At 40.4% G+C, this 144,179-nt stretch overlaps 2 protein-coding genes and 1 long non-coding RNA gene across 7 annotated transcripts; all 3 read left to right on the top strand.

Annotated features, from left to right (window-relative positions):
• Positions 1–30,823: 30,823 nt before the first annotated feature.
• ATMIN7 (HOPM interactor 7) lies at positions 30,824–93,844 on the top strand. Of its 3 annotated transcripts, none has more exons than XM_077358361.1 (35): positions 30,824–30,952; positions 31,069–31,097; positions 31,245–31,376; positions 33,032–33,107; positions 33,960–34,191; positions 34,460–34,581; positions 34,669–34,727; positions 38,176–38,233; positions 38,345–38,429; positions 38,533–38,769; positions 38,911–38,969; positions 39,272–39,341; positions 39,425–39,493; positions 39,775–39,897; positions 40,060–40,113; positions 40,214–40,302; positions 40,481–40,577; positions 40,691–40,789; positions 41,037–41,246; positions 41,427–41,537; positions 41,609–41,793; positions 41,963–42,574; positions 42,922–43,339; positions 43,789–44,028; positions 44,158–44,281; positions 44,411–44,559; positions 55,083–55,439; positions 55,628–55,794; positions 55,879–56,180; positions 56,332–56,516; positions 64,750–64,866; positions 65,148–65,284; positions 65,361–65,691; positions 83,112–83,207; positions 93,471–93,844. In XM_077358361.1, the coding sequence occupies exons 3-35, from the start codon at positions 31,268–31,270 to the stop codon at positions 93,531–93,533; spliced, it is 5,442 nt and encodes a 1,813-aa protein (XP_077214476.1). In that variant the 5' UTR covers positions 30,824–30,952; positions 31,069–31,097; positions 31,245–31,267; the 3' UTR covers positions 93,534–93,844. The 3 variants fall into 3 exon arrangements, with proteins under 3 accessions (XP_077214476.1, XP_077214474.1, XP_077214475.1); XM_077358359.1 differs by having other exon boundaries at positions 33,954–34,191; XM_077358360.1 differs by having other exon boundaries at positions 30,843–30,952; positions 31,069–31,093; positions 33,954–34,191.
• LOC143851820 (uncharacterized) lies at positions 74,192–77,680 on the top strand. The gene is made up of 6 exons (XR_013236518.1): positions 74,192–76,603; positions 76,714–76,801; positions 76,879–76,970; positions 77,059–77,280; positions 77,371–77,464; positions 77,542–77,680. It is a non-coding gene; the product is annotated as an uncharacterized LOC143851820 (long non-coding RNA).
• Positions 93,845–99,315: 5,471 nt separating the features above from the next.
• Positions 99,316–142,524, top strand: LOC143849324 (uncharacterized). 3 transcript variants are annotated; one of them, XM_077358312.1, is made up of 17 exons: positions 99,320–99,937; positions 100,105–100,513; positions 100,603–100,674; positions 100,772–100,834; positions 101,456–101,668; positions 103,056–103,598; positions 107,315–108,073; positions 108,882–109,163; positions 114,472–114,627; positions 115,463–115,908; positions 116,017–116,521; positions 116,788–117,126; positions 117,738–118,521; positions 118,652–118,710; positions 140,216–140,651; positions 140,993–141,031; positions 142,063–142,160. In XM_077358312.1, the coding sequence occupies exons 1-16, from the start codon at positions 99,561–99,563 to the stop codon at positions 140,995–140,997; spliced, it is 5,448 nt and encodes a 1,815-aa protein (XP_077214427.1). In that variant the 5' UTR covers positions 99,320–99,560; the 3' UTR covers positions 140,998–141,031; positions 142,063–142,160. The 3 variants fall into 3 exon arrangements, with proteins under 3 accessions (XP_077214428.1, XP_077214427.1, XP_077214426.1); XM_077358311.1 differs by having other exon boundaries at positions 99,322–99,937; positions 140,216–140,662; positions 142,063–142,524; XM_077358313.1 differs by lacking the exons at positions 140,216–140,651; positions 140,993–141,031 and having other exon boundaries at positions 99,316–99,937; positions 142,063–142,524.
• Positions 142,525–144,179: the final 1,655 nt, after the last annotated feature.

Here is a 144,179-nt window from a genome sequence, read left to right as displayed (position 1 = left end):
ATTCAGAACTTCTCCATCCAAACTGGATATAACGCATGGGTAAAACTTAACCCGCAGGAGGCTAAGTTGAAGCTCATCAGTTTTTTGGCCGACTTGAGGCGGACGACCTGAATAGGCCGACCTGAAACATTTTCCAGTTCATCCGTTTTCCAGCCGAACTGGATATAACGCATGGGTAAAACTTAGCCCGCTGGAGGCTAGGTCGCAACTCATCAGTTTTCCAGCTGACTTGAATCGGACGACCTGACCTAGACAACCTGAATCGGCCGACCTGAGCCAGTCGGCCGAGGTGAACCAGGGACCTAAGCCTGCCGACCTTAGCCAACCGACCTGAATCAGTCAACCTGAGCCTGGCGACCTTAGCCAGCCGACCTGAGCCAACTGACCTACCATGGCCGACCTAGAAGATAAGCATATTAAGAGAAACTGCAGAAGCTATGGTGCACAACTACTTCCTCACCCCTCACCGGTCTAAGGAAGTGGGGGGGCATCTGATGGGGTGTAAAAAGATCCCCCATTCACGGATCAACACGTGGCACCAAGGCAAGCCCAAATGTTCATCACCCAACAATGGGGTAATAGGGTCATTACAGCCTAAAAAAGGAAAGATCAAGTGCAAACCTTGCCCAACCACAATCTTGCACCTGTCAAAGGGCATGAAAGAAAGGGTAAAGTTTGATTCACTAATAGGTTGACACCTGTTCCCAAGGGAAAAACGGTAATCCAATACCTAAAACTCTACTATAAAAAGCCTCCTAAGGCTCAAAGGTAAAGGATCGGATTCCTAAGAGTGAGAATCCCTAGCCTTGGTTTTTTCCTTTTCTGTGCCCATTACTGACTTGACTATCGAAGGGCCCATCTGGAGCTACGACTCCGGGTTGGTCTTTTGACCGGGTGCTTCCTTGCGCAGAACACAGTTCCAAGAACTCGTTAGATCAGCTTTTTTGTCACTGCCGCATCTGTTACCGATTTTGGGCGTAACACAACCAATAAAATCCATAGAAACAAAATCAGGAACAAAGAGGCAGATAAAAAAACATCAACAATAGAAATTAGAAACTCTTCTCTTAGGAACCCCAGAGGAAGAAAATAAAAACTGAGAAAGAGGAAACACGCACATGCGGAAATCACACTCCATATCTGAAACCTTCTCTTCTCTTCTACATGTGTATCCTTCATAGACCCCCTTTTTCTGCCTCTCTAGTTCCTTCTACAATAGAGAAGTAGAACAGCTATAAAAAAAAACCAACAATAGTGTGGACCCAGATCCGAGAGAGGCGGGGGGACGAGCCCCCAGAAAATCTCTAGATCATCCACGTGAAGGAGAGCTCCACCAAGGAACTCTCGAAAGAGTGCCCCTCACAACATGAGTGGCGATGGTTGGATTTGCAGAGAATGTAAAAGGAAAAAGATGAGAGTGAAATGAAATGGGTTTACAATGTATGATTGGTGGATTTGATGATAATTGTGAAAATAAGATGGGGTTTTGATGAGGATTTCAAGATCCCATGTATGATTTAGAGAAGATGGATGGTAGAGATTAGGATGGAAGAAATAGAGATGGTGTTCGACTATGCGGGAAAAGAGAAGAAAATGGTCGGAATCCGGTGGTCTTCGACGGAGAAGATGGGTAGCTTGTCGGATGTGGGTTTTGGTGGAGATGGTGATGGTGGCCGGGGCTCTTCTCTTCTCTCTCTGCAACTCTTGGGTCCCAAAGCTCTAAAAAATAATGTGGTAGCTTTAATGGAGGCTGGGTGAAATGGGTTTATTATCTTGAAAAAAACGGGGTAATGATTAGGGTTCTGGGGTCAAAGCAAAAGGGGTTTGGGTCAGATTCAAGGTGGGAGTGGAGGTGGCTGGCCGGAGATGGGTTTTGGTGGAGAAAACCGAAGTGGGTTTTGGCGAAAATAGCAGAGGTGGTGGATGGGGATCGGAGATGGAGGTGGCTGGTGAGATGGGTTCTGGTTTAGGTGGGTTTGATGTGGGTTATGAAATGGGTTTTGGGTGGAGATGGGTAGAGATGGTGGGAAGGTATGGATGTAATGGAGGTTAGGATGGTAGATGGAGGTGGGATAGGCTTGCCGAAGAAGATGGAGATGGGGGGCGAATCTCTCTCTTCTCTGCTTCTCTCTCTCTCTCTCTCTCTCTCTCTCTCTCTCTCTCTCTGTTTTCTCCTCTCTTCTTAAAAAAAAAAAAGATAAAAATGGTCGAGCTCCCTTTCACGCAAGAATTCTCTTGGTTTTATACTTAGGGTTGAATCCCTAACTCTGATCCTAACCATCTATTTGGCATCTTTCTTTCCTTGGTTGTTCTCAACCATTGATCCCCTCTTTTACTAATTCTATCTTCTTCTTCTTTTAGAATGCTCTGGATTATCTCAGTCCTACATCTCACCCTTCTTATCCAATGGCCCATGATCATTGCTTGTAGGGAAAGTAATGCCAACCTTATTAAATACCCCCAGGATAAGGCGATTTTACCCTATTGCCATTATGCCCTACTTGCTTTTCTTTCCATCAATGAGCACCCTCACTTGATTGTTTCAACCCCCTCTTTTGCAATAAAGAGAGATAACATCAACACTACCCTGCTTTGATAGCTGCACTAACCTGTTTCGATTTCTTTACACTGATTGACCAGGGGGTCGACATGGGCACCCTCTAGCCTCTATAATGCACCCTCTTTTCGTATCAAACGAGGAAAATGATATGAGCACAGCCAGTTTTGATAATGGCACACACTCGGCTCGCCTTATTCTACATTTTTCTCCCGATCATGAAATTTTACCAAGGTATCCCCGAGAACACTAACAATCTTCTGGGGAATTTGTACCCACAAATGCGTACAAAAAGATGCCCAAAACCTGAGCCCTCTTCTCATTTTGGGCCCAGTCCTTCAGGAATTTTTGAGATTAATTTCGGAATATTTTGGGACTCGGAATTTGGGAATTTTATTTGATTTTTGAAGTTCTTATTCAATTTTGCGGACTTTAGGGTCCGGTCAAAATGGGGTGTCTACAAATAGAAGTTAGAAAAACAGAGAGAATTATTAAATAAGGGAGGGAAAAAAAACAAACCATGTGCGCAACTGCAGCAACTGGACATTTAATAAGAGAGAAAAAAACCAAAAAAAGAAAAGCAATGAGAATTTTTTAACATGTCTATTTTTTTTTTACTGTAGTTAGATTTTTTCAGTAAGAGAGGGAAAGCAGCCATATAAACCTACTTTAATGTAGAAACGACTAATTACAACAATTTTCCATATTTACTATGGGGAGCATGAAAACGGAAATTTCTTCAAGATTTACGTAAATATTTATCGTAGGGAGACTTGGGAATTGGAAAGAAAGAACCCACCGATATGAATTCTGAAATTTGAGGTGAGATTCCGAATTTTTAGTTTTCATGCGGTTTTTTAGATAGATAGAAAATAGGAAACAGTCCCTTGAGAGATAATAGGAAACAATCCCAAAATTTTAGGTTTTCTTTTCTTTTTTTGTGTTTTTTAAGGAAGCTGCCACGTAGATCTCAAGCGGGATGGGGAGATGTCCACGTTGGCGTGAACAGTGAAACTCCCATCTAGCTATATTATAATAGATTTGCCTTTCACTTAGAATGAGGGATTCAAGCTTTTTTCTCTATATGAAGTTTGTATGTTTCATGGGTATGCTTTGGGCTAGTGTAGCCAGCCAAGTAGTAGATGGTGCATCTCTTACTTGGTGAAGATGCAGTGAGCATCCTCTATCTTCATCAACCAATTACTCCCAACAGCAATGAGCCATTGATTGGATCATCCGTTCACAATCATCCCATGATTGTTACTTCTATATGTTGCTGCCAATAGGAATTGAACAATCAGTCCCTTCAAGTGATGTTTTGTGAAGCTTACAAGTATCTCCTTGGCTGCTATTTTCTGAGATGAATTTCAATTAAATCTCTGTGATGGTCTATCAAATTCCAGTGAATGCATGATTGTTGTACATGAAACTATTGGGCATGGAACCTGCTGTTCAAGTTTGTGTTTTATCTTATATTGTGTGGATGCAATATTGAATTGAAATAAAACTTGGAAGTTTATAGACATAAGTAAGAGAAGTTTGGTCCATTACAAGTGGTATCAAAGCTGCATCCTTCCCGCCTTTGTATCTCGAGAAGCCACGAAGGAGTTGTGATTAATAGGAACAGTGTGTTGTCAACATTGAGATTGCTTCAGCCACACTCCCACCAACTATTAGATGAAAGACCCAAGAGCAGGACACGTTCTGGCAAACATTGGGCTGCAAAAATGAGTTGCCAATGAGCCCCACTAGCTGTTTGATGGAATGTCCAATAGAGATTGGCAAAGATCCTGTTGCAAGAGCATTCTGCCATGATGCCCCCTCCCCGGGTGTTTGAAGAAATGTTTATGTGAAGAAAGGTTGCAAAGGGGCATATGTCAAACCTACACACTTCAATCAACACACCCTATTTGCTCAAAGTTGAATGCCAACTGTTCGTTGGGTGTCATATGAGAAGTTAGAAAGTCTTTCCCACCAAGTGCTTGTTCATTCTTGTGTGGCACATCTGGAGCTATTTTAAGTGATGTTGTGAGGTGCTTCTTGTTGTGCGAACGCTTGCAGATGATGTTGCACACCATGTGTTTATTGGGTGGCCTATGAAGTATGCCAAGTTGAAGCATGAAGCTGCGCACCTATTGCTTTTGAGAGGGGTTGTGTAACACCACGAGCAGCTGACACTTTTGTACACTAACCGTTCGTTGTGTGGTCTGTAAGCGGATGACAAAAGTCCCCATGGAGTCCACTTGGAGGAGGCCTACGAACAATGATGCAGAGGAGAGGTTGGTAGCACGCTTTACTACGGCTATTGACACCCGCTTTGCCCACCTTGAGCGCACCCTAGTCGAGGCTATGGAGCGGTTGACAACTCACTCAACTAAGCCCCCTGATTTGGAGAGCGCCTCTACATCCCTTACCATAGACATACCAACCCTTCATCCATACCGACCAATAGTTTATGACAAGATGTCATCTTCCATCCACGGGTGGAAGAATAAGTTCATGTTCGTGAGGCTTCAAGCCAAAGGGGTCGGATTGGTCTTCAACTATTGATGGAAGATGTTGTCCAAGGAGGATCTGAGGAGGCTGAATATCGTGTTGGTCCTTGACGCTGAGGACTCAAGACCCTTTAGCTAATCAAGGAGCACATTGAGAAGAATGGATAGGTCATCCCCGACAACTTCCAAGGCGAAGCGTCTCTCGCCAAGGTCGGCTGAGTGAGGCGAAGCTTAAGCCATTAGATCCGATTGATTATCTGCCCAATGCGTTCATGTATCCAATGCATCCCGGGCACTACCAAGTCGGTCAGTGCGGTACGAGCACCGCCATGCTGAGCGAGGAGTAGCCAAGTAATGTCCTCATCCCTTAGTTTATTTTTCTTGACGTCACTTTCCCCTTACTGTGCATTAACCAACTACGATTTTCTAGGTATGTTAAAATTTGCCATGGCCTATGCTATGAGAATGGCCAGAGAGGAGGCTGAGAAGCCATTGGCTGCAAAGGCGGTCAAGAAGACACCGCTTACAACGGCCGAGGAGTTCGTAGCCACGAAGGTGGTTACTATTAGAAGGGCTTTCACCCTCATGCGAAATCGCTAAGCGCAACGGGATTAGAAATCGCGTAGAATAAAAAATTTCTCTCTGATTTCACCCGTTAACTCAGGAACCTAGGGTCTAGATGATCTTATAGTGATTCAAATAAAAATATACGACATAAAAAATACCTTTGTGACCGGCCGTAATATCTGCCTCTTCTTGATCTACTCCTCGAACATCCACGAACGATCTGATCGCCACGGACCCGCAAGCTGAACCGATGGATTCCTTCAAATTGCGTGAAGGGAAGTTGAAGAAATCTTAAAACATATGTACTGATCTATATCAGTACTTTTGGATGGGAATTTGAATTTTCTTGATGGAGCTTTATGTTTTCTCAAAACAATTTGAACTATAATTGAGAAACTATGAGATAAAAGGAGAAAAGTTGAGAGTAGAAGAGACAGATAGTCTTGGATGTTTTTCCCAAGAGGGAGCACAAACTTTCTTGCCTTTTTAGCCTCGAAAATCATGCTATGATGGTTTATATAGAGTTGGTTTCCTACTTTTAAAAATTCCTAAAGTTTCTCTCATAATTCGACTCAAATTGAAAAAACTAGTTAGCTAGACTATGAATATTGGAAACCAACACAAAGTGAGAACCTATGGAGGTTTCCTATAAGGATTTGGCATGTTCCCAACCTTGGAAAATGTGGTTTTCTTGGGCTGGGTGTATTTGCATGTGGGGCCTACCCTGATGCAGGTGTATTTTCGGTACAGAGCTGCTGGCCAATTTTTTATTTCATTTTCGGACTATTATATGGCTAAATCTGAAAAAGTCATAAACTACAAAGTTGTAGCCTTTCAAATTTGTTCAAAATGAGTACGTGCACACTCATTTTTGCCAAAAGGTGAGAGAGTTATAGCTGTTTTAGTAAAACGGATCTATAAGCTAAATACACACTTGTTATTTTATTTTTCTCGTTAAATAAACTTATTTCCTCCCATCCAATGTGATAAAAGCTCCATCCATAACATTCTATAATTACCCAAAATATCCCTAAGTTAACAATTAACTCTCTGGGTATTCCAATTGCATCCTACGGTGAGTATAAACCAAATGAACTACATAAATCTTTTTCCTCGCATCAAATGCGACGAATTTAGTATGTCCATGTTATCTAGTAAATGCGGGACCCTTATCCAAAGGATATAAATGGATCATTAGAGTTGTGAGTGTGATCATTGCAGAGATTCGACGGTCGATTAAGAGGCCCCACTGCGATCTTGCTCCGTAGTTAACAACTACAATTACATTTGATCAGTGGCCTCCATCGAGACGTAACCCTAAAGATGACCGTCAAATCGTCATACCCGTAATCATATATAATATGTGCAAGTCCTTTCTTTAATCCTCATTTACTAAGTTGGGTCCTACAAGGGCTGGACAACTACTACCCCCTGGAACCAATCATGGTATACCTTCTAGTCAAGCAGTTAGGGTCACAAATGCATTTGCAAAATCATTTAAAAAATAATCAAGTATTTTAGTAAAACCTTTGATAAACCATTTATCAAATCCGCTTGACCAATCTATTTTATAGGCCTATTGCTCTGACCGAAACTGTAGATGATATCCTCGTAGTTGGGGCAGAGAATTCCATGTCGGGTATCACTATTAGAGTCGTGGATTTGTCCAAGACTCTAGTACTACCCACTGGTCATCTCTAGAATGACCACGGTTAGATAGTTTAAGAATTAAGGCCGGGCCCACAGACCAATATGACAGCTCAAGTCTAAGGGCATGTAACTGGTCCTATCTGGTAGAATAGCCTTACTAACTCCTGTCCACAGGCCATTCTAGTGTGATCTTGTTCACTGTGCAATCCCTATTGCGGCACCCACTATTCTTGTTTAATGTCTACTACTCAAGTGGTTGAGATAAGCTACTTCACGACACATGCATGTAGACAAGACAGGTGTTGGTTGTGTACAGGAGATGTCAAATCTCGACCCCAACCAGGAACTTTTAAAGTCTACAAAGAACCGGAATACCATATCTTCCTGCTCCTTAAGATCTGTGAATCCTTGAGCATGGTATTCCTACTTTGCTACCTAAGGACGAATACGTGACGAATAACAAGCACATCACACATATTCAATCATTTATTACCCATTAGATGTCATGAAATTAAACCTTTATTAATATTAATGTAACAAGATATACGAAATGTACTGTACATAAGAGTCTAAGAATCCCTCTAGCACTAACTCTAGCACTATGTACATAGGAGTCTAAGAATCCCTCACAAGTTTAACTCTAATGTCTTATCAAGATAAGGCTAAAGAGAAATCTCGTATCTTATCACAACTAATTGGAATTTATCCATTTAGCTTGTTGGGCCCACCAAGCTATGTGGGCGGTTCATTGGGTTCGGGAAACCCAAAGCATATCCCAACACGATGTAATACGGCAACACCATATATAGATCTCTATGGATCGAAGAGTTAGTACCATGTTAGGGAGATTATTTTTTGGGCCGAGGCCTATTTATGTTTGGTTGCAAGTTGCAACAAATGAACATTGTTGATCTTCGTTCAAAAATGAGCCTGAGTGATTTTTTTTTAAATAAACTTTTAATGGTGTCTACCTTCTTCTTCAAAGATCTAAAGCCTTCATTGTTGGCCCCACTAAGGGTTTGTGCTCAGAAATAAAAAAGAGAGAGCACTCTTGTGACTTGCGAGAATAAGTATGGGTGGGGCTGTAGACACCCAATTTTGACCATACCCTAAACCTCCCATGTTTGAGCAAAACCTAACCAAACCAATGTTTTAAAACTCTAAATTTCACCTCAAGGTAGGTTAGGGTCCCAACAAGCTACCTGCAAAATTTCGTAGAATTCCGAGCGCATTTGCCTAGCGAACGAGATGGGAGAGTGTCTGTAGTGTAAACCACAAAAGGGGGGTGGATTATCCTAGATGGGGCTGTCCAAGGTAATAGAGGGGGTGCGAATTTGGTATCTTCTTATATAAAGCCCATTTTTCGTTACACAGGGGGGGACTTCATTTTTTTCTAAAAATCTCAGAGAGAGAGAGGGAAAAGGGGATCTCAGCCCAAATCCTCTTCTCCGACGATTTCTCTCGCCGGATTCCGGCCGGAATTCGACCGGCCATCGGCCAGCATCATCCTCAGAGATCTCATTTTCCAGAAATTAGAGAGAGAGAGAGAGAGAGAGAGCTAGAGAGAGATAAAGGGGATCTCACCTTCTCCGATCATTCTCTGGTCTAGCTCCGGCCAAGTCCGATCAAGAAATTTCTTCTTTTTTCTTGATTCTCCTTTGAATCTACTGATTCTTCTTTCAGAACCATAGCTCATTGTCTCTTCTTCTCCGACCCGGATCCGGTCGGATTCCGGCCTATTTCCGAAAAATCACAGAGAGAGAGGGAAGTAGATCTCCGGTCATCTTCACTTCTGTTGTATTCCGGCCGTTCTCCGGCCAGCCTTCGGTTTTGAGATCCAATTTTGAGTTATCTTGAAGATTTGATCTTTTGTCTTCAACAACTGAGATTCGTTGCTCTTCTTTTGGAGTTTGGATCGTGTACTCTCTTGTTTCGGCTGGTAGAGGATCTATTGCAAGGGAAGAGGTGTGGGCAAAGAGAAGGAATTTCGAGAGAAGAAAAGCTTGTTGAAAAAGGAAGATCAAGAGTTCAATTCTTCTCAATAACAGTCCTCGGCAATATCAGATCATTTTTGTTTGATTATCTTTTACATCAGCAGTTCAGGTAAGTTTGCTATTTAAAAAATATTTTTGTGTTTGATTCTATTGTTAGAATAAGGAATGAGATTTTTGAGTATGAAGATCTGCTGTGTTGAAATTTTAGTTTTTTTTAACTTTGGAAGCATATGATGAGATTTTTATTGATTTCATTCATTAACCTATTGACTTGTGTGTCATGAAATTCTGTAGTTTAAGAAAATCACATAATGCTTTGTAGTCTCAGTCATACACTATCCATGAAGTAAATTGAATTTTTCTGCATAATGAGGTTAGACATAAAATTTTCCTTGAAAATTATATTGTTGTGTTTATATGAAGAAAACTAAGTTATATACTCTGTTCGTTTGATTTTGCTTTGTCTCTAAGGATGCTAATGTTGATATAGTGTTTTACACCATAAAAAAAAAAATGCGTCTGTATTGTGCAGATGCAATCATATAAAAATCCTATATTTTCTATGCTCATTCGTGATTACTTAGGGAAGTATCGTTTGTAGTTCCAAAGAGTTCAACCTGATATAGATAAATTCACTTCTGTTACAGGTTGAGGTTAAGTAGTCATCAGCTCTTATATTTTTGAAGTGTTGCATACATATGTTTGGGTGAATTGCTATATGTCACATACATACTACTCATTGGATTTGTGTTGAATTCTGTCGGTGGTATATTAGTACTTAAGACCATAACTCAATTATATTTTGAAAAGGAGGGCAAAGGTGTAGCCATGTTCTTCACTCAGATTTCATTTTAGTGTTTAGCATTTGAGGTGTGCAGGGATAAGGCAATTGGTTCTTGACATAGGTACTGACACAATTGAATTGAATCAGCCCTTGGATTCATGGAATTACAAAGAACTGAGGGATATTTTGATGGTTAGATTAATATGAGATGTAACATAGCAGTCATAATACAGAGGAGTTGATATCATTTCTATGATTGATTCGTTGAGCAATGATTTGTTGTGTGTGGCATATAATTCAACTGAAACTATGAGAATATGATAAGATGATTGATGGTGTCATTGGATAATTTTTCTTATACTTTTCTTTGATTGGTGTTACTAGTTTAAAGTGGTATTGATGAGCTAATTGCAGTTCCATTGCTTCATGTCTATGTTTATCAGGACTGTTGATTGATATGCTTGAGGTTTTAGTGCGATATCTGAACTACTCCATTGTGATGATAATGTTGTCTCATCATTTCATGTTTATATTCATCAAGCATATGGGGTGATATAATTATTGTCTCAGAATGGCCTTGATGAAATCTTTGGGTCTGTTGGTCTCTTAATGGACTAACAAGAATATAATGTCAACTATGGGATTAGGATTGTTTGCTGTTGGTATTTTCATCATGCAATTGTGATAGTGTTTGGTTCAAATTCTCAAGTCTTAATGGTAGAAAGAGTTTCTACATGGTTCATTTTTTAGGCTATCTTTGAGATTTATCAGAATTAAAAGGGCGATGAAGGCGCTAGCCCAAGCCCATCCTTTAGGAGACGTGCACAGTCTTTATAGCATTCCCCTTTTTATTAGGTAGACTTTCTTAGTCTTTTAGACATCCTTAGACATTGGTCCTCTAACATTGCAAGGGCAATGAAAGAGTTATCTAAAGCCCTCTTAGTAGACAAGCTATGTCTCTTGCAAAGATGTTTTACCCTTTTAGGAGACAAGTTATGTCTCGTGTAGAAATGGCACACCCTTTGGAGGAGACAGGCTATGTCTCATGTAGGAAAATTCAAACCTTTTGGAGACAGGCTTCGTCTCATTGGCCCTACTTATCCTTTTATTTTAGGAGACATGTCATGTCTCATTAGAGCCCTTCTCAGAGTCATTAGTATAGGAGTCAGTCCTTAGCATATGAATCTCTCCTTAGCTAGAGAGTCAGTCCTTCATGTTTCAGGAGTCAGTCCTATCATTATAGGGGTTAGGATTCTTTCCAACCTCTCATCAAATCTTGTGATTTTTATCCGCTCCTGCAAGGTATATGATGCTGTCCAACCCTTGCAGAGTTGTGATTCTGTTCTTTTTTCTCCGCAAAGCATAGGATGCTGTTCAACCTTTGCGGGATATCAGGAGTCTGTCCTACCCTTATGATGATAGGATTCTGTCCTCTTGTGTTAAAAGTTCAAAAAACACTTGAAAAATATCTGAAAAATCCAAAATTCTAAAAAATCTGAGTCATTAGGAGTAGTTAGGAAAATCATTTCCGAACTACGTTGGCTTGATCCCTTTCAACAGGGTACGTAGTGCAGCTTGGGATCCACATCCCAGATCCAGCCAAACCTTTCAAAATAAACATTTTAAACTTTCAAAAAATATAAAATTTTGCAAAAAAATTTCAAAAGAGATCTTCCCCTAGAGTTAGGAGTCAGTCCTAGATATTTGGGGTGTTTTAGAGTTAGGAGGCTGTCCTGATTTGTATTGATATGGTGTGTCCTGTCGTGTGAGTGTCCCTAGAGTTAGGAGGCCTCGAGTCGATCGATTAGACATTTAGTCGAACCGATGGCTAGACTAAGAAGCATATAGTCAGCCCATGGTTTTCATTAGGTTGCACAGCCTAGTTACACATAGGATGTAGGACCCACCTGCATTAGCTTAAGGCTAATCAACTTGCATTAGTTAGGGCATATAGAGAGTCCTAAAAATTACAATTCACTTGAACTTAATTAAATCGTGCAAAAACTTTAAAAATCAGTCGAGTCTAGTGGATTGAGTCTAGGATAGCGGTTCTAGATGGCTAGGCATCGTAGTTTAGAATAGGTCATCGAACTACGTTGACTCCGATTCTTCCCGAGGCCAGGATACGTAGAGCAGCTGGGATGGACAGCCATCTTGGTCCGAGTCAAGTATTGCATTAGAGTTTTAGGATTTGTCTTGTCCAGGTAATGTATAGAATTGAATTGTGTTGCGTGTTTTACTGTGTTTTCTTACTTTCATGTACAGATCATATACCTTTAGCTGTAGCATGCATGTGTTTGCACACTAGAATTTAGACATCAATTAGGTATGACACTCATAACCTAACTAGTCTCAGGTGACACTTATTTCATTTCTTTTATGTGTGCTTATTATTCCCCCGAGACATGCATGATTAGATAGACGTCTTCTCGGAGATATATGTTCCCATTTCACATGACTTTCGCTCAAAACTCTTCAAAATCAATAAGTAAATGGCATAAGAGACCAGGTGTTTGCACTTGGGCGGATGAGGTGCTCTTCAGACCTTCCAAATTCGTAACCAGGCACGAACCTTCTTTTATATCTCTGGTTATCCGTTGCAACAGAGCATAGTATGGGATCCTGGGCCCACTTCCTTGGATAGCGACTCTTCTTTGTTTAAGGTACGCCTCGAATCTGGGCTAGTCCCCGAATCGAGAGGTATCTCACCTTTTATCGCCACTCATGCTGTGAGAGGCACTTCTTTCGAGAGTTCCTTGGTAGAGCTCTCCATTCACGTGAATGATCCTGAGACTTCGTGTGGGGCTCGTTCCCCCGCCTCTCTCGGATCGGGGTCCACAGGGGCCTACCTTATTTAAGGATCCAAATAATTCAGTTGTTATCCCAACCAAAGGTTGATGGAGTGCGTTACCGGCTGTGGCATCACAAACAACTAGTAAACGGGGAGAGAGTTACCGCAAACAGCCAGTAAATGGGGCGAAGTTATCAGCCAAAATAAAAACACAGAAACCCTTTCCAACGCTTGTCTTCTCTTCAAAAATCTAGATCTCTCGTCTTTGTAATAAGCCCACCATACCCGCAAAAGTCTCTTCTCCTCTCCGCAATTTTAGCAGTACGAGGTATGTCTCTTTTTTTCTAAATACCCTGCTTTCTCTTCATTTATATCCTCGATTATTTCTGTGTGAGGGATAGTTTAGTCATTTTCTATGAGATAGGTGTACTTGATCACTATCTATTAGACCGAGTTAACTTGGCTATTTTCAATGAGATATTGGTGTTTTGATCGATTTTTAAGAGATATAGGTTTTTTTTTTCTATGATAAAAAAAGTTATTTCGGTTAGATTCTATTAAATAAGTTTACTTAGGTCATTTTCCATGCAATGTGGATATTCTGTTATTTCCAACACAACATGGGTACCTTTGTTATTTTTTACTTGATAACAATAGCTTAGATCAATGAAATTTTCTAAACACCCTATTTACCTCATTTTCATTTGTACTTGTGAAATTAGTAAATCAAATCACCTTATTTGGGAAAAATGCCAGTGGAGAGGGATAAACATGAGAGAATATCCATACTATAAGCGGTAATTTTAATTTCAGGCCAAACATTTAGTTTCAGCCAAAATATTTTGATATCGATTGAATCTACCTTGATTAAAAAAATACCAGTTTTCGCCCAAAATTTCAAGATTTCATTAATGTTTCGGTTGAAATATGTGAAATATGCAACTTTTCAAATGAAAATCAATTTTTTTTGTCAAAATGGTCTACATTTCGACAAAAATCCTCCGCTTACAGAAAATGGAAGAATGACAAGATTCTAAACAAGAAAAAGAAAAAGAAAACAGTGGTAAAGAATCTTATCGGGATTTCAATTGTGATCTCATACCGAAATATTTTCTTAATTTTACATGATTTTGAATTAAATTTGGTACCGTATTTTAATTTAGTTGATGTGCAAAACTGAATTTTAAAACCTTTAACTAATTTTTTCTTCCCTATTTATCCTATTGAGAAAGGTCCCTTCCATAGATTGGCTACTAGTTGGGGCATCAATATGGACTTACTTTGTCAAACGTTCGAAAAAGCAAATGGAAGGGGTGCCACATGTAATAGAGGTGTGGAAATTCCAAACATCCACTGATAAATGTTTTATTTGTACTCACCAAAAAAATGCTTTATTTATTTATGAATAAGTAAGGGGGATGATAAATTTACCCCTTGTACTGGTCATGAAGCCACAACTGGTACAACTCTCTCTCTCTCTCTCTCTCTCTCTCTCTCTCTCTCTCTCTCTCTCTCTCTCTCTCTCTACAACCGGTGCCCCACACACACTCTCTTTCTCTCTCTCCTTGAATCTTTGGCCTAACAAGCGATTTGTTTAGATCTTTGAACAAGGTAGGCCCCATCTGTACTTATTCTCGTAAGTTGTGCTCTCTCTCTCTTCACTCTTTCACTCTTTCAGCACGAACCCTTGGCAGGTCCCATTAATGTATGGTTACTAACTCTTCGATCAGTAGAGATTTATATATGGTGTCGTCATATTATATCGAATGGTTAGGATCATCCGATGGAGATGATTTTTGGGGCACAACCTATTTACGTTCAGGTTCACGAAATGAATACTTTGTATCTCCGAACAAAGGGGCCCCAATGATTTTTTTTTAAATACGCATTATGCACGGAACTGTCTTATAATAGGCGGGCCTAGTGTATATTGCGTCTGTTCGTAGGTGAGTATATATTTTGGAAAATACAATGAAGCCCACCTTGTTCAAAGATCGAAACCATTAAGTTGTTGGGCTCCAATGTTAATAAATTGTTCCCAAAAAATCATCTCCATTGGATGATCCCAACCCTCTAATATGTAGATAGACGACACCAAATAGAAATCTATATGGATTGAAGATTTAGGATCATCCAATGGCGATGATTTCGTGGTACAACATATTTGTGTTGGTGCCTAGTAACTGAGTGGTTTAGATCTTTGAACAAGGTGGGCCACACTCTATTTTTTTTATAGACACCATATAATGCATATTTATTAGAAAATTCAATGTGCCTTAAGTTATTCCAATATCTAAACTGTTCATTTGATGGGGACCTAATGTAAATAAGAATAGTGTTCCTACGCAGCTGCTTAGATAGCTTATCTGAGAAGCTGCTTCAAAAACTCAAGTGGCCCACATTTTTTGGGTGATCTAAAGCATTCATTTGAAAGGCCCTTCAATGGATAGGGTGTGTACCAAAAATTAGCCCTATAGGATCATCCTAACCCAATCAAAGGTGGAGGAGAAAATTGACAGACACTGTTTCTGACCATTTTTTCCCTCCACAAATGGCAGGGTTAGGATGATCCTAAAGGGCTCATTTTTTGTACACACCTTATTCATGGAAGGGCCTTCCAAATGAATGCTTTGGATCACCCTAAAAATGTGGGGCCATATGAGTTTTTGAAGCAGCTATCTAAGCAAATGCCCAGGAACACTTTACTCAATGTAAATAGGCCTTTTTCCCAAAAATCATCTTTGTATGATGACATTTGTTGGGTCCCATCATAAATAGGCTTTGCCCATAAAATCATCTCCATAGGATGATCCAAACCCTATCATGAAATGAACAGTTTGAGCCTCTGACCCATTTTGGCCCAAGTGATTTTTTTTTAAATACACTTTTTATGGTGTTCACCTTCTTTAGAGATCTGAACCATTCATTGTTGCCCCCACCAAGTGTTTGTACTCAAAGGGAGAAGAGAGAACATGGTTGTGTGAATAAGTACAAGTGGGGCCTACCTTGTTCAAAGATCTAAACAATTTACTTGTTAGGCCCCGGGTTTGTTCTGTTGCCTTCCCAGGGATAAAAAAAGGAAAACCCCTAATTTCCTATGGAATATGATAAAAATGATTGTTCTATTGCATTAGGATGAGAATTGTTGGTGCTTACGTGGAATCCATGGTCTCTTGCGTGTTAGGTCAAAATCAACGGCAACTTACAATCTCCCATCAGTAGAAAAGCCTCAAAAACCTGCCAGGAATATGCTTTACCAGGACCATCATTGTTTCTCCTCTCAATGCAACTCTTTTGTAAAAAAAAAAAGGCGCTAATTAATTCACCCCATTCAGGGATAGATTCGCCTCTTTTACCAATTGTGAAGCTCACAACAGGTACATCATATATGTCTCACTATCTCTCTCTCTCTCTCTCTCTCTCTCTCTCTCTCTCTCTCTCTCTCTCTCTCTCTCTCTCTCTCAACCTTTGGCGGGACCTAACAAGTAATTGTTTAGATCTTTGAACACAGTAGGCCCCACGTGTACTTATTCTCACCACCAGTGCTCTTTCTTCTCTCTTTGAGCATAAACCCTTGGTGGGGCCCAACAATGAATGGTGTAGATATTTGAAGAAGGTGGACACCATAAAATGTGTATTTTTTAAATTACTTGGGCCAACCTGGGTCGAAGATCTAAACCGTTCATTTGTTGGGCCCCAACATAAGTAGGCCTAAGATGATCCAAACCCTATGATCAATCTCTACATATTGAAATGTTAGGATCATCATATGGAGATGATTTTTGGGGATTATTTGTTGGGCCCCAACATAAGTAGGCCTAAGATGATCCAAACCCTATGATCAATCTCTACATATCGAAATGTCAGGATCACGATATGGAGATGATTTTTGGGGAAATGCTGCAAGCTTGCTGCATTTCCCTCTCCGTCAGCCATGTTTCATAATGTGAATGCATCTTTTTTTTTAATGAAAACGCAAAGGTCGCTGATAAATTCGCCCCTTTTATACCGATTTTAAACCACCACATCTCTCTCTCTGCATGAACCTTTGGTGGCACCTTTCAAGTAATTGTTTTGATCTTTGAAGAAGGTAGGCCCCACCTATACTTATTCTCACCACTAGTACTCGCCCTTCTCTCTTTGAACGCAAACCAACAATGAATGGTGTTGATCTTTCAATAATGTGGACACAATAGAGATTTCAATATGGCGTAGTTCATCTATAGATTAGAGGGTAGGGATCATCCAATGAAGACGAAGATGATTTTTGGGGCACAATCTAGTAATAGTAAGACCCAACAACTGTAATAGTGGGACCCAACAACTGAATGGTTTGGATGGATCTCTGGACAAGGTGTTCTTCATTGTATTTGTTGGGAGTGTTGCCTTGTTTCTCACGGTAACAGTGGAAGGCGAGAATGGAAAGTTGCCTTTATTTCCATGTGCCGTGGGAAGGCAAAAAGGTAATATAGAAAGAACGCTTTTTTAGGGGAAAATCAAAGTATAAGAAACAGAGTCAATTCTTTTATCTTGTGTGAGGCATAGAGGGTGAGAAAAAGAGAGGTGAAAGAAGAGGGGTTTCTTCTTGGGTTTTCTCTTGGCGTTTTCTCGGGTATTCTCTTGTGGGTTTTTTCTCGGGTTTCTCTTGGTGTACGGTCTTGGGTTTGAGAAGCAAGGAAAGGGTTGTGGGTTTGTGGGTTTGGGTTAAATCCATTGTAATCCTTGTATATTGTTTTTCTCATAGTGGAAGATCGTGTTTCTCGCCCATGGAGTAGGCTTGGCCGAACCACGTAAAATCTTGGTGTTCATCTTGTGGATTGATTTGTTTATTTTACTTTTTCCGTTTAATTTGTGCACGATCGGATTGATTTGCCTTGTGGATTTTCTCAACAAGTGGTATCAGAGCTCAGGTGGAGCAATCGTCGAGGCCGGGTGGAGGGATCGTGTGTGTTGTGGTTGGATCGCGGTTTGAGTGATCTTTGGGAGTAGAAAGATTGTCCAGGAATGATTCTCGTTCGAGGTGGAGCGTTACACCGTGAAGTGTGGAGTAATCTGAGATGGCGGTAAAATCAAGTTCTACTCAGTTCAACATCGACAAATTTGACGGAAATGGGAGTTTCACCCTATGGCAGATGAGGGTGAAGGACATCCTAGTTCAACAGGGCTTGGCTAAGGCGATGAAGGGAAAGGATGGGAAGCCGAAGAAGATGACGGGTGCCGAGTGGGAAGACATCGAGCCGAAGGCGGTCAGCACGATTCGACTATGTCTGGCAGATAACGTTATGTTTAACGTTATGGAAGAGGAAGACGCGCCTAAATTATGGGAGAAGTTGGAAAACCTTTATATGTCAAAAAGCTTGGCCAACCGGTTATATCTGAAGCGGCAATTGTACGGGCTGAAGATGCAGGAAGGCGGAGATCTTCTGGAACACATCACGGTGTTCAATGGACCTGTGGATCAATTCGACAAGGTTGACGAAAAGTTGAAGGAAGAAGACAAGCCCCTTTTGCTTCTTACTTCTCTTCCTGATTCGTATGACAACCTGGGAATATGGCCACATCAAGCGGGAATGTCCAAAGTGAGCTGACTAGGTGAACAATGGTGCGATGAATACGGCGGTGGCAGTAACGGATGAGCAGGGCGAAGTGTTTGGAGATATTTTCACAATCTCTTCAGGTAATCACACTTCTTATGATGAGTGGATTCTAAATTCAGGCTGCTCTGTTCATGTATGCTCTAGGAGGGAATATTTTAATACGTTCCATGAGAGAGGGGCGGGTGTAGTGTCCTTGGGTGACAGGTCTACTTGTGACGTCATGGGAGTTGGGACGGTGAATATCAAGATGTTTGATGGAGTGGTTTGTAATTTGGGTGGTGTAGTGTATGTCCCAAAGCTACGGAAGAATCAAGTATATCTTGGCCGGTTGGACTCTAGAGGTTGCAGGATTTCAGTTGTAGGTGGAGCCATGAAAATCACACGCGGCTGTATGGTTCTGATGAAAGGAGAGAGTGTGGTGGATTACATCGTCTGGTCGGGGACACGGTGATTAGTGTTCCTAAGATCTCGATGGCTATATGGAAACAGGGTAATTGTGTGTGCACACGTAGGGTCTCTTTCGCAGTTGGTGCAGAGACAGGTTTCCAAGTTGCAGATGATGGTGAGAGGATGACAGTATCTGCATTGGAGAGGATGGATTGAGATCCCTCTCCAAGGTTGACTGGGTGAGTCAACGGGTTAGCAGCTACACATGTGCATTGGCCGTGTTGATCGAATCGGGAGGAGTCAGAACCAAGGTGATTCAAGAGTGTGTAGCTGGTACTTCAGAAGGCCAATGGTGGTTTGCGGTAATAGCAGACCGGTGGCAGCATCAACGAAAAATCTTCAGGTGGCTGAGAAACAAGCCAAGGTGGAGATTCTTGGGAATGTTGCCTTGTTTCTCACGGTAACAGTGGGAAGGCGAGAATGGAAAGTTGCCTTTATCTCCCATGTGATCAGTGGCCTCCATCGAGACGTAAGCCTAAAGATGACCGTCAAATCGTCATCCCCGTAATCATATCTAATATGTATAAGTCCTTTCTCTATTCCTCATTTACTAAGTTGGGTCCTAGGGGGCTGGACAACTACTACCCCCTGGAACCAATCATGGTATACCTTCTAGTCAAGCAGTTAGGGTCACAAATGCATTTGCAAAATCATTTAAAAAATAATCAAGTATTTTAGTAAAACCTTTGATAAACCATTTATCAAATCCGCTTGACCAATCTATTTTATAGGCCTATTGCTCTGACCGAAACTGTAGATGATATCCCCGTAGTTGGGACAAAGAATTCCATGTCGGGTATCACTTTTAGAGTTGTGGATTTGTCCAAGACTCTAGTACTACCCACTGGTCATCTCTAGAATGACCACGGTTAGATAGTTTAAGAATTAAGGCCGAGCCCACAGACAAATATGACCGCTCAAGTCTAAGGGCATGTAACTGGTCCTATCTGGTAGAACAGCCTTACTAACTCCTGTCCACAGGCCATTCTAGTGTGATCTTGTTCAGTGTGCAATCCCTATTGTGGCACCCACTCTTCTTACTTAATGTCTACTACCCAAGTGGCTGAGATAAGCTACTTCACGACACATGCATGTAGACAAGACAGGTGTTGGTTGTGTACAGGAGATGTCAAATCTTGACCCCAACCAGGAACTTTTAAGGTCTACAAAGAACCGGAATACCATATCTCCCTGCTCCTTAAGATCTGTGAATCCTTGAGCATGGTATTCCTACTTTGCTACCTAAGGACGAATACGTGACGAATAACAAGCACATCACACATATTCAATCATTTATTACCCATTAGATGTCATGAAATTAAACCTTTATTAATATTAATGTAACAAGATATACGAAATGTACTGTACATAAGAGTCTAAGAATCCCTCTAGCACTAACTCTAGCACTATGTACATAGGAGTCTAAGAATCCCTCACAAGTTTAACTCTAATGTCTTATCAAGATAAGGCTAAAGAGAAATCTCGTATCTTATCACAACTGATTGGAATTTATCCATTTAGCTTGTTGGGCCCACCAAGTTATGTGGGCGGTTCATTGGAAACCCAAAGCATATCCCAACACGATGTAGCACTAACTCTAGCACTATGTACATAGGAGTCTAAGAATCCCTCACAAGTTTAACTCTAATGTCTTATCAAGATAAGGCTAAAGAGAAATCTCGTATCTTATCACAACTGATTGGAATTTATCCATTTAGCTTGTTGGGCCGAACAAGTTATGTGGGCTGTTCATTGGAAACCCAAAGCATATCCCAACACGATGTAATACGGCAACACCATATATAAATCTCTATGGATCGAAGAGTTAGTACCATGTTAGGGAGATTATTTTTTGGACCAAGGCCTATTTATATTTGGTTGCAACTTGCAACAAATGAACATTGTTGATCTTCGTTCAAAAATGAGCCTGAGTGATTTTTTTTTAAATAAACTTTTAATGGTGTCTACCTTCTTCTTCTTCTTCAAAGATCTAAAGCCTTCATTGTTGGCCCCACTAAGGGTTTGTGCTTAGAAATAAAAAGGAGAGAGCACTCTTGTGACTTGTGAGAATAAGTATGGGTGGGGCCTACCTTATTTAAGGATCCAAATAATTCAGTTGCTATCCCAACCAAAGGTTGATGGAGTGTGTTACCGGCTGTGGCATCACAAACAACTAGTAAAAGGGGAGAGAGTTACCGCAAACAGCCGGTAAAGGGGGCGAATTTATCAGCCAAAATAAAACACAAAAACCCTTTCGAACGCTTGTCTTCTCTTCAAAACTCTAGATCTCTCGTCTTTGTAATAAGCCCACCATACCCGCAAAAGTCTCTTGTCCTCTCTGCAATTTTGGCAGAACTAGGTATGTCTCTTTTTTTCTAAATACCATGCTTTCTCTTCATTTATATCCTCGATTTTTTCTGTGTGAGGGATAGTTTGGTCATTTTCTATGAGATAGGTGTACTTGATCACTATCTATTAGACCGAGTTAACTTGGCTATTTTCAATGAGATAATGGTATTTTGATCGATTTTTAAGAGATATAGGTTTTTTTTTTAATTCTCTATGATAAAAAAAGTTATTTTGGTTAGATTCTATTAAATAAGTTTACTTAGGTCATTTTCCATGCAATGTGGATATTTTGTTATTTCCAATGCAACATGGGTACCTTTGTTATTTTTTACTAGATAACAATAGCTTAGATCAATGAAATTTTCTAAACACCCTATTTACCTCATTTTCATTTGTACTTGTGAAATTAGTAAATCAAATCACCTTATTTGGGAAAAATGCCAGTGGAGAGGGATAAACATGAGAGAATATCCATACTATAAGCGATGATTTAAATTCCAGACCAAACATTTAGTTTCAGCCAAAATATTTTGATATCGACTGAATCTACCTTGATTAAAAAAATACCAGTTTTCGCCCAAAATTTCAAGATTTCATTAATGTTTCGGTTGAAATATGTGAAATATGCAACTTTTCAAATGAAAATCAATTTTTTTTTTTCAAAATGGTCTATATTTCGACAAAATTCCTCCACTTAAAGAAAATGGAAGAATGACAAGATTCTAAACAAGAAAAAGAAAAAAAAACAGTGGTAAAGAATCTTATCGGGATTTCAATTGCGATCTCATACCGAAATATTTTCATAATTTTACATGATTTTGACTTAAATTTGGTACCATATTTTAATTTAGCTGATGTGCAAAACTGAATTTTAAAGCCTTTAACTAATTTTTTCTTCCCTATTTATCCTATTGAGAAAGGTCCCTTCCATAGATTGGCTAATAGTTGGGGCATCAATATGGACTTACTTTGTCAAACGTTCGAAAAAGCAAATGGAAGGGGTGCAACATGTAATAAAGGTGTGGAAATTCCAAACATCCACTAAATGCTTTATTTGTACTCACGAAAAAAATGCTTTATTTATTTATAAATAAGTAAGGGGGATGATATATTCACCCCTTGTACTGGTCATGAAGCCACAACTGGTACAACTCTCTCTCTCTCTCTCTCTCTCTCTCTCTCTCTCTCTCTAACCGGTGCCCCACACACACTCTCTTTCTCTCCCTCCTTGAATCTTTGGCCTAACAAGCGATTTGTTTCGATCTTTGAACAAGGTAGGCCCCATCTGTACTTATTCTCGTAAGTTGTGCTCTCTCTCTCTCTTCACTCTTTCAGCACAAACCCTTGGCAGGTCCCATTAATGTATGGTTACTAACTCTTCGATCAGTAGAGATTTATATATGGTGTCGTCATATTATATCGAATGGTTAGGATCATTCGATGGAGATGATTTTTGGGGCACAACCTATTTACGTTCAGGTTCACGAAATGAATACTTTGTATCTCCGAACAAAGGGGCCCCAATGATTTTTTTTAAATACGCATTATGCACGGAACTGTCTTATAATAGGCGGGCCTAGTGTATATTGCGTTTGTTCGTAGGTGAGTATATATTTTGGAAAATACAATGAAGCCCACCTTGTTCAAAGATTGAAACCATTCAGTTGTTGCGCTCCAATGTTAATAAATTGTTCCCAAAAAATCATCTCCATTGGATGATCCCAACCCTCTAATATGTAGATAGACGACACCAAATAGAAATCTATATGGATTGAAGATTTAGGATCATCCAATGGCGATGATTTCGTGGTATAACATATTTGTGTTGGTACCTAGTAACTGAGTGGTTTAGATCTTTGAACAAGGTGGGCCACACTCTTTTTTTTTTATAGACACCATATAATGCATATTTATTAGAAAATTCAATGGGTCTTAAGTTATTCCAATATCCAAACTGTTCATTTGATGGGGACCTAATGTAAATAAGAATAGTGTTCCTACGCAGCTGCTTAGATAGCTTATCTGAGAAGCTGCTTCAAAAACTCATGTGGCCCACATTTTTTGGGTGATCTAAAGCATTCATTTGAAAGGCAGTTCAATGGATAGGGTGTGTACCAAAAATTAGCCCTATAGGATCATCCTAACCCAATCAAAGGTGGAGGAGAAAATGGACAGACACTGTTTCTGACCATTTTTTCCCTCCACAAATGGCAGGGTTAGGATGATCCTAAAGGGCTCATTTTTTGTACACACCTTATTCATGGAAGGGCCTTCCAAATGAATGCTTTGGATCACCCTAAAAATATGGGGCCATATGAGTTTTTGAAGCAGCTATCTGAGCAGCTGCCCAGGAACACTTTACTCAATGTAAATAGGCCTTTTTCCCAAAAATCATCTTTGTATGATGACATTTGTTGGGCCCCATCATAAATAGGCTTTGCCCATAAAATCATCTCTATAGGATGATCCAAACCCTATCATCAAATGAACAGTTTGAGCCTTTGACCCATTTTGGCCCAAGTGATTTTTTTTTTAAATACACTTTTTATGGTGTTCACCTTCTTTAGAGATCTGAACCATTCATTGTTGCCCCCACCAAGTGTTTGTACTCAAAGGGAGAAGAGAGAACATGGTTGTGTGAATAAGTACAAGTGGGGCCTACCTTGTTCAAGATCTAAACAATTTACTTGTTAGGCCCCAGGCTTGTTCTGTTGCCTTCCCAGGGATAGAAAAAGGAAAACCCCTAATTTCCTATGGAATATGATAAAAATGATTGTTCTATTGCATTGGGATGAGAATTGTTGGTGCTTATGTGGAATCCATGGTCTCTTGCGTGTTAGGTCAAAATCAACGGCAACTTACAATCTCCCATCAGTAGAAAAGCCTCAAAAACCTGCCAGGAATATGCTTTACCAGGACCATCATCGTTTCTCCTCTCAATGCAACTCTTTTGTAAAAAAAAAGGCGCTAATAAATTCACCCCATTCAGGGATAGATTCGCCTCTTTTACCAATTGTGAAGCTCACAACAGGTACATCATATCTCTCTCTCTCTCTCTCTCTCTCTCTCTCTCTCAACCTTTGGTGGGACCTAACAAGTAATTGTTTAAATCTTTGAACACTGTAGGCCCCACGTGTACTTATTCTCACCACGAGTGCTCTTTCTTCTCTCTTTGAGCATAAACCCTTGGTGGGGCCCAACAATGAATGGTGTAGATATTTGAAGAAGGTGGACACCATAAAATGTGTTGGGCCCCAACATAAGTAGGCCTAAGATGATCCAAACCCTATGATCAATCTCTACATATCGAAATGTCAGGATCACCATATGGAGATGATTTTTGGGGAAATGTTGCAAGCTTGCTGCATTTCCCTCTCCGTCAGCCATGTTTCATAATGTGAATGCATCTCTTTTTTTAATGAAAACGCAAAGGTGGCTGATAAATCGCCCCCTTTTATACCGATTTTAAACCACCACATCTCTCTCTCTCTCTGCATGAACCTATGGTGGCACCTATCAAGTAATTGTTTTGATCTTTGAACAAGGTAGGCCCACCTATACTTATTCTCACCACTAGTACTCTCCCTTCTCTCTTTGAGCGCAAACCAACAATGAATGGTGTTGATCTTTGAATAATGTGGACACAATAGAGATTTCAATATGGCGTAGTTCATTTATAGATTAGAGGGTAGGGATCATCCAATGAAGACAAAGATGATTTTTGGGGCACAATCTAGTAATAGTAAGACCCAACAACTGTAATAGTGGGACCCAACAACTGAATGGTTTGGATGGATCTCTGGACAAGGTGTTCTTCATTGTATTTGTTGGGAATGTTGCCTTGTTTCTCACGGTAACAGTGGGAAGGCGAGAATGGAAAGTTGCCTTTATTTCCCATGTGCCGTGGGAAGGCAAAAAGGCAATATAGAAAGAACGCTTTTTTAGGGGAAAACCAAAGTATAAGAGATAGAGTCAATTCTTTTATCTTGTGTGAGGCATAGAGAGTGAGAAAAAGAGAGGTGAAAGAAGAGGGGTTTCTTCTTGGGTTTTCTCTTGGCGTTTTCTCGGGTATTCTCTTGTGGGTTTTTTCTCGGGTTTCTCTTGGTGTACGGTCTTGGGTTTGAGAAGCAAGGAAAGGGTTGTGGGTTTGTGGGTTTGGGTTAAATCCATTGTAATCCTTGTATATTGTTTTTCTCATAGTGGAAGATCGTGTTTCTCGCCCATGGAGTAGGCTTGGCCGAACCACGTAAAATTTTGGAGTTCATCTTGTGGATTGATTTGTTTATTTTACTTTTTCCGTTTAATTTTTGCATGATCGGATTGATTTGCCCTATGGATTTTCTCAACAGGTGGTATCAGAGCTCAGGTGGAGCAATCGTCGAGGCCGGGTGGAGAGATCGTGTGTGTTGTGGTTGGATCGCGGTTTGAGTGATCTTTGGGAGTAGAAAGATTGTCCAGGAATGATTCTCATTCGAGGTGGAGCGTTACACCGTGAAGTGTGGAGTAATCTGATATGGCGGTAAAATCAAGTTCTACTAAGTTCAACATCGACAAATTTGACGGAAATGGGAGTTTCACCCTATGGCAGATGAGGGTGAAGGACATCCTAGTTTAACAGGGCTTGGCTAAGGCAATGAAGGGAAAGGATGGGAAGCCGAAGAAGATGACGGGTGCCGAGTGGAAAGACATCGAGCCGAAGGCGGTCAACACGATTCGACTATGTCTGGCAGATAACGTTATGTTTAACGTTATGGAAGAGGAAGACGCGCCTAAATTATGGGAGAAGTTGGAAAACCTTTATATGTGAAAAAGCTTGGCCAACCGGTTGTATCTGAAGCGACAATTGTACGGGCTGAAGATGCAGGAAGGCGGAGATCTTCTGGAACACATCACGGTGTTCAACGGGCCTTCCAAATGAATGCTTTGGATCACCCTAAAAATGTGGGGCCATATGAGTTTTTGAAGCAGCTATCTGAGCAGCTGCCTAGGAACACTTTACTCAATGTAAATAGGCCTTTTTCCCAAAAATCATCTTTGTATGATGACATTTGTTGGGCCCCATCATAAATAGGCTTTGCCCATAAAATCATCTATATAGGATGATCCAAACCCTATCATCAAATGAACAGTTTGAGCCTTTGACCCATTTTGGCCCAAGTGATTTTTTTTTAAATACACTTTTTATGGTGTTCACCTTCTTTAGAGATCTGAACCATTCATTGTTGCCCCCACCAAGTGTTTGTACTCAAAGGGAGAAGAGAGAACATGGTTGTGTGAATAAGTACAAGTGGGGCCTACCTTGTTCAAGATCTAAACAATTTACTTGTTAGGCCCCAGGCTTGTTCTGTTGCCTTCCCAGGGATAGAAAAAGGAAAACCCCTAATTTCCTATGGAATATGATAAAAATGATTGTTCTATTGCATTGGGATGAGAATTGTTGGTGCTTATGTGGAATCCATGGTCTCTTGCGTGTTAGGTCAAAATCAACGGCAACTTACAATCTCCCATCAGTAGAAAAGCCTCAAAAACCTGCCAGGAATATGCTTTACCAGGACCATCATCGTTTCTCCTCTCAATGCAACTCTTTTGTAAAAAAAAAGGCGCTAATAAATTCACCCCATTCAGGGATAGATTCGCCTCTTTTAGCAATTGTGAAGCTCACAACAGGTACATCATATCTCTCTCTCTCTCTCTCTCTCAACCTTTGGTGGGACCTAACAAGTAATCGTTTAGATCTTTGAACACAGTAGGCCCCACGTGTACTTATTCTCACCACCAGTGCTCTTTCTTCTCTCTCTGAGCATAAACCCTTGGTGGGGCCCAACAATGAATGGTGTATATATTTGAAGAAGGTGGACACCATAAAATGTATATTTTTTAAATTACTTGGGCCAACCTGGGTCGAAGATCTAAACCGTTCATTTGTTGGGCCCCAACATAAGTAGGCCTAAGATGATCCAAACCCTATGATCAATCTCTACATATTGAAATGTTAGGATCATCATATGGAGATGATTTTTGGGGATTATTTGTTGGGCCCCAACATAAGTAGGCCTAAGATGATCCAAACCCTAGCTATGATCAATCTCTACATATCGAAATGTCAGGATCACCATATGGAGATGATTTTTGGGGAAATGCTGCAAGCTTGCTGCATTTCCCTCTCCGTCAACCATGTTTCATAATGTGAATGCATCTTTTTTTTTAACGAAAACGCAAAGGTGGCTGATAAATTCGCCCCCTTTTATACCGATTTTAAACCACCACATCTCTCTCTCTCTCTCTCTCTGCATGAACCTTTGGTGGCACCTATCAAGTAATTGTTTTGATCTTTGAACAAGGTAGGCCCCACCTATACTTATTCTCACCACTAGTACTCTCCCTTCTCTCTTTGAACGCAAACCAACAATGAATGGTGTTGATCTTTGAATAATGTGGACACAATAGAGATTTCAATATGGCGTAGTTCATCTATAGATTAGAGGGTGGGGATCATCCAATGAAGACGAAGATGATTTTTGGGGCACAATCTAGTAATAGTAAGACCCAACAACTGAATGGTTTGGATGGATCTCTGGACAAGGTGTTCTTCATTGTATTTGTTGGGAATGTTGCCTTGTTTCTCACGGTAACAGTGGGAAGGCGAGAATGGAAAGTTGCCTTTATTTCCCATGTGCCGTGGGAAGGCAAAAAGGCAATATAGAAAGAACGCTTTTTTAGGGGAAAACCAAAGTATAAGAGATAGAGTCAATTCTTTATCTTGTGTGAGGCATAGAGAGTGAGAAAAAGAGAGGAGAAAGAAGAGGGGTTTCTTCTTGGGTTTTCTCTTGGCGTTTTCTCAGGTATTCTCTTGTGGGTTTTTTTTCGGGTTTGTCTTGGTGTATGGTCTTGAGTTTGAGAAGCAAGGAAAGGGTTGTGGGTTTGTGGGTTTGGGTTAAATCCATTGCAATCCTTGTATATTGTTTTTCTCATAGTGGAAGATCGTGTTTCTCGCCCATGGAGTAGGCTTGGCCGAACCACGTAAAATCTTGGTGTTCATCTTGTGGATTGATTTGTTTATTTTACTTTTTCCGTTTAATTTGTGCATGATCGGATTGATTTGCCCTGTGGATTTTCTCAACAGGTGGTATCAGAGCTCAGGTGGAGCAATCGTCGAGGCCGGGTGGAGGGATCGTGTGTGTTGTGGTTGGATCACGGTTTGAGTGATCTTTGGGAGTAGAAAGATTGTCCAGGAATGATTCTCTTTCGAGGTGGAGCGTTACACCGTGAAGTGTGGAGTAATCTGAGATGGCAGTAAAATCAAATTCTACTCAGTTCAACATTGACAAATTTGACGGAAATGGGAGTTTCACCCTATGACAGATGAGGGTGAAGGACATCCTAGTTCAACAGGGCTTGGCTAAGGCGATGAAGGGAAAGGATGGGAAGCCGAAGAAGATGACAGGTGCCGAGTGGGAAGACATCGAGCCGAAGGCGGTCAGCACGATTTGACTATGTCTGGCAGATAACGTTATGTTTAACGTTATGGAAGAGGAAGACGCGCCTAAATTATGGGAGAAGTTGGAAAACCTTTATATGTCAAAAAGCTTGGCCAACCGGTTGTATCTGAAGCGGCAATTGTACGGGCTGAAGATGCAGGAAGGCGGAGATCTTCTGGAACACATCACGGTGTTCAACGGGCCTGTGGATCAACTCCACAAGGTTGACGAAAAGTTGAAGGAAGAAGACAAGCCCCTTTTGCTTCTACTTCTCTTCCTGATTCGTATGACAACCTGGGAATTTGGCCACATCAAGCGGGATTGTCCAAAACGAGCTGACTAGGTGAACAATGGTGCTATGAATACAGCAGTGGCAATAACGGATGAGCAGGGCGAAGTGTTTGGAGATATTTTCACAATCTCTTCAGGTAATCACACTTCTCATGATGAGTGGATTCTAAATTCAGGCTGCTCTGTTCATGTATGCTCTAGGAGGGAATATTTTAATACGTTCCATGAGATAGGGGCGGGTGTAGTGTCCTTGGGTGACAGGTCTACTTGTGACGTCATGGGAGTTGGGACGGTGAATATCAAGATGTTTGATGGAGTGGTTTGTAATTTGAGTGGTGTGGTGTATGTCCTAAAGCTACGGAAGAATCAAGTATCTCTTGGCCGGTTGGACTCTAGAGGTTGCAGGATTTTAGCTGTAGGTGGAGCCATGAAAATCACACGCGGCTGTATGGTTCTGATGAAAGGAGAGAGTGTGGTGGATTATATCGTCTGGTCGGGGACACGGTGATTAGTGTTCCTAAGATCTCGATGGCTAGATGAAAACAGGGTAATTGTGTGTGCACACGTAGGGTCTCTTTCGCAGTTGTTGCAGAGACAGGTTACCAAGTTGCAGATGATGGTGAGAGGATGACAATATCTGCATTGGGGAGGATGGATTGAGATCCCTCTCCAAGGTTGACTGGGTGAGTCAACGGGTTAGCAGCTACACATGTGCATTGGCCGTGTTGATCGAATCGAGAGGAGTCAGAACCAAGGTGATTCGAGAGTGTGTAGCTGGTACTTCAGAAGGCCAATGGTGGTTTGCGGTAATAGCGGACCGGTGGTGGCATCAACGGAAAATCTTCAGGTGGCTGAGAAACAAGCCAAGGTGGAGATTATTGGGAATGTTGCCTTGTTTTTCACGGTAACAGTGGGAAGGCGAGAACGGAAAGTTGTCTTTATCTCCCATGTGCCGTGGGAAGGGAAAAAGGCAATATAGAAAGAATGTTTTTTTAGGTTTTATGGGGAAACCTAAGTATAAAAGATAGCGTCAATTCTTTTCTCTTGTGTGAGGCATAGAGAGTGAGAAAAAGAGAGGTGAAAGAAGAGGGTTTTCTCTTAGCGTTTTCTCGGGTATTCTCTTGTGGGTTTTCTCTCGGGTTTCTCTCGGTGTACAGTCTTGGATTTGAGAAGCAAGGAAAGGATTGCAGGTTTGTGGATTTGGGTTAAATCCATTGTAATCCTTGCATATTGTTTTTCTCATAGTGGAAGATCGTGTTTCTCGCCCGTGGAGTAGGCTTGGCAGAACCACGTAAAATCTTGGTGTTCATCTTATGGCTTGATTTGTTTATTTTACTTTTTCATTTAATTTGTGCACGATCGGATTGATTTGCCCGGCAGATTTTCTCAACAGTATTCTTAAAAATATACGCTCACCTACTAATGGATGCAATATACACTGGGCCCACATATTGTATGACACCCACGTGCATACATCTTATAACACACATTTCTTAGGAAATTCGTTGGGGCCACTTTGCTCGAAGATCAAAAGCATTTATTAGTTGAGCCTCAGCAAAAACAGGCTGTGCTCAGTATCAGCCTAGGAAGATGATTTTTTGGGCCAACGGAACAAATGAACATTTTTTATCTTCGTTCAAAATGAGGGCAAGTGATTTTTTTATTTTTCAAAATACACCAAGGGTTGGTGTTCAAAAAAATAGAAAAGAGAGAGCACTAGTTGTGAAAATATGATGAAGTGCGTTACCTGCTGTGGCTTCACAAACAACCGGTAGAGAGAAAGAGTTACCGCAAACAGCCGGTAAAGGGGGCGAATTTATGAGCCAAAACAAAAACACAGAAACCCTTTCCAACGCTAGTCTTCTCTCCAAAACTCTAGATCTCTCGTCTCCCTCTCTGTAATAAGCCCACGAGAAAGTCTCATCTCCTCTCCGCAATTCTAGCAGTACCAGGTATGTCTCTTTCCATCTAAATACCTTGCTTTCTCTTGATTTACATCTGCTCAAATTCTTGAAGGAGGTCGAAAAACCCTAACACAATCAGAATCACGTTTTTCTCTATTGTACAGATCGGATCTCCTTTTCTCTTTCCTTGTAGGTAATATAATGAATTTCTTCCCTTGATTTCTTTTCCCTAGTCTCGAATTTTTCTTTTAATCGATAATCGATTTTGAGGACCATTTGACGTCTATAAGCTCGGTTGATCCAGTCACTTGATTTGCTTATTCGATATGTGGTTTTAAAGGAGTGTGGTTTGAGGATCTCATAATGGCGGGTGCTGCTGGAGGTTTTGTCACGCGATCTTTCGAAACAATGCTCAAGGAGAGCTCTGGAAAGAAGTACACTGCGCTTCAGAATGCTATTCAGACCTATTTAGGTTAGTCTTTTGCCCACACTATTTTTAATTTTTTTCTTCTTTTGTTACATGTGCTCATTCATAAACTCCCATATCATTGGAGCATTGTCATCTATATCCATTTGTAGTGTACCTTGCTGACATGATGAATTTCAGAAATGAATAATTCGATTGCATTTGATCTGAATTTACAGTTGACATGATTATTTTTCATCCTGTTAACTCGTGTCATCGGATAAATGGACACTGAAAAAGGGAAGGATCACTGATCCATGGATAATTAGCAGAGTTACCCACCTTAAATTCATTGTTAGTGACACACGATGAGTGATCCAAACACCCACCTGTCAAAAATCTATCAAAGACCTTGGAAAATTTAACCTGCTATATTTTAATCTATTGATGGCTGTTCTATAGCATCCTCTCCTTATCAGTTGAACATATTTCAAACATTCAGTGGGAGCCAATTCCTGGGTGGGTAAGGTGGTGGGATTTGTTGTTGATGCTACTCCGAATAAGTCCAGTCTGAAATCTGAATCTCTGCTATATGTTTCATTCTTATTTAGTAAAATTCTTTTTTCCTCTCGATTCTTTTTCTCCTCATTTTACACATAAAAGTTGACAGGATTACTTGATTAGTACTATAGAATGCCTGGTTATGTTATGATGTTTTATTAACTGATTCCATTGCATATTTTGGGACTATGGGAAGCCAAATCACCTGATTCATGGACGTATCGCTGATATGAATGATACATATCGTTTCGGAGGGCACTCTGGCTGATACGTTGATAGATGCCTATACTTTGAAACTTGTTAATACCCAAGAAACAGTTTTTTTGAGCATTTTTTTTCTGGAGACCTCTATTTGGAGCTATGGACATCTATGATTCTTAAAAAAATATATAAACAACAAACTCTAACAAACTGATCATTGTTTCTAGAGTATATACAGCTTTGAAAATCAATCAATGAAACTATTCAAAACAATAACATTGCATGCCTTAAACAAAGTGCACCAGTGATCACCAGAACTGATTGCATCTCCACCCAAAAATCAAGAAAACAGAAAAGGTAAAACCCGAAAGTGGGAACCCATAGATCTATTTTTTTTTGTCTTCTTTGTCCTATGCCCCATCTTTTTCTCCTCTTCTACCGTAGTCAATGAATGAAATTTCTCTCCATTTGCCCTTCTCATTGATTAATGGTGGTCCTTAGGTCGATGGCAGGAGCTGAAGCAATCCATACATGTATGCATGCATTTATAATGTGATATGTGTGCATGCATACACACATGTGTACTGCTGCTGCTACTATCTTATGTAGATTTATGACGTGGATTGTGCATATAGCAAGCCATGACTTGCTGCTGCTACTATCTTATGTGGATATGCATCGTGGACTGTGCATATAGCAAGCCATGTTTTTCTGTTAAATGTGGTATAGAAATGCTATGCCTGCAGACATGTATTCAAGGCCTTGCAAAAGTTGCTTCGTTTTTATCATCAGATTCTTGTATAATTAAGATTTTTTTACTACAGTTTCACAAGGCTTTGAATTCATTTTTTTGGTGAATATTTTTTTCTCAACATTAGTTGTAGCTGTTGACTGAGGTGAGTTTGTTGTTGTTGCTGTCATTGTTATTGTTACTATTGTTTTGCCTATTTTGGTTGCAGATGGTACAAAGGCGATCAATCATCAATTGTCTCCGAAAGAGAAAAATGACAGTGCGTCTTTGGCCGGAGATGACAGGTAAACCTAGATGATTTAACTTAATAATGTGCTTGTTACTAAATGCTTAAAAGTTAGTGGTTCTGAAGGATTTCTTAATTCATGCTTTAGATATTGTGCTTTATAAGTTGCTGTTGTAATGGATCACAAGTTCACAACTCAGAAGAGCTTTCTCATGACGTCTTGCTTCCAGTTGTCAAGTTTGGATTTTGGGATAATTTGATTAGGCAAATGTTTAACACTTCTATAGAAATTTGCGGATGATTCAGAAAAACTGGGTTCTTTTCTCTGTAATGGACACATATTTTATAAAATCATATATTTTTCAACAAAATAACAGACTATATATATTAGTGGTTAGGTGCCTATGATCGGGTTGTATGAATTATTTCTTTATTTTGCACCATGTTTGCTTCTTGAATATTTGAATTGATCACTATTTCTTCAAAAAATCAAATTGTGCTTGTTAAACTCACCTGTTTTTTCAAAAAAAAAAAGAAAAGAAAAGAAAAAGAACTCACCGGTTTTTTGAAAATACATTAACTTTCCTATAATTTTCAAATTTTCATGCAAAATCTCTAATAGGTTACAAATTTCCGAATAAATGTCATATTTGATAACTATCCTCCCAGCTACAGTCTATGGAATTTGCTTTCATTCTCATGTATGAGGTTGCAAGACTGCCACTATTCAGACATGCAATTTATTTGTTTGTGGGTTATATCATTGCTCATTATTTCATTGTTCATAATCTATTGTTTATATATATATAATGGTTGAATCTTGTTATTGAAATTCCTTTGCTACTCATTTGGATTTATAATGATTTTCCTGAATTTGTTTTGTTTCCTGTTCTAATTAAAAAAGCATCAGTACTGATGTGGCCGAAACAGTACAAGATGGAATCAGTACAGATGGTACACACTCAGCTTCAGCAGACCATATCAACGGATCAGTCCGCTTGAGTGGGACTATTACAACAACCTTAGCAAGTGCCGGGCGTATCTTAGAAGGGGCTGAATCGGAGGTTGTTTTACAGCCACTCCGACTTGCATTTGAGACAAAGAATTTAAAACTTGTAGAGCCAGCTCTTGACTGTCTCCATGTATGTGTTCTTTTCCATTTGATATGGTTTTGGTTATTACTTCCTTTTTTCTCCACATCCTTATTTATTGTGTTATTGGATTTTTTTTTATATGACCCCTTTAAGTGATTCATACATAATGCACAAGATGCTTACTGTATTTTGTTTATTACGCTTGCAAGTCTCTGGGTTATTTCCTCTTTAAACAATCATAAGATCCTTGAACTTCTAATGCATATATTAATCAGTCCGGGGAGAGCTTATTCTGATATGGATGCTGTAAACACAGAAACTCATTGCCTATGATCATTTAGAAGGCGATCCTGGTCTAGATGGTGGTAAAAGTTCACCACTATTTACTGACATTCTCAACATGGTCTGTGGTTGCATTGATAATTCTTCATCTGACAGGTAAGTCTATTTTTTGTTGCTTGTCGTTTCTACATATCTAGCTTGTAAATGTCCCTAACTTCAAGTAAATGCATCTGGAATTTGCAGTACTGTTCTGCAAGTTTTGAAGGTGCTTCTTACTGCTGTAGCATCAACAAAGTTCAGAGGTACGTTGGAACCGATGTGTATACATAATAGCTCTAGTCAAATTAAAGTATGAAGTAGAGAAGAAAAAAGATAGAGTAAAAGGTTGAAGGAGGCAAAACTGGAGTCAGATCTCGGTTCTAGCACATAATTCGGGCAATCCAAAAGCACCTAAGGGCATCGAGAAGATCTGTGTCCAAACTGTAAATTTCTATAAGGAGAGCATGTTCCTTCTTCATGTTGGAGTCCTGAATCTCAATGGGGCTAGAAAAAGCCATATTGATTCCCCCCTCAAAATCCATTGGCAGCTGGACCTGGATTTCTTAAACTGGACCTGTCAAAGTTCAGCTTAAGGAATCCATGACCATGAGAGGGTTGGGACCACCTAGGGACCGACTTATCTACCATAATTATGCTAAGCTGAATCTCATCACAAAATCTCTGAATTGTGGGCATAGAGTAATCATGAAACTCAGGAAGAACCTTCCCCACTAGGCAATAGTGTGAAGAACCTGTTGGTGGATCGCATTCACCTTTTACGGAACACCCTAAAAACTCTATTATTCCTTTGCTTCCAAAGGACCCAAAAACTGCAGCAATCACCAGTCCCCAAAGAATACACCCCCTCGTCAGCCAGGTGCAAAAGACCACTGAACAAAAAGTTCCTCAAGATGACATGGAAAACTCCAAGAAATCCCATAAAGGTTCAGCAGAAAATAGCACAATTGAAACGACAATGAATGATGATATGATCCACCGACTCCTCTTATGCCACCCATAAAAGCGCAATGATTAACAATTATGCAGTGCCAACTACAAAGATGGTCCAACATCAGGACCTTGTCTAGGCCTTTGGTCAACTTTGACATCAACCGGGCCATGGGCAACAACATCCCTCCACCACACCTAGCTTCTTTTTCATCTATGAACTCTTCCTTCTAGGCAAGCTACAAATAGAAGGGGATCTGACCCCATGACTCCAATCTCAAGTCCAACAAAATGGGGAACTGATCTAAGATAGGTTTTGGCAGGGCAAAATGAAAAAGAATTAAGGATAACGGAGATCCATTGACGGCAAAAGAGAATGCGGTCCAAGCTACTTTTGCTCTGATTTATTGCCCACATGTAACGAGCCCCAGACAAAGGCAAATCCACCAAATCGTTCCTGCTGATGAAATCTGAGAAGGCATGCGTACTCAGAAATATTCTTTCATATCCAGCCCCATCTACGATGATTCTAGTGAGTTTTAAATCCCCTCCAAAACACCACGAGTGTCTCCAACGACCTCAAACTCGATCAAGATCGCCCAACAATCATTGCGACCAGCCCTAGAATTTGGTCGATACTCTCCCGAGGACAACCACGAAGAACCATGAACGATTTTTTTAAGCACTGCCGGCACCGATATGACTCCAATGTGCTCTTCAACCAGTGAGGGCTGCGAACCATCCCAAGCAACCGAGATTCTTCGCGCTGCCCCGATTGAGTCTAAAGAAGAAAAACCAAAGCAATCTTGGATATTCCTTTCAATTTAGTTTCTTGAAGACTAAAAGTTTGGGCCTTATTAGCACTAAGCACGTCCTTCAAATGGGTAATATTATGTTGGGAGCCCAAACCCCGAACATTCAAGCGTGGGATCTTCATGGGGCAACTGTAGTTGGAGATTGCTACTCGCGGTCTTATTCCCTCCACATTTGGCTGCACTTCCCTCTGACCCTCTACTAGATGCTGCATCATAATTGACAGACGATTGTAGCCCCACTAACTCCCGAATCTTCCTCCTCAAATTGTCATTTCTCGTTTGTTCAGTAGGGCCTCTCTTTTTGCATGGTAGAATATTTCATTAAAACAAGCAAAGACCGAGATGGTCGATGCAAGCATAAGATGTTCTATAGAGAATACAAGAAAAGAACCCACACAAGGGGTAGGAGAAAAAGCAAGGAGGGAGGAAATCAAATAATTCAAAGCCCTCCTTAGAGATGCCGACTCTAGCAAGCCTATCTGGATCACTATTAGCCGACCTTCTGACATGATGGAAAGATATGATCGCTCCGCCCATCCTATCTTGTATGTCGTAAAAAAAAGAAGCAAATCTCCGAGGATACATATGGGAACCACTAAGCCATTTTATCACATTTATAGAATCCCCTTCCACCACCGCATTATCCATGTCTTCAATCTCAAGAAACATTATTACTTGGTAAGCAACTCTCACTTCTGCTTCACTAGAATCGGCTACCCCTATTGGTCCCGCAAATGCCCACCTCACTAATCCATTCTCATCTCTGAGGACTCCTCCTATGCCAGACGGTCCTGGGTTTCCCAGGTAAGAACCATCAATATGAAGCTTCAGCATGCCTAGGGCAGGAGGATCCCACTCCTTGAACAATCTTGGGACCTAGAGCTGAGCTATAGCAGACCTCCCTCCAGCCATTCCATAAATCAAAGTTGGACACGAACCTAAAGCACGAAAATATCTTAAGCCAGGAGATTGTTAGAGTTAACACTTTGTTGAGGAGGAAAGAAGGCCTTTTGGCATGTCCTTTGCATATGCGCGCATTTCTCTCTTTCCACAATGCCCATAATGTTGCTAAAAGAGATACAGTCCACAGAATCTTTCCTTTTTTCCTCCATGGGACCATTGCCCAACAATCCAAAAGATCGATGAGTTTGGCGGGTGTTGAAGTATAAAAGATTAAGGCTTAAGCTTTTGGAGTAATTGGTCGTTTCACATGATATTAGAGCAAATTGCTTGGGTTCAAAACTCATGGATATTAAAAATCCACATGCGATGGCCAACCCAAAAAGTGAGGCCACATGTGCCACATGTAGGCCAACCCTAAAAAGAGGGGCCACACGCGAGGGGGAGTGTTAAAGTGTAAAAGATTAAATAATGCCACACTTGCGTGTCTTTCTGAAAATGTTATTGCTTCTCGTTGTAATCTGCCTGGCAGTGATAGCCATAGCTGTGAATTTTGTGTTCTTAGTGGTTCTGGTTCACTTAAATGGATATGACAAAGTGGGACTTTTGCAACTAAACTGAAGTATCATGTGGACATAATATGGAAACGGTAATGACATCGAGGCATTGTAGTATCACATAAATCCACCTAACTCTTATCCAGTTGCCATTGCCATGGCCATGGCCATCATTCTCGTTGTCATGGCCATCATTGTTGTAGTTGTTGCTTTGTACTGGTCAGTTTTCTCGCTGGTGTTGATCTTTTTCCTCACCACCAGCTTGCAATATGTGAAAACAATAATAGATACACAACCTGTGTCTGTAAATGCTCATTCTTTTCCATAATGCAATTAGATCAAGTTTTTTCTGCTTGTTTACTTCTCGGTATGCATAGAAAGACAGTTTTGATTTATAAGTAGGTGAGGGTTAACATTTTATTGTTATACTTTGTATTGTTTTTGTTATTTTTTGAGCTACAGAACTTTAGTGACACTAGTTTCAAATGCAGTACATGGTGAACCTTTATTGGGAGTGATCAGAATATGTTACAATATTGCTCTTAACAGGTATCTGATTCTTCTCTTTCAAAGTTTGTTAGATTCAGGCCATTCAAAAAAAAAGTTTGTTAGATTCAAACTTGGAAGTGATGCTTCTTATATTGAATTTTCATGTTATAGCAAGAGCCCAGTCAATCAGGCAACATCAAAGGCCATGTTGACCCAAATGATCAGCATCATATTTAGGCGAATGGAATCAGATCAGGTACGGCATCCCAAATGTTCTGTTTTTGGGTTTCTGTTCTTTTTATTGAATGGATATGGCAGATTATAAAAACATATTAAGGCAATTCCATGGTCTTCCCCAGAACCACAGCAATGACTCACAGGGTATTGAGAGTTCCCTTCCATCATCTGGTAGTCCTGTACATATGGATGCCACTTCTGGAGAATGCTCAAACAAAGGAGATGGTGAAATTTCTTTGGATGACAATGAGGAGAAGGAAACTACTCTAGGAGATGCATTGTCCATGAGCCATGTGAAAGATACATCACTTGCATCTGTTGAGGAACTCCAAAATTTGGCTGGCGGTGCTGACATCAAGGTGCTTTTTTTTTTGAGATATATTTACAGATGGGCTATTGCCCCTTTTTGCTGTGGTTGTCCACAATCTGGTAAGTTTCCTGGTATGGGATCTTATAGTCATTAAGCTACTTCTACAACAATATTATGGTGTTTTATTCAGGGTTTAGAAGCTGTTCTTGACAAGGCCGTGCATCTTGAGGATGGAAAAAAGATATCACGGTATGTAAAAGGTGCTAAGGTTGAGGGATTTTATACTACATTACTTCCATAACTCTGTAAGAGGGCGAGCCTTGGTGCAACGGTGAGGTTGCTCCATTGTGACCTGGTGGTCACGGTTTCGAGTCACGGAAACAGCCTCTCTGCAAAGCAGGGGTAAGGCTGCGTACATCTAGCCCTCCCCAGACCCCGCAATGGCGGGAGCCTTGTGCACTGGGCCGCCTTTTTACTTCTATAACTCTGCAGTGCCTGAATGATCAGTCTTTGTGTCTGGATATTTGGTTGTAACACTCAATATTTTTCAGAGGGATCGATCTTGAGAGCATGAGTATAGGGCAACGTGATGCTTTGTTGCTATTCCGCACTCTTTGCAAGGTCGGTTTTCTACATCACATATTTTACTCCTCACTGTACATCTTTCGATCTCCAGTAATCCGTCCCATGCTTCATATGTTCAGATGGGCATGAAGGAAGAGAATGATGAGGTCACTACCAAGACAAGACTTTTGTCTCTCGAGCTTCTGCAGGTTAATTCCAGCACTTATTCTGCAGTTTTTGTGCCTATGTGCAAATTTGCTTGGATATGTCAAATATTCTAAAAATGCCTACAAAAGTGGAAGATAGTGGGAGGGTAATGACTGATGTGCCAAAGGGGCCCAAATTAACAATAATTTGCAAGCTTATTTGCCACACATATGGTCTACACAGTATTCAAGGGCTGGTTGCTTTTTTTTATTATTATCATATTCCTGTATTCATTTGTAACATGCCATACTTGGTAAGTATTTTCTGACATTTTCATTTGCAGGGTTTGTTAGAAGGTGTGAGTCACTCCTTCACCAAAAACTTCCATTTTATTGATTCAGTTAAGGCATATCTTTCTTATGCTTTGTTGCGGGCATCGGTTTCCTCATCCCCAGCAGTTTTTAAGGTTAATGGTTTGTTTCTATTATCCTTTTTGTTCTAGATCCCCCATGACAATGCTTATTATTCTGGAAATGGAGGTGTTAATCATGCTCGCTTAGTTTGATTGGTTTGCTAGCATGTTCAGTCCTCATAAATGCCATCAATAATTTTTTTGTTACTTTGACAGTATGCGACTGGAATCTTCACTGTGCTTTTATTGCGATTTAGGGAGAGTCTTAAGGTTGTTATATTATGTTCCTTTAATTTTGCTTCAAAATAATTTAGAATTATGAATCTTCCTCTATGTTGCCTTTTAACACTACTTTAGAAACCATTTGCAGGGTGAAATTGGTGTCTTCTTTCCTATAATCATTTTACGATCTTTGGATAGCTCTGACAGTCCCCTTAGCCAAAGAACAAGTGTTTTACGGTAAATTATTTTATTCTTATCTCACTAGATTTTTGTCTATATGTGAATTCTGTACTTAATTGGAGTCCTCATTCTCACATTTCATAAGACTTATATCATATGGCAAATTGGCAAGTAGCCTATAAACATCTACTATTCATCTACCCTTGTTTTTTTTTCTGATTATTATGGTTTGTAGGATGCTTGAGCAAGTGTGCAAGGACTCTCAAATGCTTGTGGACATGTTTGTTAATTATGATTGTGATCTGGAGGCACCAAACCTGTTTGAACGCATGGTGAGGCTGAACATATTACTGCAATGCAACTCATGAATTGTACATTGGCATTTCTATTTTGAGTCTCCTTTATAACTCCAACACTTGTACTTTGGTCTACCGGTAAAACAAAGGTTCATGCTCTGTCAAGGATAGCACAAGGGACTCTAAATGCAGATCCCAACTCTATAACTCTATCTCAGACAACATCAATTAAGGGTTCATCCCTTCAGGTAATTCATTTAGGCATTCTAGACATAAATTAGCTATTAATCACCTTCCACTTTATTTAGTATTCATCAATTTCCTATTTTCTGCTCTCAGTATATTTTCTAATTCCATTACTTCTTTCTGTAATTTCCAGCCCTAGACATAAATTAGCCATTAATCACCTTCCACTTTATTTAGTATTTATTATGTTCCTATTTTCTATGCTTTAGTATATTTTCTAATACCATTACTACTTCATGTAATTTCCAGTGCCTTGTGAGTGTGCTTAAATCACTGGTTGATTGGGAAAAGTCACGGAGGGAATCTGAAAAGACAAGTAGCAGCATTCAATCTCTGGAAGAGGATGTCTTGGCAAGGGAATCCGTTGCTTTTGACGAGTTAAAAAATAGGGAGGAGGTACCGAGTCAGTTTGAGAAAGCTAAGGCTCATAAATCAACAATGGAAGCTGCAATCTTAGAGGTAAATGAGAAGGTTTCATAATTCTTCTATGTCAAAAACTGTTAAAGCAGCCATGCAACTGAGTCAGAAGATTTTCATTTGTTATCATGTTATCAGTGTAATGTTATTACTCATCTTTTCTTTTCTTATTATATTTCTCGGAAGGGTTGACCGACTTATGAGTTCCCTTCCTTTGTACAGTTCAACAGGAAACCCGGAAAAGGAATAGACCTGTTAGTATCAAATATGTTGGTTGAAAAAACACCGGCATCAGTGGCCCAGTTCCTGAGGAATACTCCTAGTTTGGATAAGGTGGAGTTTCCTATTGTGAGTGTTAGTTTCTACTTCGAGAATACATTTTGTTACCTTTTACTATTTTGCAGGCCATGATTGGTGATTACTTGGGTCAACATGAGGAGTTTCCCCTTGCTGTCATGCATGCCTACGTCGATTCCATGAAGTTTTCAGGATTGAAGTTTGATGCTGCGATTCGTGAATTTCTTAGAGGATTTCGGCTTCCAGGAGAAGCACAAAAGATCGATCGAATTATGGAAAAGTTTGCCGAGCGGTACAGTGTAGTTTAGATATGATAAGGGTATTATTATTCAATTATTAACACTTAAAGTGTTATGGTTTTGATCACTGTACCTGTAATTTTATTATTTGTCTACAATTCAGAGTTTGTATTTTCTGTTACCATGTGGTAATTGAGTCTCGAATTCGGTGAATTCTCGCAGTTATTGTGCCGAAAATCCAGACCTTTTCAAGAATGCAGATACTGCATATGTCCTTGCATATTCAGTTATCATGTTGAATACTGATGCACATAATCCGATGGTTTGGCCTAAGATGTCTAAATCAGATTTTGTACGCATGAACTCCACGAGCGATGCAGAAGAATGTGCCCCAAAGGAACTCCTGGAGGATATTTATGATTCTATTGTGAAGGAGGAGATAAAGATGAAGAGTGATATTGGTGATGCAGGTAAAAACAAAACAGAAGAAACAGGCCGTCTTGTCAGTATTCTCAATTTGGCCCTCCCAAGAAGGAAGTCTGTGACTGACACTAAGACAGAGAGTGAAGCTATAGTCAAGCAGACACAAGCTTTTTTCAAGAGCCAAGGGGGCAAAAGGGGTGTTTTTTATACGGCGCAGCAGATTGAACTCGTAAGGCCTATGCTTGAAGCTGTAGGATGGCCATTGCTTGCTGCATTTTCTGTTACCATGGAGGAAGGCGAGAATAAGCCCAGAGTTCTCCTTTGTATGGAGGGTTTTAGATCTTGTATACATATTACCCGTGTTCTGGGAATGGATACCATGCGTTATGCCTTTTTGACATCTCTAGTGCGGTAAATCTTTCATTACTTTACCACATTATTTTATGGGATTTGCTCGGGACCATTGCAGAAAGCATTTTGTGGACTGGCTGTTGTATGAGAGCAGCCACATAGGGTCACTTTTCAACAGATCTTGTCTTATTCATTTAATTCATCTAAGGTGTCTGCTCTCTCATCCAACAGCCGGTCCACAAAATGTTTTCTGCAATGGTCCCTAGCCAATCCCTTATTTTATATTGCAGACAGTTCTACCTTCTTTGATTTGGTGGCCAATTGTAACTAGTATTTAATGCTTCGCAAGAAGTTGGATGAAACATATGATTCTCCATAGCCATCATGTTCTTCAAACATACATGCAGATTTACTTTTTTGCATGCTCCAAAGGAAATGCGTAGCAAAAATGTGGAGGCATTACGAACTCTGCTAGCTCTATGTGATCTGGAGAAAGACTGCCTGCAGGACACTTGGAATGCTGTCTTGGAATGTGTTTCCAGGCTAGAGTACATCACATCAACCCCAGCTATAGCCGCAACCGTGATGCATGGATCTAATCAAATTTCTAGGGATTCTGTTCTGCAATCTCTCAGGGAGTTGGCTGGGAAACCTGCTGAGCAAGTATTTGTAAACAGCGTGAAATTGCGTAGTGATTCAGTTGTGGAGTTCTTCACTGCTCTCTGTGGTGTATCGGCTGAAGAACTGAAGCAGACACCTGCTCGTGTCTTCAGCTTGCAGAAACTTGTTGAGATCAGCTACTACAATATGGCTCGAATACGCATGGTAACTCCTTTCCCAGGCTAAGCCCTACAATTTTTTTTTTTTTTTTAAATGTTGATTTGTTATGTTTTTTTTTTGTTAAGTGTGCACATATTTCATAATAGGAATTACTACACAAACATTTATAATCTATATGTCTTAATATAAGATCGGACCCCTGGTCTCTACTGTAACTCTTACACATACATATATAAATTATTATTTTCACATTTCAAAAAAAAATTATAATCTATATGTATAGTTTTATAAGCATGTTATAGCAAGGTATCGATCGACATAAAAAGGTATTACTTTCTAATCTCCAGTAGAAGAATTTTATTGTTTTTGCTGGATAGTAAATTAGTAACTCCTTGCTATATTCAGAAGCAAGATGACTTTCTTACAAATTGATGTCTCATCCTTATCGTATTGTTTTATTTGATCTTCTACATTTGTATGGTTACACTTTCCAGGTCTGGGCCAGAATATGGTCTGTGTTGGCCAACCATTTTATTTCTGCTGGGAGCCACCATGATGAAAAAATTGCAATGTATGCCATTGATTCACTAAGGCAGCTTGGTATAAAGTATCTGGAGCGCGCTGAGCTCACCAACTTCACTTTCCAGAATGATATTTTGAAACCATTTGTTGTTCTTATGCGGAATAGTCGAAGTGAGTCCATACGTGGCCTAATTGTTGACTGCATTGTCCAGGTATGTCTTGGTCAACTGACTTTCATCAGCCCGGCTTTATTTAAGCAGTCCCATTAACACTGCTTGGCCTGTTAAACTCTCTAGTTAACCAAGGAAATAAGAGCTTAGTTGATGCTGGTATATTTTCAGATGATAAAATCAAAGGTCGCAAGCATAAAATCAGGCTGGAGAAGTGTGTTCATGATCTTCACAGCGGCTGCTGACGATGAATTGGAATCAATTGTTGAAAGCGCATTTGAAAATGTAGAACAGGGTAGGAATTTACTTTTTCTTTCTCCTATTTATTCGTGTTAATGATGTATAAACTCATTTTCCAACCCATCTTCTCTACTATCTGTTGTGTTTACAAAAGTTGCTGGAGCTAACAGAAGATGTATTGCAGTTATCTTGGAACACTTTGACCAGGTTGTTGGGGACTGCTTTATGGACTGTGTCAACTGTCTTATTGGCTTCTCCAATAATAAAAGCTCTCCTCGTATAAGTTTGAAGGCTATCGCTCTCTTGCGCATTTGTGAAGACCGCCTTGCAGAGGTTTGTCATACTACCTTTTCTTATGATCCAGTCCCAGTTCTCCGCATCATTCATGCGAGGAGATCATGGAAGCCAATTTCAGTTTAGTGTTTGTTCATCTCTATGCGGTCCTATGTGAATTTATTCTCTGTGATCAGGGTTGAATCACGGATTCATACGTTGACATGGATACAAGGTGTCTGACACGACAACCCTTAAATATCTAGAAACGGGGAGACACCTGTATGTGTACTTATAAAATTACTGATTACTAATAATAATTTGTAACAACGTATATATGATATTCATTTAATAAACTAATAAATCTTATAATTAAGCACTATAAGTCTTAAAGAAACAACAGATAATCAAATGAGAGTGCATTCATCAATCTAGCGCAGTTATTTTCGGTCTCCAATATGCATCGAGAAAGAGACACCAGTATGATACAATCAATTTAATATTGGTAGAATGTTTGTTTAGTGTTTTAGGTTTATAGGGGGGGGATGGTAGCAAAGAGTTAACAATAAAATAAGAGTTAATAGTAAAAGAGGAGGTAATCATAATGTTTGATAATAAATAGTATTACACTTGACATTGTGCAATAACATCTTGATGTACCCACATTAAGTCAAAGACATTTACATTTGTTGACACGCATACCTATCGAAATTTCGAAGTGCCGGCGACTAAAGCATAGGATATAAACCTTTTAATGAAATAAGTTGCCCCTATCTTGAAAAACCCCATGCTCTTTTTATGTTAAGTTTTTGTATACACAGTTTTTGTGTAGACATAGAAGAGCATATCTAAAAAAACTAACCTATCTCCCCGGTTCAAATTATTGGTATCATCTGGAATTGCAGCTAGTGGCCAAAACGGTATGTGTCCGTGTATCAGCTAATGGCATTGCAATTTTAATGTAATTTAAAATATTTCTAGTGTGCCTACGAGATTGTGAGGACTGTATTATCTACTTTGCCTAGTTTTCTATCAAAGTGCTGGAGTTAGAAGCGTAGAATTAGTGAATAACTAAAGGCAGTGACAATATAGATGAGGAAGAAATGTATTTTTTATTGAGAAAATTGCAAATGCATGGAAGCAAGACAGAGCAAAAGGAAGAAAAGAAAAGAAATACAAATTAGCACAACCATGTATATTGAGATTTTGGTCAAAAAATGTAACAAGACCAACAATTCAAACGTAAAAGAAGGCACTTCCTGGGTTAAAAGAGAAACTCTAATCACCCTGTAAATTTCAAGCCTACGAAATCTAACCAAAGAAAAGCTAGGATGATTCCTAAAACTAAGATTGTGATGGGGGCTGATTCCAAAAACACAGACTCGTCTGAAGACAAAACCCCACCCAAATATTCAAATTACAACATAAATCATTTAACTAGAAAACAGAGAGAGAGAGAGAGAGAGAGAGAGAGAGAGAGAGAGAGGCCTAAAAGAAGAGGAGGAGGAGGAGAAGAAGAAGACAAGAGACAAACACATACCAAAATAGCAGAGAAAGGAGATCGACCAAACCCCTCCTTCCTTCCTTTGTTCCAACCCCTAGAGATTTCCCCTAAAATGAAGAGAGAGAGAGAGAGAGAGAGAGAGAGAGAGTCTTTTTTGTAAAATTGAGAAATCCTCCTCGTTTTTTCTCCTCTATAAACCCTAGCCGAAATTGCTCCTCCTGTTTCTTCCCCAAAACGAGAGAGATGTCGAATGTACCCCAAAACAAGAGAGAGAGAGAGAGAGAGAGAGAGAGAAATATCGAGAGAAAAGTCTCTAGTTTTCCCCGTTGTTCGAAACCCTTGCAAATCTCTAGTTTTCCCCTTCGTTTGAAACCCTAAAACAAAAAGAAGAGAGATATAGTTGATTTTACAAAATCGAAGAGAGAGAGAGAGAGAGAGAGAGAGAGAGAGAGAGAGAGAGAGAGAGAGAGTCAACTTAGCGCTCTATATTTGAAATGGTTCATATCATTAAGGGATATCTTAGAACAGATCACATTAGCACTTAAGTGAAGCGGGACAGAGCTGATAGGCTATTTGGTTGACCGACTAGAAACATTTTCCCCTATATATATATATATATATGTAGAGAGATGTATATTTAAAAAAAAAGAAGAGAAAACACAAAAATGTTACAAAGAATGGACATTTACACCCATAGATATGTCGATTAAGTTCAAAGATATTTTGATCTAGCTCAATGGAAGTTGCATACTAAATGTTAGTGCAAAATAGGGATGAAATATAAAAAATAAAACATTCTATATAAAACAAGAAAAAAATCAAGTAGGTGCATAAATTCATGAATCTAGTCTCAAAAACATGTAGAACCATCAAACAATGAAGAAAAACACAAAAGGTACATTAAAATATTAAAAATAGCAAAAATAAATAGTAATAAAAATAGGAATAGAAGAAATATTCATAACTTGTCAACAAGTCATAGAATTGCACCATATCACACCAAATGCATACATATTCAATGAATCATGCTTGTTTTTGATCATTTAAAACTAATCCCGAATGAAAAAGAGAAAATTAAGCCTTTATGTCAAAAGGAGGAATGCCCCTCATCGTTCCTGTTGAATGTAATATACCCTTAGAGGGGTATACTTGTCCAAAGATATAATATATATATATATATATATATATATATATATATATATATATATATATATATATATTGGTTCGTATGGGAGAGATTGCTTAACGCAACTCTCAACCATACGACTTGTTATCCCCTCCATCGTCTCTATATATATAGTGGTTCGTATGGGAGAGATTGCTTCAAGGTTGAAGATCAGACCAACCATCCTTGAAGAAACCCAAAACCTAGACCTTCTAAAACTCTAACCCTAAAGACGAGACGAGACGAGACAAACTCTCTTTCTTTATTTTTTTAGGTTTTTGATTTCAGCCCTAACCGTTTAGGGTTTCCAACCCAAACTTTGCACAAATCTCCCATACCCTATCCTCTTGATTTTCGCCCAACTCTTCCTCCCAATTTTTTTTCATTTTTCGTCTTATTCACACTAGTTTTTTATCCTATTAAAAAATCAGCACCTTCGGTCCCCTTTCTCCATACCCTAAACCCATCTTTTCTTGTCTTTCTTCCTCGATTGTGACTCCAATTCTTCGGTACCTTTTACCCATGATCTAAATCATTCTTTTTCCCTTATTGCGAAACTTGTGCTTCGTATCGTGGTGGTTTACTTGAGGATGGTTGGCTACATGTGTTATCGCCTCTCCTTGGTCATTTCATCTTGGGGATGCTGTGATGGTTATTGTGGGTGGTGATCTTCTTACGTTTGTTGGCTGAGGAGGTGTTACTTCGTGGTGGTTGTTGTTAGTGCTACCATGGTTTTGCAGTAGGTTGTTGAGTGCCTTGTGGAATTTTCTGTTTTTATTTTTCAGTAGTGATTGTGGTATTCTTGGTAGTTGTTCATAGAGTTTGTGGAGCCATCTGCCCGGCAACTTTCTACCCTCAAGGTCGATGAGGGCCGTTCTTCGTCGTATCCTGCTCAGTCTAGCTATTCCTATGTTGAGCCTCCTCTTCGAATGACTTCAATAAAACTGGATGGCGCAAATTATCCCCCGTGGAAGATGACAGTTTATACTTATCTACTTGGCCGTAGGAAAATAAGTTTTCTTGAGCGCTCTCCTCCGCGTAACACTGATCCGACATATGATCAGTGGCGTAAGGATGATGTTGTGGTTCGCTCCTTTTTATGGGGCTGTATGGATTCCCATATCCCTACATCCATGATGTATCTACAATCCTCGGAGGAAATCTAGGAGCATGTGGCTACGATGTATTCAGGGGTGGATAATTTGACTCGTATCTGTGATCTATTTTCAGATTGGTTTAGTCTTGAGCGAGGAGACAAATCTGGAGGATCCCACTATAGTGATTATCTTGCCCTCTGTTAGGGGCTTGACTTGTTGTTGCCATTTACTGTTGATCCTGAGGTTCTAAAAAAGCATCAGGAAGAGATGAGGGTGGTTCGGTTTCTTGATTCTTTGGGCCCTGACTATCTCCAGATCCATCAGCAGATTGATAGTTCTGGTTCGCTTCCCACACTCGCAGAGGCCTTCTCCCGTGTCCAGCGTATGCGAGTACCTCAGTCTGGTGAACCTCTTGTTGATAGATCTGCTCATGTCTCATATGGTGGGGGTGATCCTGGCTGGGGTGGTTGTCTCAATGGACGCGGCCGTGATGATGGTTGGCGTGGTCGTGGTGATGGTCGTGAGTCATGGAGAGGCAGAGATGGTGGTGGACGAGGCCGTGGGGGCTGTCATTGCACACACTGTCGTTTGGATGGTCATACTGTTGACTATTGCTACGACTTACATCCTGAGCTTCGTCCACACAGGCGTGCGAATGCCTCTGTTACTGCTTCTGATGATATTTGTTCTTCTGTGGCTCCTTCTACATTGGAGTCCCTGACTATTCCTCATGCAGAATATGAGGAGCTTCTCCGTATTAGGGACACGGGAAAAGAGCCAGCTGCCACGTTTGCACATAAAGGTAGTCCCTCCTGTTTTCTCTCTAGTACTTCTTATGGGACATGGCTCATTGATTCAGGAGCATCCCACCATATGATCGGTAACCCTACAATTCTTTTCTCTTTCCAGTCTATTCCTTCTATGGGACCTCGTATTGTTACATTGGCAGATGGGACTACATCCCCCTGTTTCTGGCATAGGTGTAGTCTCCATCTCGACGGAACTTCAATTGTCTTCTGTTCTTTATGTTTCGTCCTTTCCTGTTAACTTATTATCTGTTCACCAATTAACGAAATTACTGAACTGTACTGTTTCCTTTTTTTCTTCCTATTGTTTTTTTCAGGACATGCAGACTGGGACGAGGATTGGAGTGGGCCGTGAGATTGATGGTCTTTATTACCTTGACCAGACCGGTGCTAGTGTACCTCTTCGTTCCTCTGTGGATGCCTATCAATGGCATTGTCGTTTGGGACATCCACCTGCAGATATGCTTAAGAAGTCTTCTTTTATTTCGGATCCTATTCCGTCTTTTCATTGCGAGTCATGTGAGTTAGGGAAACACCATCGTGTGTCCTTCCCTTCTCGAGTTAGTAGTAGAGTGCCTCGTCCATTTGAACTTATTCATTCTGATGTTTGGGGTCCAGCAAGAACTACTTGATTAAATGGATATTGATATTTTATTATTTTTGTTGATGATTATTCGAGGGCCACATGGTTGTTTTTACTTAAAGATAGATCTCAAGTGTTTAATACATTTCGTCATTTTTATTTTGAGGTAACCAACTAGTTTCAATGTTCTATTAATTGCTTACGTACTGATAATGCTAAGGAATATTTCTCTGTATCTAATGGTTTTCATGATTTTCTATCCTCTAGGTGATCCATTTCCATTAGTACCACGTGTCTTTCGCTGTACTTGCTTTGTCCATCACTTGTCTCCAGGGCTTGACAAGTTGGACCTTAGGGCAGAAAAGTCCTTTTCTTGGTTTACTAACATACCCAAAAATGTTATAAATGTTATAGTCCTCGTCTTAGGAAGACATATGTCTCTGCAGATATCACGTTCTTTGAGGACCAGCCTTACTTCTTTATCTCAGGTTCACAGCTTCATGTTGATATCCCTAGGATGCCCCTACCATGATGGATCAACCTGTGCTAGCGCCTATCATGATGGATTCTGCTACGCCAGCCCCTGTGGCTGCTACTGAACCTCAAAATGATACCACTGTGACTTCTAAGGATTCTGAACTGAAGACTTATACTCGGGGACCTCGCCAGGTTGTTCATTCTATGATTAAAGATGCATCATCTCCTCCTACTAATCCTCTTTCACAGTCGGATTGTCCGCCTTCAGGTATTTGTCCTACACCTCATGATTCACCTATTGCCTCTCGTACTAGATCTCGTACTGTTGCTCATCCTATATCGAATTTTGTCTCTTATGACCATCTCTTACCTTCCTTTCGGTCCTTTGTGTCTAGCATGTCTTCGATTACTTTCCCTAAGTCTGTTGCAGATGCCCTACGTCATCCGGGATGGCGAGCTGCTATGGATGCTGAGATGGGTGCTCTTCACTCGAATAAAACGTGGCGGTTGGTTCTTCTCCCTTCTAGTGCCCAACCGGTTAGTTGTTGTTGGGTGTTTGTCATTAAGTATCTTCCAGGTGGGTTTGTTGAGCGTCTCAAAGCCCGGCTTGTTGCTAAGGGGTACACTCAATCATTTGGTGTTGATTATCAGGAGACATTCTTGCCGGTTGCTAAGATTCCATTGGTTCATGTGTTGATCTCGTTGGCTGTTAATCGTGGTTGGCCTCTCTATCAATTGGATGTCAAGAATGCCTTTCTTCACGGCGATCTGACTGAGGAAGTGTATATGGAGCAACCTCCTGGGTATGTTGCTCGGGGGGAGATTTGGTCATCAATATTCCGTCTTTAGAAGGCAATTTATGGACTCAAACAATCACCCAAGGCTTGGTTTGGACGATTTAGTGCTGCGGTTCTGCGTTTTGGGTTGAAGCAATGTGCTGTTGATCATTCTGTGTTTAGTCACAAATCTAGTTCTGAATATATTCTCCTCATTATATATGTTGATGATATTGTAATTTCAGGAGATGACAAGTTTGGCATACATAATATGAAGTCTTTTCTCCGAGGAGAATTTTCTACGAAAGATCTGGGTCAACTCAGATATTTCCTTGGTATTGAGGTTGCTCGCTCTCGTTATGGTCTCTCCTTGTCCCAAAGGAAATATGTGTTGGACATCTTAGAGGAGACAGACTCAATGGGGGTAAAACCTGCTGCTAATCCTATGGATCCAAATGTTAAACTTCTTCCTGATCAAGGAGAGTTGCTGGATGATCCTGGTCGATATAGAAGATTGGTTGGGAAACTAATCTATTTGACTGTCACCCGTCCAGACATATAATTTTGTAGTTGGTATGGTTAGTCGCTTTATGAGTGCTCCAGGTACTTCCCACTGGGTGGCTGTCATCCAGATCATCAAATTTTTGAAAGGTACACCATGTAAAGGTCTATGCTTCAGAAAACATGGACATGAAAAGGTAGAAGGATTCAGTGATGCAGATTGGGCAGGATCTCCTGCTGACAGGAGATCAACGACGGGGTATTGCTCATTTGTCAAAGGTAATTTGGTGTCGTGGAGAACTAAAAAGCAAGATGTCGTGTCTATGTCAAGTGCAGAGGCCGAGTATAGAGCTATGTCATATACCAGTGGGGAGCTCATATGGCTTCGCTCATTCTTATAAGAGATTGGGTTCACATCGACATCTCTAGCACAATTGTATTGTGACAATAGAGCAACAATCCATATTGCAATGAATCCAGCATTCCATGAGCGAACCAAGCATATTGAAGTTGATTGTCACTTCATTCATCATCAGATTCAGAGTGGTGAGATTTGCACAGTGTTTACTCGATCTACAGATCAACTTCCATATATGTTTACCAAACCATTAGGATGTGCAAAATTGAAAGATTCTTGTAACAAGCTTGGAATGTATGATATATACATTCTAGCTTGAGGGGGAGTGTTGAATGTAATATACCCTTAGAGGGGTATACTTGTCCAAAGATATATATATATATATATATATATATATATATATATATATATATATATATATATGTGAAGCTACACCGCCGGTGTAGCTAACTTAGCTACACCGCCGGCTTAAAATACAATAGGCCCACATTGTTTTGGTGATCCAAAGAATTCATTTGATTGGCCCTCACATAGATAGGGTGTCCACCAAAAATCAGCTCCATAGGATCATCCCAACCCTACGATTTGTGGAGGCAAAAATGAACGTGTAAAAACCTTTAAAAATTTGTCCATTTTTGCCTCCACAGTTTGAAGGGTTGGGATGATCCTATGGAGCTGATTTTTGGTGGACACCCTATCTATGTGAGGGCCAATCAAATGAATGGTTTGGATCACCAAAACAATGTGGCCCATTGTATTTTAAGCCGGCGGTGTAGGTTCACTTTCCTCATATATATATATATATATAGTGGTTCGTATGGGAGAGATTGCTTAACGTAACTCTCAACCATACGACTTGTTCTCCCCTCCATTGTATCTCATTGACTCTCTCTCTCTCTCTCTCTCTCTGCACCATGTAGTTATCTAACAGTTTCACCTTTAGATCTATTGATTCTTGGTTATATTCTTGTTGTTGATGTTGGATTTAAGAAATGGTTATATGATGCCATTCAAAAAGAAAAGAAATGGCTATATGGCCTTTAATCCTAGTGAAAAAAGAAATGGTTATATGGCCTTAATCCTCGTGAAAATAAGCTAAAAGAGCTGAAAATAGTCGAGACCAGGTAAAGCCCATGGCAACTAATCAAGCTTTAAGGTCAACAGAACCATTCAGATGATACTTCACTGTGTATAGCCACCTGCAGAAGGTTCTTCAATGTGCTACTGCTGCACCGATTCTCGGTTAGTGACTATTTCTGGCCTTTTTCCAATGTAAAGGAGGAATGCCACTCATCAATCCACCTTAGATCTATTGATTCCCAGTTCTATTCTTGTTGTTGATGCTGGATTTGAGCAAAACAGAAGAACAAAAGAAATAGTTATATCACCCTTAATCCTGGTGAAAATAAGTGAAATAGTCGATAAAGTGAAAAAGGGTTTCTGGTGGTGTTTTTAAATGCAACCCAAAATTCAGAAGTTTTCAGAAGCAACAAGTTCTCCTGCTAATGCCATATGGATGCGGTCAATGAGGCACCCTATTGGTCCAATTGTTGATGCACAGCCGATATAGTTGAAATTTTTGGTAGATACTGTCATACTGATACAATGGTCCATATCATATTGGACCCCCCTAAACCAATGTGTTGGTGCATATGTATCATATCAGCTGATATTCCCAAACTTGTATATCTGAGATTAACTAGGCACATCTCTCTTGCTTGGATATGGTGGAGACCAGATTAGAATGGGAGACGCCATCTTTCCACATAGGGAAAAGACTAGGTCAATAGCTACTGAGATCCTTGTTTTGGTAGATTGTTGTGTTCTTTTAATTTAATTATAGAAACTAAAATATTAGAATTCACTGCTGGTATAGTTTTCAATTGCTGTTCTATACAGTTTTTCAGCAACTATGAATGCTTCAAGATTTTGAATGCTATTTAACGTAGTATACTTAACTGTGTGCTTGTGGATCTTAGATGTTCAAGTTGATATTGTTAAAGAATATTAGTTATATAATTGGGTGTGTGCATCCTTATATTTTTTATTTAATTACACTCGAGATATACTGACAATACTGTGTATTCAGTATGCCATATTTTCTACTCAACTGTGGTTGGAGTTATTTTTTAGTTTGTGCAATTGACATTTTAGGATGAAATTTATGCAGTCTGTTAGGTTTTTGAAGGCGGGAATTAATTGGCAATATGAGTAATTTTATGTTAGCTGGAGTATTTTTTTAAGTGGTTGGGAGTATCTGATAAACTTGGAAGTGATGTTCTACTAAGATTTTTCTAAGATGAAATATTGGCAGGGATTAGTTTGACGCAATAGGTTTTTGAAGGTGTCAACTGCTGGCCTCTTCACCCACTATGTATTGCAAGTTACACGTTTGACTCGGAATGAATCCTTTTATTTTACACAATAATATGTTTCTTACTTCTAAATCTTACTGGAATTGACTCATGATGGATCAACTTCTGAGAGTTATGTATAGTGTGTATTATTAAGGGGAAGTTGATTTCTTAATTTTTTTTTCTGCTGTCAAAGGTGGACACTTTAATAATTTCTTCATCAATGTCTCTATTAATGACTTAATACATCATTTTATTGGTAGACTTTGATTTTACAAACATAAATGACCGGTTATTTGGTGTGTCAGATTTGACATTCTCGAAGTTTGAAACTCTTCCATGTCTACTATCTATTATTTCAGTTGCGTGGTAGTTTGTCTACTCAGCGCAGGTTCCCAACCATGACCACCAAAAGTCCACTAACTTATCCTTTGGAGATTTTTATTGAACTTTATTTTGGTACACTTCAGCATGGGTTTCAATGGGGTTCTTCCCAGTCATGATCAGTCCCATCTCTTAGTCACAAATATCTATCTCAGGAATTTCTCTAAAAGAGTATCTTAGGATATTTTATTTTATTTTTGTTGTTTTTGGGTTTATATCAGGCAAAGAACTGGAAAAATGAAATATTTTAAAAAATATAAAAATATAAAATGTAAGAAAAAATTGAGAAAACAAAAATGTAATGAATTCATTGAGATGATTTTGTGCTAAATGGTAGAATATCAAGAAATCACGGTATTTTCAAAATCTCAGCTGAATTTCAAGATTTTATCATTTTATCAAAATATCTCAAAAATCGCATTTTTTTCAAAGCCAGAGATATTTGTGAGATTGAGCATTACGAGCCCATACTGCAATAAGCAGAACTAGATAACCCTATGAGATTCTTAGACTTCTGTGTGTCTTTGATACTATTCAACTTGAGATTCATTTCTCTTTTTTTCCTTTGATTTTTTCAGGGCCTCATACCTGGTGGTGCTCTAAAACCAGTTGATACTGGTGCAGACACAAATTTTGACGTAACTGAGCACTATTGGTTTCCAATGTTAGCGGGCTTGTCTGATCTGACTTCAGACCACAGAGTGGAAGTCAGAAATTGTGCACTTGAAGTGCTATTTGATTTGCTTAATGAGAGGGGTCACAAGTTCTCATCAGCATTTTGGGAGAGCATTTTCCATCGCGTTCTTTTTCCCATTTTTGACCATGTCAGACATGCTGGTAAGGATGGTTTTGTTTCTTCCAATGATGAGTGGCTTCGAGAAAGCAGTATTCATTCACTTCAGTTGCTGTGCAACCTTTTCAACACGTTCTATAAGGTATTGAATCTTGGCACTGGTTATTTCTTTTCTTTTGTCTAGCTATGACCAATTTAGGCTAGATACACTATTTTTGTACAGTCCTGCACCTAACTTTATTTCAAGCATCAACACTAACATTTTGTATGGAACTGACTTTCAAATTTATCATGTTTCTGATTTAATTTTATTTTTCTTACTATGCTCAGGAGGTATCTTTTATGCTGCCACCGCTGCTGGGGTTGTTGTTGGATTGTGCCAAGAGGACGGACCAATCCGTGGTTTCGATATCTCTGGGTGCTCTGGTACATCTCATAGAAGTTGGAGGCCACCAATTCAGTGATAGTGACTGGGATACTTTACTGAAAAGCATACGGTATTAATTTCTTATTAGTTACATCCTGTTTCTATATTCATATTTCAATTTATCTTCATATTTTTTTTTATTGATGATTGTCAGGGATGCTTCATATACAACTCAACCCCTTGAGCTGCTCAATTCCTTTGGTTTTGATAACTCAAAGAGCCATTCAGGGTTAACCAAAGATTCACCGGTAAAAAGTGGTGACAGCCCTTCCCGGGATTCTGGTGACAGGGGGCATGTGGATAGTCATCAATTTGACAGCAATGAGAATGGAAAAGCCTCTGATCGAGCATCCCTAAGTACTGGCAGCGAAAGCTCTAGAAGGAATCTCAGTGCATCGATCTTGCAGGATGATAATCGAGAAACAGTGTTCGGAGCACGCTTGGAGGAATCTGAAGGTTTGCAATTATGGCATGAATTTGAAAGTTAATTTCTTATGGGCGATCCTAACTTTTATGTGTTGTAGAATTATGTTTAACAAAAGATACGAACTAGATTGTATTTTGTAAAGGGCTTTTTTTTATAGAAATTGACATTCTATCTTTGTAGGTCTTCCATCACCAATGGGAAGAGCACAGAAACCCACTGAAGTGGAGAGCTTTCAACGGAATCAGACATTTGGTCAAAGGATTATGGGAAATATGATGGACAACCTTTTGCTCAGAAATCTCACTTCTAAATCTAGAAGCCGTCCTGCAGATGCTCAACTTTCTTTACCATCTTCACCAGTAAAGGTATTGTGGAAATGGATATCAACAATCTTTACGGCTTCCAACATCTTTTTTAAGTACAAAGTCTTCACTTTTATAGGGGCCAAAGGTCTCGGGTATTTAAGCCCGATTTATCTCTATTTTGCATTTCCTTGGTGTGACAATTAATATAGTTATCTATGAACTTAATGGGATTGGAAGGAGGGAATTTTTTTTTTCTCAAAAAGCAGGAGGGGATTTTGAACATAATGAAATGTTGAGCCATTTGCATGTTTTTGGAGGAATTTTCTCAAGCATTGTGAGTGTTTTCAAAATCCATGGTCCTTTTTTAGAAACATATAAGTCAGAACGATATCATCCCAGTTCAACATAAAGGAATACGACTTCTACAGATCTGCCATAAACCGATAATAAGGTATTGTTATTACATCTGCCATGAGCCAATATAGAGAGGGAGTATACTTGTCTTCTGAAGTACAGGACACCCGCTGGTGAGGCCTTTAGTAAATATGAGAGTAAAAGGGGGCTATCCCACTACTCAACTGTTGCTCTGACGGAATGAAAATCAATCTCTTTGTATTTCGCTCTGGCTCAAATGGATTGGTCTAATACATCATTAGATTTTAGAAAAATTCTATGGATTGTCAGGAAATTTTTATGGATACAATGGCAATACAATCTTAGGTAGAAATTCAAGGTAACCATGTGCACACGGAAAAGAGAACAACGATGGTTCTCTGATCTTGACTTGTGACTGATCAAAATGGAAGAGCTTAAGTGACTCAAATCTGAACTCGTGGACGGGTTTTATTCTGAACTTGAAGACGATGATGTAACATGTCAAGCCCTGGAGTATTTCGACAAGATGGACGGGGCCAGACCACTATGGAGAAAACCACGATTCAAAAGGCCCATTGAGTACATGTGGGCTTCATCTTAGCTCATCCTAGTCTAATATTTGAGTCATTTGGCCCGGACTTGTGACCCTTGGGTTTTGACTCTTTGAATTCTACAGTCGCCTAGAATTCTGCACACGCATAGAAGAAATCAGTCATCTTAAAATAGGCATATCTCTCAAGACTCCAATTTACCAACTGTTTATTGTGTCGAGAAGCTTAGTCAAGACCTTCGAAAGCTATGTTTAACATTTTTTAGATTCCCATGTATTGAGGACCAAAAATGTGTTGGAAGTTGACTGATTATTTTGTAGCAGGAACCGTAGTGTCCGTGAAAGTGTAAAAGTCTGTTGATTTCTTATGATGTATAAGCCTATATAAGGCTACATAGACTAATTTTTAAGGAGATTTTTTTATTATTGTTATGATTGTAATTCAGTAGAATTTCAGAGCATCTTGGAGCTCTTGATTTTACTGTTGCTTTGCCATTTGAGTTTTGCTAGTTTGTAGCTAGCTTCTTACTTCAAACAATGTGTTTTTCCGAGATTGCACCAGATGTGGGGTTGGAGTAACAACATCCGTGATTTGTATTCGCCTCGTCTTTTCTTCTCTTCTCTTTCCTTTCATTCTTCTCCTTTCTCCTTACGAACTGCTGTGTGGGTGATCCATTGTGAATATTGACATGGCATCAAAGCAATTCTAGATCTTGCCCAAGATTTGGAAGAGGCATGTAATTAAGAAGAGGCCTTTTCTTCATCCCCATACTGTAATCCTCATCTTCAATCTAGTATTCATCTTCAAAACCCTAGTTCAACATCTTCAATTCGAAACCCTAGCCACAACATAACTACTACATCTTTCTACCATTTGAATCTTGGAAACCTAATCCTAATTTTTTCTCTACCTTAGTTCAAAACCCTAGTCATAAAACTGTTCAAAATCCTTGCCATAGTCCTTGAAGCCCGACTTTCAACCTTTCTTCTACCAAAGCCTATTCGTAGTTCAAATCCTAAACTCCATCTAAACCGTAATTCCCTTCTTTCCACCAATTCTAAGACTAATTTTATCTCCATCTAATCATATTTGTGCTTGAAATCCTAATATCCGATCTATGTTCGAATTTCTCATATGATCCCTTCTAGAACCAAAGCCTAGAATTTGAAACCCTAGTCCTACTACTATTTCAAACCCAAATTCCTGTATTTGCTATAATCTCTGGAGTTGACATTTATTTATCTATTGATGTCCTTTTCCTCTTTGCTGACTTGCCATATTGTGCTTATCATCTCTATTAGTTTGATCATGTTTATGGCAAAGAACTTTCGATCTGTCCTAAGAACTTAATATTCTTGGGTTTAGTTATTGAGTTTCAACATATCACTTTTGTTCAAAAGCCTAGCCTTTATCCTACCACTCCATCTATTTCCTTCATCTTGAAACCCTATCAATATATTCTTTTGTGGACTGTTTCGCTTTCGTGAAGTGTGAACTGTTGTGTATTTCTGAAATTGCTGTCATTGCTTTCATGGCTGCTGTCCCGTAGTTTAAGGACTTCTGCACCTCTTATGTTTTGACCGGTGTTTAAAAATTCGTTGACTCGACTCGGAACTCGCCCGAGTCGACTCCCTTTTACCTTGGATGCGTTCCGCATTGCACCGCATCTGCATTCCGCGTTTTGCCCTACAGAGTTAATAAACACTCCTTTGACTCTCCTGAGTTATGACCGTGTCAACTGCGTCAACCACGTTCTTGGTCGCATCCGCGCCGAGTCAACAAGGATTTTTCTTGGCCTCGTTCCTCGTCACATTCGTCTTTTTAAACACTGATTTTGACTGCGGAGTTCTCTTAGGTGGAGTATACTACCTTGCTGTTCAAAACCGTGATTGTGTTATGTTTGTGAAAACTGGACGGTGATGCTGTTTCACTTGAAGTAGCAAGGTCTTCTAGTCTGCATACCAACTATTTGTCATGTGGCCTACGAGGGACTGCACACCAACTATTTGTTGTGTGGTCTGTGAGAAAACTAAAGCTATTAGATTGACTACCTCCACCTAAGTGGACTCATTCGGAAAGACCTCATGGAGTCAACACAGAGGTGGTCTAGGGACAATGATTTAGAGGAGCGGTTGGTAGCATGCTTCGCTGCTGCTATCGACACTCGCTTTGCCCGCCTTGAGTGCACCATACTCGAGGCTTTGGAGCGGTTGTCAACTCACTCTAGTAGGGGTGACAATTTCGGGGCAGTGACCGAGTCCCTTAATTTGGAGAGGGCCATTTCTACTCCTCTCAATATAGATATACCAACCCTCCATCCACACATGCCAATGGCTCAAAAGGATACTACGACATCGGTCGAGAGCGAAGCGAGTGTGATGTGACTTGCACTCCTAGACCAACACCACCACTACTAACTTGCATGCCTACGCCAACACCACCGCTAACACATCATACGCCAGTGCATATTGATATGATTGGGGCTGATTCAGAGGCCAAGTGTGAAGTGATTGTTGATGATCACAGTGATAGTAGGGGTGATGCTACAGACGAGGGACCAAGTGTTCAAGTGCATATCATTGATGTTCCTCCGTATAAAGAGGAGGCAATCAAGGTACATGATTTATTACAAGGGGTACATGATTTATTACAGGAGTCTGTGGCCCATGATGGGTATGTTTCTTGGCACATCGCTCACTCATTGACCCTCACATTGGCATGGGCACATGTGGTCATGCCGTATAGAGGAGCTCAATTCGTAATTGTCCCTTATCTCGTGGAACCGACATGGCACCCTAACATCAATCGAAAGGGCTGTCGTCGCTATTTTCTCCATTCTCATGGACAACTTCAAGCACATGACCCCAACATACCACCTAGGTTCCCATTCGATCGCGGGCGACACAATGACATAGTAGTATCATTTCTTTTCCAATTGCTTGGGGGTAAGCAATTCGGGAAGGGGAGATTTGTAATGTTCCTTTTTAGGAACATTGATCAAGTATTATGGATCGGATGGAAATGCAAGGATTGGTCCGTATGGGGCCTCTTTTGTGTGATTGGACATATCATTCGTAGAGTCGAATCATGTGGAAGTGGTCCACTTGTGAGGCCAATGGGCATAGGGTCAAGGCTCATCTAGCATTCAAAGAGGATATAAGATGGACACACTTTGGACAATTTCTACCGTGGTATTGAAATGATAGGGGAACCCCTTATGTCCATCCTTGACAAAAGTCACTCTCTTGAACATTTTGCTTAGGCATTGATTTGATATGGGCACCCCCCTTTTGTGTTGGTTATAAGTAGCTTGTCTAGGTAAGGAAAAGGAATTATGCTTGCTTGTTATCTCCATGTATTGAAGTGAACTTGGCTAGTGAAGCCGACCATGGTAGTGAGATAGTGCATCTCCTACATTGGGCACCCTTCCATCCATCCAACTCTTGGAAGAAGATGCAATGAGCATCCTCTACCTTTATCCACCATCCATTCTAAGAGTAGTGTACCCTTGGACCCAACAACTACCATCTTGCCACATTTTCTCCACAACATCCCTCTATGTAATGTCCCCCTCTTTTGTATGTGAATGAATTGCTATTGAAGAGATTAGAGTGAGATTGCCCATCTGCCATCTACTTCTATCAATGTGGTATTGTATATATGGTGTGTTAAATGACAGTGTCTTCATTTGTGGTATGTGTATGCAATGTAGCCATGCTTGGTGAGGGTTAAAGGCCTGTCATTTAGATTGAAGAAAAGGGTCATCACAATGTTTTTTTTTTTTTTTTTGAAAAGTAACTTTATTAAATGCATCAACGAACATTACAAAGAGATGACCCATTTGCAGGGTCATCACAATGTTCCACCTTCATATGCAGACTTTGTGTATCTACTTGTAGCTTCTGTACTATCCCTGGCCCCCATGTGAAGGCGGTTGTACCTTCGTGTTGTTGTGCCTTTTGTGGACTGCTGATTTGCTATGCACATTATGTTGCCTCCACATGAAGTTGATGTTATGTGTTGTTCTGTCTGGACTGTGTAGCTGTTCTGTGTGGGCTACTCCAAACTATAATGTAGTCTTTAATCTTTATGTGCCTATTGTGGGCTACTTTGGAGCTTTTTTGTGGGATGTTGTGGCGTCTGTGTGGGCTGTAGTGCATGGACTGCTATGCAGTCTTTTTGTAGATTTTTGTGCAATCTTTGAGCGACTGTTGGAGTCTAAGACCCTATCGCTGTGTAGATGCTTCATATGGACTAATTATGCTGCCTTGGTATGATTACTACCTTAGACTGATGCTTTGTGTGTGCCGTTGCTGCTGTTGCGAGTGTGCTGTATTGAATTGTGGTGCACTCTTAATTTGGATTGTTGTTTCTTTGTGGGGAGCTTCTACACGTTCATGTGAATTGTTATGCCATCTTGTGGGCTGTTGTTCTGCCTTCTTGAGGACAGTGTTGTTTTGTCTTATTACTTCACAAAGGGGTTTCATTTTTGGAGAGTAGTCTTTCTTAGGCATATTCAGTAGGCAGAGGAAGTGGTTGTGAGTCATGGGGAGATCATGCTGGCAGTGGTAAATGTGAAAATATAGTGTGATGACTCAAAACCGTGAGTGTAGTTTGCTGACAATATCTCTTGGTGGTAGTCAGTTTGGTATTTATGTGTTCCAAGCTTGGCATAAATGATATTTATGTTTCATCTTGAGGGGGAGTGTTAGTTATTTAAGAAGTCTATTTATATTGTAGGTTGAGGCCCATCTTCGGATGGCCCTAGGGCATTTTATGCAATTATGAACCTACACTTGTATATAAGCATATGGGATATATAGTTAGACTGACAACCTCAACAATTTCTATTTACTTCATATTTTCTTCTTTTTTCTGCTCTTTCTTGTTCTTTCTCCTTTTTATCCATATGAATTGGCTGTGTGGGTTATCTATCACGAAGTTTAACAAAGAATATTAACAATGAAGAAGTTCTGCTATCTATCTTATTGGTCCTATTGTTTCATGAATCGTTATTTTTATATTTCATGTTACACAATATGAGGAAACTTTGCCTAAATCTATAAATTTGGCTTCTCTTAGTTTTGTGACTAAGCCCATGGTTTTAAAGTTTCCGTGTTTATGATCATAGAGTCATATCATGTCTCAGTTTTTGAGTTGCCAAGATCTATCATTTTGGTGGAAGCACGAGCGCGAGCGCGCACGCACATGTGTGTTTGCGCGTGTGCGTGTGGAGGTTAAAATGGGCGGGTATAAACCTCTATAAATCTGCCCATTTTTAACCTCCACAAATGCTTAGGATGATCCTATGAAGCTGATTTTTTGGGCACACCCTATCTATATGAGGACCTATCAAATGAATGCTTTGGATAGACTTTGGAAAATCTAGCCTAACCAATGTTCTGAAAATCGGAATCGTATCATAAATCGTAAGATTTTTTCAGATTTATATATAAAAATCAGAAAAATTAATAAAAAATAGGAAAAATTACAAGTACGAATAAAAAGAGCAATTATCAATTTTCCATTCAAAACGATTAAAATAAATAACATGAATTGCTTGATAACCACTTAACCGATTGTCATAACTCATAAGTAAAATTAATTAACCATTCATAACTCAGTTCAAACAAACATAATAGGGCACACGACACACCCTTGTTTGTTTTAGATTAAAATCGAGACTTCTATTATTGATTAAAGGCTCTGTTTGTTTTGGATTGTGAGAACAGATTGTGAGTACATAACATTAACAGATTATTTGACCCACAATTAAACGTAAATTTGGGTCTAATAATCAGTTTTGCACTCGAAATCAGTTCTCAAAATCCAAAAAAAAACAGAGCCTTTTAATCAATTTTGAACTCTAAATCAGTTCTCAAAATCCAGAACAAACAGAGCCTAAAAGGGGTCAGTACTATTTGTTTTGGATTTTAAGAACTGATTGGAGTCCAATCGGTTCTCAAAAACAGAGCCTAATCAGTTTCAGACTCAATCGGTTCTCAAAAGCCAACACAAACAGAGCCTAATCAGTTTCAGACTCAATCGGTTCTCAAAAGCCAACACAAACAGAGCCTAGTCAGTTTTGTACTCTAAATCAGTTCTCAAAATCTAAAACAAACAGAGAAAAGGGTAGGCCCTATCTGTTTTCGATTTTAAGAACTGATTTGAGTCGAATCAGTTTTCAGAATCCAAAACAAACAGAGCTAATCAGTTTTGGACTCCAAATCAGTTCTCAAAATTGAAAACAAACAGAGCAAAGGGTCACCCCTATCTGTTTTGGATTTTAAGAACTGATTGGAGTTGAATCAGTTCTCAAAATCCAAAACAAACAGAGCCTAATAATCAGTTTCAGACTAAATCACTTCTCAAAATCGAAAACAAACAGAGCCGGAGTGATGGAGAAGGTAGGAGGAGAAAAAAAACAGCAAACAAAAACCTACCTAAAACCGAAGTGGGTTTGGGAGCTTTCTTCTTTTCCTTTTCTTCCTCGTCTCGTATTCTACTCTTTCTTCTTCTTCTTGCCTTGAGCGAATGGAGGAGGAGATTGGAACCCTAAGATCGAAGTGGGTTTGGGTTTTTTGGGTGCTTTTGTAACCCTAAAGGCGTCGTAAACATGAGAAGTCGAGAGAATGGGAAGATAAAGTCGTAAAAACCCTTTTACATAAGTTGTGGGGCCCACTTTATTTAAAAAAACAGATTCTGGATTGAATCGGACGATTCACTTGCATCGTACGATTCACGATCGAATCGTACGATTCAAACTTGAATCGTACGATTCAATCCAAAAAACGATTCAAGCTAACGATTTAAATCGTGAGGTGTACGATTCGATTTGAATCGTACGATTCGAATCGAGAATCGTACGATTTTGACAACGTTGACCCTAACCAATCAATTCTCTCATAGCCGATTCATCCAGATTAGACATAGGGATATATGCATCATATTTGAATTGGAAAGTTATAGTACAGTTTTGGACGAAACTTGGGCTAGACTTAGGAAAATCTTGTCTAACCAATCGATTCTCAGATAACAAATTTATTCAGATTAGATGGGCAATGAATCATTTTTATCTTAGTTCTAGTGGTGCCATTTTTTTGACATATGTTCAATAACCTGGAAACATGTTGTCCAATTGGGACATCAAGTTATTACTATGCAATTTGGTCCCAACTTGAAAAGGATTTTGAAATTTCAAAATTTTGATTTCTACTACGGCCAGAAATTCCGTCATAATTTTTGTTCTAAACAAATTGAGTTGTGCTTATTATGAAAATAATAATGTTACTCAGTGCAGCTGTTTCTTCTGACAACAATATCCGCAGCTATGTGGCCGTCTTTCACTTTTTTGAATATCTTTGTAGATTCCTGATGCCGTTGAACCTACTCCTAAGGATGAGGAAGAGAACCAACTATTGGGAACAATTAGGGGCAAATGCATCACTCAGCTACTGCTTCTAGGTGCCATTGATAGTATTCAGGTAGAATCTGTTTCTTGTATATTATAGATTTGCTAGACATCCAACTTGATGACTTATATATAGACTTCTGAGGCAGAATGCTCATACATGTAGGTTACCATACCATGTGCCATTTACCTGATATTTCTAAGTACTCTTGCCAGGATAGCTGGCACTAAGTTCCTTTATGTTTTTCTTCTTTTTTGCTTGACTAGTTCTACTAGAGTCAGGATATTAAAATTAAGGGTGGGTTCCAACTGAAAAATGAAGGGTGCTCATTAATGTATTGTCTGAACTTCCAGAGGAAATACTGGAGCAAGTTGAAGGTCCCACAGAAGATTTCTATTATGGACATTTTGCTATCTGTTCTAGAATTTGCTGCTTCATATAATTCATATTCCAACCTTAGAATGCGTATGCATCATATACCTTCCGAACGGTGAGCATCCGATTTCCAATTTACTTTTTTCTCAATAGCTGGAGCCTTTCGTTTAACCTAACTCATTGGTGTTTAGGCCGCCTTTGAATCTTCTTCGCCAAGAAATAGCTGGAACCTCCATTTATTTAGATGTCCTACAAAAGACAACTTCAACGTTTACTGCCAGTTCTGAGGAATCAGTGGATGCTAATTCTTCACATGCTGTCGATGAATCTTCAATAAGCATTCCAAGCAATACTGTAATTGCCAACATGGAAGAGAAGATCAAGGGCATAGCAGAAGAGAAACTGGTATCTTTTTGTGGACAGATATTGAAGGAGGCATCTGACCTCCATCCGAGCACAGGCGAGGCTGCAAGTGTTGACATTCATCAAGTTTTTGAACTACGTTCTCCTATTATAGTTAAGGTATGGACAATTTTTTAGGGCTTCTGTTCTTATTCATGGTATGCTGCATAGGTTTACTTGCTGAAATATAACCTTCCTATAGGAGACAAGAATTTCTTATACTAGGCAATATGCTTCTTGTAATACTGGTTGCCAGTTCTACCATTGTACTTAATTCAATGAACTTTTTTGTGAATTTTTTTGAAAGATGAAATGAACTTATTAAAAGAAAACAAAAGAAACAAAACAAGGGGCTGAGCAGCCTTATATAACTGAGGCTGTTAACATCATACTTTTTTCCCAGGCTTCGTAAAGCAACAGACCTCATGTGGATGAGGGCATTCATGCTAAAGAACGTGACAGAGTTTGCATATGTCTATGTGTGTGTGTCTATATATATATATATATATATATATATATATATATATATATATATATATATAGAGAGAGAGAGAGAGAGAGAGAGAGAGAGAGAGAGAGAGAGAGAAATTATATGGTGACTGACCGTGTGGATGTAAAGGTCGGATAGAGACAAAACCTGCTGCCTTGATTTCTGAACCAAGGAAAAGTAAAAAAAGGGGGCTTTCTCTTGGATTAAAAATCAAGGGAGAGATGGTTTTCTCTCTCCGACCTTTACATCCACACGGTCGGCCACCATATAAAATCTCATATATATATATATATATATATGGAGAGAGAGAGAGAGAGAGAGAGAGAGAGAGAGAGAGAGAGAGAGAGAGAGAATGGTTTCTACACACAAGTGTAGATAAGTTATCTATACACTAGCTTAAAATACAGTGGAGGGCATATTGTTTGGGTGATTCAAACCATTCATTTGATTGGCCCTCGCATAGATAGGGTGTCCACAAAAAATCAGCTCCATAGGATCATCCTAACCCTCGAACCGTGGAGGTAAAAAATGGACAGATTTGTGAATGTTTATACACGTCCATTTTACCTCCATAAATCATAGGGTTGGGATGATCCTATGGAGCTGATTTTTGTGGACACCCTTTCTATGCAAGGGCCAATCAAATGAATGGTTTGGATCACGCAAACAATATGGCCCTCCACTGTATTTTTTAAGCTAGTGTGTAGATAACTTATATATATTTGTGTGTGTGCACGCATACACGTTACATACGCATGTTTTTTGAACAAAAAATTCATCTAGGAACCGGGCCAATACCGTAAATTTTATTGATATTATTCGAAAGATACAAGAGGACATACTGCCTTGCCTCAACACCCAAAAACCAAGAAAGAAATCACTTAGACCGAATATTCGGAATTCCAAATACATCACACCTTAACTAGCAAGACTAGGGAGATCTTTTCATTCCCAAAAGACTTGATTACATTTCATATCACAGGCGAAATTAGCAAGGGAATCGGCTACTTGGTTGCCTTTCTCTATACTGATTGATAAACCTCAACTTGATCTCAACAGTGAGATCTTTTAAATCCCAACTGTAATAATTAGTAGACCATGATGCTCCTTATTGGCGTTGATCATCTCTATCGAAACCTGACTTTCACCGTCAATCCAAACCTCAATGAAACCCTAGTTCTTAGAATATCTAAGGCCATCTAAAATGCCTCTCTATTCAGCCTACAGGTTAGTATCATTGTCATAAAAAAAGCGAAAAATCAAATATAATCTTACCCATACGATCTCTAAAGATAACTCCACCACCTGATACACCTAGATTGCCTTTTAATGCCCCATCTGTGTTTAAATTTTTGTTTTCCAATCTCTTCGGTTTCATCCATGAAACATTTAAAATTGTAGGAGTCATAACCTTCTTTGGGGTAATACCCAAGTCGGAAGAGCCAACAATTCCCAGTAGCTGCACTCCGAAGATGAAAAAAAGACCTTGCAAGCATGCTTCCCCCAATCTGTAATTGCTCTAACAATAATTTTAGAAGTTTTAGAACCACCTTCCATACGTAGCATATGTCTCTCCTTCCAAATTTAATCGCTGATAGTGCATGGAATAACCTTCAGTAAGAAGCCAAACATGAATTTTTTCTTCATTTTGACCGCTCAAACTATTGAAGGAGCCTTCCGGTGATTGGTTGATTTTGAATGAGAGGGACTTTTAATTTATTCGCAAAGTGACTCCATAGATCTCTTGCTACATCACTCTCAACAAACAAATGATCAAAGCTTCCTTCACCTCCTCACAACAATTACATCTGGACATAACAGGAATAAACATATCCTTAATCCTACAATCCACATGAATTGCTCTTGCAAAGGTTCTCCAGAGAAAGCAACTTACCTTCGTTGGTAGGCCTTCCATATAAACTGTAGCCAGGTTTTATGCAACAATTTACTACGAACTGCATTCCAACTAAGCATATCTATTTGAGAAATGGTCAGAGGTATTAGAAATCCAAACCAACTTGTCACTGAAATATTCAACATTGTGGATTTCATATTTTCAATAATGTCAAGATGCCTTTTACCTTGCGTTACAGATCTAAGCCAAAGACGTTATAGACAAGGTCTGAAAGAGGGCAATTGCCGAACTGCCAAACCACTTAACAGCTCAGAAGTAGTTGTTTCCTTTTCCTAACAATCCATCTGCTGTTCTTTAATCATTTCTCTTTCAACGGAAGCATGTCCCTCCATTGTTTTGAGTCGCACACTTCGCCACCGTCAAATAAAAGATCTCACCTTTCAAGTAACTTGACTTTAAAAATGCACTCTAGTGTGATTTGATTGCCACAATATACTGGTGCATGTCCTCCAAGCCACATCTCTATATCCCTCCTGAACGTTGGACCTTTTCCTTCTTAATCAGGGGCTGCTGCATGTAGAAGCAAATTGGTTAAATAAACCTTTGCCTTAATTCAGAAACTCTTAAATATATAGATTCCCTTTATGTCAGTTTTGAAGCTACATTTGGAGTTGGACGATTTGAGCCTAAAACTGTTTCAAATCTAGAGGTGGTGATATTTAGAACTTGAGCGAGGACCTCTGAGAGTGAGGGTTAGAATTGAGCCAAGCTCTGATGAGTTGAACTTTGTTTAGTCATGACCATAGTTAACAAAACTTCATACGACAAAAAAATGAGACTGTTAAAATTCAGGTTTAATACGGTATTGATTAAAAAACGTAGTAAAAAATGGTAAAAAAACAGAAACGAAAAAAAAAAAAAAAAAACGTTCAATGAATAAAATCAGTTGAATAAGCTTTGGTTTTAAAAAGGGTGATGATATTTTCACCCCCCCCCCTCGAGTACGCGTTTGCCCCCCTTTTGACGTCAAAAAGCGTTAAAGTTGCCCGTTCACGTTTAAGGGGGACAAATGCGTATTGCAGAGGGGGTGAAAATATCATCTCCCTTAAAAAAAACAGATTAAAATAGGGGATGTTCACATGTATGTGTCATCATATCTCAGTACATGTAAATGTAACACCATATTTCTAAGAATATCATTATCTTTAATCAAAAATTGTAACTTTGTATATTTAAAGTAACTTCACCGAGGTGGCTCATCCGTATTCGGCTATGATTTGGCCGACACTTCGAATTTATTGCCAACTCACTTGTCCTGCCGTGTCTGACACGACACGCGTGTCGACACTCCTTTGGACACTTTTACTTGTATTGCTGGAACTGTTAGACTTAATGTGGGTGTGTGGACATGTTTTGTACCTTGTCATGTCTGACATTCTTTTTTTTAATTGAATATTGTGTTTACCTCATTTAGAAAACTCTTATCCATGTCGAAACTGGACACACGAATCCATATCCACAAATCATGATTACATATACTTTCTATTTTAGCCGTGTCCCCGTTTCTAAAGTTTGGGGGTTTGCTGTGTCCTACACTCCGTGTCCATGTCGACACGCGACACTCGTGTCCGTGTCCACAAATCATAGGTCTTCGGGATGGTAGCCATCGGACCCTGGAAAAATAAAGCGGTTCACTTGTATGTGTCATCATATCTCAGTACATGTAAATGTAACACCATAAATCTAAGAATATCATTATCTTTAATCCAAAATCGTAACTTTGCATATTTAAAGTAACCTCACCCAGGTGGCTCTTCTGTCTTCGGGATGGGAGCCACCGGACCCTCGAAAAATGAATCTGAATTTCGATGGATCCAGCCTAGGTAGTCCCGGGCGAGCAGGAGTTGGTGGAGTCTTGAGAAATGAGCAGGGAACCATGAGGTGGGCTCCTCATCCCCTATTTATAGGGAGAGTGAATGCATGAGAATGTGACACCTGTCCATGGGTCCTTGTGGTCCCCAAATGTCACATGTCAAATCCTCAACTACCTCATGTGGTCCCCTCCATGTGGCCCCAACTATCTTGCCACCCCATCAACCCCCACTTCCTCCTCATTACAAATTTACCCTTCACTACATTTATCCTCTCAACACACACTTATTACAACAATACCCTTACTATAAGGCCTCTCAAATACACTCTAATTACAACCATACCCTTACTACAAAGTAAGAAAAACCACTAAATGACTATTAGTATGTAAAACCCAGGGGCTTCAATCGGAGACCCAGTCCACATCAGTCTTCAAGAAGGGTTTCTATAAAATAGAAACTGCTCCAGTTGTCAGTACTTAAATACACAATGATTTTTAAAGCTGAAATTAGAAACCAAAATAATTAAAACTGTAATGTTCATCCAGCTACTTTTAAGTCCTGAAATCATAGAAACTTGAAAAAAAAACTCTAGCAATTGATGAGGGTCTCTCAATGAGCTATAAAACAATATATAAATCACTTAAATGTTCACTCACAAAGTTACTCCTTCTGAAAAATCAAGATATCTAGAAATGTCTCAGATTGGATTTGTCTCTTCGTAAGCTTGCAATTGGTGCCAAGTTATTATCCAAAAAGTATCAAGTGTATTAAGGAGTTGAGGGTTCGAGACAAAATGTGCATGTGTAAAAGGGGGAAACATCCATAAAATGGCAGAGATAAAATACTCCCAAAGAGAAGTAGCCAATTTGGCATCCAAAGAGACCCAAAGTTGTTTTCTCCCTTTTCATTCCGAACTTTTTTGAGAAAAATGATACAAGGCAATCACCATTCAGCCGCATCTTCATATTATTAGCATAAATGACCTATCAGAAGTCACTGGAATAGTTTCAATGACCACCTTGCGACATAAAGTTATTCTTATTCTGACTTACCAATAAGGTTGAACAACACCAACGGAGATAAAAAAAAACACCAACAAAGATCACTTCACTGTTGTTCTCAGATGCTCGGGCATTCCGTCTCCGATTTAGAAATTGGAGTGTGTGACTTGCGAAGCAAAGCACCCTGAATTTGAACTCGATGCAATGATGTTTTGAGTATTCCTCTCGGGTTCCATAACACCCTAAACCTTATATCTAAATAGAGAACTCAAAAGAAACCCTAATTTACATGCGTTTGGATCGATAACAAAAATCCAAATAGAGGGAAAGGAAACAATGTATCAAAGTAGCAGAGAATACGCACCTTGAGAGGACTTGAAAATAGAGGAACCATGTAGAAAATTCCTCGGAGAATAAGATCGAGGATCTTTGTAGATTGCTTTGGATTTCGTCGAGGGTCAGAGGTCGCCCGAGGGAGCATATTATCCCCTTGATAGCAAATATGTTATTAAGAAAGAAGAGAGGAATAAAATTGGAAAAAACTTGTAAAAATGTGTTTTAGACGTTTTAAATGGAATTGTTTTTTCAAAAAAGAAAAGAAAAAAATGAGTGATCTGCTTGTTGTAACCGACATTTACGTGATCAAATATGTCTTGGGCACAAGCAATAGGAGTGATCTGGTTGCTCTAGAGAAGTTATCATGGGATAATTTAATTATAACTAGTAGAGAAAGTTATGGGAAAGAAGATAGAGAAGAGGTACACAAGGTGATCAAATATGTCTTGGGCACAAGCAATAGGAGTGATCTGGTTGTTGTAGAGAAGTTATCATGGGATAATTTAATTATAACTAGTTGAGAAAGTTATGGGAAAAAAGATAGAGAAGAGGTACTAAAGGTAGAGTAAAAAAAGTGAGAAAGATTGGGATTTGAAAATAGCCAAATGATTGGATGGGGGATATATGCTGTTCAAATGTGGGGAAAGGGAGGTAGGGTTTTATTTTTGAGAAAAGTACGGAATGCGGGCTGATGTTTGGAGAAATTATGGATTGCGGGCACCTTTTAAAACAAGAACGAAACACGGGCTAATCTTCAAAATCGGGTGGGAAAATGACCCCAATACCCTTCTGACACCATCAGTAGTCCTGGGATGTTGGTCCTCATCATTCACTTTTACATTATTTTATTAGTTTCTTCGGAGGGAAAACCCCCTGTATTTAATGCATCTCACCCCCATTTATGTTTGGCGCACTGCACGAGGTTTCGTTCGGTTCGTCTGAATGTATATTTGAACCGACAGAAGCTTGGGTTCGTTTGGATCCTGGCCGTCGGAAATAACTGCAGACAGAAGGATGCTTGACACGTCGTAAATAAACTTTTTCGAACGGTGGCGCCTTTATTTACAGCTGGTTTGGTTTGGATTCAAAATTTCCATTTGAACCCAGAGTCCCTTGGGTTCGTTTAAATCTCCGTCGTCGCCAATATGCATAGACAATCAGATCCACAACTCGTGGACATCTACATGGAACGGTGGCGTCTTTTACTATTACCGCCGGTGTTACTAAAAATTTAAACCAATACCGTCCCACCCTTGCATTTGTTCATCAAACTCCCTCCGTTCATCAAATCCTCTCCCCCCATTCGTTTCTACAGTTATTTCATGTTCCATGTTAGTAAGTAACGTGATATCTGGAAACAAACGGTGGGGACCCCACCGAAGTAACGTCATTTTCTAGATTAAATGGTCATGTGAAGAAAACACTAAAATAACAGTGGCGTTATAACCTACTCGTGGCGTTTTCGAATCACCTTTCTTATCTTACCTTTGTGATCATAATACCGGTGGCGCTATCGTGTTCTGGTGGTGTTATCGATTCGACTTTCTATAAAAAGCTAGTAAATTCGATAGTGATGGTGTTTCCGGTGGCGATACGGTAGCAGTAGCGCTATCGATTCGACCTTGCCTCATTAACAGGGTAAATTCGATAGCGCCAGGTGGCGTTTCCGGTGGTGCTATCGATTCCACCCTGCATTATTAACTAGGTAAATTCGATAGCGCTGACATTTCTGGTGGTGTTTGCTGTGGCATTATCAGTTCCACCTTGCCTCATTAACTGGGTAAATTCGATAGCGCTGGCGTTTCCGGTGGCGTACTGATATGACGCTGGCGTTGTGTAATTCTCTTGTGGCGCTAATATATAGCGCCGGCGTTATATTAATTTCCGATAGCGATTCCGTTGGCATACCCTTTTGAAAGGTGTATTGTATGCCACCGAATAGGTAAAGAACGCCACCGGGAATTAGTAGTTTGTGTTACATTCTGTAACCTTCCCAGATAAATTTTAACTCCTCACTGCCCCACTAGTGAGGAAGAGTAAAACTACCATTCCTTGAGATGGGTTGGGTAGTTATGTTAGGTGTGATTTTGATTGTAGTTGAAGAACTTAATTGTTTGCAGGTTCCGTATGATTCGAGGTGCAGTGCCACCAATATGAAATGGATTGTGATATTAATTACGTCGTCTTAATTTCCAGATGGGTTGTGATGTAATCAGAACTTAATATCAAATGGATTTTGGCCTTGACGACACGACTAATGAGTAGTTTCTTTGTATGCTTCTAAGAATTAGTACCTTAGTGAACTCGATTTGTTTGTACTGGCACAGAGCTTTTATGAACTCGATGACGAACATCCCACAATCGAACCTAGCAATACAAATTTTAGTGGTTGATATTATGTAACCTGCACCTGAAAATAGATGAAGAGGATATTGTCTTAACGGTGCACGAGGAGTACTCACGAGTTTTCTTGCTTTGGTCTTCTTGTTTCGACGATATCTTCTTACGTATCCGCCTCAGGTTGAAATCTTTTTAGAACCCTCCTAAAGAAAGTAATCTGCACGCAGAGATTATTGAGAAAATCCATCCACCGAACTATGGAATATCACTAGGCAAGAAACCTACCATTCCCCTTGCAAGCTTCCTACAATGAGCTCTGGCCAGTCAATCATACATTATATTTTTTCCTTTGTTCATACTGACCATTAATAATATCCAGTGTTTCCCGGGATTCTGTCCACCCCATTCATATCGCATAGGAAGGAATTGATGATGGTCGCATCTTCCTTACCATGCTTCACAAGCTCCTAAAAAGCATGGCAATTAAAGGGCAACGCATAAGCATGGGATAAAAACAGAGGCTATGGTAATGCTAAAGCGTTCAGGTCCAGAACTTACTGAGACATAGGTAGGGAGGCATACACATCGTTTGTCCGCTGTCTTGGATATAGAAAGATCGGAGTACACATTTATCACCTTCAAGGGAATGAGATTTATAGCTAAATGAGATAAATTATTCGAAATATGCCTCGGCGATATATATGTAAGCTCTTACTAAGGTGGGTACTTGCCGAGCTGTGCACTAGACCCTCAGGATGATACAATGTCCTCAGCTCCTCCTTTGAGCAGTGACTTCTATTGGTAATTTGTAGAGTCTTACTGAAGAAAGAATCAAAGTGTTTATTGTATGCACTATGGAACAGAGTAAATAAATTGTGTTATGGTTCTAAATTACATACTCGAATTCGCTGCTGAAGTAATCAGAGATAACTTTATCCTGAGAGTGGGGATCAAGTAGGTCATATGTCAGTTTCTTCTCTGCCCACGACGTTCTGTGTTGGATCGTAAATCTTGTACTGACATCCCCCTCTTCTGATGATTCAATTTGTGAGTCAACGACCTCTTCGCCGTCTTCTGACATTTCGATTTCCGGCTCAACCACATGCTGGACGGCTTCAGGCAATTCCATCTCCATCTCAACCGACTGTTGCCCATCTTCCCTTTCCTCGGGAAGGCAGTCCGCATCTGCCTGCACCATCAAGCAAGTGTTTGCTTATTTTTCATTGCTTAAATACCAAACGGCATAATGAACAACATATATTATCTTTCATTATATGCTTACCTGCTTTTCGGGAGTTGTAAGTAGATGGAGCTCACAATCATCTGGAACTATCTCCAGTCGCACCTAATAGAGAGACAATTACTCAGAATTCGAAATTAGGTAGCTGGTAGAACGAAATAAGATAATAAATAACAGAGTTTTATTATTATACCTCGTCATCCTACAGCCCTCTCACCATCTCCAGTAGATTGGCTGGTTTGCGTTTAGATTTTGTTTCTTCCCATATGAGGAATCTGGGATATTTGTTGTTAGCACTGGTATAGGTCGTCAGGTGCTCGTATAGCCAGACCTTTTAATAAGAAATAAACATGTGAGGGAGAGTGTATAAAAGTAGATATGCATTTTACCCCTATGGTTTTCACTCTTACCTGCACACAGTAGGGGCAGCCAGGGAGGTAAACCTCCTTTTTGGATCCTCCACTGCACGAGATCCTATCAATGCTACTAGGTTTGTGGGACTGTGAGAGTAATTCGATTAAATTAGGTGGTCAGTTAGTTTTGTTTCATGTATCAGACGTTGCATTAGTATTAGGCCTAAATATCAGTGGCGAAAGAATACCGATGAGACGTAGTCGCAGTGCAAATGTGCCTGCATGGATATTTAGCAAACCATCTGTAAAAGCAGACGAAATATGTGACAAAATCAAAAGTTTAGTAGGCAGCGATAAGGAGGACAATATTGATTTGGTTGTTAAACTTCTGTTGTTGCTCTTGTTCAGTACATTTCTCTTTAATTAGACAGACCACAAGGTGGACGCGTCGTTTTTCCCTTTTGTAGACAATCTACAAAACATATCAAATTTTGCATGGGCATATGCTGTCTACGATTACCTTCTTCAATCTATAAATAGAAGTGCAACTGGCAAAGGTCATCTCACCGGGTGCTTAATTGTCCTTCAGATAACGCATTACATTCTGGCAAATCCAACAGTACAATTGTAAGGTCTTACTTGAAAACTGTAAAACGTATATCCACATTACCTCAGGTATGGTTGTTTGAGCACACTAATCTATTGCGTTGCAATCACGCTGAAGCGATCCCACGAATATTTAAATGGAAAGGTACTGTACACAGCAGGAGGATTGAGCATAAACGAATGTTTACATTGGTGAAGGAGATGCAGTTGGGTGACTCCCAGATGAGACATCACAATAATTAGTTAATTTAATGTGCATGTCATCTGCATCTTTTATTTCGTCTCAGCAGTTGCTTGCAAAATGCCTAGGTCATCAGGGTTCTAGCACCGACTCCGGATGAGGTTAGGTTTATGCCTTCCATGGACCCGGTAATGTATTATCGTCACCGATATTATATACATTTCATCCTTCTATACATCGAGATTTTCAACACACATCTGTTATTGTGACAGACCAATGTTGTTCGAGTTCCTGAAGATAACCAAGGCAAAGCAGATTAATCGAACCCTATAACGGTCCTTGACAATCTTATGACCCTTGCTTCCGTTGCGCATAAAGGTGGCGATACTACGGATGAAGCTGATGATAGTCTCGTCCAACAGGAACCAGCGGACGACATTGTGTATGTCCTTCATCAAGAGCTGTTACATGAGAGGTTGCTAAGGAAAGCTGTCGAAGCAGAGACTTTGGCGATGAAGGGAGAGCTACAGACAGTCAAGTCACAATATCAAGAATATGATCGGAAGCTAAGGGAGCTAGCTAGGGAAGTAAATGTGCTTAATAAAGAAGGGCAAGCCCAACTTAACCGTGTCAGTATTATACAAATGGATGCAAATGTTATTGATCGGTCCGATAGAACAATAGTGTTTGAGGGCTGCAGATCCATGAGTCCAGTCGAGACGATAAGTTGGACGCCTTTTTGGCACTAGGTGAAGGGTAAGGAAGAACTAAAAATCCCATGTCTTTCTATTTCAATGCAGTTAATCTTTGAATGAGATATTGCTAATTCATGTACGTCGATTGAGCTGCTCTCTTGTCTGTTATAGGGAAACAATAGTAGATGGAGAAAAGGATTTTCTAACGCAGAGCCATCTTATGACCCTTTATAAATTAAACGGGCTTGTTATAGATTCGGTGAGCCTACTGAACACCTTCCTAGCAATAAATGTAGTGGTTGATCCTTGACTTATGCCGGCCAATTTTCTGTGTAGGTCATTGATGTTTATGGTGAGCAGCTTAATCGAATGGATGAAAGCGGAGCACATGGTAAGGGTCGGTGCATTACCTTCGGTGCCGCCTTGCGGTAGGTGAAAGCCACCATTGATTGCCTTCTAATGAGTTTTATAATTATCCATTCCATGGTTTTTATAATTACTACCTTGTAAATGCAGGCAAAGCTAAATCAAGCCAACCCCCTGACCATGCCATCTCTAGCACCATACCTCAGGGGCTTAGACGGGTTAGACCGCATTCCCATTAATGACATCAAACGAATACTTCTTCCGATATGCACCGGAGTCTATTGGGTTCTTCTTATGGTAGATATGGAATGCAATGCATTCATAAAGTTCAACTCATTGGGCTTAGAAGGCACCCAACCTATAGAGAGTGCTGTAAGTGCTCTCTATGATTAATCATATATTGCTTCCCAATTTAGTTGGAAAAAACCATACTAACATTATATATAATCAATGTCGGCACAGGTGAAAGTTTTTGAGATATAATTAATAACCCGCGGAAAAAATCCCGAAGAGTGGCCAATTATGATTGCAATAAAGCAACCTTGCAGCGCAACGAGTGAGTCTATTTAAACGATTCTCTCTATGATCTCCCCTACTGAAAATTAATCATGCGTACCACATCTGTGCGTGCAGATTTGATTGTGGGGTATTTGTGATGAAGTACATGGAGTGCCTACTGAGGGACTGTGACTTTTCCTTCACGGCCGACGAGATACCTCATATAAGACGCAACCTATGCAATCAATTTTTGGCCGGGGTTTGTGGAAAATGTAGGTATAGGATGAATCAAGGGTATCTGCATGTATTCTGTTAGGGCAACGATTTTCCCGCCCCCTACTGTAATTTAGAGAAACGGATCATCAAACATTGTTAATGTACATGCCTATTTCTACCAAATTATCGTTCATCATACATTGTCATTCCTAAACAATATTTTGCTATTACATGAACGGGAGTTCATTAACCGGTAGCAAATCACTAGCGAACACTCCTATATACCATAAAAGTAACCCTAACCCATCTTCTTAACCCAGCATGTGAAGAGTTAATCTAATAAAGATAAGAAAAAGCACAACAATATTTGATCCGTGCTAGACAACAACAAATATGCCACTGATGTGCACAAACCTAGGAGACTGAAATCCTTATTTTAACACCAGCGTAATTAATTCAAAACTGATAGTTCTATTTTGCTAGCGAACTTTATCAGCCAATACGCCGGGGTTTTTAATTTGTAACGTTGGCGTCCCATTAGAAACGCCGCCGTTATTTAAAAATGCCGGCGTTTGCCACCCGATAATTTTTTTATAATTCTGGAAACACTCATTTTTGATGTAATTTACCCACATTCTCTATAATACTAACACTCACTCATGGAATTTACCTAGACAATACTAACACTCATGGAATAATTTACCGAGACAGACATTTTCTATCATCATACTAACACTCATTTCTCATGTAACAAAAAGTTCATATATTATATTAAAAGTTAAAACAAACGAAAAAGTTATATATACAATCTAAAGTTCATCCGCCTTGGGACAAGCCTCGGAGCCATCCTCGAGGGTGGCGACCCTGGTTATCGGAGGAGTGGGAGGAGGGGGATTGGAACTCTCAGCCAGGCGTGTCCTCTTGGCCACCGGCTCTCCAAAGAACATCCGGAGGTAGTTACTGTCCGGCAAAGCTTCCACATCCACGAAAGGGAATCCTGGCGGGAAGGAGAGGTCATATTTAGTTTCGCGCCGTCCCTCAGCCATTGTTGAGAGAAGAGAGTTGCAGATTTACCCAGTAGTTGGGGACGATTCGAATGGGATGAGAGAGAAGAACCCAAGGCACAAATAAATAGACGTAATTTGGTGACGGTTCGGGTTTGCCGCCAACTGGAACGACGCCTCTTAATGATGATGCCCTTTCCAATCAGGTCATTAATTCTCAATAGGTACGCCATCAGTGCAAGGGATATACGCCATCGGTACGCTACGTGGGTGCCATAAATACCACACCACATCCGTTGGCGCACTGCACGAGGCTTCTTTAGGTTCGTCTGAATGTGTATTTGAACCGACAGAAGCATGGGTTCTTTTGGATCCTGGCTGTCGGAAATAACTCCAGACGGAAGGATGCTTGACACATCGTAAAAAAACTTTTCCGAACGGTGGCGCCTTTCTTGACAGCTGGTTTGGTTTGGATTTGAAATTTCCCTTTCAACCCAGAGTAACTTCGGTTCGTTAAAATCTTGGCCGTCGCCAATACGCATAGAAGGTTGGATACACGACACGTGGACATTGAACTGGAACGGTGGCGTCTTTTACTGATACTGCCATCTCTCAGTATTCACCATTTTCTTCATTCGAACTCTTTCATTTCATCTCTACTGTCTATTCAACCCTGCTTTCAATTTCTGGGGCCGTTATGTCCCTAAATACAGAGACATTGTCCCAACTCTTGATGAACAAATCATTTTAGTGAGGTTCTAAGTTCGTACCATATATTCCGGTGGCATCCCTTATATTCCGATGGCGTACCGTATATTCCGGTGGCGTACCATTTATTAAATTTACCCAGTATCTAGGTATTGAATCTGGTTTGGTTTTTTAACCAAAAATTATTTGGTGGAAAATCGCGGACATTTTGCATCAGATACTTCATTTATGATGTAACCACAAGTTCATATCAAATGGACTGGGCCTTGACGACATTAACAGAACAAAGAAGAATGGTATTGATTAATCAATCACCTATACACGGGTTTGAACAAACAGTCATCTACTACTACACATCTTCTAACAGTCAGCTTTCTAAACATTTGTATTGAATAGAAAATAAAAGTAAACAGAAAACAAAAGGTTGATAGTAGCAACTGAAACTCCTATACAACTGGCAAAAAGGTGTTTTCGGATCCTTAGGGAAGATTTCCAGAGAAGGAGTTCTCGCCTCCTCGATAACGAGATCTGGGTCCGACAAATCCGAGTGAAGAAAATCACTCTGCAAGGTCTGCCTCGGGAGGAACCTCCGCCTGTGAAGGACCAGCACCCACCTATCTGGAGGTCACACACCTTATCCCCCAGTTGAAGGAACTCGGTGGCGAACTCCAGACCCCAAGTCTTGGCGCGTCTCACCAATCGTTGGAAGTTTCCAGCAAAGGTTCGGAGGCGCTTCTTGGAGTACATCTCGCACGTGTCCGGGGATGGAGTGCGAGATTTCGAGGAACCTTTCTCTGGCTTGTTTCCGGACACCGGAGGAGGAAGGGCTGAGAGTTCAAGGGTTTCTTCTTTAATCTCTTCTTCCGTAACTGCAGGATCAGCCTCCGGCGAGGAGTCCACGTCCACTACTAGAGCCTCAAAGAGCCCTGGTGTAGAAAGATCGAGGTCTTGCGCCATTGTTGAGAGAAGAGAGTTGCAGACTTGCAGTAGTTGGGGACGGTTCGAATGGGATGGGGGAGAAGAACCCAAGGCACAAATAAATAGACGTAATTTGGTGACGGTTCGAGTTTACCCGCCTCCTGGAACGACGCCTCATTATGATGGTGCCCTTTCCAACCAGGTCGTTATTTCTTGATAGGTACGCCACCGGTACCCGAGATATACGCTACCGGTACGCTACGTGGGTGGTACAATACAGCTAGTTACAACATACGTACTCCAACGGTACAAAAACTGTGTGCCACCAAAAAGGAAAATGGATACGCCACCGGTATAATGCAGATACGCCACCGGCACAATACTGATACAAGAAGAAGGAATCTACAAACGGAATGATGCAAGTACCATGGACCAACATACGAGGATGATTGATATCATGTCAGAAGGACCGACATACGAGGACTCCACCTTGGTCCTGATGGTGTCAGAAGGGTATTGGGGTCATTTTCCCACCCGAATTTGAAGATTAGCCCGTGTTTCGTTCTTGTTTTACATGGTGCCCACAATTCGTAATTTCTCCAAACATCAGCCCACATTCCGTACTTTTCTCTTTATTTTTTTTATTGACGGAATGGGAAATAGGGTTTAGAAGATGGTTTTGGGTTTCAAAATGTGTGAAGGTGGGGAAAAAGGTTTTAGGTTGTTTGAAGGTGCGAAAAAGGGTATTGGGTTGTTTGAAGCAGTGTTTAAAAACTCCTTGACTCGGCAAGGAACTCGCCCGAGTCGACTCCTTTTTACCTCTGCCGCGTTCCGCATTGCACCACATCCATGTTCCTCGTTTTGCCCTACAGAGTCAATAAAATCCTATGACTCTCCCAAGTTATGACCTTGTCAACCGCATTCTTGGCTGCATCCGCGCCGAGTCGACAAGGATTTTTCTTGGCCGCGTTCCGCATCAAATCCGCATTTTTAAAATTGCAAATAGGGCATTTTTTGAAGCTGGACTTGGGTCTGAGAGTATTGGAAGATGAAGAATAAGATTTTGTGTGCGGAGATTGGTAAGTTAGGGTTTTGGAGGATGATAAATTGTGGTTTCAGTAGATGAGAAATTTAGGTATTCGAAGGTTAGGGTTTTGAATAAAAAGACGATATGATTTAGAGAAGACTTAATAGGATTCGAAGAAGATAAAGAATCAAATTTGGACTCTACAAAAAGAAGATAAATATTCAAAGACAGTGTCTAGGGATTTGAAGAGTACAAGCAAATAACCAGGGATCTAGGGTTTCAAAGAGGAGAAAAGAGTGTGTACTTCTCTTGGATTGAAAATAACTGCCCATGAATCATGATCAACCGAAACTCTGATTCTCAAAAGAGAGGAGACGAGATGAAATTTGTGTGGTGGTTGGGGGCAGGGGGGGTGTCTATCATTTTTGTTATAAAACGTCCATACAATAGTTTTAATATGAAGTTATTAAACTACCCTTAATGAGATGTGTCATGATTCTGTGTTATTTCTAACATATTACATTGCCACAAGGACACTAATATTTGGACATTTAATGTAAGTACTGTAGAAGAATGGAGGAAGAAGGGAAGAGACAGAAGAGAAATTTCTAAATATGATATTATGACTAATTGTGCGGCACTTCTCTCTTATTGGCATAAAATATAATTACAAAAATGGCTAAATTCTTCTTGCAACACATTGATAAAGAAAGAATATATACCAAGGTTGCTAGAGCAGGAATCCAGCGGGAACCGAAGGCTCTCGGAATGGTCGGAAGCGGGAATCGTGAAATCGCCGGAGAGTCATCGGAGATTTGCCGGGGAGTCGTCGGGAATCGTTTGGGAGTTGGGAATCGCCAAGGAATCTTCGGGGAATCGTATTTCACATAACACTAAACTGCAATTCCCAAAAGTGGGAATCATGTTTCTAGGGAATCAAAAACCGCGATTCTCGAAAGTGGGAATCGGGTTTCCGGCGAATCCGAACCAGGATTCCCAGTTTTTGGGGATTCGGGAAGATTGTCGTTTCGGATTCGTGAACTGGGGAATCGCAGTTCCCCACTCTCAGGGAAGAATCCTGCTTCCCTGATATATACATCTCAAATGTCCTTTAAGCTAGTGCATCTATATGTATGTGTGTATATGTGTGTTATGTCAATTATGGCAGGCTTGTGAAGCATATCTCTAAGTTGGTTTCGATGCGTCGGTGACAATATCAACAAGTTGATATTCAGATATAACAAAAGGTGTAGTGATTGACTTGTCAACTACCTTTTCTTGGCCAAAATGACAATATACTTCTATTTTTTAGTGTTTTCATGGATAGGGTTGGAGGTGACATGAACTTATCACTTGGTTGTGACAATATAATTCCATGGGAGTGTCCTGTTATTATCTTGGTCCACTATGTGGCTACCAGTTCATTCTCTGTATTTGTTTCGACATGTGTTTATGTCACCATGCAACCCTGTATGTACTCTGAATGTGCACAGTCCTCTGATTCCGATGTAATAGGACAATTTTTTAGTGGGTATGGCCCCTGCAGCTTACGTGTCCTTAAATTATGTCAAAGCTTTGCAATTGTTGCCTTGGCCACTCTTTAGAGTATTTGCTCTCCCAGTGCTAGGGGTCATGGAGGAAGAAGTGATCAAGGAGAGAGACAACAACAGTAGAAATTAACTATTCCCTTTTCTTATATGAATATATAGGGTCTATTAATATTGTAGCTGTTAGCCATTGATGGTCCGCTCTATATTCTCTGCGCTTCTAGGATTTTAATAGATTTGCTTGGTTTTGGTTTGCAAAGAACAATAACTATTTTGCTCATTCAGGTTCTTAAAGGTATGTGCCTCATGAATAGTCAGATATTCCGAAGACATCTTAGAGAATTCTATCCGTTGATTACTAAACTAGTGTGCTGTGATCAGGTAATTCTTTTGTTCCTCAAAATTTTATCTATTACCTTGCTGCCAGTAATTCTTCAATTTTTATATCCTAGACTAGATTTCATGTAAAGGAGAACCATACAATCATGACTTATTTTTATTCTGAGCATCCATGATTGGCTATTCTAAGCATGCATGATTGGCTCAACTAAATCAACACGTATAAGGTTGGCAGCAATGAAGAACAATTATTATTTTACTAGCATGGCAGTGTTTTAAATTCTTACAGGAACATGAAGCTCATATACTGAGAATTATTGCTGTGGAGATGCCTACATAGTCAACTCAGAGCATGAGCAATATCTATAAGAAACAGTTGATTTTTTTTCTCTTAAGAAAGTGTGAAAACTCGAATATGCCATGGAACACCACGGTTGGTACTGAATTAGTTTTTAAAGTACTTGATTGAGTTATTTCCGGATTTCAAAAACAGAGTTGCACCTAAAACTCGACCCTTGTCCTAAGTAAGATGAATCAGCTTTGCCTATTACTCGATCAAGTTTTAAAACACTGAGTCACTTAATACACCTTTTGCATCTAATTTCCAATTAATTGATAAGAAAAAAGAAAAAAAACTCCAATTACTAGCCAGTTACTAAAACACCACTAAGTAGTATGCATTGCTAGTATTAGCTCATGCTCTTAGATTCCCAACATAAATGAGCGGCTATATTATTTTCTTTGTCAGAGCCATTTCATTATGTACTTTCTCTTCAAAAGAAGATCTTTAGTAGATCCATCCTTGGTTGTGATGAGAACATAATTTTAAAACTCTCCGGTGTCATCTTGGACTCCCCTGAGTCAACTCTCTTTTACCTCGGCCGTGTTCTTGTCCAAGTCCATGTTTTGCCCAACGAAGTCAATCAAAACTCCTTTGACTCTCTCCCTAGTTATGACTGCGTCAACGGAGTACTCAGCCGCATCAACTGAGTACACGACTGTGTTGTGCCGAGTCGACTAGGATTTGCTTTGGCCGCATTTTGAAACACTGGTTGAAAATGATATGGGCTTGGCCACTATCTTTAGGATTTTTATGTAATCAACCTGAAGTTTTGGGATGTTTGGTTTACATCCTCATTTAGCATAGGTAACCTTTGACATAAAACTTTTACATCTAGTGATTGTAGCTGTGTTGACATGTGCTTAGAACTTGAGCAATACTAATAATAAATGAGTGGTTCACCCTTGAGGTGAACACACCTTTTGTTTGTTGCCACATGTTCTAAACCAACTAGTATGGCTAACTGCCGCCAATGTTTTTAGAGTGGAAGGTGTGAGGCTTAATCCTAAAAGAAACTAGTATGGTCAGAGTTGCAGCCAAGGTTTTAAATTTTGGTGTCGGTTTCGGTCATCAACGAAACAGAAACATTTCGGTTTTGGTACCAAATTGTGACCGAAATCTTATAAAATCACGGAAACATTTCAATATGAAATCATGACCGAAATCCAGGTAAGATTTCTCACCACTGGCTTCTCTTTTTAATTTTTTTGTCGTTTTTTTTTTAAATATCTTGAAGGAATCCTGTTGTTCTGCTCTTTTTTGCGAGTGGAGTTGATTTTTGTCTGGGCCTCTGTTGAAATCTCGACATTTCGATAGAAATTTTTTTTTTTTTTTTAATATATGAAAAGTTGCATGGTTCTCATATTTAGACTGAAATATGAACGAAATACTGAAATTTCAGGCAAAATCTTGTAATTTTCCGAATCCAACTAAATTAGTTTCGGTGGCAGCTGAAATCATGGATTTAAATTTGGGTTTAGGTTTCGGAAATTTCAGCCAAAATCCCAAAATTTCGGCCAACTCTGGTAATAAAAAAAGTATTATTTTATTAATTCCCAAAATTTGGCCGAAATTTCAGAATTATACTCAACTCAACTCAACTAAGCCTTTGTCCCAAACTAGTTGGGGTCGGCTAATGAATCCTTTAGAAAATCTTCACGAAGAAAGTGAACGGATCTACCCAGTTCAAATTGACTTAGTCTAATCCTGACACTAGTTAGGTTCATCTACATGGATCATTTTCTTTCATTCTATCCTATCCAAGTTCATGTTCTCTGTTATGTTCCTAGCTCTCAAGTCTTTCCTCACTGTTTCTACCCAAGTTTTCGGTCTACTACCCCTACGTCTTTTTACTCCATCAACTTAGCACGAGTCACTTCTTCTCATTGGAGCATCCAAAGGCCTACGTTGGATATGCCCAAGCCATCTTAAGCGGTGCTCTCTCATCTTCTTCTCAATTGGTGCCACCCCCACCTTTTTACAAATGTCTTCATTTTTAATTCGACCTAACCTTATGTGGCCACACATCCATCTAAGCATTCGCATCTCCGCTACACTCACCGTATGCACATGCCGCTTCTTGGTGGCCCAACATTCTTAGCCGTACAGCATGGCTGGCCTCACAGCTGTCTTATAAAACTTTCCCTCCAACTTGGTAGGAATTTTACGTTCGCACAGAACTCCTGAAGCATGCTTCCACTTCAACCAACCTACTCTTATTCTGTGGTTAACATCCTCTTCAATCTCAACTTCCTAATGTAGGATTGAACCAAGATAGCGAAAGATATCCCACTTAGGTACCTCCTGTCCAGTCATATTTATTACATCCTCGCCTTGCCTCCTTACATTCCTAAAGTTGCACTCCATATACTCTGTCTTAGTCTTGCTCAGTCTAAACCATTGGATTCCAAAGTAGTTCTCCATAACTCTAACTTAGCATTAACTCCTGCTTTGGTTTCATCAATTAATACTATGTCATCTGCAAATATCATACACCACGGCACCTCGTCTTGGATACCCGCCGTAAGTTGATCCATAACTAGAGTAAAAAGATAAGGGCTTAGAGCTAATCCTTAGTGCAATCCTATTGTAATTGGAAACTCACTGGATGTGCCATCCGTAGTTCTGACACTAGTTACTGCTCCATCGTACATATCCTTAATCATATCAACATATTTAGTAGGTACTTTTTTCCTTTCAAGGACCTACCACATAACACTCCTGGGAACCCCTATCATACTTTCTCCAAATCAATGAAAACCATATGAAGGTCCTTTTTATTTTCTCTAAATGTCTCCATTAACCTCCTAATCAAGAAGATAGCTTCCATAGTCGATCGTCCGGGCATGAAGCCAAATTGATGTGACTCATTAGCTTAATTCCTCAGTAATTGGTGCAACTCTGGATATCCCCTCTATTCTTGTAAATAGGTACTAATGTACTCTTCCTCCACTAGGGCTGGCAACGGGGCAGGGCCGGATGTTGCATTCCCCGTCCCCACTTCGGGGATTGCGGAGAATCCTCGTCCCCGCCCCGCGGGGGAAATCTAATCCCCATCCCCGCCAGGGAAAAAATCCCCATACAATTCCCCCCAATGAAATAAGAAATGTGAGAACTACTTACTTATAGAATATAAGACAAACTTAAATCGTAAGCATATTTTTATGGAAAATGATATTTGCACAACCTCAGTCGTCTTTTCTTCATTAATTTGCTCGTGAAAGCCTTTGGGAAATTAAATGATCATTTGATAGATCTTCAAATTTTAAATAAATTATTTTTTATGATGCAAGGTACTAGTAATGAATCGGGGCGGGGCCAAGTTCCTCCTCGTCCCGTCTCCGCACCGGGGAATTTTTTAAATCCCCGTCCCCGCCCCATCCCAGCGCTAGATTGGGGAATCCCCACTCCGAACGGGGCGGATCCCCGATTTTCTGGGTTAAATTGCTAGCCCTATGCTCCACTCATCAGGCATCTTCGTAGTCTTCAAAATATTATTAAATAGTATAGTTAACCAAACCAAACTCACATCACCCAAGCATCTCCAAGTCTCAATAGGAATACCGTCAGGCCCCATAGCCTCAACTAATTTCATCTTTTTCATAGCTACTCTTACCTCTGATGCTCGGATTCTACAGACAAACCTCCGGTTTGTATCATCAGAAGAGTTATCAAGTTCTCCCAAATTCGCTACGGGGTCTCTGTTAAACAACTTATCGAAGTAGCTTCTCCACCTTTCTTTAACCTCATTTTCTTTTACTAACAATCTTTGATTCTCGTCTTTGATACATTTTATATGATTTAAGTCCCTGCTCTTCCTTTCTCTCATCTTAGCAAGCTTGTAAACATCTTTTTCACCCTCTTTCGTCCCTAACATGTGGTACAAATCCTCATAGGCCTTGCCTCTAGCTCCCCTTATTGCCTTCTTAGCTTCTTTTGTAGCCAAATTGTACTTCTCAATGTTCTCCTCATTTCTACAGGTCTGCAAACATTTAAAACACCCCCTTTTAGACCTAATCGCCTTTTGGACCTCCTCACTTCACCACCACGTATCTTTAGACGACGACATACTCCCTCTAGATTCTCCAAGTACCTCTTTAGCCACTTTCCTGATATAACTAGACATCTTATTCCACATAATATTAGTCCCTTTGTCACGACTCCAAGGTCCTTCTTTAAGTAGTCTATCCTTAAACATATTTATTTTTTCCCCTTTGAGATTCCACCACCTAATCCTCGGATGTCTAACATCTCTATCTTTTTTCTTCCAATGTTTAATGCATATATCCAACACCACCAGCCTATGTTGTGTGACTAAACTAAATTTAAAAAAATAAAATAAAAATCAATTTTTCGATTGCAAAATTTTGGATTTCGCAAAATTTCGGTTTCGGTTGGGGAAATCTGAAATTTCAGACCGAAATTTAAATTTATGGCTGAAATTGAAATCTTTCGGCCATTTCAGTGCATTTGGCCGAAATTAAAACCATGGTGGCTGTGAAGCATAATACTCAACTCAATTCAACAAAGCCTTTGCCCCAAACTAGTTGGAGTCGGCTAAATGTATCCTTTAGAAAAAATTCATGAAGAAGGTAAAATGAATCTACCCGGCTCTAATCCTAGTTCTAGTTGGGTTCTTCTACGTGGATCATTTTCTTCCATTCTATCCTATCCAAGGTCAAGTTCTCTATTATGTTCCTAGCTATCAAGTCTTTCTTCAATGTTTCTACCCAAGTTGTTTTTGGACTGCCCCTACCTCTTTTTACTCCATCAACTTGGCACGAGTCGCCTCTTCTCACCGGAGCATCCAAAGGCCTACGTTGGATATGTCCAAACCATCTTAAGCGGTGCTCTCTCATCTTCTCCTCAATTGGAGCCACCCCCACCTTTTTACGAATGTCTTCATTTTTAATTCTATCTAGCCTTGTGTGGCCGCACATCCATCTAACCATTTGCATCTCCGCTACACTCATCTTATGCACATGTTGCTTCTTGGTGGCCCAACATTCTGAGCCGTACAACATGGCTGGCCTCATAGATGTCTTATAAAACTTTCCCTTTAACTTGGTAGAGATACGATCACGCAACTCTTGAGGCAAGCTTCCACTTCAACCAATCTGCTCTTATTCTATGGTTAACATCCTCTTCAATCTCTCCTTCCTTATGTAGAATTGAACCAAGATAGCGAAAAATTCTAAAATTGATACATCTAGTGATTGCAACTATGTTGACATGTCCTTGGAGTTTGAAGGATACTAGGAATAAATGAGTGGTTCACCGTTAAGGCAGACAAACCTTTGGTTTGTCCCCGCGTGTCTCAAATCAACTATTGTGGCCAGCTGGTGTCAATGTTTTTAGGCTTGAAGAGTAATCCTCGTGAATCTTCTGATTTTTGAAAATTATAATATAAATAAATTAAAAATTGTATGAAAATACCAAAAAAAATTTTACTAAACATTCTCTAAAACATATGTTCTTCATTTCTTACTAACGTTACCAAGTTACAAACCAAATAATATAAATTATACAGTTAGCGATTAGAGTCACAGTGCATTCCCCAATTCCTCACATCAAAAACACAAATACACAAAATCATAACCAATCCATCACCATTAGATATTTTTACTCACTAGGTGAAGAAGTGCATAATCTCAAACTAATCCACCATCATTAGCTTCATTTTGATGAAAGAAAACAACCAGAAGTGTCTGTTTTTTGTATTCTGTTGAACAGATGGGGAAAAAATCTCAAAAATAAGATGTAGGGAAAAAATCTTTAAAATCTCCAAACCCTCTAAACACTGTAAAAACAAATTTTAGATTTTCAAATGGATCTTATTTGACCACGCTTAACCTAACGAAAACATTAATAGGTGTTAGAGGAAGAAAGACAAGAAAGTGTGGTAAAAACGACGCCTTTTTATTGCATGCTTGAAAGGCATGCGCCTTTTTTTCATAGGCATATGCCTATATGTGAAGTCTTAAGTTGATAGGAGTCGTAGTAGTAGGACTTGGGGTTTGCTACTTGATTTGGGTGAGATTTAAGAGTCCTAATCCTTCCTTAATCACAAATTCTGTAGGGTTTGAGGGATCTATATATTTTACAGGCCTATTATGTTAGCTACGATAATATGATTGAAGAAAATTGAGTTTATTCTTCCAAGCTTGGTTGCCAACCATTTATATCTCTCCGTTTCTTTCTCTTCTGTCTCTTTTCTTTCTCCACTAGCTCTATCGACTATTTGAATCTAACACCTGTTGCCATTGCTCCCTCCTTTCTCCTCTTTTCCTTTACTTCTAGGGCAGGACTGTGGTCCCTTTCCCCACTTTTCTCTCGGTTTTTCTTTCTACATTCTTTCCCCTCTTTCTTCTCTTCTTTGGTTTGATTCACATCAATTTGGTATTAGCGCCTAGGTTTGAATGCCTTATCGGAATAGCAAATTATGAAGGGAGGATCCGAGCCTATGGACCGTAATCAAAATACTCTGAGGATTGCGGACATACCATGGTTTTATGGAGTTTATGAATGGGAATGTCTTGATCCAGTAGAATCGTTGTAGACATGTTTATGTTAATATGATCTGAGCAATTACCAAATGATTTGCATTACAAGGATAACTTTGACCAGGTATGCCTTAGAGTTGTGGCCAAAACTGAAGCAGAAAAAAAGAAGAAGGGAAAATCACCTGCCATTTGCTGGATTGATACAAGGGATCAATTTTTGAAAAAGTTTGCTTTGGAGACTTTTCAGGAATGTATAATTATACGAATTAGAACGATTTGAGAGGCGAGATGGAATTATTTGATTGCCTAAAGATCTAGAAAAACTAAATGAATGCACTTGGCAAAGCAAGTATACAAGAGGCATTTATCTTCAGTCATCCAGATCGAAGCTTTTATGAGGATTGACACCGCAACAGTCACTTATCTTACAGAATTGAATGAGAGCCGTACTGGTGTTCAACAACAACTCTGATAATGTGGCTAGCTCATGTTAATTTAGGATTCAGAAAATGATCATCATCCTTTAGAGTTATTTGTAGACGAAGTTAGCCCATGTATACTGTTTGGGGATCATAAGTACAACAGGCATTATTCAACATTCTGGGAAGAGGTGAATCATTCGGCATACTCATGGGGAAGAACATGCATGGCAACTATAAGAAAAAGACAAATCCAAGAAGATACTTCTGTCGATATACACCCAACGGAGTCACCAATCATAGTAATTGGACCTCTCACAATTTTTTACTACTAAATTGCGAATGCAGGAGCAAATGTCTACAGATTTAATGAAGCAGAGGATTTAAGTTTCTTTCTATCAAAGCTGACACGTTGTGAGGAATTCATCTAAAGTGCACCTGGTGATTACACTACTTCAAACCAACAACATGACTGCCGAAAGCTACTTGCATGTTGGAATTACTTAATCCGTTAAAAAGAACAACAATATTCGGCACGGGCGAAGATTTTAGTTGAAAACTCCCATTGTCATGCCAATCATTATATTCGACGGGGTCAAATCTTTTCAAGCAATGGGCGGGCTCATATTCTAATTTTAAGTTTCATTTAGATGTCTTTCAAGTCCCTTAAGTTATAAAAGGAGTACCACCGTCTTTTCTCACCAATATCACTTGATATCTTTACATTTTTTTGAAGTGATCACTTGTTATCTTTACATTGTCGGTATTTAAAATGGGACCCGTATCTTTATTTCAAAAACCTTAAGTAATTTGGGCATCTAAGTCATTTGACACTTTTCTTGTTACTATTGGTAGGATCCTTATTGTTAAAGAATTTTGTTTTTAGAGGGAAATTCCATGAAAACGTCTTAAGTTGATAGGAGCCCTAGTAGGGCAGGAATTGGGATTTGCAACTTGATTTGGATGTGCTTTAGGAGTCCTAATCCTCTCTTAATCATGAATTTCATGGGGTTTGAAGTATCTATAAATTGTACAGGCATATGGCCTTAGCTGCAATGACAGGATTGAAGTGGGCCTTTAGCAATGAACGCTTCATTCTTGGGCAAGAACTGGGCCTTCAGGTCCTCCCTTGTGTTTATCACACACTGGTCTTCTTGGATGTCCTCATAGAGTTCACCACCACAATTTGGCATCCTTGGTGAGGTACATAGTGGCTGGTGCAACTTTGGCCTCCTTTAAGTAATGTTCCATGTCGAACCGCAACTTCTGTAGTTTCTATGCGTCACGGGCACACTCGAAGCATCGGGGTTCCGACACCCAAACTTTATTAGCATGACCCTTACTATTTCCACCCATGCCATTTCCGAGGGTCCTCATGAGTAAATTCACCTAATCGCCGTTAGTCTCAATTGACTTAAGTAAATTGTACTGCTCACGCTCTGCTACTTCTACCCTCGCTTTTAGACTAGTAAGTCATTCCTTCATGGTTGGTCACTGTGTTGTGGCTTCAATTTGCTCAGGTTCTCTTAGAACTGAACTGGACTTTGGGGGAAGTGTAAGTTGTGCTCCACATCCGCCTTTCGCCCTCCTCTGACGTAAGTGGTCGTTGCTTCTTCGGTATGAGAACTTTGGCTCTGATATGAACTCTCACGGGCCTTTAGTCTCACGACTAGGTCTGCGCGACACGTCCCTCGATAAGGCAAGTTAGCCAAGTAACTTCGTAGGGCTTTATTTTAACTTGCAAAGCAAGCACAGAGGGAAGCAAGTTCACAAGCACACAAGGCAAAGGAGCATAGGAAATGGAGAGGAAAGCAGATAATCTTTATTGCATAACATAGTCAATGTACAGATTTATAGGGCAACAAGCTAATTCCCAAGGGGACCCAGTCTACCCGTTGACTAGAATAGAACCTCTGGTAGAATGTGTACTAACAAGCACCACTCGATGTCCAGGGAAGCTGCCAGGTTGCTTGGGGGAGGTTTTACCTTAGCTTAGACAGAAGTCACTTCCAAAGTTGCAGAGGAATTATATTACTTTTTGGTAATTGCACATCCAGGTTCCAATTTGATATTTACACCATGGTTTTAAATTTTCACTGAAATCGGCACAAAACGACCAAAATATTTTTATTTCGATCTCATCGAAATGCATTTCGAGACCGAAACACATCTTGAAAACAAACACCACAAGCGTATTAGTGGTATACTGGTATAATATACCGTGTTACACAATTATATTTATATGAATTTCATGTGACATGTAATGTATCTATTATGTATAATTATTTATATGAATTACGTGTGAAAGATGGTACATATTGACTTATCATACATGTACGGCATCCCATGTCACTATGTGCTTGATCTTGTTGAACCATTGCGTAGTTCTGTTTGCTTATATGATGATTTTATAGCATGTACGGCATCCATCACTTGCATATGTTTCCATACATTTCCATAATTTTATGAGATTTTCATCGAAATTTTCATTCAAAACTGATATATTTCTATTTCCATCATAACTGAAACACCTACCAAAACCAACACCTAAAACTTTCATTTACACATGATACAAGCCACGGGCTATAGTTCATGACTTCATGCAAACATGGCTGGACAAAATGGCTGTGACGCAAAGAGCCGTATTACATGTGAAGAGTTCTTAAAGTTTTATGATGATATTGAAAAATATCTATTGCCATTGAAATTTTCGTATGAGTATAAAATACAGAACACTGCAGCTGGACTACTAGTCTACTACAAGCAAATTGGAGCTGTATATATAATTAATATTTAAGAACCATCAAGAGTTGAAAATAAATAAATTATGGTTTTGACCTAAAAGCCCTGTTGATCCGTGCGCCGCTACATGCCTGTTGGAAATGTGACGGACCTTTTTGTTTTTAAATTTGTGTGATCTTGTTACCTGACAATGAAACTGCTTGTAAAGAATAGAAAAGCGTGGGCATTACATTCACACACGCACCTGTTTGATAGTAATCTGTGCTGTTGTGAAGCTCTTTTTTCTTTTTTTTTATTTCAGATGGATGTCCGCGGAGCTCTGGGTGATGTATTTAGCACACAGCTGACGACCCTCTTGCCGTAATCACTCTGATTAGACTATATTACTACCATGCATTATATCCATTTCTTTTCAAACGAGGGAATTTTCAGCAGCACTGGCATGGGCATTGCCCCTTTCAGGGAGTTGAATGTGAGCATGGCTTCCACTTTTTGCAACTTCTTATGGGCTCCAGGTTCAGCTTTTAGTTTTTCCCCTTGTAACCAACTTTCATTTCTAAATATTTTTTTACTACTATGGAAGCGATGGAGTCAGACCAGTGATGGATTAGAGAGATTCGTATACTATTTGTTGAAGGTGTGATTAATAATTACAGAGTTTGGGAAATTGATAGATGTTCTTTCCAAATTTGGTTGCTTCCTTCAAATATCTATTAATTTGAAGATGAGAAAGTTGGGGCCTAGTTTTACTCGGGTAAGGGTATACCCCCGAGTATAGCTCCGGTCTAAATTTTTAAATGTGGGCTAGAGAGGCTCTACTAAACCCAACCCACATTACAGCAGATACCGGCCCGGCCCAACCCAAGCTGGATATATCCGTCTTAAACCCATTACATGTAAACATTTATCCAGTCCATCTATGTACCGTTCAAATACGCGGGGCCCACTTTTTTCCCGTTATATTTAAAACTGGTGAGGAATTAAGCAGTTATGCAGAAAAAAAAGGGAAATGTTATCAGCACTACTATATTTTGATGAGGGCACTCCTCACTTTATTCAAAGTACGGTATGGCCAGCACTATAGGATGATCCAAACCGTCCATTAGATGGGCCACTGTCTAAATAGGTCGTGCCCCAAAAATTATTTCCATAGTTTGATCTTAACACTCCGATCTATAGAGGGTTAGGATCAACCTTCTAACATTCAGATCAGAGGGTTAGGATCAACCTATGGAAATGATTTTTGGGGCACGACCTATTTAGTCTGTGGCCCATATAATGGACAGTTTGGATCATCCTATGGTGCGGGACATACCGTACTTTGAATAAAGTGAGGAGTGCCCTCATTAAAATATAGTAGGGCTGATAACATTTCCCAAAAAAAAAAAACAGTTTAGTATCAACCTATAGGACATTTTACAATCGATCCATACACCATTCCCCCCTCCCAAAAAAAAAATCTATGGTTCGCCCGCCTGAAGTGCACTATTTTTCAAAAAAGTTCCGTGAGGCCCACTTCATATTAGCCACGAGGAAGTTATACAGATGTAGGATGTTAGTTCATGCAAAAAGTATTAGGGCCATTTTGCATAGTCTAAAAACTCTTTGTATATAATATTAGGGAAATGACATTTCCACCCACTTTCCCAGCATTTCCACTCCCTTTTGTTTGTCTTTTTACTGAAAAAAAAAATTCATTTTTAGGAAAAGACACACGACGGTGATGGAATTGCATTTATTTTTTTTAAAATGCAAACAAAGGCGTGTAAAAGGAGGTCAAAATATCATTTCTCATAATCTTAATCTTATATGGTTTTGAATTTAAATATGTTGATTTGCAAATAATGGTTGTAATAGTTTTAGAAATGATATAGTAAATGGATTCCAATCCTCCTCTTTGTAAATAAGATCAAATTAAAATAATATTGTTTTTAAACTGAGAAGGCATCTAAGAGAGGCCGGTTCGTCCTATTCAGATATTCCCGACCAAGAGGTACTGGATTCTCTTTCGGATAGGCCCTGAAAGGAAGTGGTGTTGTATTTCTTTGTTTTTGGAATTAAATTTGTGGTTACCCCTAAAAAAGGGGGGGCTTTGTGTATTTTTCATGTTTATCAATATGTGCATTTCATTTGGCTCCTTGTTTGTTTTCCATGGTGGACTGGAAAATATCAGGTTGTATAGTTGCCTGATCTTTTCTTACTGTATTACCATGTATTGAGTTCGAGAGGAGTGATTTTGAAGTTGCTTGTCTTATGGTTAACCTCTGTTGGACTCCTGTTAAAGATGGCTGAGAGGGAATTCTTGAAAATAGCTATATAAATCATGGGTTCTTATATAAGATTAATAGATGGGCATTCGTGGCGACTTGCCCAATGATCCAGACTACTTGTCTCCATCTCTTTTCTGATACTTTTTTTAACCCAAGCTCTTACTATTCCCCTCCTTTTCATAAAATTATTTCTAAGCACACCTTTACTTCAATATAGATGGAAAAATCACGAAGGGGCGTTTGGGGTGACCTCGACACAAGTATGTCTTGACATTCATCTTAAAATATGAATCATTGTGTGAGTGTTCCATCGATTCCCCACCTTCTTCTTGGATACTTTAATAACTAACCCCTGGGATTTGGCTATCTCACTCGAATAGTATATCCTGTCTATTGGGGGTGTTCTAGTTTCTTTTGTCTGTTGCATGAGAGAGCAGCCATACAGGCCAAATTTTGTCTTATTCATTTTATTCATCTGAGGTGGCTGCTCTCTCATGCAACAGTCAGCCTCGAAATGCCTTTTCTGCAAAAGTCCCTAGCAAATTCCTTTTCTTTTATACGAATTACCCGTCCCCAACTTATGCGGCATTCATATATGTTGATCGAGGATCTGATCGATGTCCTACAGATGGACGGCCAAGGAAATGTTGAGCTAAAAAGCGAACAAATGATCACGCAGAGCAGCATACAAAAATTATAGGTAAGATCAAAGAGTCAGGTTACGGAGGGGTTGGAGTTGGACGAGTGATCAACACATCGGTAAACGTCGTAGTATCATAAGATAATAAAGAGATTAGCAAAAACTGGAATTTTATTAAAAATAGAAAAAATATGAGATTCCAACCAAAATGCCATTTATTTAAAGGAAAATAAATGCTCCACACTCCATTAATACCACAGTAATTAAGTAAAACATTGAAATGAGTCACCTTTGGTTCAGGCATTGTCTTCAATCTTCATTCTCCTTGCCCAAAAGATGAGATTATCATTCAGAAGCTGGATGATCACAATGGTTTCCTCGTAACATTCTTCACTCATTTTCGCAACATCAAGGTTGGAGATTGCTTCATGTAAAGCTTGCTTAGCAATGTTGCTAGCCTTTTCATGCATTTTCATAATTTCATAGTAGAAGACTGAAAAATTCAATGCTAAGGCCAATCTAATTGAATTTCAGAGTAAATACATTTTCTAGACAGGTAGGAAGACATACCTATTTTTAAGAAGTTCCCTATCATTTCTGTATGCATCCCCCCCTGTACAACACCACTAATAATCATTTTCCATGACAAAATTACCCCTTTTTCTTTTCTTTTTTTAATAAAATTTAAAACGGCACTGATAACCATATAAGCAATGACGTGGGTCCAATAGTGCCGCCCTTGTAGTCCTTTTCTACAAGGGCTCCTGTGAGTTTAGAATACCTCTTAAAGTTAATTAGAAGAACAATGATAGGAAAACACACTTATTTTTTAATTGTCTTAAAAACCACCTTAAGGGTATTTTTGGTTGCACAATTTCTAGGGTTTCCTAGGTATTTTGACTGGTTTGAGGTGCCATGAGAAGTAGTGTTTGGTTGCATATTTTCATTCAAACTACTAGGAGACTATTGGTTTGATATACATGTGTACTAAAGTAGGGGTATATTTGTCATTTTATTAAAAGAGAAATTTTATGGTGCCTGATCAGGCAGCATCACTGGTGGGGCATCTGCCCTTGATATTTGATCCAACAGCAGCCTCTTAAACATTGATCAAATATCAAGGGTGGATCCCCCACTTAGTGTACAGGCACCCCATAAAATCTCTTATTAAATACACACTAGATATTCAATTTTCTTTCAGTAAATGCGTGTAACTTTTATAAATGAGTTATGCTAAAAATATAGAAGAAAATCTTCTTCCATTAGTAGGGATTCCAATTGGCAGAGAGTTACGCGGGAGTACCAATTTACAAGTGAATTGATTGATGATGAGTGACAAATGGACGGCGGTGATTGATTGTCCTAATTGTATGAAGATAGAATGGGGTCCATTTTAAATCTGGCTACCAAACGAAAAACGAGTTTAAAATAGAAAACCACTCTCTGTTTGGTTGCCAGGATTTTTTTGGTTCCTGGGATTTATGTGGGAGAAAAAAAATCCAAGGAGATTGGTGGGGAAAAAAAAAGTCCTAGAAGTATCCTGGTAAAATAAAAATCCCATGCTTGGTTGACCGGACTATGGTGGGAAAAAAAAAACTTTGTTTGGTTGCTTGAACTGTTGGGAAGAAAAAAAATTCCTGAGACAAGAATTTTACTGCACTAGGAAAATTTGTGCTAGTAAAACTTCAGTAGAAAACTATATTAGTGAAAATTTGTGTGGCCCACCAGATCAAGGTTGGATCACCAAAGAGTGTTCCATATGTAGATCGAGGGCCATCTCGGTCATGATCACAACTGGTTTGTCCCCCACAGTCGAGCTTTTGGTTCCATTGAAATGGTGGGCCACCGAGAGTTACAATCAAAAGCTATTGATGGAATAGTTACCATGCGTCAAGTTCTCAACTATTCTCATTCTTCTCGAATTTTGGAGCTGACAAAAAGGGTGGATTTTGGTCAATTCCGAAGGGTAGGAAGGAGAGACATGGCTACACCCCGGCAAAGAGTGACCCGGACCTGCAAGTCGACCTGGCCCGCCAGTAATTTCCGGGCCCGGGTGGCAATATAGTGACCCGTTTTAGTTTGACCCACGGGTCCACCCGGCCAGTCAAAACTGGTCCGGGCTGGGTGGACCTGCGGGTGCCCGTTAAAATGCATGACTTTTTGGGGGAGAGGGTATTTTCGTCACATCCACTTGAATCTCAGTTTTCAAATGTTTTTTCTTCCTGTGTGGTCATTTCATGGATATAAGGACTGCCTTGTCCCGAGGCAAAAGATAAATAAATTTCATTTTCCATTTTTTTTATTTTAATGTAGGACAAACCAGCCTGAAACTGAAAAATCCGGCACAGGTATCGAGAAAAAAGAAAGAAAGAATAGAGTGACAGCTAGTAAAGAGAGAGAATGAAAGGAATGAAAAGACTTTTCAGAGGATGTGACACGTGCTAAGGTTTTTTTTTTAAGAAAACAATCAAAATTCTTAAAAAAATACAGGTGACCCATGGGTCGATCCGGCCCGTATGGCTCAGGCATGGATCCAAAATCCGTGACCCGTAAATTTTTCCGGATCATTATGATCCGGCCTGTTTGACCCGGACTTGTACTGGTCGGGTCAAACCCGGCTCGGCCCACCCGTTTGCCAGGTCTAGACCATGGTTTAAAATTTCGACCGAAATCCGAAATTTCGGATACCGGTGGGGACCGAAACCAAAAATTTCTGAAATTCAATTTTTCGCCATTTATTTCGGATTTCGGTAATTTCAGTCCGAAATTTCGGTAATTTTGGTCTGAATTTTCGGTTTAATGACATTATTTATTTTTAAAAAAAAATGTTACAAAATTTCGGCCGAAATTTCGAAATTTAAGTCCGGAATTTGGAACCAAATTACCAAATTTCGGACCGAAATTTCGGTTTTTCGTGGGGTCCGAAACGGTTACCGAAGCCGAAATTTTAAACCTTGGTCTAGACCATGGTTTTAAATTTCGACGGACACCGAAACCGACCAAAACCGAAATGGTCATTTATTTCAGCCGAAATTTCTGTTTTTCCGAAATTTAACCGAAAAAATATGATTTTTTAATATCAATTTAATATTTCACCAAAATTTCGACCGAAATTTTTGGACCGAAATTACCGAAATTTCGGATAAAATATTAGTTTCGGGTCAAGCACCAGATTTCGAAATTTCACGGTCCGAAACCGGTACCGAAACCGAAATTTTAAACCTCGGTCTAGACATGGCACAACTCTGACGACGTTAGCAGAGAGGACTACAATTTTTGGGTCTCTGATCTTAAAAATTGTGAGGCCTGCGCGAAAATTGTCCACTTTTGTTTGCTCTTTCCAGGGATCGAAGAGGTAGCGTCGAAACCCTAGCTTTCGAAAGAGGCCGATGTTTGAAGTCGAAAAAGAAACCCTAATTCCCTCCAAACTCCAATCACTTAAGAAAACCCTAATTATCTGCTACTCATCAGATTCAGAACTATGGATTCGATAGTCTGTGCTGCCTTGGAAGAAATCTGCGCTCAAGGGAGCAATGGTATTTCCCTTCCAAATTTATGGACTAGATTACAAAACCCTCTTTCTTCAGCTGGTTTGCATCCCTGTAATGGCGTCAAACAAGCTATCTGGACCCGTATTCTCAACATTCCTGGACTGCAATTCGGCTCCGAGACCTCTTCTTTTTTAGGTTCTCGCGATCCTTCAATACAATCCGCTGAGGAATCGGAGAAATTAGGGTTAAAGATCTTCGCGGCAGAGCATCTTAGGGATAGTTTTGTAGGACTGTACGATCTGAAAGCTGCTGATGCGGGAATTTCTCCGCTGCAACGCCGCACACTTGAGAGGCTCGCAATTGCCAGGTTTTGTTCAATTTTCATTCAACGCCGCACACTTGAAGTTTTTCACTGAGTGTGGTAGTATATTGTATTGTCTTCTTGCTCTTAATGTGTTTTTGGCACTTGAATTGTTTATGTTCCCATATTAATCTTGACATTTTCTCTGATTAGCGCATTTGGTATGTCTGCAGAACAACTGGAATAACTCAGAGCGAACTTGCTAAGGAATTTGGCGTGAAAGGAAATAACATTTTCTACATAGTGAGGAACCTTGAATGCCGCAACTTGATTGTGAGGCAATCCACTATTGTAAGAACAAAAGAATCTGGCGTTGATGGCGAAAATGGGATGAAAAGTGCTGCTGCCATGAAGACCAATTTGATCCGGTTATATCGTTATGCCAAACATTTGAATTTGGGTTCTCAACAGAGACTTGAGATAACAAAACCTGATGTGTTAGAAAATGTGGGCATTGAAGATGGAAGCACTTTACCTAGAGGTGGTGTTGCTGGAGAGTCTGTCAAAGATGATGTGTTCGTAAGGGATTACCTCCCGGCATTGAAAGCTGTTTGCGATAAACTTGAGGAAGCTAATGGCAAGGTTAATCATCTGTGCACTATTGATACCTGATCAATAGACTTTACATATTTGAAATGCTGATCTGTTTTTATAGCATTCTTTTCTTGAAGGTTCTTGTTGTGTCAGATATTAAACAGTCTCTTGGTTATAGGAAGGCTCCAGGTCATAGAGCATGGAGAAATGTAAGTTCTATTTAGGACCTGATCGGATTGACTTATTTCCTTCTAGCTCTTTTAATTTTGTTATGGGCATATCTCTTACCATTTAATGTGCCAACAGATCTGTAACCGGTTGAAAGATGCTCGCCTTGTGGAAGAATTCCGTGCAGAAGTCAATAACAAGGTGCTTGTGATGGTTGCCATTATCTTTTGTTTTGGGAAAAATACATATACCATGGGCAGTATGTATACATTATTTATCAAAAAATTTCCATATGCATAGTGCTGTTTGTATACACAATGTTTGCAATCCGTGTAGATGAATGTCAGTAAAATCATTTTATCAATCATTAGCTGCTGGAGCTTTGGCCTCTGATCTCTATTTTATGCCCGAGGGCTTCTTCAAAACCAGCCACTAAAAAGCTGAAGTCTTAGCTTTGAAACTTAAAATAGAAACCTGGCCTCATTTTTTTCTCTTTTTGCTAGGTTAAATGATAATTAGACCTGAGCTCCTAAACTAATTCTATACCTAGTGGGAAAAGAAAAGCTGAGGAAAAAAGGGATAGTCACCAGATCGATCAATGGCCCTTTTCTCTTTGCTGTTTAGTTGCTTTTGATCATTTCAAGTAGCCATGTTCTGTATTATTGCAATTCTTTTAGAACATGCGAAGTTTCGATTGACATGATTACACTTGATTTTTTTTTTAAAAATAAATAAATTAGAAGCTCTTCACAGGAAAAGTAATTGAATAACAGGAGTCACTGCTGTGAGTTTATCTTATTGGTTTCTTTGTGCATTCTGCAGGTTGTCAGCTGCTTACGTTTACTCAAGAAATTTGATGCAAAAGAGTTCCAGCCAAAGACTGTAGTAAATGCATATGATGATTTTGATACAGAGCAGCCAATTAAATGTGGAAAAAGGGGTCAAATCACCGAACAACTTGTAGAGCTACCCATTGAACATCAAATATATGATATGATTGATGCTGAAGGATCAAAAGGAATAACTGTTGCGGAGGTGTGTATACATTTCTAGTATGTGGTCATTTCATCTTAGTTCATTTATGTTCTCTGTGCTGGATTTTCCTGTGAGCATGGTCATTAATGTTTGAAAGATTCTAAGATCCCCTAGGGTGGTTGCTATAGCTGATTTAAGTTCCACTTTCTTAGAAATTGTGAAACAACCAGTTACTCCAAAAGCTTCAGCTGTTGGAGAAAGGCGTTATTTAATCTTTTATACTTTAACACTTCCCCTCATGTGTGGCCCCTCTTTTGGGTTTGGCCTACATGTGGCACATGTGGCCTCTCTTTTGGGTGTGGCCATTGCATGTGGATTTTTGCTATCCAGGAGGTTTTAACTCGGGACCTTTGCTCTGATATCATGTGAAACAACCAGTTACTCCAAAAGCTTAAGCTGTTGGAGAAAGGCGTTATTTAATCTTTTATACTTTAACAGAAATAATGGCAATAGCATGGTCTTGGTGTGGCTTGTTGCCTACCTGTTCATCTCTCACCTCTTTCATCCTTTCACTTCTGGAAACCATCACTGGAATCATTTCAACCATTTAAAGTATTCCATGGCTAATGTAAAGGTTTTTCTTTTCTTACATTGGCTACAAACTGAAAATATTTGGCCGGTTGAACTGTTTATTTGGTGCATTAAGATGTAAACAGTTTTGCCATTTTTGGGAATGATATCAAGTCCATGCTGTTGGAAGTTGATCCGAAGACCCAAATTATTACAATTTTTTGGGATATCATGGACCCTTTCGTTCTGATAGAGTATTTTTCTTGGTTAGAGGCCTAATATTCAATGTGATTAAAGATAGAACAATGGATATGCTGCTGGTGTAGGGGATCCTTGTCACTAGTCTTGCTTACACTTTCTGTGGGTTTTCAAAATGGTTTTCATCATGGGGCACAAGGAAAATGTTATGCATGTTTGAGGAGCCTTGTCTTAGAGGCACATGTTATGTATTCTTACCTTTGATGTCAATTCCATGCCGCTCTATACGGAATTCCGAAGCATTCCATTTTGGAATGGATTCCGGAACACAACTGCAAAATGAACTTTAAGGCTGGAATTCTGGAAATTCTTGTCTATTCTTTTCAAATTCTGGTGTTCCAGAAATTCCGTTGGAACAACCTGTTTTAGTACTTGGTTGGAACACAACTGTGAAGGTCATATATGTTGTTCCGTTAAGGGAGTTTTTGATGTCATTTACCCTTTCCAATCGAATGGGAGGGTTAGAACAATTGCACTGACTAGGATGGAACCCTTTGTTGATACCAGCATATTTAAGGCTGATGCCAGCAATACAATTGCACTTTGGCCTCCTCTCCTTTTTTTCTTCTTCCTGAAAATATCTTAATGAGTTTCAACTGATTTTGTTCTATTATAACAGGTTTGCCGAAGGCTTGGACTAAACAGTAGGAGGAATTACACTCGACTTCTTAATATGTTCTCAAGGTTTGGAATGCATCTCCAGGCTGAAAGTAATAACAAATCAGTGGTTTATCGGGTTTGGACATTTGGAAACTTCAATCATAATTCGTCTAATGCCTCTCCAAGTAATTGCAAGGAACTCATTGATGAAAATGAAATCTCTACCCAGTTAGAATCTAGCTTCAAAGATGAATTTGCAACTCATGATCAGTGTAAAGTGAAAAGTGTACAAATGGACTTGGTACCCTATAATGAGTGTACTGGCAATGACGTGTGTGAGCCGCTGGTTCATAAAATAAATCCGCTAAATTTAGACTGCGAGATTGCAAGTACAGGTCAACTTGATATGCCAAGAAAGTTGACTGAATCAGATGCTGCTTGTTCAGAAACACCTCTCCCCATATCGTCGATCCCATCAAAGTTTCGAGGTCAGAGGTATCCATGTCTAGCATTGACTGCAATAAGTGCCCAAAGGGAACAAAGGATACTTGAAAGATTGCAGGTATTGATAAACAAGATCCTTTCAAGATCTGTTATCTTATGACTATATGATAGCAGAATTGCAACAAAACATATGAGTATCAGAGTATGTGTTCTTATGCTTTAAGATTTATTGTGTTGCTAAGAAGGAGCTTAACTATGTGATAGGAGTATTGATAGAATCGTGATTTTATTTTGTCAATGACGTACTTATGTTTTAATTTCTGTCATTTTTAATTTCTGTCATTTTTAATTTCTCTTTGTGTTTATTGAAATGTGAGTCCTTTAGCAAAAATGACTTGAATTTTATGCTAAGGAGAAGTCTTTGGATGTGCACTATTACATTTTTCTGTATTCTTGTTGCTTTCATCTAAATGAACATTTTGAAAAAAAATGGATTGACCTCATGATGCAGAAGTACATCAAAGGCTCTTCAAGACTTTGGTCCATAACCATTTAAAAAACAATGCATTATTCATGTTCTTTATATTGCTTAGTCCCAACCATCCTACTTTTCTAGGTCTGCAACCCTCCTCTCACTTGAAAAGATAAACTTTCCTTCTTTCAGGTGAATCTGCCCAAAGGAAATTACGTTGAAGCTGTTATAATCAGTGGATGACTCCAATAGGACATTATCCAATATGACATCACTGGATGCTGCATTGATGAAAGTAATCCTTCATCCCAAGGATATGAGATTCCTCTTCCATGAGGAAAGACGCTTCTCCACTTTTTTAGTAATCGGATCCCACAATTGCCTCTTTGGCCTACCGCTGCAGAATGGATGACCCATGTACTCTCTACGATTTTGGTCTATCTTGCAAGCCAACAAAAATTTGAATCTATCCCTTTCTTTTGTAGAGATATTAGAACCCATCAACACCAATTTGTTGAAATTAGTTCTTTCCCCCATTACCATTTCATAACAATAGAGAATGGCTTTCAACTTCATGATTTTATCTTCTTCTACGGAACTAAATAAAATGGTATCATCCTCATACTGAGGATACTGCAAGTGGGAAATGTCTATTCTAGAAGATCCCAGCTTAAAACCCTCAATCAACCCACATCGTCTACCCTTATCAATCGTTTTGCCAAGAGATCCTGCCGCAATTGTGAAGAGGAAAGGCAATAAAGGATCTCCCTGTCTGAGGCTGTGAGAGGATTTGAACAGTCCTTTAGGTGAGCCATTTATCGGAATGGAGAACAATGTAGAAGGACAGATTTAATCGAGGATCGCCATCTATTTCCAAACCCCAAATGACCTATTATGCAGTCTAAGCACGACCGCTCCACTCTATCATAAGCCTTTTCTGTATCAACGTTGCATATAATACCTTTGAGGGAATTTTGTTCGTAGAATTCAATGAGGATTGGATTCTATATTTTTGCTAGTAGATCAGTTTTCAATGTTTTCACACTTCTTGCAGTGTTGAAAAGCCAGGATTGTTCGCATGTTGCCCTTAATTTTTTTCAAGAAGTTGTTTGTGTACACGAGCTTCCAAATACTGTCACGCCAGACAGAGTTTTGAAGTTTATTAGTTACCTCTAGAGGACACTATGGAAGGAAATGGGAACTAAGCATCAATATTCCACTAACAATCATCCTTACACTGACAGTCAACTGGAGGTAGTGAATTGAGGCCTTTGAAACCGATTGTGAAGTATAGTCTAAGACCTAAAGACTCAATGGAACTGAGTCATTCCCCAAGACAAGTTTGCTCACAACGCTTATGTGAACAGAACTGTTGACCGGTCACCAGTTCGTAGCAGGAGTCTGAATCAAGTTCTAGATTTGGTTCCTTTACCTTTGCATGCTAATCATGACGAGGATGCCCAAGCATTCGATGAGAGGGATTCTCGGTAGGAACCCACAGCAAGCTCAAACAAAAGAGGTTTAGTCTATGTTGTGTTGAATTCTCTGACAGATCAATGAAAAGTCCTATAAGGTCGAAATACCGGAAGGATGTGATATTTTTCCCACATTTGATGTCGTCGACTTTTCACTGTGAAATTGCTGCAAGTCACATGGAGATTCGGAGTTCCCCTTCCAATGAAAACAAAAGAGTTGATTGTACCTATTCTTGTTTAGAAGATCACTTTGTATCGAAGCAAGAGCACTATTTAATATCTTGTTCAATGGAAGGGCAGACCCCTTACGTAATGAATTTAGGTGACAGAGTAGGAACCGGGTCGAAATAACATACAATTGTTTGATGAGTACAAAGAAGACCAACTCGCGGATAAGTTCTTTCCAACCAATGGGAGAAAGATGCAGAAATACATCAAAGGATGATTAAAACTTATTATAGGAGAAAAGACAAAGAAAAGAGGGTGTATATGGATCGGACTAGTGACATCATGCTGATGTACCACATACCATTGTTGATGTCACAAGAGGGCCCACACGTGGTCAAATTTGAGTAGTGTCCCCACCCCTTAAATGCTTTCCTCTTTTCTGTGAATAGTTTTTGGCCATCTTTTCTAGATCTTGTATGTTTGTTAGAATGAGTTCTAAAGCTCCCTTTTTTTTTTTTGAATGGCTCTAGAGGCTTCCTGTTTGAGGATGGAAATCACGGTTTTGGGCAGAAATCGCAGGTTTGACCTTTAGTGTGCTTAGGAAACTGTTTTGGCAATAAATTTTGGTGGATTCTATGGATTTTAGGCTTCTTTCTTACTGGGTAATAAGTAGAGTTGATTTTCTATGTAAATAAGGGCTATGCAAAACTACCATTCAAAAAATTAAAAAAAAGGGCTATGCAAAACTTTGAAGGACTTTTTCTAGAGCATCTCAGTGTCAAATACCAATACGGAATTGTTGTTTTGGAATTGTTATTTTCATCCCCAAGTATATCAATGATCAATCTCTATTGAGGATTTCCTCTAATTAATCCTGGGGTTAAGCACAATTTTTGGGCTGTAGCTGTACTAGTTACGAGTTCCTCACCAGTAAAAAAAAAAAAAAGTTACAAGCTCGTTACTTGCATAACCTTCCTATTTTGGTATTTTTAGTTTATGGCATTATTTAGAAAAACAACACGGACCGGTCTTTACACTTCGAGTGAACTCACATGCCTTTTTATTAGGGGTGCAACTTGGGTCGGGTTGGGATGAGCTTTTGCTAAAAAATGAATAGGAATCAACCCATACCCGACCCAATTTTAAGGTAAAAGCTCAACCCGAGTTGCACCCCTACTTTCTATAGGGTTATGTGTTGTGCTTTGTATTTTTTGTGCTTGGGAAGTGCTGGACCAACATCTTTTTCTTGAGCACTGGTATACTCTCTAGCATCGATTTTTTTACCTCATGGATCCACTGCACGCATGGCACATGTTCAATTTTTTTTTTGATGACATAGGGTATCCCTACCCCATTTTAGGGAGGGACTAATCCCTATGGATGCATGCAATCACCCGTAAACCACGTGCATCGGGTAACCCCGAGGGGATTTGAACTATGAAACATGTTTAGTTTAAACTGTTGATCATGTGGGTAAGCACCAACCCATATGGAATAGTTCCACGCTTTTGACGATAATTCATATATCTAGCAATTGGAGTTTCATGAGGAACATGCAAATCTGAAAACTATGTAATATTTTAATTGGCAATCTAATGGTAGCTTATACGTTTCCATTTTCACTTCTTAACGAAAAAGCATATGGTTAATTTTTATTTCTTCCATCTACTCTAGTATGTTACTAGTTACACCATAATATTTGTGTCATTTTTCATGCAGGATGAGAAGTTCATTCTAACAGTTGAGCTTCATAGGTGGCTTGAGGATCTTGAGAAGGACAACAAACCCACTACAATGGATAGGAAGACTTTAACTCGTCTTTTGAAAAAGCTCCAGCAACAAGGGCAGTGTAAATGTGTCCCCGTCAGTGTCCCTGTTGTGACAAACTGTGGGCGCAGCCGTACAACAGAGGTGGTGTTGCACCCATCTGTTGGAAGTTTATCCCCACAACTTTTAGGTCAAATTCATGAAAGACTCAGACATTTTGACATGCAAAGTCGTGGCCAAGGAGTAGCTCGACTAAAGAATGACCAATCTGTGCCTGTACTAACGGATGTCAAGAGGACTTCGAATCGTGTCAGTTCAGATGCCTCATCTCTTAAGGCCGAATATATGCGCACGAATGGATTTGTTCCCGCAAAGATGGTTCGTGCAAAGCTACTCCATAATTTTTTGTGGAGTTACATTAGTAGTTTACCTGATTGGAATGACGCTTTATCCTCCGGAAAACATGGCTACGATTTGAAGAATTGTCACAGTACTTGTAAATTGTTTGCATTGGATGCAGTTCTGAAGGCAATGCCACTTGAGTTGTTTTTACAAGTTGTAGGGTCTGCACAAAAAAATGAGGATTTTGTTGAGAGTTGTTGGCGTGGTTTGTGTCTCTTTGATCTTCCCGCACAGGAATACAAGTCTTTGATGGATACTCAGGCAACTGGACGACTGTCTTGGATTATTGATATTTTACGCCGGTTGAAGGTAAAATCTAACTTGGAAAATCATTCTTTTGCTTTCTTTTTTATAAGTAAATTATTTTACGCCCTAATATCCTCAAGAAGGTTTTATTTACTTTTCTCAGATTTAAATCCTTAAGAGCATTTTACACTCTTCATAAACTTCCAGTGGACACTTGGTGCATGATTTTATGCCATGATGCACTCCCAACGAGTGGTTTTTTGAGGTGGAAAATATCCTCCCGTGTTTAAACTGTCACGTTTCCCACTTTATAAACCAAACCACTGCACGTTTCTCTGCTCTTCTTGAGAGGAAGAAAGATGAAGATAAGAGAAGCTGAAGGGGGACGTGAGGGAGGACGAGTGAACTTGTTTCCTACCCTTCTTTTTAGGTTCGTGTGGGAGAGAAAAAGATTTATTTAGGGGGAGGCCTCTCTTTTTCTCCCTGGATCTATGATTTACTCTAAACGTTGAATATACTGGTAACGCATGTTTCAAATTATGATTAGTAATTTGTAATTTTATATGTATGTGTCTACTTAGTCCCCATTTTTGGATTTTTAACATCTTGTTCATTCTTAAATATTGTAGCTTTTTCTTTCTTTAAGTGATACTTAAGTATTGTAGTTCTTGCAGTTAATTCATGCTTGCAATGATTATTACAGGAGATTACCTATAAAGTATTTGTGTTCTCTAGCTCCTTCCATTTGGTGTTTCTATTTAAAATGTTGGGTTATTTATTTTCAGAGAACCTTTTCCCTAACGTGTTGTTCTAGGATTTGCAAGTTTGCATTTATAGGATATTTACACCTCAGACACTCTTTGGCTTGCAGTTGATTAGACTAGTTACCGAAGGAGAAGCCGGAGTAAACATGGTTACATGTGCCGTTCTTACACATGCAATGGAACTTAAGCCTTATATTGAAGAACCTCTGTCTAGAATCCTACCATCTTCAACTATAAATTCTTCTGATCTTTGGCCAAGAACAAGACATGATTTTGTGTTGTCAAATAGGGAGGCTGTTGATGAATATTGGAAAAACTTGGAGTACTATTATGCTGCAGCTGATCATACAACTGCATTGCATACATTTCCTGGGGCTGCAGTTCATGAGGTTTGTGCTTTATACGTCCATTATCCAACTTTACATTGTAGGCATCATTTGCTATATCGTTCTTGCTTATCTTTTTATTTACGGAGAATCTATGTTTAATAATCTAATACTTTTGGAAGAGAACCTTGAATTGGGGGACTCAATATATATATATATATATATATATATATATATATATATATATATATATATATATATATATATAGAGAGAGAGAGAGAGAGAGAGAGAGAGAGAGAGAGAGAGAGAGAGAGAGTAATGGGTTTCTGCTTTCGAGCGCAGATAGGCTTATCTGCACTTGAGTGCAAAAACACGGGGTGGACCCACATTGTTGGGGGGATCCAAAGCATTCATTTGGTAGGCCCTTTCATGGATAGGGTGTCCACCAAAAATCAGCTCCATTGGATCATCTTAGGGTGTCCATTTGTGGGGTGAAAAAATGGGCAGATTAGTGGACAAACAGTACCTGTCCATTTCACGCCCACAAATGGACACCCTATGATGATCCAATGAAGCTGATTTTTGGTACACACCCCATCCATGATGGGGCCTTTCAAATGAATGCTTTGGATCACGCCAACAATATGGCCCCACCCTTGTTTCCTGCACTCGAGCGCATATAAGCTATCTACGCTCAAGCGCATGAACCCTTTTCTCATATATATATATATATATATATATATATATATATATATAGTCATCTATATAAATATAAAAGATAGATACATCCATCTATCCTATCCAATTTAGATTTGGATATCTAAAAAAGAATTGATTTCATTCAATGTTCGATTCAAAGAACTGCGCTTAGGACATATTTGTAGTCTAAATGCATGTACTTTACTGGATCGTTATGTGGGATAGACGGCCGGGGGATTGGTCTTGCTCATCCTGTGGTTACGGTAACTTTAAATGGAGAAATAAATGCCGATGGTGCCACGAGAAGAGAAGAGGTAAAGAAATGAAGAAGAAATAATCAAAACCAAAGTGAAATTGCTGTGGCGAATAGGGGACTGGTACTGCTCTTCCTGCAACTACTTAAATTTTAAATGGCGGGGTAGATGTTGCTGGTGCGACCTGGATAAAAAGCAAAATTTTTCATCTCTGGGTGAGCCCACAAACCCTGTCGACTTTGGTTTTGTGGCCCAGGAGGATAATGTTTGGCCGGATTCAGGACTTGTTACTCCTTTTGTTGAAGGAGGGATACCGTCCCTGTCTATCTTAGGCTCAGAGGTGAAAAAGAGACTTAATATCCTAAGTGCATGTTTAGTAGGAAAAATAAAAGATTTATCTGGATCCATCCAGTATCTATAGCTCTGGGCGAAAAACTGTTGGGACATCCCTACCCTTCTCTGCCCTTCTTTCCTATCAAAGGATGAAATCCTATTTATGCTTGACTCGGTAGAGATGGCCTCTGGAGTTCTGGCCAAGAAAGGTGAGGCTTGCGAAAGCGTCCTACTTTCCCTTTTCATCTGGAATCAAGATTATGTCCAGGGCTCCGAGGTGTTGTGGGTCAATATTTATGGTATTCCTCTGCAAGTCTGGGCTACCTCAACAGTTGAAGGCTTGGGAAATCTCTTTAGACCGGTCCTGGAGGTTAAAATGGAAGGTAACCGTGATCAATGTATGAGTTTTGTATTAGCCAAAATCCTTGCACCTAGATGGAAATTGAATTATCCCTTCATTAATTTATGGATTTCTGGTCACTATTACACTGTGGGGATCCTCCTTCAGGAGTCAAAGGGACCTCATTTGACTTCTGAAGCTGATCCTTGGGATCCTTGTGCTTTTTTTCCTTAGCTCAGGGACCCCTTCTCCCTCTGGCTAAGCCTCTGAATCTTGGGTTGGAGATCCCGGCCGGGCAGGCGATGGTCCAGGCGGCAGATCGCACCGAATCCATCCGGAAAATTCAGAACAGGAAAACCTTCGAATCATCGGAGCAGGGCCTCCTGTTTTCAAAATTCAAATCCTCTGGTTTTTGGGCGGGAAAGGAGCAAGGTGCTCCTTCCAAAATTGGGCCTACCTTTTCATCTTTTGCTGACCGATTGGGGCTGGCAAGGAAAAACCTTGGATATCAAAAATGTTGTTTTGGCCTACCGCGGTATCGAGATTTGACAACTAGGGCCTGTACTATATCTGGGTGAACAACTGGGATCTTCTCTAGCTTCTGTTCTGGTCGAGCTAGATAACGTGTGGTTAGAGTCCTGTGCAGAAGAGAGGCAGAAAATGTGGAAATATCTGTCAGATGAGGATCTTACTACTATAAAGGCTCTTGTACTGGCACTATAATTCTATTTCATCGAAAGGTGAAATTGTTTTTGGGTTGGGGTGTTTCGCATGATGATTGTGGTTGTCTAAAAGTTTTTGGTATTTGGAAAGGTCAAAATGGAGGTCAGACTCTACCTTGAGAGGGGCTGTAGCCATCATTCATTTTATTAGCTCATTTATGGTACCTCGGGATATGGAAGCGATGGTTTGTAAATGGTCAGGGTACATGCTAAGCTAAGGATTTTTTATTGATACTTACGTGAACTCAGGAGTTTTTGTCTTATAGCTTATGGCGCCATAACCGAGTGTATCTCTAGGTTGACGCCATCGTTCCACGTGTATTGTGGGGGTGGTTTTGGCTCCCATGCCTGGGCTCTAGAACCCTCCGACGATTATCTATTTGTCTTTAACCTTGGAAGCTTTGTTCAGATAATTGGAAAATGGACTAGAATCAGCCTTCCCCCTTCACCCCCTCCCCTCTTCTGTAGGATTAAGTAGGAAAAGGTAGCGGTTCTCTGGTACTCTGTTTCGGGAGGAACTTCTTCTTCGAATCAAGGGAGTGGGTTATAATGAAGAAAAGGCCTCCAAATCCTCTCCTACGGCTAGAGAGGAAATCTTCAAGAGAGAGGCCTTGAGGAGGAGGGAGGTCTTTTTTAATATAGCGGGTCGATATGATGTGAAAGAAACCCATAAGCCTTTGCATAAGCACCCTCTCTTTGTCAAATTCATGATGGATAAAAGAAAGGAAAGGAGGCTGGAATGGGAAGCAAAAAAGAGGTTGGGCTTCGAAGGCTGGAGGATTGGACCTCAAGAGCAGAGAATTCAGGAAATACGAATCCAAATGAAGAAGAAAAGGCTTTGGAGGAATATTTGATCCTGGAGGAACTAAATTCCATTCTAGAGGAATTGGAAAATGTTCTGGGTAAGGTTTTTGTTTTTGTCTACCCCGAGCTGATCGTGGGACAAAAAGCTTTTTGGGGTGGGTCTGCTTCTAGTCCTATAATCTTTTAGTGTCTTGTTAATATCGGTGCTAACTTATAAAGTAGAACGTGGATTTTAAAGGATCTGATGAGATATAGGTAAGACTGATCAGTATAGTGAAGGGAACCTTAATTTTTTGGGTGTGAAGCTGTTCTTCTAGGAATACCTTACCTGGCTCTGGGTATGCCCGGACCAGTCGCATTGATGTTTTGTAACGCAAGACGGGACTCCTGGTCCCCAATGCCTTTCTAATATCAATTAAATTGTCATCTTTAAAAAGAAAGAAAGAAAGAACTGCACTTAGCCCCCCCCCCCCCCCCCCCCCCCCCCTCTCGCACCCCCACACCGCGCATAGTACCTGGAGCAAGGGAGTGATCCAGTAGCCGGGAAGGGGCCTAGAAGTGCCTGTTACTACACCACTCAACACTTGGCTCTGCTGCACATTTACAGAGGTAACCCCTGACAGCTCATTTTCCTTCCAGGGTAAAGCGGCGCATAAAAAGGGCTGCCCAGTGTATGGCAGAGCTGCGGTTTGGGGTGTGGTGGTGGGGAGGGGGAGGGGGGCTTCAATCCTAACTCCTTATCCCCATCTCAGCCCAGGCTAATGGGGCTTACTTATTCAGGGGGGAGAGTGGAGCCTCAAGAAGGGGTAGCCCTCAAAGTCCTAACCCTGCCCAACTTTCTAATGTTTATGCAATCACTCCATGTGCATGAATTTTTTTATTGTATTATTAAGCTTTGCTTGTTCTTTACATGTGTTAATTATATATGTCAATATTTTACGCAGAATGGTACTGTTAGCATTTTGGAATCTAGGACTTGCCAATTTTTGGCCGAGTCAACATGAATCTAAGTTTTGAAACTCTCCAAGGTTGTTGCGATAAAGCAGGAAACTAAGTTTTGAGCGATATGAGCCTTCGGAACCAATTCTCGTAATCGATCTCAATTGCAGCAGCTACGTCAACAGTGTTTTGTATCCCACAACACTAAATCCTAGATCTACACCATAATATTCTAAATATACCCATTGGAGCCACCATATTATTCTAAATATACCCATTTGAACCATGGATCTGACCCTCCTCTCCTAGGTCTACACCCAGCACACTCTACCTCACTCTTTATCCTAGCCCGCTTCTCCTTACCCATCATATCGTCCTATTCCAAATCTATCGAAACCCATTACCAATATCATGCTGCCTTGGATTTTCATTCGAAAATCTATTCCCATCTACCTTCTCACTTGAAAACAAAACCCCAACTTTTTTGATCTGCATATCCCTTTCCAATCATCGTTCTTATCCCTTCCCCTTTTATTTTCTTCTCTTCAATCTTCCTTGGTTCATAGTTTCACATCTTATTTCATTTTGCTTAAGAAATTTGACAGCAAACACCTTAAAATCACATTAAAAAAAACTAATAAGTAAAATACAAATCAGAGTTATGGCATTTGTTCTCATATTGTTTGGGGCCACTAGCATGACCTAAAATGGTTGATATCTTTGAAAGAGAGTAAAACGACCGAAAATCCCTAGAGCTGATCCAAAACCACCTAATCTGTTGACATGCGTAGCTTTTGAATTTTAAGATCAGTTCCTTTATGGTTGTTATGATTAATCACTTGCAGAATTCTGTTATCTAGTTTTCAGCACTTAGAATAGACCACTTGTGGCTAATTGATATCTTTTAAAGCTTTTTTTTACTTGAAACAAATTACTTACCAATATACCCAAATGCTTTTTCTTACGTATTCAGTATTGGTTAAAAACGACAAAACAATTCAATCCTCATTTGGTATTTTGTTTCTTGGAACTTAACCACATTACTTACTAGGCTGACAATATCAATCATGGAACTCTTTATGGCTGATATATGGTTGATGTTGAAACAAATCTGCATTTTTTGTTGAACTAGAAAAAGCAATACACCATTGCCCAAAGAACACTATGGTATTATAATTCTCCTGTTCTTGTAATATGTATCCTGTAATTGAATTTTCTTTCTTTTTATTTTTGTTTTTCATTTTGACTGCAAAGATAACTAGAATTGTATTTGTTACAGGTTTTTCTTTCCCGTTCATGGGCTTCAGTTCGGGTTATGACTGCTCACCAACGCACAGAGCTTTTGAAGCGTGTGGCAAATGATGATCCGGGCAAAAAAATTCCGTTCAAAGAATGTCTAAAGATAGCTAGGGATTTAAATCTTACCTTGGAACAGGTTAGTATCCTGTTTTTGGTTTGTATGGCATGTTTCATTTCTTCATACGATATTTTTTAATAAATATATTTTAATGCATCTTTTTTTGTATTTCCTTCACAACTTATTTTAGTAGGTGTCCATCTAGAGGGTATTTACTTTTCATATTATCATGCCAATGTTATTGCACACTCAACTTAAATGAGGAATAAGGGGATGGAACTACTTCAGTTACCCATGTGTACAATTTATGATGCACAACAATTTAGCGGACTCTCTTGCTAGAAGTTGGTAGAGGTGTACTTTTAGAGGGGCAACCTCATCCTCCTATGTAATTTCTCTTTTGGTCTTGATAAATGCTTTACCATTTCAAAAATAATAAAAAGTGAGTTGATGCACAAACCATAAGAAGAGATGAATATTTGGACAATTCTCGCTTTGGTCCTAGATGTACTGATTTCTTTTTACCGTAAATTTGGCCCCTCTATTTTTTTTTTGAAAATAAATTTGGCCCCTTGATAAGTGTAATGGTCATTTGAGTTTTCTGATTTCTTCCCAAAATTATTTTTTCTCAGTTTTTTTGTTTTGTCATTACCAACTTTTTGTTTCTATAAGAACTGATTATTTTTATTTTTTATTGTGATTCCCGATTATTGTTTCTATAAGAATTGATTAAGTCACAAATATAGGTCCTAAGGTCCCTTTAAGTTCAAGGGTCGTCATTGCTCTTGCATTGTCCAACTATATTTGTGAATTAATCAAACTGGGATCGTCATTGCTCTTTGCTACTTCAGATGCATATTGGAACTGTATTTTTTTTTTTTTTGCTGGATGAGCTGAAAACTACTATTTGCAGGTACTTCACGCCTCTTACGATAAGCGTCGATCACGTCGTCATAGATCTCGAGGAGATCTTAAACCTGAAGAACTAGAGTCCCATCAAGCACCTGAAAACCCTGGAACAATTAAGCGTAAAAGGAAGAGAACTTCAGAAGCCAGGTCAGCAAAGCATGCAAAGATGGATATTATAACCAGAGAATTAAGTATGCCAAGAATACCTGTTCTATCTGATACTGATGTGAAAAATATGGAACAAGAAATTTGCTGCCTAAAAACATCTACAGAAGACCTGGGCATTAACTTGCAAGCATGTGGTGAGGATACTCATGCCAATGCCGCAAAAGAGATTGGAGTAAATCTAGAAGGTGGGGAGGATTGCTATTCAACTTTTAGTCAATGTGCCTTTTCAAGACCAAAACCAACACGTCGAAGAAAGTTTTCATGGACAGAAAATTTTGAGAGGTAAATGAAGAATAATTTGGATGAAAATCATATTTTCTGTCCCATAACTACATGGAATCCGTATTATTATTATTTATATATAATTGCAATATTTTTCTATTCTTGCAGGCAGTTGGTTATCCAATATGCAAGACACCGTGCAGCCCTTGGGGCTAAATATAACCGTGCTGATTGGGCCTCAGTTCCTGACCTTCCTGCACTTCCAGAAACTTGCAGAAGAAGAATGAGCATATTGAATAGTAATTTAGATGTTAGAAGAGCAGTGTTGAAACTTTGTAACCTCCTTGGTGAACGATATGCTAAGGACCTGGGTAATGTACAGAAGAAGAAACAAATGAGTTGTGATATTGTTGGTCCAATTGTTCAAGAGTTGTCTCTTGAGGAAAGTCTTACCAAAAGTTTTGATGTTCTTGAAAATAGTGTAGAGTTAGATTCCCAGGAATACCGTTGGGATGATTTTGAAAACGAAAATGTTAAGCTGGCTGTGGATGACGTGTTTCGATACAGACGGATGGCTAGGTTAGAGACCCCTAAGAGAGTTGTTTCAAGAACTGAAAAAGAGTGGCCAGATCTTCCACAACGTGATGGTAGTAATTTGGATGCACAAGCATGTGTAAGTTATAAATTTTGCTTATGATGTTAAACTCTCTTCTTCAGTAGCTGAAAACAAATTGATGCGGATTGTAGCCCGATAAGTGGCATATTTTCCCATTAGTTATTTCCATGCTATTTAGTTTTTAGGCTTTTTATTTCTATGGTATTTAGTTTTAAGACTTTTATTTTCCATGTTATTTAGAATTAGGGAGTGATTTTATTTTCCATGAAATTTTATTTCAATTGCCTATCCCTGGCCAATATCATAAATCTTCTCACTTTCAGAGTCCCCAAGAAAGAACTGGACTAGTTTCATCATCCAATCTCGGTGAAGGAATGCATAACCATGTTGAAAGGCGGCATAAAGGCTCCAGTGGAAGGAGGTCAAGTTGTCATCGCTTTCCCAGAAAGTTTTTCAAGCTTCTGAATAATGAAAACATCAGTGTTGATCAGAAAGTATTTGAGTCGGTAGCAGTTTCCAATGTTGTAGAGCTCCTGAAGGTGGTGTTCTTAAGTGCTTCAGCTGCACCTGAGGTGTCAACATTGCTCACAGAGATTCTACGCCGTTATTCTGAGCATGATCTGCGCGCAGCTTTTAAGTATCTCAAGGAGAAAAAGTTCATGGTACAGTGTCACCCTTAGTTTAAGATTCATATCGTATCACCGAGTTTCACTCAGAAAGGTCCAACCTGTTTCAGCCTATGTCACAAATATCATTCTCGGGACTTTCTTGGCAAGGGAAAACCTCGGGATATAATAATTTTTTTGATTTTTTTCAAGTTTATATCTGGAAAAAATGATAAAATAATATTATTTAAAAATATATAAAAGTTGTAAAAATTAAGAAAAAATATAAAATATCGTAAAAATACTGTGATATTATTGCTGTAAATGAAGATATCGCTATATTTTTAAAATTTTGGGATTTTGTCGTCTTATCAAAATATCGCGATAAAATCACTATATTTTGAAAATACGGAGATATTTGTGACATAGGTCTTAGCTTGAATTAATCACATGCCAGAGCTTGACTTAATCATATTTAAATTATTTAATTACTCTATTTTTGTCTATGTGTGAATGCATGGCTATGTTTGTGCATTTCTGTCTGGATTGAGCACTGCTGACTTATATTGACTGAGATACATGCGTCTTGTCAATGAAATCCCTTCTCATGCTAGTCTATGATATTTTTCTCGATTTTTTGGCATATATAACACTTCTACAATGAGCAGGTTACCGGGTATGGCAGTCAACCTTTTGTGCTTTCTCAACAATTCTGGAATAGTGCTTCTTCTTCTCCCTTTCCGATTAACACTGGGAAGAGGGCTGCTAGCTTTGCAAATTGGCTGCGTAAAAGGGAAAAGGATCTAATAGAGGATGGGATTAATCTCAGTATAGATTTACAATGTGGTGAGATTTTGCATCTGTTTGCTCTAGTTTCTTCTGGAGAACTTTTCATTTCACCATCCTTGCCAAATGAAGGTGTTGGAGAGACTGTAGAGATAAGTTTAAGGCGTAAGGCTGAAAAAGTGAAATCATTCAGTGCCGAGAAGGTTAGGAAGCCCAAACCTAATTGGACAAGTGATGGTGAGTTTTGTTCTCGTCGAGAAAAAGGTTTTCCTGGTATTATGGTATCAATAAGTCGTGCAACAATGTCGAGAGTTGATGCTGTGGAATTGTTCACAAATAAAGAGAAGGATTTGAGTTCTTATTTGTATGATAAGTCTGATCAATCTAACTTTTGTTCTGATATGGAAACTAGTGTTAGCCCATCTCTTCCTAAAAATTTGAGCAGATGTCATAATGTTGGTAATATTTTAGTTGGAAGTGCCTCGAATGATTCCCTATGGGAAGCTATTACTAGTTATGCTGAACTCTTGTCCTCAACACTTTCCGGTCGGGAACAAAAGGTTTCCTTCTATCCTGAGCTCTTCAAGACTCTTCACATTGCAATTCATAATGCTGGTGAGGAAGGGTTGAACATCGAAGAAGTTTCTCGAGTCATGGTCATGCAAGGTATGATCTATGTTTTATTTTATATGCTTTTTTTATTTTCATGGATGATGATAGGTGGTATGTCACCTTACATGAGCTTAAGCATGAGTTCCCTTGTACTATTTTAATTTTTAAAAGTTTTCTTTTCTAGGGGTGAAGATGTCCGATATTATTGTGGATGTGCTTCAAATGTTTGGACTAGTTGTAAAGGTACGATTAAATGATCTTTGAACTTTTTGAAAAAAAATTATCTTTCTAATTTTTAACATATTACAATGAATCACTTATGCATACCCTTTTTTTTTTTTTTTGAAAAATGACAATTTCATTAATGATTAAAATAGGGACAAGATGTCCCAAGTCTAGTACAGCAAAAGGAAATGAGCACAATTACAGAAACTTTAACAGTAGATAGTTTAAGTAGCAGCAACTAGCATACTGTCCTTGGATACTCCTCCTTTTGCTAAGGTATCCGCTGCCTCATTGGCCGATCTCCTTCGATGTACAATCCTGCGTTCCAATTTTCGAATTAGATCCAGTATTTCTGCAATTAACCCCTGAATCCTCTATGGATCCTTGAGGCATTTGATGCCCAACTAATTGCATTCGCAGACTCCCCTTCCACAACGAAGTGCCTTATGTCATGTTCAAAGGCCCATCGAAGTCCAAACAGAAGTGCTCATACTTCTGCCTCGTTTGCATCACATTCTCCTGCCGGCCCTTAATAGGACATAATAATAGCTTCCCTTTCATCCCTTATCAAACCCCCAATCCCAGCCTCATCTGGATTGCATATGGAGATCCCATCGAAGTTCAGTTTCACGCAACCCGATGGAGGTGGCATCCACTTCGGCATTGGTTTAGTCCGTATAGTTCTGTCCATCACTTATGCATACCTTGAAGGCTCCATATAGGTTATTATCACTATTTGCTATGACACATTATAGAAACCTTGAGTTTGCATTTGTGTTTAATTGGTCTTTGGATTTGTGATAGATGGATGTGAATAACTTTCTTTGACTTGTTTGACAAACTGATGTAATCTAGTCATCTTCTTAGCAGTTTAATATAGTTTTTTATGGGATTATTAGACGTTTTATTTCTCTTCTAGGTAGCGTTTTTTTTATTTATTTGCATTTTATTTACCCTATGTGTGGGGGATGTACCTTCTTCATGGAATTTTTTCTAAAGGGTGTTGAGTTAAGTTGAGTTGAGTATGTGTGTGGGATGTCTACATCAGTCTATGACCCACCTTATCTCCTATTCCATGGCTCATTTATCCTTTTAAACCCATATTTTATAGACTTTTTGCATTGGCCCAGTTATTTCCTGTCTCCTATTGGCTAAACCCTTGAAATCCACTTAAAACACTTATAATACCTTTTCTTTTAACCTATTGGTCAAGTATTTGGTGGTTGGGGGGTGCGTGGGGGGTGTGTTACCACTTAAATAAATAAGCGCTCCATATATATATATATATATATATATATATATATATATATATATATATATAGAGAGAGAGAGAGAGAGAGAGAGAGAGAGAGAGAGAGAGAGAGAGAGTAAACAGTTCCTGTGCTCGAGCTCATATAGCTTATCTGCGCTCCAGTGCAGGAAACAAGGGTGGGCCCACATTTTTTGGGTGATCCTAAGCATTCATTTGAAAGGCCCCATCATGTATGGGGTGTGTACCAAAAATCAGCTCCATTGGATCAACCTAACTAGGGGTGCAACTGGGGTCGGGTTGAGGCCGACCCGACCCAACCCGAGGAACCCATTTTTCCAACCCAACCTGATTTCCCACCCGGCTGGGTTCAACCCGACCCAACCCGATTTGCAATTGACCCAACCCGATTTCCAATTTCCTTTGAGATGCCTCTTTACGAAAGTTTTCTTCCCTGCAACACAAACAAAACAAAACAATCAGCTACCCAAAACTCTAAAATGAACATCAACAATATCAAGCAACCCTAAGAAAATAACAGTGGTGAAAAACAGTTTAAAAAGGTTAAACAAAAAAAAATCTCTTTTTTGCATCAGAAGCAGGAGAAATTCCAAAACCCAGAATCAAAGGAAATATCCACACTTCACAACATGATGATATTAAAAGAAAAAGGAAAATATCTAAAAAAAAAAAAAAAAACTAGCGGACAATTATCAGTGAAAACCAAATCAAATACCCTAAAAAACAGCTGGAAAACACAAATAATGAAGTATACCCACATACCAAAAAAAGTTAAAGGAAAATGTTGCAAGAGAAAAAAAAAAAAACAAACCCAGGAATCAAAAGAAAAAAGAAGCAAAATAAAAACAAAAAATGTAAGGAACCCGAATAGATCTAATCTTCAAAAAACGAATCCCTCAACCCACGATATGAACATAAAATCAAAAATATAAAGTAGAACATGAAGAGGTCCAGAAATAAATTAACATGTTCCACCGTCACCGACAATCACAGGTTGAAGCTTGGATAATCAAAATCTGCAATAACCATATACTCTAATCAAACAAAAAAAAATAAGGGCAAGAAAAGGAAGAATAAACCAGAAAAAAATGAGAGAGAGAGAGAGAGAGAGAGAGAGAGAGAGAGAGATTACCTGCAAGGAGGGGAGAGGCGGAGAGCGTTGATGGAGTAACGAGTAAAAAGGTTTTCTACTTTTTACTTTTCAGTTTTTAGTTCTTAGGGTTACTAGGTTAAGGTTTGTTTTAACCTTTTATACATATATTTTTTATTTTTAGGTAAAGATAGAAATTAGAAAAAACGGGAAAGACGGAAGAAAATCCGAAAATTGAAAATTCAAGCGTTTTGCCGTTTTCAAATTTCCTAGAGATCGGAATACTTGTCGGGTTTCGGGTCTGGTCGGGTTGCCCAACACCCCAACCCGACCCAACCCGATTTCCAATTTGGGTTGGTTTTTCCCAACTCAACCCTACCCGATTTGTAAAAAAGCTTAACCTGACCCAACCCAAATTCAGGTTCAACCCGTCGGGTTCGGGTTGAACCCGACGGTCGGACACCCTAAGATGATCGAATGGAGCTGCGTTTCTCACCCACAAATGGACACCCTAAGATGATCGAATGGAGCTGAGTTTTGGTACACACCCCATCCATGATGGGGCATTTCAAATAAATGCTTAGGATCACCCACAAAATGTGGGCCCACCCTTGTTTCCTGCTAACGTTAGTAGGTAAGCTTACCTGATTACCTTAGTGTAAAACAAGGTGGGCCCACATTGTTGGGGGGATCCAAATCATTCATTTGGAAGGCCCTTTCATGGATAGGGTGTCCACAAAAAATCAGCTCCATTGGATCATCTTAGGGTGTCCATTTGTGGGGTGAAAAAATGGGTAGATTAGTGGACAAAGAGTATCTATCCATTTTCACCCCCACAAATGGACATCCTATGATGATCCAATGAAGCTGATTTTTGGTACACACCCCATCCATGATGGGGCCTTTCAAATGAATGCTTAGGATCATCCCAACAATGTGGCCTGATGGGTATGAAAAGCAGCAACCAATTAGCTGTCGACACGTGGTCCTCAAAGGGCCCACCACAAATTCAGCACCTACCCAAAGGTAGTTTGGTAATCTGCCAAGAGCACGTAAACCTAAACCCACAAATGGGCCGACACCTGTCCTGGGGTAGGTAATTCAACCACCCAAGGGCTCTCTCTATAAAAGGCCCCCTAAGGCTCAAAGAGAAGGGTAATAACTTCTGAACTACCACTTTTAAAGTTCTGGCTCTGCACTTCTGTTCATACTGACTTGAGTGTCGAAGGGCCCGTCCGGAGCAACGACTCCGGGTTGGTCTTCTGACCTCGTGCGCTCTTGTGCAGGGCTTAATTCCTACAGCTCAGCCCCTTGAGCCTGTTAGATCAGCTCTTTCGTCACTGCCGTATCTGTTACCAATTTTAAGGCATAACAGATTGGCGCCATCCGTGGGACTCTGAACTAAAAGCTGTTCAAATTCCCCTTTACAAAATGGCAGGACGGAGGAGTGCCCGGGTACCAACCGCTCGGACGACCCGAGCTGAAGCGCCTCGCAGGATTCGGAGCGAACGAATGGCCTCACAGATAATGGCTCCTACTCCCGAACAAGTCCAAGCTCTCTTTCAAGAGATGACTACTCTTGTTGGTCAATACCAAAATCTAATCCAAGCGCCTCCCCAGCATCCCCCGGAGGCTCCGCAACCTGTACAAGAATGGTTGAATGCCCACAGGGGGGAGCCAGCACATCCCAGTAGAGACCGGACGCACCACTCCACAGGGCGAATCTATCATTCCAGAACCAGGCATGCCCATACAGAGCCTCACCACCGCCGGAGGTCACGATCTCGATCCGCGCAAAAGCACCGAGCCAAGGAGGACCGTGCACCGTGGGAAAGATCCCGGCATCATCGAAGGAGTTCGGGAAGTCATTCCGGCTCTGCTGCGAGCCCCTCAGTAGAGAAAAATAGATCCGCGGGCCGAGTGGACAAGGTCGCCGACCCAATGCTGAGAAGGATTGAAGAAATAGACCACCGAATAGAAGAACTGGCGAAAGATCAAGGCAAGCCTACTTCAAAGACATTCTCGAGCAGACCACCGTTCACAGATAGTGTTATGAGCGCGCCAGTGCCCAAAGGGTTCAAAATGCCACCTGTTCCGCAATATGATGGAACCACTGACCCGGTCGACCATCTGGAGACGTTTCGAACAATGATGCTCCTCCACGGCGCTTCTGATGGTTTTCTCTGCAGGGCCTTCCCCACCACCCTAACGGGTGCGGCGCGAGACTGGTACTCGCGGATTAAGCCAAACTCCATCAGCAACTTCGACGACTTTGGGGATGATCTGGTCTGCCTTTTCACGAGCAGCCGGAGGCCAAGGAAAACAACAACATCCCTAATGGCCCTGCGGCAGGAGGATAACGGACCTCTAAAAACATTCGTGAGTCGTTTCAACAGAGAGGTCCTCCAGGTACCAAACTTGGATCCTTCAGCCGCCGCAAATGCGCTCCTCGCGGGCGCCAAGTCCAAGGACTTCCGACGAGCAGTTGCCCACCGAAATCCGCATTCACTGGCAGATCTGATGGCAGGGGGCGAGGAGTACATATCCGTGGAGGAAACGCTCGCTGCCTTAGATTCAAACCGGAGGAGAACCTCTGAAGGAAAGAACCCTACCAAGCAGCGTAGGGACGATAAAGCCCCAAGGAGAGAGAGATCCCCCCAGAGGAGGGAAGAAAATTACACCCCCCTCAACACCTCCAAGAAACACATATTGGCCGCAATCAAGGGAGAAGAATTCGTGAGGTGGCCAGCCAGAATGATCTCAAAAGGAAACAAGGGGGACAAGTCGAAGTATTGTCGGTTCCATAGGGACCACGGGCAGGACACCGATGAGTGCTAGCACCTCAAAGAAGAAATCGAGCTGCTGATCAATCGGGAGTACTTAAAAAGGTATGTTAAAAATAACGGCAACGGAAGAGAGCGCAGGGGGAGAAGCCCTCATGGACAAAGTCCTCGACGACCCCCGCCGTCTCCTGTGCGGAACAAATCTCTTCCACCGGCAAGCCCACGGCCCGAGGTGCGCCGATCCCAGCCTAATGGGGTCATAAACACCATTATGGGGGGACCAGCCGCCGGAGGTACATCATCAAGCGCTCGAAAGGCCTATGCTCGCAGAGTCAATGCCGTGCCTATGCTCGCAGAGTCAATGCCGTGCACACAGGCAGCAAAAAGATGAAGACAGAGAATCAGATCTCCTTCTCAGATGAGGATCTCGACAGCTTGATACTGCCCCATGACGACGCCCTGGTCATAACTATGCTCGTCGCTAACTAGGAGTTAAAGAAAACCCTTGTTGATAATGGGAGTTCGGCCGACATACTCTATTACCATGCTTTTAGCCAGATGATGATAGGAGATGACCGCTTGAAGCCGGCGAACTCCGATTTGTTCGGTTTCTCGGGGGAAATTGTTAAAGTGGAACGACAGATTGAACTCCCAGTCCTCGTAGGGGAACCGCCCTGTCAAGCTTTCATAATGGTCAACTTCCTGGTAGTGAGGGCCACTTCGGTCTATAACGCTATCTTGGGACGACCCGGCCAGAACCTCATCCGGGCCGTTGCCTCAGCATATCACCAGAAAATGAAGTTTATAACGCCAAACGGCGTGAGAGAAGTCAGAGGAGATCAACCACAGTCCAGGGAGTGCTATGCCATGGCACTCAAAGGCAAAAATGCATCAGAATTGCTGCCGATTGAGGTACTTGATCTGAGAGACAAAGCCCAGGTGAATGAACCAGCCGAAGACCTCATCTCCATTCCTTTGTGCGAAAGCGATAGCGAGAAGGTCATTCAAATCGGCTCCTCCTTAGATAGTAGCACCCGGCAGAACCTCACCTAGTTTCTTCCGGACAACGCAGACGTCTTCGCATGGGCTCCCGCAGACATACCTGGCATAGATCCGGAGATCAGCACGCACAGACTCGGTGTTGACCCCACCTGCAGACCTGTGAAGCAAAAGAGGAGACACTTCGCCCTGGAGAGGCGCCAAGCGATCAAGGAAGAAGTGAAGAGGCTCTTGAGGGCTGACTTCATTCTAGAAATTCAATGTCCGGACTGGCTGGCAAACGTGGTCCTGGTAAAGAAAGCCAACGAGAAGTGGAGGACCTGCGTTGACTTCACCGACTTAAACAAAGCCTGTCCCAATGACAGCTATCCACTCCCAAAGATCGATCAGTTGATAGACGCCACCGCTGGTCACGAAGTTCTGAGCTTCATGGACGCCTTTTCCGGATACAATCAGATCAGAATGTATGAATCAGATATACCAAAAACATCCTTTGTAATGGACCAGGGAACCTACTGTTACCGTGTTATGCCCTTCGGTCTGAAAAATGCCGGAGCAACATACCAGAGGCTTGTAAACAAGCTCTTCAGAGAACAGATTGGGCGCAACATGGAAGTATACGTGGATGATATGCTGGTCAAGAGCCAGGGCGCGAAAGATCATGTTTCCGACCTGAAAGAGACGTTCCATGTCCTAAAAGAGCATAACATGAAACTTAACCCGACAAAATGTACTTTTGGTGTTGGCGCTAGAAAATTCCTGGGGTTCATGGTGAGCCAAAGAGGAATAGAAGCAAACCCGGAGAAGATCAAGGTGGTAGTGGAGCTCACTCCACCAAAGACTATTAGAGAGGTGCAGCGGCTAACCGGAATGATTGCTGCACTGGGACGCTTTGTCTCAAAATCTGCAGAAAGATGCTTGCCTTTCTTCAACGCAGTAAAGGGAATCAAAACAGCACCCTGGACACCGGAGTGTCAAGTTGCGTTCGAGGAGCTGAAGCAGTACTTATCCTCCCCGCCGTTGCTGACTAAACCGGAATCGGGAGAAGAGCTACTCCTGCACCTATCGGTAAGTCCTTTGGCACTGGCGGCCATTCTAATTCGAGAAGAGCACAACCAGCAGAAACCAATCAACTATGTCAGCAAGGTCCTACATGATGCTGAGATCAGATACCAGCGAGTAGAAAAGTTGGCCTATGCTCTCATCATGGCGGCCAGAAAACTGAGGCCGTATTTTCAAGCCCACACAATAAAAGTCTTAACCGATCAACCACTCAGACAGGTTCTCCACAGGCCGGACACCTCAGGGCGACTTGTGAAGTGGGCCGTGGAGTTGAGTGAATTCGATATCCAATATTTGCCCAGGCCGGCGTTAAAAGCCCAAGTGCTAGCAGACTTCGTAGCCGAGTGCACCATCCCCCGGCAAAGCATCGCACTCGAAGCTGTCCAAACACCGGTAGTTGAAGAGATAACTACACCCGGAGAGCGAGAAGGAGTTGAAACTGAACCTGTAAGAACAGAAAGCATCCACGCACCAGCAGAGCAGAATCCGCCGTCCGATGAGCAGCTCTGGGAAGTATATGTGGACGGGTCTTCAAAGAAGACTGGTTGTGGGGCCGGCCTGGTTCTCACAGGGACTGAAAATTTTGTTCTGGACTACGCACTAAGGTTCGGATTCCGTGCGTCCAACAACGAGGCAGAATACGAAGCTCTCATCGCCGGAATGAACCTGGCGGCCCAGACCCGTGCCAAAAGGCTGAAGGCGTATTGCGACTCCCAACTGGTCGCGAACCAGATCCAGGGAGTCTACGAGGCCCGCGACGAGCGCATGATTAAATACCTTTCCAAGGTCCGCCAGCTAACTAGCAAATTCAAAAGCTTCGAGGTCGCCAGAATCCCAAGAATAGAAAATGCGAAAGCAGACGTGCTATCCAAACTAACAGCATCCAGTTACACCGCTCTCGGGAATATATATATGGAGTTTCTGAAGAAGTCCAGTATTGATAACGAGGCCGTGGAAATAATGCAGGTCGAGCGCGAGCCATGCTGGATGGACGAGATCACTGATTACCTGCGTAGTGGGAAGCTTCCTGAAGAAAAGAAGGAAGCCCGAAAAGTGATACAGAGAGCAGCAAGGTTTTCCCTAGATGATGAGAGCCTGTACAAAAGGTCGTACACCCTTCTGTACCTGAAATGCCTACAGCCAAGCGATGCCGCATACACTCTACAGGAAACCCACAAAGGAATTTGCAGAGAACACTTAGGGGGCAAGGCCCTTGCCATCAAAGTTCTATTGAGAGGCCTGTACTGGCCAACTTTGAGACCAGACGCCTTGGACCTAGTCAAAAAGTGCGAGAGATGCCAAAAATTCTCTCCCACCATACATCAACCGACTGTACCAATGGCCCCAATCATCAGTCCACTCCCCTTCGCAGTATGGGGGATGGACATTTTAGGCCCCTTTCCACCAGCCTCAGGGAGACGTGAGTTTGTCGTAGTCGCGATAGACTACTTTGCAAAGTGGGTGGAGGCTGAACCTCTAGCCCAGATCACGGAGCAAAATGTGCAGACCTTCTTTTGGAAGTCCGTTGTTTGCAGATTTGGGATACTCCGCGTCTTGATAACGGACAACGACCGACAATTCGATTGCCGGAACTTTCCAAAATTCTGCTCGGACTTGAAAATCGAACAAAGGTTCACCTCCGTGGCACACCCTTAGACGAATGGGCAGACTGAAGTTACGAACAGAATCTTGCTCCAGGGGATCAAGAAAAGATTGGATGTGAAGGCAGGCAGGTGGGCTAATGAACTTTATCACGTCCTATGGGCGTATCATACTACCCCTCACCACGACGAGGGAGTCGCCCTTCAACCTGTACTTTGGTACTGAGGCAGTAATACCCATCGACGTTGGTGTCCCATCTTCCCGTGTCGCCAACTTCAACGAGCACCTCAACGGGGACGGTCTCCGTGCAAACCTCGACTTTCTGGAAGAAGCCCGGGAAGAATCCCGAATCAGGGTCGTGGCCTACAAGCAGAAAGTGTAACTATCACGACATGGGAATACGTCCAAGAGAGTTCCGAGCAGGCGATTTAGTCTTGAGGAAGGCCGCCATCTCTCAACCAAAGAAGGTAGGCAAACTCTCCCCGACCTGGGAGGGGCCGTACCGAGTGAAAGAAGTCGTTCGCCGAGGGAGCTAGAAACTGGAGACGCTTGGCGAGCACCTACTACGCCATGCCTGGAACTCGAAGAATCTCAGAAAATACTACCAATAGCCTGCCACTTGGTGCAAAAGCGGTTGCCGTTGTAATTACGCCTAGATGTGGATAACGAAAAGGCTACTGTTTCTTTGCAAGCTCCGAGTTCTTTGTCTCTGATCATGCTTGGTTCACCCCGGTTCGTCTCCACAAAGACCGGAAGCACACTTCTGGTCAGGAACGGGCCCGGGTAGAAAACCAAACCCCTGCAAAAATCCAAGTTCAATAAAACTTGGATACTTGCCGCTTGGTTCAGCCCGGTTCGTCTCCACAAAGACCGGAAGCGCACTTCTGGTCAGGAACGGGCTAATGCAAAAAACCAAACCCCTGCAAAAATTCAAGTTCAATAAAACTTGGATACTCGCGGCTTGGTTCACCCCGGTTCGTCTCCACAAAGGCCGGAAGCGTACTTCTGGTCAGGAACGGGCCCGGGCAGAAAACCAAACCCCTGCAAAAATCCAAGTTCAATAAAACTTGGATACTCGCCGCTTGGTTCACCCCGGTTCGTCTCCACAAAGACCGGAAGTGCACTTCTGGTCAGGAACGGGCCCGGGCAGAAAACCAAACCTCTGCAAAAATCCAAGTTCAATAATACTTGGATACTCGCCGCTTGGTTCATCCCGGTTCGTCTCCACAAAGACCGGAAGTGCAGTTCTGATCAGGAACGGGCCCGGGTAGAAAACCAAACCCCTGTAAAAATCCAAGTTCAATAAAACTTGGATACTCGCCGCTTGGTTCACCTCAGTTCGTCTCCACAAAGACCGGAAGCGCACTTCTGGTCAGGAACGGGCCCAGGCAGAAAACCAAGCCCCTGCAACAATCCAAGTTCAATAAAGCTTGTATCTGCTGATTGGTTTGCCCTGGTTCGTCTCAAAAGAACTGGATTCGCACTTCTGATAGAAAACAGGCTGGGTTAAGAAGTGTTGTTGGCCCACAGTGCTGGACTAGTCAGTGTTAGTCAGAGGGCAAACATGAGTAGAAGCAATGGATAACAAAATGTACCTTCTATTCATAGAAAAGTTGGGCCTTCAAAGGCCATTACAAAAGTTGGGCCTCCAAGGGCCATTACAAAGATTGGCCTCCAAGGGCCATTACAAAAAAAAAGAGAAAGAGAGAATCCAGAAATTGTGCCAAACAGGAGAAGGATGGGGGCTTCAAGGCTCCCCATGGCCACCATCGCACAGAGGATTTGCCTCGGGGTCATCATCTGCTGGGAGGGCGGCATGCTCCTTGGCCACCGGCTCAGGCAGAACGAGGCCCTCCAGGCTGACATTCGGGTTGGATCCCTTGACCTGCTCAAGGCAATCCATGAACCCCAACTTGTAGGATTCAGTGGACAAACTAACGAGTTCATCCTCGTTCTTCTGCACGGCCCCCTTTACGGCCTCTTTCTGCCTTTCCCTAGCTCTCTCCCTCTGTTGATTGAGGGCGTCAACGGCCTTCTGCTTCTGGGCTTCCATCTCAGCCTTAAGCCTATTGATCTCCTTGTCTCTGTCCTAAATGGACCTGTTAAGCTCGGCAGCCTCCTGCTTTAACTTGCCATTCTCTTCCTCTGATTGGGTGATTGCGAGAGAAAATTTTCGACTCTTCGCGCGGATGTCATTGTAGTAGCATCTGATCTGCGGCCCAACGAAAAGACATGAGCCAGACCAGAAAAAAAAATACCTGGTAGAGTGAAGAGAACATGGCCTCATCGGCCGTGTCTGGAGGCTCGTTCAGAACTTGGAGCTTGTCCTGCTCCAGCAGGCCCTTGGTGATAATTTCCCTGGCTACTCGGCTATCACCCAAGCCAGTGTCGTTCTTCTGGACGGCCCAGTTGGGCCGAAAAACGTTGTCCCAGGGCCTTGTGGGGGTGGATTGGACGCCGAGAGACGCGCCCCCGACTTCGAGGATCCCGCTCCCCGGCCATAGGCACCAACAATTTTCACCGTTGTCGGCTTGCTAAATCTGGGCGGCACGTCCTAGACTGGTGTGGGACTGGAAATCTCTGGGGCCTTCCTTTTTTGGCCCTGGCCCCTGCCAAAGGCACTTTGCCTCACCTTCTCCAGCGTGGACTGTTTCTGCGTCTCTGAAATTCAAAAGAAGAAAACCGTTGAAATTCAAACGAAGAAAACCGTCAGAAACAAAGGAAGGAAAGGGAAACTCAAGAGCAAGACTAGCCACATATGTGCCGGGGTCGCAGTACTAATGCCGAGCCCGAACAGAACCTCTTCCCTAGAGAAGTCCACACAATGAATCAGGCCCTCCCGTTGCAACTCCTCACAAACCAGAGCGAATGTTATCATATTCTCGCCCTCTGAGAGCGGCTTGCGGCTCAACACAAGTGTATCAGGGGTGTCCCATTTTAAAGGAACCGGCCAGGGCTCGGCAAACTCGCTGTCCTCGACGAAGAAGAACCTGTTCTTCCATAGATGTATGGAGGTTGGAATGCCAGTAATCATCTTCACCTCAGGACGTTGGCTGATGTAAATCCAACCTCCGTCCTTAAGCCTCTTCAGGTGCACGCACATGCGGAACAACGGTATGGTCAAGCTTCTTTGGAGCCGGCCCTGGACGAGGTACGTAAACCCGACCAGCGTCCTCCATGAGTTCGGCGCGACCTGAGCCGGAGCCAGACCGTAATATCGGAGGACTGCGGCGAAGAAAGGGTGCAAAGGGAACCTGAGCTCGGCTCTTAACGACTCGTCGTAAATACAGACGTCGGTACTGTCGTTACAAGTCCTATCCCCCTCTATTGCCACCCTCAACCTGAACAGCCTGGCCCGGAATGAATGTGGTGGACTCCTCAGCAGCGTCACTACCTTCACTCGCCTATGCCTGGTAGAAGCTGCCCATTTGGACCGGGGTGGTGTTTAAGTCTAAAATCACATCGTCTCCGCTATCTACGGGCTCATCAAGAGCAACTACGCTAATACTAGGGCTTGCCATATAGGGGCCGGGAATCCTGGTCGGATTAATTTGGGTCCTCTCCGACGAACTAGACCCTGCACTATTAGAAGATGCGGACTCCCCTGAAGACGACCTAGAACCGGACTCAGAACTAGTAGTACTACTGGACATAAAGGACGTAGAAAAAGAATCAAATAAAGACGCGCTAAAGGAAATTACCGATCAGAAGAGAGGCTCCTATTTCACGAGTCGCAACCTACAAGAGCCGGACAGGCAAAGCAAAAAAAGGCAGGAGTAAAAAGTGAAAGTGAAAAGTAAAGGGTGAAAACCTCTTCTTATAGCCTTGAGGCTTGAGGCGGTTCGTGTTCATGAACTAGGTGGTGCCACGTGTCCCTCATTAATGAAGGGCATACACCGCGAGGCAAGTATGCTTATGCGTATAAGGGTACGTATATAGACTACATATGCACCTTCTCGTCCCAAGCCGGCCAGGATATGACGCGTTTCACAAAACGACAAAAATCTGGTCGTCCCAGGCCGGCCAGGATATGACGCGTTTCACAAAACGACAAAAATCTGGTCGTCCCAAGCCGGCCAGGATATGACGCGTCTCACAAAACGATAAAAATCTGGTTGTCCCAAGCCGGCCAGGATATGACGCGTCTCACAATACGACAAAAATCTGGTCGTCCCAAGCCTGCCAGGATATGACGCGTTTCACCAAACGAAAAAAATCTGGTCGTCCCAAGCCGGCCAGGATATGACGCGTCTCACAAAACGACAAAAATATGGTTGTCCTAAGCCGGCCAGGATATGATGCGTCTCACAAAATGACAAAAATCTGGTCGTCCCAAGCCGGCCAAGATATGACGCATTTCACAAAACGACAAAAATCAGGTCGTCCCACGCCGTGCCCAAGCCTTGGCCGGACAGATTTCACTTCAAGTTTTTGGCCGTCCCAGGCCGTACAGAAGCCTTGGCCGGACAGGTTTCACTTCAAGTTTCTGGCCGTCCCAGGCCATACAGAAGGCTTGACCGGGTAGATTTCACTTCAAAAATCTGGTCGTCCCAAGCCGTGCACAAGCCTTGGCCGGACAGATTTCACTTCAAGTTTCTGGCCGTCCCAGGCCGTACAGAAGGCTTGACCGGGCAGATTTCACTTCAAAAATCTAGTCGTCCCAGGCCGTGCACAAGCCTTGGCCGGACAGATTTCACTTCAAGTTTCTTGCCGTCCCAGGCCGTACATAAGGCTTGGCCGGACAGATTTCACTTTGAGTTTTTGGCCGTTCCAGGCCGTGCGCGAGGCTTGGCCGGATAGATTTCACTTCGAGTTTCTGGCCGTCCCAGGCCGTGCAGAATGCCTGGCCGGACAGATCTTTTTAATTTGTATTTCTGGCCATCCCGGGTTGGGCAAAAGCTGGCCGGTGTTCTTCGTCCCGAACACTGGCTCATCCAACCTCTCACACTTCCCCAAGTCACTACAATGACTTGGAGAACTGGGGGGCAACTGATGGGGTATGAAAAGCAGCAACCAATTAGCTGTCGACACGTGGTCCTCAAAGGGCCCACCACAAATTCAGCACCTACCCAAGGGTAGTTTGGTAATCTGCCAAGAGCAGGTAAACCCAGTGTTTAAAAACGCGGATGCGACGCGGAATGCGGCCGAAGAAAAACCTAGTCGACTCGACGCGGACAATGCCAAGAACGCGGTCGACGCGGCTTAGTTATAATTTTTTATAAAATATAAATGAAAAAATACAAGATGTGACGGATCAAATGGACGGTTTGGATCATCCTAAAGTATGGGCATTACACCACTTTTTGGAAAAATTCTGGACTATATGTGATGCATCGAATGGATGGTTTGGATTATCCTATGGCATGGGCAGTGCTGCACTTTATGAAAAAACTCTAGACTATGCAACTACACACACTGTAGGATGATCCCAAGATCCAAACCGTCCATTTGATGACCCATCAAATCATACCCCCTGCAAAATAATACTTGTGGCGGCATTATCAAAATGACAGGTGAGAGTGAGAAAGAGGAGAGGGATGCCAGCTTTAAGACAAAACTGTTATGATGTTGACAACACATACTTCATGATGGAATAGCTATCAGGTAGAGTCACCTTTATGCCTCCAGCTTAGTCTACTATGTGCAGGCATGCAACACACTTACCTTGATAATTAAGAGAAAGTGACATATTATCTCCTTTTTTTTTCTTGGAAAAAGTTGGATTTGTGTTTGACTCGGCTTGAAGTCGACCGAGATGGCATGGACTCGCCGAGTTCATGGCTCCATGACGCGGTCACCACCAATCCGCGTCGACTCGGCCTAGTTCCGAGCCGAGTCAACGCGTTTTTAAACACTGGGTAAACCTAAACCCACAAATGGGCCGACACCTGTCCTGGGGTAGATAATTCAACCACCCCAGGGCTCTCTCTATAAAAGGCCCCCTAAGGCTAAAAGAGAAGGGTAATAACTTTTGAACTACTACTTTTAAAGTTCTGGCTCTGCACTTCTGTTCATACTGACTTGAGTGTCGAAGAGCCCGTCTGGAGCAACGACTCCGGGTTGGTCTTCTGACCTCGTGCGCTCTTGTGCAGGGCTTAATTCCTTCAGCTCAGCCCCTTGAGCCCGCCAGATTAGCTCTTTTGTCACTGCCGTATCGTTTCGAATTTTAGGCATAACATGGCCCACCCTTGTTTTATGCTAACGTTAGCAGCTAAGCTAGCTGCTAACGATAGCAGGGGAACCCTTTTCTCATATATATATATATATATATATATATGTGTGTGTGTGTGTGTGTGTGTGTGAGGAAAAGGATTGTGCGCTCGAGCGCACCAAGCTTAGGTGCGCTCGAGGGCCCCAAATTCATGTGGGCCCACTTTGCTAGGATGATCCAAAGCATTCATTTGAAAGGCCCTTACATAGATGGGGTATGTACAAAAAATTAGCTCCATAGGATCATCCTAACCCATCCATTTGTGGAGGTCAAAATGGACAGACACCGTTTGCAACAAATCTTCCCATTTTTGCCCTCCACTTTTGGAGGGGTTAGCATGATCCAATGGACCTGATTTTTTCTACACACCCTATCTGTGATGGGGCCTTGCAAATAAATGGTTTTGATCAACACAAAAAATGTGGGACCCATGTGTTTGGTGCTCTCGAGTGCACCATAATCTTGGTGCGCTCGAGTGCACAATCCTTTTCCTCTCTCTCTCTCTCTCTCTCTCTCTCTCTCTCTATATATATATATATATATATATATATATATATATATATATATATATATATATATATATGGGAAAAGTGTTTGTGAGCTAGAGCTCACAAACACAGGGGGCCTACATTGTTTGGATGATCCAAAGCATTCATTTGATAGGCCCTCATATAGATAGGGTGTGCCTAAAAAATCAGCTTCATAGGATCATCCTAACCCTTCCATTTGTGAAGTTTAAAAATGGGCAGATTTATGGAGGTTTATACCCGTCCATTTAACTTTCACAAATGGAAGGGTTAGGATGATCCTATGAAGCTATTTTTTGGGCACACCCTATCTACATCAGGGCCTATCAAATGAATGCTTTGGATCATCCAAACAATGTGGGCCCCCTATGTTTGTGAGTTCTAGCTCATATAAGCTTATGAGCTCTAGCTCACAAACACTTTTCCCATGATTTGGCCGACACTTTGAATTTACTTAAATGTACTGCTGACACATGTGTTGTGTCGTGTCCACACGACACCTGTGTCCACACGTGTCGACACTCCTTTTGACACTTTGAAGTGTACTACTAGAAGTGTCAATAACTTGATATTTATATACGTGTATGAGTGTGCCAGTATTTCTAGAATTTTAGGGGTTTCCATGTTAGGTACCTCGTATCCATGTTGAAACTCGGCACACGAATCTATGTCCACAAATCAAGATTGTATGTACTTTCTATTTTAGCCGTGTCCCCGTTTCTAAATTTTGGGAGGTTGCCGTGTCCGACACTCGTGTCCGTGTCAACAGGCGACACCCGTGTCTGTGTCCACAAATCATTGTTATATATGAACTCTCACCAAAGCACCAATATTAGAAAATGGGAAAGAGAACCCTCTCCTCTGGTCGATCTTCCCTCCCCTCTCTTTCTCCCACCAATTGATTACCTTCTCTCCCTCTCCTCTCACCCAATCTATCTCCCTCCCCTTTTCCTCCCTGTCTCTCTCTCTCTCTCTCTAATGTATTTCCACCCTTTCTTCTCTCTCATTCCCACCTCACTACTTCTTTCCCTATTTCTCTTGTTCTCCCCTCACCTTCCTCTACGCATCGCACCATCTTCCTCCCTTACATTCTTTTCTTACACTCCCCTCTCTTTCTTTATAATAGCATTTCTCTTTTTTCTCCTTTTCTCCATCTACTTTTATTTTCACCCCTCAGTTGGTTTCATAAATTGTTCCCTCTTAGGTTCATAAACCCCTTCCCCATCGGTTGGTTTCTTAAACTACTTCCCTCTCTATTGGGTTCATAAACTACTTCCCTTTCTGCTCCTATATTTCCTCTCTTTGATCTTGTTAACTAACCAACTTCTCTAAAAGCTTAAGCTGTTGGAGAAAGGCGTTATTTATCTTTTATACTTTAACACTCCCCCGCATGTGTGGCCCACTTGGCAAACACGTGGCACATGTGGTCCCACTTTGGGCCGACCATCTCATGTGAATTTTTTGCTATCCGGGAAGTTTGAACTCGAGACCTTTGGCTCTGATACCATGTTAACTAACCAACTCTAAAAGCTTAAGCTGTTGGAGAAAGGCATTATTTATCTTTTATACTTTAACAGATCTTGATCTTGATCTTGATCTTTGTTCTCTCTCTCTCTCTCTCTCTCTCTCTCTCTCTCTCGTACTTCTATACTTTAGACATCCCTCTTCCCCCTCTTGGCAGCAAGACGGCACCCCAAGCACAACACATCATCCCCGATATGAATCCATTATTTATTTTCTTGTTAACCTCCCATATTTCTCTGGACTTTTCCCTTCAACCTTAACCATAATCTTTCTCTCATCTTATTTCCCAGCTTCATACCCTAAGCCTATCAACCCCATTAGCCTTATATCTTGTTAAACACTTATTGGGTTGTTGCTAGTTATTAATTGTTTGATTTGATTTGTTTGATAGATTTTTATTGAGTTATGACTTCCTTGTTTTTTAGTTGATTTTCTTTTGGTTAGAACCTATTGTCGGAACTTTTAATTATATAAGTTGAATTCTATTGATGAATTAATTTTAAAGGTTTGGATTTTTTGAAAATTCTAGTCGTCTTGATTATTATGTGCTACTTATTTCGATTTGGGAATGTAAGTTGCTATTAATCTGAATTAAAAATCATTTCTTTGTGCTCCTAAGTTAACAAATATTGATCCGCAGACCCTAGTTTTGCATTGATATTGGTATTAGAGTCCATAGCTCTGATTCCTTGTTAGTTCCATAATCATGCGCCATTTATGCGTTTGACCAAATTCCCCTTAGGTCATGTTTAGCAACCATGACAAATTATTCCTTGGAATATTTGTGAGTCGAACTTAGATGGAAGTAGAGGGAGAGAATTGAGTGGGCGGGAGTAGAGATGTTATCAAAATCCCTAAAAACTAGGGAAAAGAAAATATGTAGGTAGGAAAGCTATACTTTCTTTCTTACTGATAAAAATGAGAGGATAAGATGAAGTTTATCCTGTTTGGTTTTTTGTTTTCCTGATTTTAAGGAGCTTTGCATGCTCCCCTCACTCCCACCCTCTCAAGTCTCTCCGGCCTCTGGCCTATCTCTCACAATTGGCCCCACAAATATTACCATGATTTTTTTTTCCTCCATGGAATATTAGTATATCAAGTGGTGAGACAAGGGTAGGGAGAGTGGTAAAAGGAGAAACTTGAGAGGGCATGTGTAAAGAGAGGGTGAGAAGTGACTGAAAAACAGGGAAAAAATAAATTGTGTTTTGAGTGGGGTTTTTTTTCCATGTTTTTCGGCCATTTCTCAACCTCTCCTCCCTCAGTCCCTCTCGTCTCTTCGTCTCCCTCCCTACCTTACCATTGGGTAAGCTAATATTCCGTGAAAAAAAATTCATGGTTGCCAAACATGGCCTAAAAATGAGAAAAAGTACGGGCATTTCCAAAGTCATTTGGCACTGACCTTTTGTTTTGTGGAAAAGGGAAATTAACATTTTATATACTACTAAAAATGCACGTGCGTTGCAATCATGAAGTGGCAATCTAATATTGGACTGGATTAAAAGGAACAACTGCGTAGGATCTATTGATATATGATAGGGAAAACAGTATTACTTTATCCAACTATCACTTCAAATAGTTTAAAATGAGGTGGTAATCTAATATTGTACTAAAATTTCAAAATGGCTTAATTGGAGCTTTGTGTTTGTCATGCGTGCAATCAATTTACCGTCAGAATAATCACAAATTAAGTTCTATAAGGCTCGTTTGGATGGCGAAAGGTTTGTTTTTGGCATGAAGTGGCCCACATAATGTGATTATTGAACTTCATAAAAGCAATTCAAGCAGAATGCAAATATAATCCAAAGGAATTCTCAGATCATACATTGCATATTTCAGACTAAGAATATAACAAACAACGCTTTAAGAAATGAAAAAAAAAACAGAGTTTCAATCAATCAAAATAGGAATAAAGTAGCCAAGCATCCATCTATATAATTAGATGGACATTTACTCTGGATGGTCAGCCAAAACCTAAATCTATGAAAGCCAACAAAAAGAGAACACTATATCCAAAGATACCCAGAAAAGAGAAAAAAAATCATACGTTGCGGGCATATCCATGATTGCTCACCATCCTTGAATCTTGAAATGATGTCCCTCGAATAGTGATCTGACATATGATTGTTGAAAAAACTCTTCTTGTAGAGATCTGAAACATGAAAAATCATATAAAAGAAATCCGGAGAAGGATAAAGCTCAAAAAAATTCATAAGAACATCAGCACGATATTTGGAGGAATTACATATAGAAAACTCAAAGTGCCATTAAGCATGGTCAAAATATAACTTTTAGAGTAAATAAGCAATAGTTTCAAAGAGAAAATAAAAGTTGATTTAAAAAAAGGGGAAAAAGCTATAATACATGGAAAATAGAGCGAGGTGGTGGTGAAAGTAAATAGGCTAAATATATCAGTAATTGCTCCCAAAAGCTCTAAACATTTGTCAATCAAACATAATATTGCATTAATCCTTGAAAGACATCCTCTTAAGAAAGTAATATGGAATACATCCCATAGCCTATCTACCCCATAGCCAAAAGGTAAAAGAAAAATTATTAATACATGAACATTGATAAAGAAGCGCTAAAAACAACGAAGTTTTTGTAATAGCACTACTCACCATATTTGATGATTGCACTCCTCACTTTATTAAAATGTACGGTATGGCCCGTACCATAGGATGATCCAAACCGTCCATTAGATGGGCCACTTGGCCACTGCCTACATAGGTGGTGCCCCAAAAATAATTTTCATAGGTTGATCCAAACCGTCCATTAGATGGGCCACTTGGCCACTGCCTACATAGGTGGTGCCCCAAAAATAATTTTCATAGGTTGATCCAAACCCTCCGATCTATAGAGGGTTATAGGTTGATCCAAACCGTCCATGTGATGGAACACAACATCAATCGGTTGTGCCCATAAAATCATTTCCATAGGTTGTATTTTGTAATAACACTACTCACCGTATTTTGACGATCACACTCCTCACTTTATTAAAATGTACTGTATGGCCCGTACCATAGGATGATCCAAACCGTCCATTAGATGGGCCACTGCCTGCATAGGTGGTGCCCCAAAAATAATTTTCATAGGTTGATCCGAACCCTCCGATCTATAGAGGGTTATAGGTTGATCCAAACCATCCATGTGATGGAACACAACATCAATCGGTTGTGGCCATAAAATCATTATCATTTCCATAGGTTGATCCTAGACCTCCAATCGATAGAGGTTTCCATAATTGTTGTTCCGCTTAAGTTGCCCGGAATCCGTCAATATTTTGCAAGTGTCCTGAATGAGTACTATCAAGTAGTTCTTTAGTCATTGTCATATGTCTTTACCTCTTCTTGGTACTTTTTTCCGTAATTGTCATAGACAGGTACCCTGTGTCGGTACTTTTCGTATGTAGATTACGATTTTACCCTAAAGAAAGTAGGTAATATCATAACGTCTTATGCAAGAGAATAAGCATAATACACTTGGGATATAGATGGAATTTTTGCTAAAGGGTGGAAGAAAATAACCCAAGATTTTGCCTTTATATATGTAGATGTAGATTACGATTTTACCCTAAAGAAAGTAGGTAATATCATAACGTCTTATTGAAGAGAATAGGCATAATACAACTGGGATATAGACGGAATTTCTGGCAAAGGGTGGAACACATTAACCCATCATTTTGTGCCAAAGGGTGGAAGAAAATAACCCAAGATTCTGCCTTTATATATGTAGATGTAGATTACGATTTTACCCTAAAGAAAGTAGGTAATATCATAACGTCTTATTGAAGAGAATAGGCATAATACAACTGGGATATAGACGGAATTTTTGGCAAAGGGTGGAACACATTAACCCATCATTTTGCCTTTATATATAGTAGTTAGATTTGATTTATCTTTTTGGTGAAACCCCATACATTTGGGGTTAGTACCTTGTGGTTTTTAATTTCAAGCATACTGAATCAAAGAAAGGACCTGTAAAATGAGATTGTATCTGCAACCTGTTAAGAAACTAAGTCTATTGGTGTACCCTATCAATTGATATTTTTATGCTAAAGGATCAATATTAGTGTGGCTCTAGAGCAACTCTCCTTTGTGGAAACATCAAGTTTGTTGATGAATACGCTTTGAAGTAACATTGGCATTTAAGCCCGACACTGTCTAGAGTTGAAATCCCCCTATATCACCTTGATTTTTCAAGTAACAGTAAATCAGCGCTGGTTAATCTGAAATGAATGCATTGAGCAGACTATCTCTCAGTACCTGAAAATTGCTCAAGCATCTTTAGTGTGTAAATCAACCAATTTGATGAGAGACTGATTTTTTATGAATACCATTGACCAGATTACATGCATTCACTCTGTATCTTGGATAAAAGGTGTTGAACTTCAGATATACCATCTGATTTTAGAGATTGATACCTCTTCCCGGTTGACTAATATGGAGGTTTATGCAGGTCAACGCTTACGATTGTGTCCGTGTAGTTGATGCTTCATATGGACCTAAGTATTTTCTTGGATCAATCACTGATGATTATCATGATGGTCATCCAGCCTTCAACATGAAGCCTCAGATGATAGATATCGAAAACTCCAGGACCCTTACACAACAAAATAACAGCAATGCCTGCAATTTACAGAAGGAAACTAATATGAACCTCTTTGATGGGCACAAAATAACAAATCTTGGTTTGCCAGATGAGGGTGCTCAACGCTGCAATGAAGCTCAGCAGAGTGATGGTGATACTGGGTTTGAAGATTTTATGACTCCCTCAGGTGATAAACAGGTGTTATGGCCTATATTACCATGGCTGAATGGGGATGGCAGCACAAACACTATCGTATTCAAGGCGCTTACACGGCGTGTTCTTGGAACTGTGATGCAAAATCCAGGTATATTGGAGGTAAGGACTACTTCTTGTACTTTCTCTTGGGAAATATCATTTATCACAGATTTACAAAAGGCCGAAAAGATAAAAAAGGGTATGGAAATTAAAAAAATGAATTAATGAGTTCCCATGTTACAGTCTGGCAAAAAAAAAGGATCCAAGTTGGTAAGCTTACTGTCAAATTCTTAAGGATAAGAAATGTGATTATGCCTGTTACATTAGGTCTGGCCACCTCGAAGCTAATGATAGCAGCTCACTGTAATGAGCTTCATAACATTCTCAGGAATGATGATTTGTTAGCAAATTTGTGATTAAACTGATTTTTTTATTTCATGGTAATGACAGGATGACCTTATCCATCGAATGGACGTGCTGAATCCTCAGGTAGGCTACCATGTTTCAATAGTAGGAAATTATTATTTTTTTTCAGGGAAATGGCAATTAGCATTTGATGTCCCTTACCATTCAAAAAAGAAACAGCAACCCATGGTAGTGTTTTTTATATGGTCTTCTTGCCCTGTACTTTCCCTTCCAATAGATTTGAGAGACTTAAAACTGAGAAACAGGAAAGGAAGTAAATTCACGACATAAAAGAAATGTGGCTGAATACAGATTCCTTTGTTTTTTAAAAAAATCATGGCATTCTGGCTTGGTTACCCTGCAACGAATCCATTGCAAGTATTTACCTTGTAGATTAGTGGTGTAAGTAGTCAACAAGGAGGAGATAAGCATTGGATTTACCTGGAACTTATCTCGTAGAATAGTGGTAAGTAGTCTTTGGTTGTCAACCTCATAGAGTAGTGGTATGGGGTGCATTACCAATATAGGAGAGAGAGAGAGAGAGAGAGAGAGAGAGAGAGAGAGAGGGGGGGGGAGGATATCAAAGAAAAGTCCACTTTTTCTGTTGATTTTGGCATGGATTTCATAACGGAGGGGACTAGGGTGACACGTTAGTAGACATGCAATGGTAGTCTCCTGAGGTGTCAATGCTATATTGGCAACCAAACAAGGGGTTTTGCTGACACGGCATCAAAATGCCAAGCAAAACCCTTAAGCTATCCTGGCTTTTGTGCAACCAAACACATTCTAGCATTTGAGAATACTGTTGACACCAGTTACAAAAGCTTAGCTTTATTTGCTTGAGGATTTTACGATGCAAATGGGTGCTGGTATTTTGAAAGTTGACGAGATTTTGACTAGGCTACCCTGCCCATGAGAGATTTCACTAGCAATCTAAAATGGTGTTGGTTCCAGTTACAGATGCTTAGGCTTATTTTCAGGATTTGATCCAAGTTTCTTTGATGCTGATTATTTTCGTTTCTCTTTTCTTTTCTTTTCTTTTTCCTTTTTCCTTTTTATCTTTTTGAAATACATGCCGGTGAATCATCTAACGGAAGGGTTTGAACTATATACAGAGCTGCAGAAAGCTTTTGGAACTGATGGTTTTGGATAATAACCTCATTGTGAGGGAAATACATCAAACTATTTCCAGCGGACCCCCAGCCATATTGGGAAGCCTTCTCAGGTATGACCTTAGAAAACCAGTATCGGTTTGCCGAAAGCATTTCTTTGCTAATCCAATGAGTACATCCTTGCTTTAAAGAAGCCTGAATTTTGCTTATTTTTTCTTCTACCCGTTTATTCAAGTGTTCTTGTTTCATTGAGGCCTCCCTCTTTTTTTGTCTCTCCTCCCACTGTATAGGTACACAAGTATCTGAGTATTATGGTATGATTAAATGTCATTTATACCATTCAGTAAATTTTTATTCCTTTTCTGGTCTCTCCACCCATTGTATAGATACACAATTATCTGACTATTATAGTATGATTAAAGGTCATTCATACCATACAGTAAATCTTCATTGCATTTCTTTCAAGATCAGTTTTGGCAGGTCACTGGTATCTTTTAAGTGTAAGTTTCAGATTGCTCTGGACGCCTCATTTGCATTATATTATGAGGGATCATCAAATCTAGTGCAGGAAATTGTATCGATGTGATTGTCCTATGTAGGGGTACAATTTGCGTAGGGTCGGGTCGGGTCGAGCTTTTGTTACAAAATGAATTGGACTCAACCCGAACCTGACCCGAATTTATGGTAAAGCCCAACCAAAATTAACCCAGGTTGTGTGAATGTCACATTGTCACCCTGAGGCCGACGACGGTGGTCCCATTGGATGGATGGTCCAGATTTATGATCAGCCAGTGTATATATCTAATGTACCTTGTTTGCATTATACTATGGTGTGGATGTCTTTCTTTTCATATATTCCAGCTGATCATCATTTGACAGCATGCCTTGTATGTTTGGTAAAGAAGGTGCAAAGATGATATCTACACTCCCTGTTTTGATAATAACACTCCTTGCTATATTAAGCTCATTTTATTCCTCCGTTTACACTTTCCTAAATAGCTGCTACTAGCTGTCTGCATCCAATAAGAAGCTTTAGGGGGTGCTTTTGGATTGTTGGAATCAGGAATCGGAATCTGCACGGTTGAGATAATGCCTTGTCAATATATCAACATGATGGTTTTCCCCACCAATAATTCAGTCACTCAACCTAAATATCTACTTAAATATTGATTTTATCAGCAGGGAATATTCATCCTAAATAAAATTAAAAGGGTTTTGTTGTTGGGACCCATCGCCATCGAAGTGAGGTGCAGATGGGGGGGTCCTACCTTAATGTGCGGGTTGCGCCCCAGATGAGCGTAAAATGGTAGGCCCCAGTCACGCTATGAATTGGTGGAAAATGATGGGCGGCATGCCATCAAAACATGAGTTGTAAAATGGTGGGGCCAACTAATGCATGTAGTTCAAAATTTTCCATGAAAAATAATATTCCATAGTCTAATAAATTTGCATTTTTCCTTGGAAAAGGGGAAATTGTTTTACTTTAAAAAATAATTTCCATGGAAAATGAGTTTACAAAATGCTGGAAAAATTATTTTTCAATGGAAAAAATTCCAATAAAAGTATTCCGTGAAAAAAAAATGAATGACAGTGAAAATTTCACATTTAGCGTATATTTTATAGAAGATTTCATAGAATTTCTATAGGATTTATCATAGAAGAGTGGTAAAGTTTTTCGGCCGGCTGGCAATCTTATGCCAATCCTCCTCCTTTATCCTTGCTTGGGACAGGCTGTGAAAAACACAGGCGGAGTTCATATTTATAGAAGATAAATATGAAAAAAGACAGTGAGGCCCAATTAATTAAAAGATCTAGATTCACAAAATTCTTCTCCATAGAACGCAGTTCAGCAAAACTCATCTGTTTAACTCCTTGACTTACTGTTCGAAGTATGATAAGGGTACTTGGGTGATCTTACATTTCTAGAATAAGATGGATAATTATCAGCCATCAATAAGACATAAGTGAACAAACCAAAATAAAATAGTAATACATAAGAACAAGATAAAGTTAAAATCTGAATCTAATCACAGATTTGACGTAGCTTGATTAGGCTGTTCAGCCTAGTCTTATCATATCTGGGTTTCCAACTCTCCGTTTCTGATCTTGGCTCACAAGCT

This window comes from Tasmannia lanceolata, unplaced genomic scaffold, assembly GCF_043159265.1.
Source record: "Tasmannia lanceolata isolate RefF3 unplaced genomic scaffold, GAP_Taslan_0.1 ptg000018l, whole genome shotgun sequence".
Lineage (NCBI taxonomy): Eukaryota > Viridiplantae > Streptophyta > Magnoliopsida > Canellales > Winteraceae > Tasmannia > Tasmannia lanceolata.
The sequence above is the reverse complement of the archived record's forward strand: the minus strand, read 5'-3'. Positions and strand labels throughout refer to the sequence as shown.

Bases quoted from the DNA above. Each gene is read 5' to 3' on its own strand.
- ATMIN7 (XM_077358359.1), top strand. From the start codon at position 31,268: ATGGCGGGTGCTGCTGGAGGTTTTGTCACGCGATCTTTCGAAACAATG. The intron at 39,342-39,424 runs GTCGGTTTTCTA...TCATATGTTCAG, and splicing joins TATTCCGCACTCTTTGCAAG to ATGGGCATGAAGGAAGAGAA. The intron at 55,795-55,878 runs GTATTAATTTCT...GATGATTGTCAG, and splicing joins ACTTTACTGAAAAGCATACG to GGATGCTTCATATACAACTC.
- LOC143849324 (XM_077358311.1), top strand. From the start codon at position 99,561: ATGGATTCGATAGTCTGTGCTGCCTTGGAAGAAATCTGCGCTCAAGGG. The intron at 100,835-101,455 runs GTGCTTGTGATG...TGCATTCTGCAG, and splicing joins GTGCAGAAGTCAATAACAAG to GTTGTCAGCTGCTTACGTTT. The intron at 116,522-116,787 runs GTAAGTTATAAA...TCTCACTTTCAG, and splicing joins ATTTGGATGCACAAGCATGT to AGTCCCCAAGAAAGAACTGG.